Source organism: Amblyomma americanum, chromosome 1 (assembly GCF_052857255.1).
Source record: "Amblyomma americanum isolate KBUSLIRL-KWMA chromosome 1, ASM5285725v1, whole genome shotgun sequence".
Taxonomy (NCBI): Eukaryota; Metazoa; Arthropoda; class Arachnida; order Ixodida; family Ixodidae; genus Amblyomma; species Amblyomma americanum.
In genome coordinates, this window is record NC_135497.1 from 166,256,544 (window position 1) to 166,388,994 (window position 132,451).

General features: G+C 45.4%; 2 pseudogenes across 2 annotated transcripts; both read left to right on the plus strand.

Moving 5' to 3' along the window:
- Window positions 1-30,022: 30,022 nt before the first annotated feature.
- LOC144114130 (short transient receptor potential channel 4-associated protein-like) lies at window positions 30,023-121,465 on the plus strand (annotated as a pseudogene). The gene is made up of 24 exons (XR_013310954.1): window positions 30,023-30,192; window positions 40,046-40,195; window positions 47,199-47,321; window positions 47,499-47,559; window positions 47,659-47,725; window positions 48,723-48,877; window positions 50,636-50,746; window positions 52,789-52,851; window positions 55,506-55,568; window positions 57,369-57,476; window positions 57,925-58,058; window positions 62,839-62,918; window positions 63,574-63,634; window positions 73,645-73,703; window positions 79,977-80,029; window positions 80,413-80,440; window positions 82,671-82,763; window positions 83,779-83,869; window positions 86,802-86,942; window positions 87,247-87,361; window positions 90,577-90,686; window positions 95,891-95,947; window positions 108,622-108,903; window positions 118,011-121,465. The product of XR_013310954.1 is annotated as a short transient receptor potential channel 4-associated protein-like (transcript).
- On the plus strand, window positions 74,660-79,538 carry LOC144114131 (uncharacterized; annotated as a pseudogene). Its single transcript, XR_013310955.1, has one exon. The product of XR_013310955.1 is annotated as an uncharacterized LOC144114131 (transcript).
- Window positions 121,466-132,451: the final 10,986 nt, after the last annotated feature.

Below are 132,451 nucleotides of genomic sequence, written 5' to 3' on the forward strand. Positions count from 1 at the left end.
CTTTTCCAAACGATCCGTCGCCACACTCTTCTGGGGCGGACAACTGAGGACATGTCTGAAACAATACGTTCATATTTTCTCGTTTGCTAAAGGCGTTTTCCCAAAAAAAAAATTATGCACATGGGCAGAGTTTTCCTCTGAATAGTGTTGAATAGACGTTGATTGATAGTACGATGCGACACCTTGCTGATTACTCAGCAAGACATCTGTCGTTTTTATTGGTTTTTCTAGGAAAGAATTAAAAATAAACGGTTCAGTGAAATTTGTAATTGAATAAGGCAACATAGCAGCAACCAATTTCATTTGCTAAGTATACAAAAACGTTAGTTTTTCCTTCTGTTCAAAGAATGAAGGAAAAACAATAAAAGCGACCGATTCACAAAGAAACCTGAAAAATTCAACTCTAGATTCCGGCTTCATTTCAATGCCACTATTCACGCCAAACTCAACTAAGGGGAGTCGGAGCAACACAGGCCGCCTTTCTCGCTTCAGCGGAATTGTCTGCTCCAGTTGCCAAAAGACGCTGGCTTGCCGCCTTACTCCATAGTCGCTGGCCAAGGCAGTAGACCTCCCATTAGGTACTGGTCCGGGCTAGTTGTAGTAAGTGGTTTTACTAAAATAATAAAAAGGAAGGAAAAGATTTCTGCTAGCCCCGGCATCTGCCATCGATACGGAAGCACCTGAGCTGGGGAAGTGGAAATAAAGTATAGCAGACAGAATGGAGAAATGAAATGAAAGAGATGAAGGGACAGGAGGAGAGGATTTGACTCATGTTGAGCAGAAAGACGCGCGGCAGGCAAGCTCTCATCCCCGCTGCTGTCCTCAAGAAAGAGAAAAAAAAAAGTAAGCTCCAGGACATGCCTACCCAGAAGCAGGCGTGACGAATTTTACTTATCTCGTGGCTATAGACCTCCTGCATGTTTGTAAACAAACAAGGTGGCGCTGCAGTCGCTAGCGAGCTCGTGGTAGGCAAAGGTCGGGGAGTGGCGTCGCGGATAGGTGTTGAGCCAAAGTTATCTAGGTGGTATTGGTTGAGCGCGGGTTTACAAGGCTTGTAGGCGCGTTTCCAGTTTCTGCGAATCATAGCAATGGTCGATGCTTCCAACTTGTAATTTGTTGAAGTACACGAGCTCGCGTTGGCCACGTGCGGCCTATAAAGAGAAATAGTTTGCCACTCTATTGTATATATGGTTAGTAGTAAACATTTAGAAAGCGTTCCTGCCGCTTATTTATGCGCTAGGCATTGAATAAAAGAAGTTTTGACACTCTGCACTAGTGTCACTGCACTAGTTTTGCACTCTGCACTCTGCACTAGGACAATAGTGAGGGGAAGCGCTGGCCTTGTTTCGTCGGAGCAGACATGCGCTCATCGTCTACTGACATACGTACGTGTCGCGCTGTGCGAAAAGTGGGGACAGCGTCGTGTCCCTGATCTCCTGTCTCGCTTAGCGCTGTTTTTAGCCGCATGACCACGCACCAGCCAGGCCGACTTGTCCTCTTGTTAAGCTAGTCGATTTGGTGAAATTTTTTGATTTCTAGAATTATTTTCTTTCCTAGCCCTGAAGTCTAGTTTCGTGACGAAAAATTATAGCAAAATATTGAGTACAAATTTATAAATTGCGCTTTTTAGAAGTGTGGTCGTCAAAAATTGTGAGGTAATTTCTTTGATTTCAGTGCCGCATTTCTTTGACCAAAGCTAAAGCGAAGATGCCATAAACGAGGGAATAAACTTTAAGGTTCGTTTTGTGACCTCACATTTTCTGCGACTGGATCACTCACCTTCGTAATTCGCATGAAAATCAAATGATTCCATTTGTCGCAAACTATTCCTGAGACGTTGAGGAGCGTAATAAATCTCTCGATTTTTTTCCCTACACGTGCAGTAAGTACTGTGTTAGTTATTTCTTGTAAGAAACGCTTTCATGTAACTATGCATGCATAAGTACTGTCATATAGAAAAAGAACTAATCGCGTCATCGTACAGAACAGGGCTTTATGTACATGCTGGCATAAAAAAACTGCGCACTATCTACTCAATTATTTGAGACCTTGGGGGGACTTGACGACGGTGTTAATTATAATTACCCAGAACTGCACCAGGTATAGCTATAAATAAAAGTAATTACTGAAACTAGCGTAGGAATTTCATATTTGCACCAAGTTTAGTTACATATCGCAAGAATGAATAACGAAAACACTTTTCATTGCCGCGTCCCCTCTCAATCTCGCCACGTGTCTGTTAGTAGCACGCCTGCGGCTGCTTTTTTCCAAACAAGCTTCGCGATCATGTACTACCTCATGAAACATGACACATGCATGATGCAATGAAAAAGCATATGGCGTTTAGCACACTTAAGGTACGCTATTCTAAGCACACCAACGCGACCGCGCAAGATTGACACAACTTACCAGACTTCGTTCTACTCGAATGAAATAATTACGTCGTCATATCAAGAAACAGTTTCAAGTAAATAATAAATGTGATAAAACGCGCCATTAAAACATGGTGTGCTATTAACAAAAAAAAAACGCATTCCTTGGGGGCGAGTGAACCTGTCGGCGCCCCGTGCACTCCGGCTCAAGGTGATAAGTACGTGTGCAGCTGCATATGTCGTTTTTTTTTTCCTTGAGCAATTATCAGTCTACTATCCTGAATTTCATGTGAATGAACGCAGTAACTTGCATGCTATTAAGTGCATTGAGTGGCAGTGCCTATCGACTCCAAGACTTCGCGCTTTACTACCATGGCCCAATGCCTGTTAGCCAGTTTCCGAATGTGGCATTTATGCGCGAGAAACCTATCGAGGCTAATTTAACATTTTTTTATGCTACTACGCGGATCCAGCAGTGACGCAGCTAGTCAATACATGCTGCTTCTGCAGTGCACAGGCTTGAAGCAGCCGCCGGTAGCTGCGGCAGCTGCGGTAGGCACGGGCAAGCGGAACCTGTTTTGCCTACCATGCGAAAGTCGCTGCTAACTTCAGCGCCACCGCATCTTCGTGACGTCGCGGGGGGAAGGAGGTCCATACGTGAAGGCAGCCAAAGTAGCATATTTTCCCCAGTAGGGATTTACTGAAAAGCGATACCAAAATTAAGGCACCTCTTGAAGACAGTGTAATTCGTCACGCATGCTCTCTTGCTTACTGACGCGCTTAAAGGGACACTGAGGAGAAATTGAAGTTGGCTTATATCGATAGAATAGCGGCTCCTGATCACAAAAACGCCACTCTTACTGAAAACAAAGCTCTTGTAATGTAGAAAATAGCAAGAACCGAAATACAGGTGTCGCCGCCACAGGCCAATCTCGCAAGTACAAGCGTGATGACTTCCTAGGACAAGAGGCGCCACCTTGGAGGAATTTTCCTTACTTCATGGAAGGCACGAATCTCTGAGGCTGGCAAAGGAAGGTTGCGCACCGCACCGCTAGCCGTTAGAAATCACGGAGTCTGCGTTTACGTCACGCATCACGTCACTCCGTTCTGAGACGTCATAAGAGTTGCCGTGGCGTCATAAGAGTTCCCTGAGTTTGAATCAGAGCGGTGGGAAAAACTTTTTCATCTTCGAATTCAAATTTCTTTGAAATAAATGCATCTTTCGCGCCCGGACAAGCGGCAACAAAGCCATGAAATGCCGAACTATCAGATTTTGCTAACAAAAACAAATGATAGAGTTCTCCTCAGTGTCCCTTTAAGGTAGGTACGGCGCCGGGATATTCGAGGTGAACTGGCGCCAAGAAGTAGATGGGGCGAGAGGGGGGTAGTGGGGAAGGGGGTTCCGAAAAAGTGAGTTCCGAAAAAGTGGGGTAGAAGGTGCATTTTGTACCGAGGCGTCTCTAATCGGGAGGATAAAGGCGGCGGGGAATGCTGGAAACACCCTAAGCCAAGGCGGTAGTGAAAAATTTTGCGCGTCATGTCGCGCCCCTTTGGCGCCACGTTATTTACAATCGGCAGACGTCTATTTAAGAGTCAGCGGATGGGATCTTGCTCTGTTCGTTGGACTACCAATCCGGCTGCTTAAAGTGAGCTCGTGTTGTGTGTGTGTGATGAAGCAGTCGCATATCAAGCTATGACGGGCTGTTGTGTTTCCGTGTGTTCTGCCAGCACTAGAAAAGAACAGCGGCTATTTCGCTTTCCTCGAGACAGTGCGCGCAGAAAAAAGTGGGAAACGCAGGTCAAACGAGACGGCTGGAAGCCAACAGACAACTCCAAAGTATGCGAGGTAAGGCATGCGAAACGCTTCCATTTCAGAACAATATTTGCTGGGGCGGAGGCATAATGCACAACTGTAAAGTTGCCCCTTGATAATTACTGAAATTAACAGTCGTCAAAGGCGAGGGCTCCATCCCCTGTTCTTTTGCTTCAAAGGCGACTTGTCGGTCTTCATTTCTTGGCGAACGATGCAAAAGAACAGGGGATGGAGCCCTCATATATATATATATATATATATATATATATATATATATTGTTGCATTTGGTTTGCAAGCCCCAAGGGTAGCGTTGGCCTGGCGGCCTGGGGCAAAGCTGGAAACATCCGAAGGTCCCGGCAAAGGATGAGTCGACTGGCAACAGAACAACTTGTTTATTCTGGCATCGCAAAAGAGCAGCCGGTCAGGGCGACCACGTTACTCGAGGGAAGGAATCGAAGTCTCTCGTTGGCGTCCGGGGCAGCTCTCTTTATGTACCCTCGGAGTCGAGGGCAAGAGGGAACGGCTTGGGAAGAGTCATCCGATACGGCGACGCTTGAACATGTTCAGGCGTGACGGGCGCGTCCGCCAGGCCGGCGCCGGTCAGACCTCCTCGCCTCCCAGTTGAGGAGCTCCTCTCCCCGGCTGCCGCGCTTTGACAAGCGTGGGCAAAACAAGCACACACACACACACTCACGCACGACGACACGTGGCACTGAAACATGCCTGGACGCGCTTGGCGGGAGGCGTTGCGGCCGCGATGAACGAAGCCGCGGCATCCGGTGCATCCGCGCCGGCTATACCGCGCGCTGTAGGCGAGACGTAACAGACCGCCCCGCCGGGAGAAGGAGATCCCGATGGTCAGGGGACTGCATCCGCTGTCCAGAGGGATGTCGCTCGATGATGCTCGTAAACGAATCCGGTCGTCCCTCGACGTTGCTTGAGCGCAGCGCACAGAGAAGGCCTCGTTCTCGGGTTCAGGATCACATAGGACACTGCAAAGTCACTTCGGGAGAGTTGCCATTTTTTGTGCTCGTTCCCAGCAAGCGTTAGAACTACGCCGAAACGCAACCGCTCAGTCAGCAAGCACGAGACAACCCTCACTAAGCTCTGCCAGGCTCTTTCCCCTTTTATACTACTGCCTAGTTCCTTACAGTAGTCAAGCAGCACTCAGAACGCGTCCACAAATTGGAAAATTGCACTAGAAAGCACATAATCACTTTGAAACACTAAACAAAAGCAATATGTTAAAAATCCTGCCTCAGGAAGAAAACATCAGTAACCAACAACTTTGAGGCGGATTCCTACGTTAGGGGCTTCGACTTAAGCCATCGGCGTTACCGTTGAGACTCCCCTTTTTGTAACGCACCTCAAAGGAATATTGTTGCAAAGCGAGGCTCCAGCGCAGGAGGCGGCCATTTTTGGGAGAGATGTTCTGCAGCCATTGGAGAGGGCAGTGATCCGTCTCAATGATAAACCTCGAGCCGGCTAGGTAGCATGACAATTTCTGAACGGCCCACACGAGACACGCACACTCTTTCTCGGTGGCGCTGTACGCCTGCTCACGACAGGTCAGCTTACGACTAGCATACAGGACGGGGTGTTACACTTCTCCATTGTCCCTTTGGCACAGTACAACGCCCATGCCTCGCTCACTAGCATCGCACTGAACAACGAACCCTTTGGTATAGTCTGGCGATCGTAGCACAGGCTGGCTTGTTAGGGCGCCCTTTAGGGCGCTAAAAGCTCTCTCCTTTGTCTCGCTCCAGACGACTGTTTGGGGCTCTGTTTTTCTTAGAGCATCCGTCAGGGGAGCCGCGATATCGGAGTACCTGGGGATGTACCTCTGATAGTAGCCGGCGACACCCAAGAACGACCGAATATCGGTCTTCGTGCGCGGTTGCGGGAAGTCTCGCACAGCGGCCACCTTTATTTCAGAGGGGCGGCGACGACCCTGTCCAATCACGTGACCGAGGTAGACAACCTCGGCCTGTGCTAATTGGCACTTGGGAGCCTTGACTGTCAAGCCCGCTTCGCGCAGGCGGGTTAGCACTGCCCGCAAGTGTGCCATATGCTCAGACCAGGAGGCGGAGAATATCGCTACGTCGTCTAAATACGGTAAAGCGAATTCTTCCTGTCCCCGCAACACTTTGTCCATGAGGCTTGAAAAGCAGTATGGCGCGTTCTTCAAACCAAAACTCAAAACTTTAGGACGGAATGTTCCCATTGGTGAAATGAACGCCGCATACCTACTAGCCTCTTCTGTAAGTGGAACCTGCCAATAACCCCTGACAAGATCTAGGGTGGAAATAAACTGAGCGCTACTAACTTTCTCAAGGCGCTCCTCGATGTTAGGGATCGGATAAATTTGATCCTTAGTAATGGAATTAAGCCTGCGGTAGTCGACGCAAGGACGAGGTTCCTTGCCCGGTACCTCAACTAAAATCAAAGGGGAGGTATAATCACTCTCACCCGCCTCAATAACACCGAGCTGTAGCATTTTCTTTACCTCAGCCTCCATAATATCGCGCTGGCGGGGTGACACCCGGTACGCCTTGGATCGTACTGGCTCTGGGGAGGTAAGTTCTATATCATGCGTAAGGACAGAAGTCCTACCCGGCCTCTCAGAGAACTGACCTTGAAACTCTTGTAAGAGTTGGTGTAGTTCGGTTCTCTGCTCAGCTGACAGCGGTGCTTTAATGATTAAGTCACTAATGACCTGATCAGTGTCTTCCCTGTTCGTCACTGAGCTTAGTCCCGGAAGCTCGACCGGAAGCTCTTCGGGAACGTTTACCATCATACACACCACTGCTTCCCGTTGTCTATAGGGTTTGAGCAGATTACAGTGGTAAACTTGCTGTGCTTTCCGCTTTCCTGGCAGACTCACCACGTAGTTAACATCCGACAGTTTTTGAACAATCCGTGCTGGGCCCTCCCACTGCACGTCGAGTTTGTTTTTTAGCGATGTGCGCAATACCATTACCTCATCGCCCTCCTCAAAACGACGGGCCCTGGCTGTCCGATCATAATAAACCTTGGCCCTCAGCTGGGCCTTTGCCATTGCTTCACCTGACAACTCCTGTGCCCTTCTTAAGCGTTCGAGGAGACTAAGAACGTACTCGACCACGACTGGGTCGTCGCCCCTGCCTTCCCACGAGTCTCGAAGCATGCGAAGCGGAGACCGCAGCGAGCGACCGTACACCAGCTCAGCTGGCGAAAACCCCGTAGCCGCATGCGGCGCGGTCCTTAATGCAAACATCACCCCAGGCAGACACAGCTCCCAATCACTTTGTTGCTCAAAACACAACGCTCTCAACACGCGCTTCATGACGGAGTGGAGCTTCTCAACGGAATTCGACTGTGGGTGGTACACTGAGCTGTGTAACAGCTTTACCCCACACCTTTCGAGAAAGGCTGTCGTCAAAGCGCTGGTAAACACTGTGCCCTGATCTGACTGGATTTCCGCAGGAAAACCAACTCGCGCAAATATGGACAGTAGTGCATTGACTATCTCAACTGAGCTGAGTTCTTTAAGAGGCACTGCTTCAGGGAACTTTGTCGCTGGGCAGATCACAGTCAAAATGTGTCTGTACCCCGTGGCTGTTACCGGCAGAGGTCCCACTGTATCAATAACGAGCCGTCTAAAAGGCTCCGTAATGATGGGTACCAACTTCAACGGCGCCCTCGATTTGTCCCCTGGTTTGCCAACCCGCTGACAGGTGTCACATGTCCTCACAAAGTGTTCTACGTCACGAAAACACCCTGGCCAATAGTACTCTTGCAAGAGACGGTCCTTAGTCTTCTTAACTCCTAGGTGTCCGGACCACGAACCGCCATGCGACAAGCGCAACAGATCCTGACGGTAGCACTGAGGCACGATCAGCTGATCGAATTCGACTCCCCTGCGGTCTAGATACTTCCGGTACAAGACCCCACCTCTTTCCACAAAACGAACATTTTTCTTGGCGATACCTTCCTTGACATTGCAGCGCATGTTTTCTAGGCTGCCATCCTTTTTTTGCTCGGCTATCAAAGCCGACCGGCTGACTTTTAGCAACCTATTAAGTCCATCGGACGTAGGCGCGATGAGCAAATCTGCAGATAGCTCTTCTAACTTTCCCGTGTCGGGCGTTTCCTCTTCAGTACTTGGTGCCTTCAGCGCTACAGGCTCAATTTTATTCAGTTCGGACGTGCTCTGAGTATCCGCTTGCTGCGCCTCCGACCCTTTCTCATTGTTCGACAACGTCGGCCCCGCAACTACCGCCTTTGCAGCGAGCTCCCGAACTCTCGATCTGGTTAAGGCCTGAACGCTAGCCTCACCAAACAAAAGCCCCTTCTCGCGCAGGAGGTGATCGGACCTGTTCGAAAATAGGTACGGGTACTGGGGGGGCAGCCTAGATGACACTACGGCCTCCGTCTCAAGTGCTCCGAAAGGTCCTTCAATAAGCACTTTTGCTACGGGCAGACACACGCTATGAGCTTCCACTGCTTGCTTGATCCATGCGCACTCGCCCGTGAACATATCGGGTTTTACGTAAGAGGGGTGAACTACATCCATTGTAGCTGCGGAATCACGAAGCACTCGGCACTCTTTCCCGTTCACGAGGAAGTCTCGCATGTAAGGCTCGAGAAGCTTCATGTTCTCGTCAGTGCTACATAATGACAAACACACGACTTTTGTTTTTGTTTCTGGACACTGCGCCGAAAAGTGACCCGGCTTCTGGCACGTATAACACACGCGCGCTTGCCTTGCCTCGAACCGCTTTCTGCGTTCGGCTTCGGCTGCCGCCGTCTCCTTACGTTCGGTCGGACTGCTTTCACTCGCATCCGCACTACGCGTGTCCCCCCTTGCTCTCATGGGTGTGAACTTCGGCCTCTCAGACTTGGAGCCAAATTCACCCTTTTGACCGTCCTTAGCTCCGCGAGCCCGACGCGTCACAAACTCCTCGGCTAGCTCGGCGGCTTTAGCCACTGTACTAACGTCTGGCCTATCCAAGACCCAGTACCGCACGTTCTCAGGTAACCGACTATAAAACTGTTCCAGCCCGAAACACTGCAGAATTTTCTCGTGGTCACCAAACGCTTTCTCTTCTTTGAGCCACTCCTGCATGTTTGACATAAGCCTGTAGGCAAACTCTGTATATGACTCATTTCTGCCTTTTTCATTTTCCCGAAACTTCCGACGGAACGCCTCCGCTGACAGCCTGTACTTTTTTAGCAGACTCGATTTCACTTGGTCGAAATCCTCTGCCTCCTCTCTCTTCAAGCGAGCGACTACGTCGGCCGCCTCGGCGGGTAACAAAGTGAGCAAGCGCTGTGGCCACGTTTCCCGAGAGAACCCCTGCTTCTCGCACGTTCGCTCAAAGTTAACCAGGAACAAACCAATGTCCTCTCCAAGCTTAAACGGCCGCATCAGGTCAGTCATTTTGAACGATACCCGTTCTCCTGCACCGTGTGCCTGACTTCCATTACGAGCGCGTTCCATCTCTACCTCGAGACGCTTCATTTCCAAAGCGTGTTGACGGTCGCGCTCTTCTTTCTCTTTCTCTTTTTGTTCTTTACGTTCTCGCTCCTCTTTCTCTTTTTGTTCTTTACGTTCGCGCTCGTCTTTCTCTTTTTGTTCTTTACGTTCGCGCTCGTCTTTCTCTTTTTGTTCTTTACGTTCGCGCTCCTCTTTCTCTTTTTGTTCCCTCTCCTCAATGGTCTCAAGGCATTCCGACAGCTCGTCATCCTCAGCCTCCAACTCAAGAATCGCCCTTAGCAGTTCCGGTTTTCTGAGTTTGTCTGAGACATCAAGACCCAACTCTCTTGCAAGCTCCAGCAATTTCGGTTTGCGCAACGACTTCAAATCCATGGCTGCTCCGAATGCTGCTTTCTCTACTGCCTACTATTGTCTTGCCGCAAACTAACCCGGCAGCAACGACAACCACAATTACCAGCTCTGTTTCTGACACTAACAAAAGCCTGGCAAAACTCAGAAGAAGAAAGTCCCGCACTCACCAAACCTCGCAGCCACGAATTCAGCGCAGTCGTTCCGCTGCAGGCAACCAGTCATCACACAGGGCTCGTTGCACTGCTCCCGGATGGTCGTTGTGCTGCTCAGCATACAGTTGACCGCATATCTTCGCTGCTGGCCTCCGTTGTCGGGATCTCACCGCTGGCAACCAGTTGTTGCATTTGGTTTGCAAGCCCCAAGGGTAGCGTTGGCCTGGCGGCCTGGGGCAAAGCTGGAAACATCCGAAGGTCCCGGCAAAGGATGAGTCGACTGGCAACAGAACAACTTGTTTATTCTGGCATCGCAAAAGAGCAGCCGGTCAGGGCGACCACGTTACTCGAGGGAAGGAATCGAAGTCTCTCGTTGGCGTCCGGGGCAGCTCTCTTTATATACCCTCGGAGTCGAGGGCAAGAGGGAACGGCTTGGGAAGAGTCATCCGATACGGCGACGCTTGAACATGTTCAGGCGTGACGGGCGCGTCCGCCAGGCCGGCGCCGGTCAGACCTCCTCGCCTCCCAGTTGAGGAGCTCCTCTCCCCGGCTGCCGCGCTTTGACAAGCGTGGGCAAAACAAGCACACACACACACACGCACGCACGACGACACGTGGCACTGAAACATGCCTGGACGCGCTTGGCGGGAGGCGTTGCGGCCGCGATGAACGAAGCCGCGGCATCCGGTGCATCCGCGCCGGCTATACCGCGCGCTGTAGGCGAGACGTAACAATATATATATATATATATATATATATATATATATATATATATATATATATATATATATATATATATATATTGCGAGCATGTCAAGGTGGTGCATATATCTGTGTTAATAGTGAACGTACTGTTTATGAATTTACTATTGCATGCGTTTTGGCACGATACCATAAGATTATTCATATTTATCACAACTGCTGCTGGGTATCACTGCTTTTTGGCGAGCTGATGACGCCACGAGCCTTACATCTGACTGATGAAAGGCTCCAGTTCCTCGTATTACCATGCATTACTTTATTGCAGCTCCATTTTGACCAAGACCAATATGAAGCCAATCGGCAGGATGGTCGGCGCCTGGTTAAATCTACAGCTGTGCAGACGATTTTTGAATTCAGGCGTAAGGAAATATATACTTTCTCGAAAGCAAACATTTCGACTCAGAAACGTCGGGTCACTAACCTCTACTTATGCTGATGCTATTTAAATACTCTTCAAGCAGTGTCTTTATGTACTGCGAGAGGATTCTATTGCGAAATGCGTATGGCATAAAAAAGTCGGAAGAAATAATAGTGACATTTTCTCGCTGATCTGCCCCATAGTTCCTCCAGTTCAGATGGCGGAATTAAGCATGTCGGGTCCTGATTACGAGTCTGTGTTTGCTAGCTTATGCATGTCGTTCGAAATCCGATGAAGGGAACCATTTAAAAGCATATGCGAAATTCAAGACAAGTTCAGTGCTTCGTGTCTTCAATGTAATTTGCTTCTGTTTTTTTTAACATTTTCAGCTCGACCTAAATACAGAAAGCTGCCTCAACGTTCCCAGCTACCATTGCCAGTGATAGTGACCAAAGCTCATCAGCCGCAGAAGAATGCTGTTCTGAGAGCGCTGACAGTGATGTGAGCGAAGAGCATCAAGATGCAATGGAGAGTGGAGCACGAACAGCAGATGTGTTTTCTATGTCCGCAACTGAGCTCGTGAAACAAATACAGGAACTTCAGAATAAGAACTCCATTTTGAGGGAACGATATTCCCTGACTAAAAAAAAGCTGGAAAGAAAAATTAGAACTACAAAACGCCTTCGGAAAGAGATGTCTATTTTGACCTCAAATCTCAGCTTCCTGAACGAAGATCAAAAAGTCGCCCTGCAGAAGCACAACAGAAAGGGCTGTTCATGGAGCCCCGCGACAGTAAAGAAGGCTTTGCAGCTGAAGTTTGCTTGTGGCTCTATAGGATACGATGTTCTGCTTGAGCAAGGCAATCCGCTGCCGTCAAGGAGAACACTACGCAGAAGGCTACAGCATCTTCCATTTCAGCCAGGCGTGCTCACTGAAATATTTGAAATAATGAAGACCAAGGTAGGAAGACTGCATATTGTTCCTGGACGAAATGGAGATCAGAAAAGAGCTAGAGCTAGATCACAGTTCAGATGTTTTTCTTGGAACGACGACTCTGTCGGAGTCTGATCAACCAGCTAATCATGCTCTTGTGTTCATGGTTGGAGGCATGAACAGCCGTTGAAAGCAAGTGATAGCTTATCATTTTACAGGTCCTTACGTTTCTGGTGACACGTTGAGAGATTTTGTGTTTCATCTCATACGACTCTGCTCGGAGATCTATCTTCGCGTACTCTGTGTGACCTGTGACATGGGTGCCTCCAACCGAGCCATGTGGAGGTATTTAAGTCTGTCGAGCTCACGTAGCTCGGTGACTGTGTGCAGTGTTCCTCACCCTTGTGATGCAAGGGAGCTTTACTTTATGCCCGACCCTGCTCATGTACTTAAGAATATTAGAGGACATCTTGTGAGGAAGGATGTCATGCATCTTAGTGAAAAGATTGTGTGAAGATTTAATTTGCCGAGCACTGAAATTTTGATAGGGCATGTTGAGAATTTAATTGAGCATCTGCACGACGAACAGCTCAGGATTGCTTCAAACCTCGGTGAAATTCATTTTTTAGATGGTCACTTCACAAAAATGAAGGTCGGAATCGCTGTGCAGCTATTCAGAGAAGCTACTGCAGGAATTAGGTACCTTGTAGATCAGGGAGCGTTACCATCGGAAGCTGAAACCACTGCTTGGTTTTTTGAACTTTTATTCAAGTGGTACACGATAATGACGGCTCGCCATCCGTTGGTCGCCTTAAGCATGATTGACAAAGAAAAGCATGAGCGAGCAGTTTCAGTTTTGAATTTAGCGTCAGAAGTTGTCTCAGAACTCAGCATTGGCGTGCGAAAAATCTGGAAGCCCTGCCAGTCAGGCGTAGTCATGTCAACAGATGTTGTGCTGAAGCTACACCTTTACCTCCTGAAAGACTACGGGTAAAAATTTGTCCTGACTCGCAGGCTTGTCCAAGACTGCTTGGAGAATTTATTTTCCGTAATCCGAATGCGGGCGCCTGTGCCCAGCTCATATGATCTAAAAACTAAAAAATGCCCTTGAAATTGTGTCAGTGAGCCAGTTTCTAAAAGTTCCAAAAAATCTGGCTACGAAATTGACGACAGTGATTATCTAGTTGATTTTCTCTCTCCAGAAATACAGCATGCAAGGCAGTGCGAATCTGACGAAAATGAGGAAGTCGTTGAATAATAATAATAATTGTTTTTTGGGGGGGAAAGGAAATGGCGCAATATCTGTCTCATATATCGTTGGATACCTGAACCGCACCGTAAGGGAAGGAATAAAGGAGGGAGTGAAAGAAGAAAGGAATAGGTGCCGTAGTGGAGGGCTCCGGTAATTATTTCGACCACCTGGGGATCTTTAACGTGCACTGACATCGCACAGCACACGGGCGCCTTAGCGTTTTTCCTCCATAAAAACGCAGCCGCCACTGTCGGGTTCGAACCCTGGAACTCCGGATCAGTAGTCGAGCGCCCTAACCACTGAGCCACCGCGGCGGGTGAAGTCGTTGATGTCGATCTGCACCCAGTGTCTTCTATCGAGGGCGACATACATACTTCCTCATTTAGCAGGATTCTTAGGCCAATTTTGTCTACTGTGGAACACTGCTTGGTCTGCATGCGCATGCTGACCGCGGAAGAGCCCGGAGAACAGCACAAACTCGTTTAGCTGAAAGAGTTCGTACAAGGTGGGAAAAATATAACTTACGCAAGCCAAGAAGTTCTGAAAATTGTTGAGCAGTACGAAAGGACATTTCAATTTTTTTCTGAAGCAAGGGATATTAGTCGTGTCAAAAAGCCAATGAAGACACTAAGACAAATGATTATCAGTAGTGTGGCCCTCCCACAAGTTTCGTGCACACAGCACTCAGAAATTTTCCAGAAACTTGTTGACCGTTTTGTGTCCCTTAGGCTTCGCATTTTCGCACGATGGCTGAACACACCTGAACTTCCTGATCGATCCTATGGAAGCAAAACAGTAGCAGGCGCAGGTCTTCAGTGAATACAAGTTTCCTTTTGTTTTAGAACGCAGAGCGGAATGTGTACTTCAATATCATGTATATTGTAAATAAATGGATTATTCTTTGCTGTTCTGATATTTACGTGCTGTGTTTCACTCAGCAACACCGACTCCTATGGTCAGTGCATTGGATGTCCGCCGTATTCCGATGGCGAAAAGTGCGGAGGCTTAGAGTAGCGACACACAAAATATATCTTTTAATTTGGTTTTGTTGAAGTGGACAGGCTGGTCATTACGAGCTGGCATTGCCTTGAACTTTCCCAAAACTGAAGTCAAAATTTCACGGCGAATAAGCAGTGGTTATGGCTATCACGCTCTTGTGCAAAGTGAATCATACACACGCACAAATTAATTGTAGACTACTAAAGAAAACCACGCAGTAGCAGATTCAACAAAGGTGACCGTTTCACGCATTTCTTGAAAGCAAGACAAATTATAAAATAATGTCAGTCAATTTTGCGCTATCATTAAACAGTGAGACTCCTACACAGTTCACTTGTCTGTTTCAACAACACACCAAACGAGGTGAGCAGTGTATGTCAAAATCTTCTGGCAGTTGTTATGCTTTCATATATTTATCTCTTATATACTGCCACTGCAAAAAAGAATTGACTAGGCGACAGGTGTACCCACACAAACGCACATTTAAAACACCCTACGGGACACACACACTAGAACACAAAACTAACAAAGCTAACACAAAACATAGACTATAAATACACACGACCCGGGCACACTGCTACCAGCGTCTACTACTAGCGTTCTACTATTAGCGGTCGGCGTTCGTGCTCACGGTTGGTTCGGTGTGGCTGCGGCGTTGTATGGCTCCAGTAGCCGGCGTCGAGGCGGCGTTCGACGTGCTTGGGCTGGCGTCGCTGGCGGCGTCGCTGGCTGCGTCATACAAGCTTCCGATCCAAGCGCCCGTGGAGGTGATGCCCGTGGAGGTGATGCCCGTGGAGGTGATGCCGGTGGCAACAGCGCTGGAGACACCCCTGGCCGTAGCAGGTGGTAGCGTCCTCCGTTGACTCCCCGGAACGGACTCAGGCACGGCAGGAAGTCCACGATGCGAAGCCGTAGAACGCGAGCTCACCGGAGCAGTAGCCGGCGTCGCTCTCTTCCAGCCGATGCGTCCCTGACCCGCCGGAGCCTCCGCTTCTCTGCTGTTCCCCCCGTGCCTCGCTCTCCCTCGCCCTTTTATAGGAAGGAAGGAAGGCCTCAGACGTTGCTGGCACATACCCACTACGGGGGAGTGGCCAAGACACAGGCGGTTAATTAGTGGATACAGGAAAGTTTTGACGGGAAAAGGAGTGGTAATAGTATGCAGTCTGATAGATTGGAAGAGGGAAGGACAGGGGTCCTGTTAACTTGGAGATCGAAGACGGGACAATGGCTTAATGTGCATAATAGTATACAATGCCTGTAATGTTTCAATGTAGTACTGACTGAGAGCGGGAAAAAGAAATTAGAATGGGAATCGCTGCGTTTCTTGAAGAAAATTTTGCACAGCAGAGCGCACACTCCTGTCGCTTCGTCCAAGCAAAGAAGCGCCAATGGAAAGAACAACCGCGGAAGACACAGGCAAGCCCAGTTGATGAAATGGAATTTGCAAAAGACGCTTCCTCAAATGAGAAAAGCGGCGGCAGAACAGCAGGAAGTGATCTATTGTCTCAGGTTCGGCACAAAAAGGGCACAGTGGGGAAGCTGCCAGGCCAGATCTGTGAAGGTAGAAATTTAGAAAGGGAACCCGGCAACGCAAGCGCGTGTAAGAGACCTCTAGTCTGCGTGAGCGCCAGTCATTGCTACTCCAAGGATGCAGAAGATGCTGATATTCGGGAGATGATGTAAGAGCCGAGGCAGCAAATTCCTGAAATATTGTGTAGCTGCGAAACCTCGCCGCAGCTGTATATGCACACGATGGCAGGGCAGAAACAATTGGGCCGCTGAGAGAGGCTCTTGCTAAGGAATCTGCAACCTCATTTAAGTGAAAGCCCATGTGACCTGTTACCCAAAGCAACCTTACCGAATTTAGATGGGGCGGAATCAGGAACTTAAAGGGGCGTAATGCCCGAGACTCCGTGGGTGAGGATAAGGAAGAGCAAATGGACAGAGAGTCTGTCATAACCACGACCTGGGAAACGGTAGTTTCTAATTTTCGTAAGGCTAAGATTACTGCTAATAATTCAGCCAGAAAAATTGGAGTGAAGTCAGGAAGACGGAGAGAAAAAGACCAATCCAGTGAAGGCGAAAAAATTCTCACACCTGCCTTTTCGCGATCCTGCGAGGCATCGGTAGCAATAAGAACATGAGAGGGAAAGGACCTTAGGTGGTCCTGCAATAGACCCTGAAGAAGCGGGAAAGGCTGCAGCTTTGCATTTAATGGGAAAATGTAATCGAATTCAATCTGGACAGATGAGGAGTTGTTATACATTTGGCGGACATCTGTGAAATGAATATTTATGCGATCAAGGATGGACTGCACGTAACATATCTGCGGGGTATGAAAACGAGACCGGGCAGCACTAAAAAAGGCGGATGGTTGACTAAGAAATATTATACTGGAAGCGTGAAGAGGTGAGTCGCACAATTTTAAAAATGTTTGAACTGTTAAAAGGCGAAACCTAGCTGATAACGATGGCATTCGCGCCTCAAGGTGAAGAACAGCATTGGCGACATATTTTGGAAGCCCCAGACAAAGGCGCAACGCAACGCCTCACGCTCCAAAAGCACAAAAGGGCGAAGTTTATAGGCAGGAGCTCCTGAGAATAAAACACACCCGAACTCCGAAATTTGGCGGACGTACATTTTATAAATCATCAGAAGCGTATGCCTTTTCATGCCTGACCTAGCACTACAAAGCCTGCGCAGGATGCCAATGGCCCGAACTCCTTTTGCAGAAACGTGCTCAATGTGTGGCCGCCAGGATAGAGTAGAGTCGTATATTACTCCGAGATACTTCACCGTCTGAACTTGAGGTATTATGTTATTTCTATAGACCAGGCAGATATTTACAGGAACAGAAACTGGAAATACTAACAATGCGCATTTCTTCACATTAAAGGGACTATGCAATAAATTAATTGAGATTACGTAAAGCAGACGAGAGATAGGCATTCGATCACTCGTCACCCCAGTGCAAGAATTTTTGAGCTAGCATCAACAGCGAAGATATAGACGATTAAAAATTACGCTCCTCCTCTCCCCCCTCAACTCGTACACGAGGAGCACCAGAAAAAAATTAAGAAAACAGGTCTGGGACTGGGCCCCGCCTTTGAATACGTCATCAGATGACGTTCGCTTTGCAACTTCCGGTTGTCGCTCCTAGCCCCCCAGCAGCAGCGCCGGCGGCGTGGCGGCATCTCTCCGGTCTCTTCTCCTTCCTGGATTGCGGCGCGCGTCGGGTTTCTTTGCTTGTCATCTGTGGTAATTAGCAGCAATAAGCCCGGACCTCGAGGTGCGACTGCCCGCTTTTACGGCCGCGATGGGCATCGAGCCCTATGCGTGCGCACGAAGAGCCGTGCGAGTGGCTCCGAAACTCCCGACAGAAGGAGGCGGCAGAGGAAAATTTAAACCATATGCGCGAAGGCAATGCCCTGGCTCGCTTGCCCGAGAGGGTCGCGCGGCGGCACGAGCAGACGATTTTCACGGCTACCGGAAGTGTGCCCGTGACGTCGTGGCTGCCGTGGCTCCAGCGAATGACAGCGTGTGGTGGCCTGGCGACGTCATGGTACAGTGACGTCTTTGTTCAGGGGCGCTCACATTAGCGGGAAAACGCGCAACGCCGGGCGTTTCCCGCGTGCCGCTTCCCGCCCAAGCCGGTTTTTCTCCCGCGGACAGCCTGCTCTCCCGTCCCGCGGAGCGATGGGTTCCAAAATCGGTCACTACGAGTACACCAATCGGCCCGCAAATTTTGAAAAACACGTTTTTTTTTTTAAAGTTCATAATAAGACGGAGCTGTGCTGACGTGTCTCGCATGGGCTCCCGCCTCGAAGCCACTTTTCGGCAGAAAGAGTCAGCCTTCGGGCTCGAATATTTTGGACGATATCCGGGCCATTGTCCAGTGCCTGCTGCAGCCGGATTTTGCCAATCTACGGACACCTAGACATATTGCCGGCTGACTGCCGGCCTAGCCATCGAGCTCGACCTAGCTCGTCACCTCTCCGCCGGGAACTGAGCGCCCAGGGACCCGCACAGATGGAGTACGCCGTGGAAGGCGAGAAAATATCACCGTCGGAGCTCGAGGCCGGAAAATGGGAAACCATTCTTCGTTACCGCGACCGACAACGAGGCCTGAAGAATAAAGGGCCCGCATCAACCGACGACGAGCCTGCGCAGGGGCACGGCCAAGGCAAGTCTAATTCCAATTTTCCATCGCGAAAGAACGGGAAGAAGCTACTTGCACTCAGCAAGAAAGCCCTTCTCCCGCGCTTACCGACCGACGACTACAAAATCGTCTGCCGACCACATGGTTGGAATCTGAGGGACTTTGCGCCCGGACTACTACTCTTCTGCGCCTGCGAGGTGGCCAGGCTGCCGTATGATACGGTGAAGAATGAACACATTATCAGAGTCAATACGGCCAACAACACCTTTACGCTATGCACGCCCGATCGTCAACGGGCGACTGCATACACCAATATTGAAAAACTGAACCTCCAAGGTCAAACCTACAACGTAACGTCGTACGTGGCGGTGCCCGAAGACTCGGTAAAAGGGGTCATTTACAACGCCTACGCGGGAGACTCGCCCGAAGCGGTTCGCCAAGGCTTCGGAAACCGAAACGAAGGAATAGAAGTTGTGGATGCCCGAAGGATCGGGAAATCCAGAACAATACAAATCACCTTTTTTGGAAAGAAGCTACCCAGCCAAGTAATCTATCAGTGCGGCGTCTTTCGGGTCCACCCCTTCAGGGAGCAACATGAGGTATGCTACAACTGCAGGAGAGTAGGACACCGGGCCGATGTCTGCTACAAACCTACAACGAACCTTTGCCGCCGCTGCGGAGAAAATCACTCGCCTCCACCTGAGGGAGAACAGCCAACCTGCCAACCCGTATGCATCGTCTGCAACGGGGGCCACAACACAGGCAGCCGGAACTGCAAATTCCGGCTGATCAACAAGAACAAACAAGGAACGCCCCATGACAACCAGACACCCAAGCAAGGGGACAACGACTCATCACTACACGGACACCAGTCTAGGCCCAGGAAGAAGGAACACGGTGCTACCGGAAAAGGAGGAAGCCACAGCCGGAACAACTCCAGCTCCTTCCCGCCCCTGGGGAACACTGCAGGGAACGACAAGAGAAGCTCAAGCCGCGGACGCAGCGATAGCCGCTCCAATAAAAAGGTGAGCTGGCCAGCAGAGGCCTCCCAATCTATTGACGCTCGAGAGAAGGAGTTTCAGATCCAACTACAATCCCGAGACAGAGAAATTGCCAGCCTTAAAAAAGAGTTGGCTGACATTAAACGCCTGTTACAAGCGCATCAGGTACAGAATGCCACTGCGGCTAGAATGCCACCCACCGCGTCCCAGGATTCGACCAATAATGCGATGGAAACAGACGCTATTTGCCACACTCCCTCCAACGCGTCCCAGTCTTCAGCCCATAACGCGACGGACACAGACGCCAGAATAGCAACTAAAAGACCGCATCCTACAAAAGAAGGCGAGGAATCCAAAAGAAAGGCCGAGGCTTCGGAAGCCGACACCCCGCAGCCGTCGAAAGCGCCTACCAAACTCAGGGCAGACATCAATACTCTGTCAGAGAGAACTAGCGCTATATCAACAGAACAAGTAACCTTCCAAGGCCTCGTTACTACCAAATTTGCAGAGATAGATATTCGCTTTGCAACACTAGAGGGACAGGTATCCCAAATAGCCACCTGCATGCAGCAAATAATGGATAGGCTTACAACTATCGAGGCCCGCCTACCCCCCACCTTGGATCTGTCCACGACGCCACAACCATCTATAACCCAACATGGCACCACGCCAAACATTTGAAATTTGGCAATGGAACTGCAGAGGCTTCCGCCGCAAGCGGGCCCACTTGCAGCTCCACATCCAACAAGCACCGTCTGTTCCAACCCCAGACGTGATTGCATTGCAAGAAGCTAGCGGCAGGGCTACACTGCCAGGCTATAAAGCATATCTGCCACCTCATTATGATACTAGTAACGCAGCCGGCTCCTTCACAGCCACTCTGGTGCATAGAAATATCACCGCAATTCAACATTTTATAAATGATTCGGAAGAAGATTACACCCTACTTGAAATAGTACCAAGGCAAAAAGGAGGCTCAAATCTCTTCATCCTTAATGTATACAACCCTCCCAGAAACAAAGGCAATGGACTCCCACACTTGTTGATAAACACAGTAAAGTTGGCTGCTAGGGCTCAACTATTAATTGTGGGAGACTTCAACACTCAACACCCAGCATGGGGATATACCAAAGCAACTCCGAAAGGGAACCTGCTCTGGCAAATCATACAGTCACTAGGGCTCACAACGCTAAACAACCCGAGCGACCACACACGCATGGGTAACAGTGTATGTGTAGACACATCTCCAGACTTATCCCTCTCTAAAAACGTCAAGGACGCAAAGTGGGTCAACACCGGGCAAAACCTTGGTAGTGATCACTTCATCCTTAGCATCACCTTCCCCACGACAAAACTTAAAAACAAAGCAAAAGAAATACGAACCACGGATTGGGACAAGTTCAGGCAACTTCGCGACAAAACAGCTCCAAAGGAGATCTCTAACCTTAGCGACTGGGTTATCTCCCTGAATGAGGATGTCAGCTCCACTAGCGTTGTGGTGCCAGTTGAGAAGGAGGAGCAGATTGCAGACTCAAAACTGTTACACCTGTGGCAGGCACAAAAAGGCCTCCAAAAACGCTGGAAGCAGCAAAAACACAACAAGCGACTACGCAAAAAGATCGCTGAAATCGAGAGGCGAATCGAGGAACATACACTTACTCTCCAAACACAACAATGGAACCAAATATGTGAAAGCGTCAATGGACAGCTCGGAAAAAAGAAGACATGGCATCTTCTAAGACACCTGCTCGATCCAGAACAAACACGTCCCGTGCAACAAAGTCAACTGTACAGACTCATACATAAATATGAGGGTACAACTGAAGACCTAATCAAAGAGCTAGCAGAATGTTATCTAAACACGGATGATAGTACCACACACCCAGACTACCGGGGGACTCCTAATCCAAATTTAGACGCAGACATCACAGACGCAGAGGTCTGGTACGCAATTGGAAAACTGCGGACAACATCTGCGGCAGGACCAGACAAAGTAACAAATAAGACTCTCAGGAACTTAGACGCAACGTCGATCGCGGCGGTTACAGACCTTATGAACAAATACTGGCATGCAGGCAACATACCACCAGAGTGGAAACACGCGAAAATCACTTTTATTCCTAAAGCGGGTAAGAAACTCAGCACTGAGAACCTACGCCCAATTTCATTAACATCATGCCTAGGCAAACTCATGGAGCATGTCATCCTCAATAGGCTCCAAAACTATGCGGAGGACATGAACCTCCTACCTGAAACAATGTTAGGATTCAGGGCCCAACTATCTACCCAGGACATTCTCTTGCAGCTTAACAAGGACATAATTGAAGCTGACGAGGGAACAGGCACGAAAGCAATATTGGGTTTAGACCTTGTTAAAGCTTTCGACAACGTCACCCACAAAGCCATCTTGACAAACTTGTCAGAAATCAACCCCGGAGAAAGGACGTACAACTACATCCGATCCTTCCTCACTAACAGAACAGCAGTGATAACGGTCGGAACAATAGAGTCTGCCCCAATCAAACTAGGAAGTAAAGAAACGCCACAGGGCTCCGTCCTGTCCCCTTTCCTTTTTAACCTCTCCCTCATCAAAATTCCCCCCAAACTGGCACAAATACCAGACCTACATCACACGTTCTATGCAGATGACATCACACTTTGGGTAACCAAAGGATGCGAAGGCTACATAGAAGACACACTCCAAGCAGCAGTGGACATCATCGAGGCATGCGCATGGGATTCCGGCCTCACTTGTTCTGAGCAAAAATCTGAACTCTTCGTGATCCGTCGTAAACAAAGAGGTAGGCGTACCACGACATCCCCCCCGCAAATAAACGTCTATGTTAATGGACGATCTGTCAAAGAGGTACAGACCATGAGAATACTGGGGTTGTATTTACAAACAAATGGAAAAATACTGACACACTCACTAAGCTAAAACGCACGGTAGAAGCGACGGCGCGATTACTCCGCCGCATAGCTAACCGCAGACAAGGGGTGAGGGAAAGAGATTTATGCCGCCTAGTGCAGGCCTTTGCGCTGAGCAGGATACTCTATGCCACCCCTTATCTGAAATTTTCGAAAGCAGAAAAGGACAAATTGGATAGCATGATACGGCAGGCCTATAAGGCTGCGTTAGGACTCCCACTAAATGCCTCAACCGAAAGGCTTATGAGGTTAGGAATACATAACACCTACAATGAACTGAAAGAAGCCCATTTAATGGCTCAAACAGCGCGATTAGCCAATTCCATAACTGGCAGGAGTATTCTTACCAGGCTCGGAATTAACTTTCAACCTACGAATAACGATGCTAAAGTAGACTTACCCCGCGCCTATAGGACGGCCCTACTAATCAAACCACTCCCCAAAAACATGCACCCCTTACACCATGAGGGTAGAAGAGAAGCACGAGCCAAAGCCTTACATAAGAAATACAGACAGTGCGCTGCAACACTTTATGTAGATGCGGCAGAATACAAAAATACCAATGCCTTTGCAGTTGTGGTTGTGAACGAGAATGGTGACCACATCGTCTCGGCGACAATCAAAACGAAATCCTCTGAAACGGCAGAAGAGGCAGCTATAGCCCTCGCCCTAGCACATACCCAAGGGAGCATCATCCTCAGCGATTCCAAAATGGGTATCAATAATTTCGCTAAAGGGCGAATTACAAACACCTCCCTTAGAATCCTTAACGCAACCAAATTCTCACCAAATTATTCCGAATTGATATGGGTCCCAGCCCAATCGGGGAATCCGGGGAAAGAGGCAGCCCACAGTAAAGCCCGAGGTTTCGTCGACCGGGCAGTGGATGAGTCTGGCTCCCTGAATTTCACGAAGGACTCAATGATCACATATTATGATCTCACCAATCATTTTAAACTAGAGAGGAGGGTTTTCCCCCCTCCAGACAAAAGACTTACTAAAGAACAAGAGGTTACGTGGCGTCGTCTACAGACGAGATCGATACGCACCCCATCACTCCTCGCGCACATTTATCCAGATCTTTACAACCCAAACTGCAAACACTGTGGCCAACGTGCTACCTACGATCACATCCTGTGGGACTGCAAAACAGAGCCACCTCCGGGTGATCTAGTTACAGCTCCTTCTCTCGAGCGGTGGGAGACCGTGCTGGCTAGCTCTGACCCCAGAACGCAAGTTTTGGCGGTGGAGTGGGCTGACAAAGTCGTCGAGGGCTATGTACTCTCGACCACTTAACGCGACCTCTTGCCAAGCTCTTCCCGGCGAATAAAATGTTTTACAATCAAATTCATAATAAATTGCCGGCTCATTTCCGAAGACTCATACTTTGTGTGAATGCTTCTTAGCATCATTTCTAAGCATTGAAAACATTTACAAGTGACTTTTTATTCGTTGCATAGTCCCTTTAAGGGACAGATGAATTCTTCCTAGCCAGTTGTCAAGAACATTGAGGTAATTTTTCAGGGTTCGATAAAGAGTGTGAATGTCACTTGCTGATGCAAAAAATGCAATATCGTCGGCGTACACATAAGTTTTCACATTTTGAATGCATGGAATTAAGCTTAGAAAAATGTTAAAAAGAACAGTTGAGAGAACTGATACTTGCGGAACACCTCTTGTTTATAGAAATCTTCTTGAGGAAACACCATTTTGGCAGCAGTAAAATTCTCTATTTTCCAAAAAAAAAACAGAAATCCAGGCTACAAAATAGCTTGGGAAGTTGAGTTCCTGTAATCTTAGTAATAGAGACGAGTGCTCAACGCTGTCGTATGCTTTACTGACATCCAAGGTGACAAGCGCAGCGAACTGTTTTCTATTGCAAGCTAATTTAATACGACTCTCAAGGTCAGTATGAGCACACCAAATTGAGCAACCCGGCCTGAAACCAATCTGACATGGATTCAATAGAGCATTTTCTGAAATGAATGACATGACATGGCTGAGAAGGACCCTTTCCACCAATTTCACTAGGCTCGATGTTAACGAAATAGGGCGTATATTGACTAAAGTTAAGCCCTCCCATTGCTTTTTAAGCAATGGAACTATTTCAGCAAGACGCCACTCATGCGGTATCCAAGGACCTTTAATAGAATGGTTAATTAGAGCCAACAGGTATGCAGGAGATTCATTGAACAAAATTTTGATCATAGATGAAGTGACCTTATCGGGGCCAGGAGCCGCTGGGGATAAGCGCAGAACAATTTACGACAGCTCAGGCATAGAGACCTCAGTGAAATCACTTGAGGGGCATGTAAATATAGTAGAAGAAGGTAAAGCAGATGTAAAGCGAAGCTCTAGGCCACACGCAATATCCTCTAAGGCCTTTGCGATGTCAGCAGAGGACTGAACGAGGGATTCAATGTTGGCAGCCGGGGGAATCACCTTGTTGCGCCTCATGAAATTAAACAAAGCTCGTTTATTTCCTGATTGGGAAAGGAAATAATAATGATTTGTATTATACTCCTCCTTTGCACGGGCGACGGTGCGCTTAATTGTTGCTGCAACATACTTATATTCCAGCCAATTTTTTGGGGCATTTATTGATGAGAAGTTTCTTGCAAGCTGCTTTCCGTCGTCTATATGCACGCGTGCACTCAGCATTCCACCAATTGTTCGCGATTGCACCCTTTGTTCGCTTAACCAAAAATTCAGACTTTTGCCTTGCATGGTCCAGAACTGAACATAGATGTGCAGCCTTGTTTTCGGCACTTCTCTGAGTGCAAGTGTCTGAAGTGATTTGGAGGGCTGATTTTAGCGTGTCTTTAAAGCAACTGTAATTTATTAACGTGCGCTGATGTCGCTCAGGAAGAGTTAATTTACACGCAAACTTGAAACTAATCGGTAGATGATCACTGTTTGTTGCACAGTCAACAGGCGCCCAAGACATAACAGAGACTCCTGGGGAGGAAAAAGTTAAATCCAAGGCAGAGCGGCATTGACTCCGAACAAACGTAGGCAATCCGGAATTGTTGCAGATCAAGTTGTTGCCAGAAGCCCAATCAAATAGCCTAGAACGAAAGCTGTCTGTTTTAAACCCCCACGTCACATGGTGCGAATTGAAGTCTCCAAGTAATAGAACCTGAGATCGGCTACTAGACATGAGTGAGTCAAGGGGCCGAGTGTCACGCACACCAGACGGGAAATATGCATTAGCTACCGTAAAGGGCTGTTGACCTGGGACACTGAGGTCAACCGCAAGGATTTCACATTCATTGTCCGCATATTGAAAAGAAATGCATGCCCTGTGGCAAAACTTTGTAGATATGAGCACTAACAACCCTCCCCATCGTGATGAACGGTCAAGCTGGAACGGACGGTAATCCTTGAGATAATTGAAATTTGAAGTTAGCCATGTTTCCTGTAAAGTAACTAAATCTGGTAGAAGCTGATTGCATAGGCAATTTAAATCTGTTGAAGCTGAGAATATAGATCGACAATTCCACTGGAGTACACTTAAGAACCATATCTTGGCGGGAGTGCCGCAGCCGCGACTACCTTTTCTAAAATCCTGGTCTTAGCGTTTTGACTTGCGTTACTTTTTTTGTCTTTGACTGGGGGCAAGATGGACCTGCAATATTCAGAGGAGACCCACTTCGTTTCTGGGCGCGGAGATCAGACTCTATATTCATGCAATCCATAGAGGATGCGTCCATAACGCTATTCGAAGGAGAGGCCTGAGAGGTCTTTTGTTGCTCACATTGTTTTGGCCCTGTGGAGCGGAATCGATTACTACAGAAGGAGGGGTAGCTTCCGAAGACAAAGAAGACAAGAGCGGAGCGGTGGACGCCTGCAGAAGATTGGTCATCTGAACAGCTATGACCTGCGAAATGCGCGTGGAATGCGAAACGCACGTGGCGTTAGTCCACGTAAGCCTTGTCGTCGTCTTCTCTTCTCCACCAATCATCTCTCTCCACCTTACCGAATGCTTCTACACCAATCATCTCTCTCCACCTCACCGAATGCTTCTACACCAATCATCTCTCTCCACCTCACCGAATGCTTCTCCACCAATCATCTCTCTCCACCTCACCGAATGCTTCTTCTTCATCTTCTTTATTCTTCGGTTAATCCACGTCGTCTTCTTCACACCTCTTTCCTTTAAAATTTAATTTAGGCTCCTTAATATATGTGACAACTGGCGACAGAGGAGCAAGTTAATGTTCAAACATCCTCGAAACTGTCGTTGACAGGAAAGCTTGATATTCTCATTAGAGCTGCCCGAGTGGCAGTGTTTGGCGATTATGAAACTCCAGCTCTAAATAAGCAAGTCTGACTGTTGGAAAAGCAATCGAGATGTAGAGTATCCGGGTATACAGATAGCGCTGGAAATGTTACCACCGCTGTGAGAATGTAACGAATGTTCGCAAGGCGCCGAATTTCTCAGCAGATGAGCTGCGAAACATGACATATTTTAGATTAACTAACTTCGATTCACTGTTTTAAACATCTCTGGTGCCACCCTTTCTTGATAGAACACCAGGTTTGCGGATTTTCACGCGGTAGTGGCAGTTTTGTCTTCCGAACGGCCCGCCGACGCATTGCGCTCTATGCAGCCGAACGGGAGAGTGTGACCCAACATGTTGCCGTCGCGGGCAGTGTCCTCACCCTTAAAACGGAGGGAGAGCGGGCATCGAGAAACAACATGGGAGAAAAGTGTGGAGGAAGTCACGTGGCTTTTCTTGCTTGAGAGGCCATCTTGTCCGGGCAGCTTAGCAACGGCGTTGTAGTTGCTGTTTACAAACTGGGCGGCAGCAGCCGGCCGCGGCGTACCTTTTGACGTGCGGCGTAGGCGTACTTTCTCGAGTCTGTTTTTGGTGGTGCTCACAGGCTGACGTTGACGGCGTTCAACCATATCTTAGTGCAAAATTCTTGTTTCATGCCCGGATTTGAACGCTTTCGGCGACAACCATTCAACGACAACGTCTACTGCAGCGCTGCTCGGAGCCGTCGGGAGACCGCCGTTGTTCACTAAAAGGAACATTCGCGCTGTTCGTTCACCAGTGATTCGAAACGGCGTGCACTACAGAGCGGTCGTCGGCGTATTGTGCGAACGTTTCGTGTCTTGTGCGTGCCGTCTGCTATTCGCGTTCCCGTTTCGATCAGCAGTGAAACCTCGTTGCTAGTTATGCGTGTTCTTGCAACGCTCCAGCGATTGCAACTGGTGTTGGTTATAATAGAACTGGTATTTTTGTTTTTCGACGATTGCGCTTGTGTGAGCGGCGGGGTTCAGGACATGGGCGGAGAGCGATATTGCAAAGGAAGCAGCTGCGCTCGCTTTGTTCTTAGTATATAGAAACTTTGTCGCATGCCTGTTTGAAGTGTCGTGTGAGCTATTTGCCTTTGGGACGTGCCGGGCTCATGCGTATTCGTTCATATCGAGATCAAGTCTGTATTTCTGGTCGCACGCGGTTTTTAGATCCGTTTCCTGTAGCAGGTTTAGCAATTGCTTTGTTGAGGTCATGAGAAAAAAGCGCGAAAAAAGCGAAGCATTTTCGCACTTCATGACAGCGAAAATGTTTCAACGCCCCATATGGTTTCGTTTGCCACCCTTCGCGTATTAATAGTATGAACGTTTATGCTCCGAGCTTTCACTGCATAATGAAGCTCGAACTGAATTTGGGCGCCGTTTCTCACATGTGTTTATTTTTCCCATGTCCTATGACAGTGTCATTTGTAGTAAAAAGTACTCATTGAAATGAGAATGCACATGTGCATTCAATTTCAATGATGCCTGTGGTTATGCTGAAGAAAAATAATTTGATGTGTTCAATACATTGACTTTCATTTTCTGTATGGTGGATCACAAGTAAAGTGTGCTACTCTGCAGTGGCATTACAAGCTAGTATTTCAACAACTAGAGAAAATTTATGTGTACAGCTGCAACTGTGCACGTTAAACATGAAACACAGCATTGAAATAATGCACAGCACTGTGAAACCTATACTGAAGCCACTGGGTACTCATAAACTTCTAGAAGCAGTCTGAAAAGGTACGGTCATGTATATTAATTATCATGCACTAAACTAGATCTGTGGATGTAAAACCTGCCACGTGGCAATGCTAGAAGGGTGGATTTATAAATCATTCTTAAAGGGGGAGGAGGGGGGCTGTCTCATATGAAACATGTATTTCTTGGAATTTTTTTGTTGAGAAATAGGGGCTCGGCACGGTTTTCCTATGTAAAATTTCAGGCTTTTGGATGGGGATGACCCCCCCCCCCCCCCCCCCTATTTTGGCAGCAGCTGTGTATTTATACACAATTTCACTGAACTAAATTTTTTTGTCCTTCACCTTACCTGGTGAAATTAACCTTCTAGCCCTGCTATTAACACGTAACGAGTCTAGGATGAACCGGATGTAAGTATACCAGTATATTTCGCAAAGTGCAGCCTGGAAGGAACCCAGGGATACATATCTCCGTCTTCGCAAAACGATGCAGGCAAAAGCGGCAAAAAACACGGCGTACCATGGTGGGCCACCGTAATAAGTTCCTTCCCGCGCTTACCACAGTTGCGATAAGTGCCTTCGCCGAATGCTACTTGATTATGGCCATGCAAGGCCGGACTGTTTCGTTCGAACGAGAGTGCGGGGACGGCGCGAAGACGACGCGGCAAAGAGCAATAACTGGAGCAACACTCGCTGTTGGGCTAGTTTGTTATCCATGAAGTCCGAAGGACCAGCGCACAAAAACAACGGACAGAGTAGAAGAAGGACGACGTAGACAGAAACGCTGAACTAAACTTTTTGCCGTGTTATTTGTTGGCCCTTCAACCTTTTATTATGTTTACGAGTTTTTTCCCTTCCGGACCGTGTCCTTATCGCCCCGTTTTTTTCCGGGTTCTTGTTGGCTGTTCTCCTTGGTAACCCTTTGGCGCTTGCGCCTGAACTGAATGAATGGCAGATAACAGTTGTGCAGGCAAACTTAATTCGCCTGTCACACCTTTAACTCTGTGATATCATTTGACTCATGTTTATCACTTTGAAAATTGGTTCTTGTCTTGCCTTCTATGTCATGGAGCCCGATAAAGGCTTTATATATATGTACTTCCTGCTTCTCCTAAAATAAAAGTTGTTAGTTCAGCGCTTCTGTCTACGTCGTCCTTCTTCTACTCTGTCCGTTGTTTTTGTGCGCTGGTCCTTCGGACTTCAATAACTGGAAGCAGCTGGATGTCTCGCACGAACGCTTCCGACGTCTCCCGTACATGAACAACGGCCAGAAGTCAAGCGCCGCTCGCACTGGAGTCTCTCTCATCTGGCTCCTTCGTGTGGTTTGAAATGCGCGCGATAAAAAACGTAAACAAAAGTGCAAATAAAAATAAACAAAAGCGCGCCCGGCCAATATGGCGTTGAGTTCGTTTCCGGCTTCAAAAAATGTCACGTGACGGCCTCTCCTTTTTTTTCCCCTTCCTCCATGGTTCACTGCGTCGCGTGCCGCGGCAGAGAATGTAGACTGCAGAAATGGCGTGCGTTCGGTACTTTCAGCGTCGGGTCCGTTCCAAGGACCTGAAACTGGCGGCCTATTTCACTCTACATAGGGAGATATGCGAGCAGGTCCTCATCACCTCAAACAAGGTAACGAAACGTTTAGGTGGGAAATAGCATGGCTTTAAGCCTAAGCATACTCCTTCAATGGTGGCCGTACTGCATTCGAACGTTTAATTATTGGCGTCTAACTCACGCCTTAATACATTTATTAATTTTGAGTATAGCTTGGGAAGAGGTCCTTTGAATAAAGGGGTTGCGGAATATCTTCTGAATGATTTGAGCATTGTCACCGGTCTTGCAGTTGAGACGGTTCTGTCACAAACGCGCTCGCATTACTCGGTGTCGAAGGACCCATGGGAACCGTCTTGATCGACTGCCAAGCTTACAGGGTAGCTCATTTGACTATGTAAGCCTTTTGCCTTAAGCGAGCTCTAACTTCGATATCAAAGCTGCCGATTTTTACTTCGGTAGTGCTGTTTCATTTTATTGCCACTGCATGCATGTGATGGCCATTCGGCTCTTTTGCATTTACGACGTTTGAATGATCTGTTCAGTATCAGCTCAGTATATGAGGTATTTTGGGAAAGTACAGTGGATCAGTAGTTGTGGTGAACAACAACGGTCCACCGCAATTCTTTCTCCACGTAACTGTGTAATGAAGCGATGGAGTGAACGCAATCTTTTTCGCGCAGTGTGTGTGTGCGTGATGTAATCATGAGTGGATTCATTGGTTTTGTAACGCTACCAGCTAATATTTGTGTGTGTGTGTGTGATCTACCACATTGTAAGCATTTTTCGCTTCACATTAGTATGTAGCCAGAACTCTGGCTGTAACATTCATGGTTAATTATTCTCATACTGCTCAATTTGTGATATGATGCCTTATCTTATTTCCAAGAAGAAAGTTTAAGTTTGGCTTTACCGTTGCTACGTCTGCAGAATAATAGTGTGTGTCCATGGGCAGCATTCTTGGAAGTGTGGCATGAAAAGATGAGGGCAGACTTGCTGCTAAAATAGGTAACAGGAGTGTGTGTGTGTGTGTGTGTCTTCTATGACTTAGACTGATATTTTGCCGTTGAAGTTTTTTGAAAGCAGTATGTTTGTAAAGGTAACTAACAGCCATTGCTTATTTCTGTTTGAGCACCAGGCAAAATATCATTTCTCAATCACGTGTTGATAGGGGCTTCTGGTGTTAGTAAGCAGTTCATTTGAACAAGATTTACAGTAGACTTTGTGTTTGAAACTGAAGTGTCCAGATCGCTTTAGCAGACAAAAATAGTAGAACACATTTCGGAATGTGTTTCTACATGGTATGCAGACCTGCCATCTAGGTTATTTGGCATCGAAAAGGAATAAAAACCATGGAATTAAATTAAGCAAGAACTCCTGATGCAGAACGTAAGCAAAAAGAAAGGATATAGAGAACCAAGATGACAACATATTGGGTGTCGCATAAAATTGTACTAAGATCTGCACAAAAGTCATTAAGCGTAAATAAATCATCCCTTTGTGAACCGCATGTTTAAAGAAATTGTAGATTGGGCTCGAATAGAATATGCATACATCTGTAATATGACATCGTAATGTTGGGTGCTGAGAGCGATCCCTAGTGCTGCCGGGTACCCACCGGTGATACAGTAGGTACAAGCTTTCCCCTGGCCTGGTGCTTGGCTTCTTCAGGGTGATATGCTTGGGAAATGGGTCTTTGACCCCCCTTGAGCAGACGAGAACACCTTGTGCTGCGGGGCTCTTTGGCCACAGGTGCCCTTGCCATAAACTTTCATCATCGTCATATAATGTTTGGTGTATTTGCCAACAATGACAAGGTAGTGGTCGAACTACCCTTTTTTCAGATGGGGTGGGTATGGTGACCTCGTGTCAAAAGTAGCGATAGTCTGAATTATATCTGCTTGTTTTCATATTCAAGTGTGCTGTGTTCTAGCTGAAAAGTGATATGTTTATTGGTTCCCTTTGAAGCATTATTTTTACTGATATCAATGTTTGCTTGTTTTTTTTTCTTTTTTTTAAACATGTTCATACTTTTGTACTGGTGGTATGCACTGCCATTCAGCTGTGTTGCAGAACTCCGGTAATCTGATGCTGGTTGCTATACTTTTGCATGCTGCAAGCGAACTCTGGCACTGTCAGTCATTCTTTGCTAGTCAAGTCTCAGTTTCCGCATGGGCACGGTGTTTGTGGGAAGTTTGGCAGGGAGTCCAGACTAAAACTGATGGATGGATGGAAAACTTTAATGAGCAAGCGAGTTTGGACCGTGCAAGGTCTCAGGGCCACCGCACAGCCCTCACATTACGCGCATGTGTCCAGGCCACGTAGGGCCATGGCACTGGCACCCCGGTTCACACAGCGAAGTTGCGTGTCCGGGTCCGGCGACGCAAGGAGGGCCTCCCATTCCTCCCATGTACCGATGGCGGGCTGTCCCTGCGGGGGAGGATCGGCAGGGCAGCCGAAGAGGATGTGGTCCAGGGTGGCGTGCGGAGCTCCGCAGAGAGTGCACTCTGGGGAAACATGGCGGAAGTAGGAGAGACGCTGAGGGGTAGGAAGAGTTCGGGTCTGGAGTCGCTTCCAGAGGATTTGTTGGGAATGGGATAGGCGGGGGTGGGGAGGGGGATAGAGTCGACGGGCAAGGCGTGCTTGTTGAGTTAATTCTGAAAACGTGTGTGCCCGCTCCCTCGAGAAATCCCGGCTGGGGTCGCCATTTGCCCGGCAAATAAGTCCTCGGGCTATGTTATCGGCGGCCTCATTTCCGGGACTGCCAGAGTGAGCCGGCACCCACACGAGCTCAATACGCCTATCGGGATTTAGGGTGCACATTCTCAATATCTGCCACGCGGGGGGATGGACGCGTCCGCGGGTGAAGTTAAGAACGGCTGTTTTGGAATCGCTAAGTATACGAAGGTTACAGACTCAAAACGGATTGACAAATGGGGCAGAGAGATGAAAATTTGGTTGCAGGTTAGGTTCTTGCTTTCAAAACAGAAGCTTGGAGGGTGATCAAAGACAGTGGTTTTTCTGTCAGTGTCAAAGTGGAGGGCCGTCTGGTTGCAACACATTCGCAACTCAGGGCCACTCTACACCGCCTGTAGGGCTGCTGGGTACTCATCTGTTTTCTAATGGGTGCAAGCTTTCCCTGGCCTAGTGCTTGGCTCCCTCTGGGGTGAAATGCTGGAAAAAGGAGGTCTATCTCATGCAGCCTAAACACATTAGCCACGGCACCCATTAAAAATTTTATTTCACGTCTGTGGTCTGCACTCTATAGCAAGTAGGCCAAATATGTACTTAAGCTAAGCTTCTGATTCCCACGCTGTGTGACATGTGATATAATTTTAATTTAAAATGGCCTGTGTACTTATGACGTGCTTCCTGATTATGTAGGGCAACCGGACTTGCTTAAATAAGAGGCTGTCATCTCATCTTGTGTTGGAGCTAGAATTGACTCATAAAATTTGTTCGGAGTTGTTGTGATCCAGGTAAGCAGTGCAGAACCTGTCTGCAGCAAGGCAACGGACGAAAGCCATGAGTTCATGTTTCAGTGGTGCATTTCCTCTGCTGGTGCACGATTTGCTATCATGATGCCCTGTGACCACTTTCTGTGTAAAAGATCTGGTCCCATGTGGGGGCAAGTGTCCACTATTGTGGCCATGCATGTGTTGTGTTCGTGGAGGACTTCCCCCATCACACTGTAGCAGCCATGTAGTCAGCAGCTTTTCTGAGTACAACTTGCTTGGCACAGAACTAGTAGTGAGTTGCTAAGGTCTTTAGCTGTGGATGTTTTGCTTCGGTTTTGGAAGCAAGAACCTGGGTTTTTTTTGGGGGGGGGTGATATAAATACGTTCTCCCCGCTTAATCGTGGCTGACACAGTTCAAAGCTGCCCGGACCCCACCCCGTGATCCCGTATGCTACCGAGCGCACGCCAACCACGACGGGCCTTGCTCTGAGGAACAAAGGAACGGCACACCGGCTGACACAAACAGGCATTTATTGCTACAGCAACAGTAACGCCTGCTAGCAACAAAATACACTAATGAATCGAGGTCGTCCAACTCACCAGCAAGGTTGCGAGCGAATGTTCACCCGCTCTAGGGCAAGGGATATACTCCGTGGCCGGACGGGACAAGATACGAGAGCAAGTCTTCCCGCCGCTTCCTCGCCCCGCTGGCGAAGAGCGGAGCCACAAGTGACACGTCCGCTCGCGCCGACGATCCCAGCCGAAGAGCGTAATGCTGTAAGCTACGTCCCACGCGCGCGTGCCCAAGCAGTCTCTGTGGTGCCCTCCCTTGTTAGTTACGGTAACTAACCAGGGAATATGCCCCTCCCTTGAGGCGATGCTGTTGCTGCACGGTGCATCACGGGAAAGCCTACAAATGGGACTACAGGGCAGGTCCACAAACCGAACCTAGGGAAAAATTTTTATCATTGCACTTTTCTCTGGACCGGTGTGAGCAGCCGTAAACTGTGCTGTTTACAGTTAGGTAGCCATATACCTGACCATTTCTTCTGTTTTGGCAGAAGCAGAAAAGGTGTGGCATTGTGTGAAGCACATTAGTTTCCTCTCGCAGATGACCCTAACAAACCCCAGCTGTGAAATGGTACGAGACTCGACGAGGTTTATTCTGCCAGCTATTAAATAACTTAAACACACTAATTTGCTGTTTTTTGTTTTTATTTTCTATTAACCTCACTTATTAATGTCACATCTTGACATGATGCAAAATGTGCTAGCCCAGCACAAGGCAGAGGGACCTCTCTCCTACATATTTGTCCAACAATAGATTTACTAAGTCTTCAATGGAATGTGTAGTCCAGCTGAGAAATCGCCACGGCATCAGTCATTTCAGCAAACACCAGGATGCACTTACACAGATCGCACGTTTCACATCATGTACAATCCTCGATCAGGGAAACACCATAATGCAAACGCTTGGCCTTCGATAAATTCTACACTTGGTAAAGTGTTATTGCATCTCTGGGCAGCCAAAAATATCGACTTAAAACACTCCGCAAGCATCACAGAGGGTGAAATACATCTACTGCACGCTTGGTGCATCATGTGTCATTTGTTTACTGTATCCGATATGTGCTAGTCCCATATTTGCTTTGTGATTGCGATTCATGAAAGTGGGCTGAAAAGCACCACAGAAATATGCAGCACTATACTGCACAAGCAAAGTCCTAACAGTGGTTTCTAGTAATCAAGTTAATTGCTTACCGACCTTTAAGCAAGTGCCAAAACTTTTGGTGGATCTCGTTTTTATGCATCGGAATGCTTGAAATAGGAAGTGAATAAAAGCAATTAGATACCAGCAAAATTAGATAACTAAGAACAAATTTGGCACCAACCAGAAGAAAGTAAACTTGCTTTGAACAATGCAATTGCAATCTTTTCACATGTCTTCAGGACTGTTTCATTAAATCTGTGGAAATATCTACATGATTGTACACCCTTTTACACGTACACTTGAACAAAATTGCTGATGTGTGCCATGATGCTGTGAAGGCTGCTACTGTCCTGCCACTCTACTTGTTGGTGTGAGAGAACATTGAAGAGATGGTAATGAAACGTAACACACCTTTTTTAATAAAAACACATAACCCAGTGGCTATGTTAGGTATACAATATGTGGTCACATTTGAAGGATGCTCATTTTTGAGTTGTGCTTTGGCATCACCAAAGTTTCAGCCCGACCTTTAATCTTGTTTTGCATGATTTCCTGTGTTGAATTAAAGTTGGTAAGTCTCGGGATTACCAGTAATACCATGCTTGATTCTATTAGGTTGATGGGGTTTCAACGTTCCAACGAGACTCAAACTATGAGATGCCATAGTAGAGGGCTCTGGATTAATTTCTATCACCTGGATTTCTTTAGCGTGCACTGACATCGAACATTACATGGGCCTCAAGCATTTCTCCTCCATCGAAATGCGACCGCCACGGCCACGATTGAACCCGCTTCTTTCGGGTCAGCAGCCAAGCACCACAACCACTGAGCCACCACGGCGGTTTCTTTATTCTTTTATTGCAAAAAGTCCCACTGCTGTGACTCGACTGCTTTGACGTTTGGCTGCTAACACCAAGGTCGTAGAATCAAACCGGCCGCATTTTAGTGGAGTTGAAATGCAAAAGCACCTGTGAGCTGTGAAAGTATAGTGCATGTTAAGAAACCCCAGGTGGTCTAAATTAATCCACAGCCCTTCACTGTGGCTTCCCTCTTTGCCCATGTGTCGCTTTGGGATGTTAAGCCCCAGGTAAAATACAAAGCAGTATTAATATAAGGCAATTTTTTTCATTCCAGCATAATTTGAATACATTTTACCCAGTTGTGTCAGTTCCTTTAGGTAATTAGTGTGGCTTGTTGATGCATGGTTCATGAAGAAACTGTAGCACAGCCGAAGACTGCAGGCAAAGTGAAAGACACGAACACCATGAGCACTAACTTCCAGCAAATTGTAAGACAGTAGTGATACCCGCAAGAATTTCGATAACTGCATCTGGTCAAGTGATTTTTTTGCCGGCCACAGTTGGCTCACAACTCTCTAGTGAAATGCCGTTTTTCAATGAGAACAGGAAGTGCCTTCAAAATAGGAAAGCAATGCAGTGAGGGTTATTGAAATACGAGAATACAAAGTGTTGCTCACTTCACGTGCCACCCAGTTGGCCTGCATGAAACTGTTATGTGCTGTAACATCAGATGTCCAAGCCAGGCACAAGCTATTAAAGTTGTTGATGCTCTTTTGCAAATGGTGAGGCACCATTAGCATGAGAGGTGGAAAACTGTTTCAAGGCTAACTGTATGGTGGCACCATCTTTTAAGTATTGTGGCAAAGGCTCATGTGATCAATGGGAAAAGTGATTTGCTTTTGTTTTCAGTGATTGGCTGGAAAATTAACCGTTTTTCAGACACGGTAAAGTTGCGCAGAAATTAATGCACACAAGGCAAGGTACAGGACGAGCGCAACACTGACATTTGGTTTTATTGGAAGTTTGCAAACATATTTTCCAGAAAAAGATATAAATCAAGCATGCGCAGCCAGAAAACAGGTAACACTGGCTGTGCATGCTTTTTCTCTTAAGTATGTGCTGGCGAACTTTTAATACAATCTTGTCAATGTTGTGCCCGTCCTACACCCTGCTTTGTTTTTGTTTTTTTTTCGTGCAACTTTGCCATGTGTGAAAAGCTGTGAATGTTGCAGCTAATCAGAGAAAACAAAAGCTAAACCGCTTTTTCCATCGAACACGAGTCTTTGTTCCTATAATCAACAGATTGCGTTGTGCATGCGCAGCCAGAAAACAGGTAACACTTGCTGCACATGCTCGATTTTTATCTTTTTTTCTCAAATATGTGCTTGCAAACTCTTAATAAAATCAGTTGTCAGTGTTGCGCTCATCCTATACCCTGTTCCCTGTCTAGTGTGTTATTTTCGCGGGGTTTCACTATGTCTGAAGAATTACACTAACTAGCCCGACATGTCCAATTCATTCAACGTTTTTTCTGATTTGCCTGATTAAAAGTGATGTAACAGCACCGGCATTTTGTGCAGGTGTAAATGAGGGCAGAAATAACTTCATTTGTGATTTTCTCATCAGTACAATCTCCTTTTCACCTCGAAGAAGTGCTAGTGTACTCCATTTCATACATAGCAGTCAACGCTACGGAGGCCGCGGAAGTAGTGCACCCGCAACAACCATATTACTCCGCCTGTATCATTAGTTCTTCTCGAAGCCTCAGATTGTTTGGAGAAAACAAAGTGGTATGAAATAAAGCGCTAACATTCGGAATCACGATCGAAGCTGTGAAGCGCTAGTGTCAGTGGAGAAGTTTTCAGATTACCGCGTTCCTTTTGTTCGCACTGCAGGACTTGGAAGAAATATGCCTGCCACGGCCCAATGTTGCCATATTAGTAAACACTATGCATTACAAGAAAATGCCATAGAGTGGCTGGCTTCCAGAGCCTCTGGGCTTTCATCTAAGACCCGCATACATGTTCAAGATGTTGCTTCAACGAGTTACAAAAATTATTGTTTCCCGTTTGTTCTGAGTGTCCGTTCACGTTATCTCCGAAGTTAGCTGTGCCAACTACGCAGAAGTTCATTTTGTCACTTATAATGCGACGTTGTAAAGGGCACAGTGATGCGATTGCAGTGCTGAGAACATCAGTCAGGGCCAGCCATGAAGCTTTAAAATCCGGTAGCGGGGAGAGGAGGTTCGTGGTACTCTGAAAACTTATCTAGTGACTCTATGAGGTGCTCAGCATTCGTGTCCTCTGGATATAATTTTCGCTGACTGTGCACTTCTTTTTAGGTGCAGATCGAGTCAGAGCGATTTGTCTTACCAGCCACACATTTTACCACGTCATTCTTTGTTTTTTAGTGAAGGAAATGCCGCAGTAATGCTTGTATGTCGGTGGACACCCGAACCACGCCATAAGGGAAGGGAGGAAGTTGGGAGTGAAAAAAGAGGTGCTGTAGTTGAGGGCTGCGGAATAATGTGCACCTGGGGATCTTTTAATGTACACTGACATCGCACAGCAAATGGGCGCTTCTGCGTTTTGCCTCCGTTGAAACATGACCGCTGCGGCCGGGTTCAAACCCGGGAACTCCGGCTCAGTAGCTGGGCACCCTAACCACTGAGCCACCACGGTTGGTCATGTCATTCTTCCTTCTTGAAGTCTCTATCAGTCGCAGGATGAAAATATGGCAAGAGGCAAAACGAAGTGCTGGAGGTTGCCAATCGGGGTACTTGATATTTGTTGCAATGAAATATGCCTGTGTTCACTTCGTACAGCAAACTACTTTTTGAATGTGGACTTAGCCTGCGTGAGCAGGCAAACTAGCTTTGGCAGAGTTGACTGCTATATATGAAACTAAGTATAGTCTCAGGTTAGCATAGCTTATTAGTGTCGATTTTCCTTTTAGTGTCCTGTTAAAGGGGTCATGACATGTTCTAACAAATCGTGGTTTCACGTTACAACTGCTAGCCACGATGTCATTATGCGTACTTAAAAATGAAGTAGGGCCCTGTGCATGCATTTGAGCTAGAAATTACTATTAGAAGTTATCGGCTCTGAGCCCCTCCCCCTGGCAGTGACGGCCATATTGGAGCAGCCCGAGTTGCGGCATGACCTGATAGTTCCGTCTGCTGCAAAACTGCGTGCATGTGTGCGTGCCCTTAACAGTTTTTCTAGCCCTTATCAGCTTTTGTGCAGATTTGACGTCTGTAGTTAGTACCTGAACCTGCTAATGCAGGACAGAACCTTCTCTCTTCCACCTTGGTCTTTTTGAAAAAAAAAACATGCAGCGCTATTTGACCTCTTTATTGGTTGCATTTTGATAATTGTTAACCTTTCTTTTAGATTTCTTAGCCCATTCTGAAGATTCTAGAGTTTCATCCTGGCAGACAAATGTGGTTTCTAAAGCCAACTATCATATTATTCTTTTCCTCCTTTTTTTTTTTACCACCGTGGTGGCTAAGTGGTTTATGGCGCTCGGCTGCTGACCTGAAAGACCTGGGTTCGATCTCGGCTGCTCCGGTCTAATTTTGATGGAGGTGAAATTCTAGAGGCCCGTGTACTGTGCTTTGACACTGCACGTTAAAGAACCCCAGGTGGTTGAAATTTCCGGAGCCGTTCACTATGGCGTCCCTCACAGCCTGAGTCGCTTTGGGACGTTGAACCCTCATAAAACCTCTTTTGTCTTAATTTTTTTATTGTACTTCGACATCGTACCAGCATAGTGCAAAAGAGGTGAATGCTGGCTGGGCTTGTTGTTTTGTTTGAAAGAAAATGTTGTAAAATGGGAATTGCATTCATTGCACTTCTGGGATCTTTTCTTTTTCATGCCCTGTAAATTTTGGATCATCTGTTTGTCCATTTAATTTTTTACTTGCATGGCAAGCATTAAATGTGTGCTTCTCTTATTTTCAGCCACCCCAGCAGATACTGCTGGCTCTGCAGGCAGAGTTGGCGATTCCGGAGCATGGTTCTTTTCATGCACGGTTGCAGGTTCTTGATCGCCTGTCGGTGTCCTTTTGCCCTAGTGAAGAACTCTACCAGGAGGCGTTAAACATCCTTCTGGTCAGTTGCACCAAAGCCCCATTTTGATCGTTTTTATTCTCTTTCTCTCTCTGCTATGGCTGTTAACATGCGCAATCTTTTAAGCAGCCTTGTCTCTACCGGAGACGTACTAGCGGATATGTATACTGGTTTACCGGACCCCTCCTGCGCAAGCGCAGTGGCTCCCCCTGACCCCAACAGTGCCACTGCGCATGCGCAATAGGGGGTCCGGTAAACCGGTATACGTTTTTGCTAGTACATCTTTGGTATGATAAAAACGTCTGATGTGTACAGTCAGTAAACTTTCATCAACGCGTGATGGGACCTTGCAAAATCTGGTCAGCATGTTGAAACTTCACTTTAACACAAGTGCCCGATATATCAGGCTGTTTAAAAGCATATAGGCGCTATCTAGGTGGGCACAGGACTGTCCATAATGGGGCGGGCTGAGACACTTTTGTCACAATATAATCTATGTCCGTAATGGGGGTGGGGGGGGGGGGCAGAGTTCATTGTAGTGCCTGCTCCTGTGTTCTGGGTAGCAGAGGACAATATGGTACAAAATATTTATACCCCGTCCCCATGTCTATTAAGGGGGAAGCTGCCACCCCCCCCCCCCCCCCCCACCCCCCACACACGCACACTCTCTGTGCACACCTATGGGCGTTATCAATGAACTAATAATGAGATGAGCCCAGATGGGGAGGAGTCAGGAAGCAGATTTTAAAAGCGAAAGCTTTTACAAGTTACGTCAAAGTGATTTTGTCGTTGCTTCACATTTTACCTTGTCCTTGCTGTGCTGCTGCCACAGCAACACATCACATGACATCGTCACGCCGCCGAGCAGAGTCTTCGCTGTTGCTCTGCCGGGGCTCCACAGCTGCGGAGTGACTGCTTCCTGACCACATGACCTAGCCGAGCCTCAGCTGGATAAAAAAAATTAGCTACGATTTAACTACTGTTGAACCTGGTTAGAGAGCAAAACCTGTGGTGTATCGGACAAGTAGACACAGCTTAGTGTCAGTAACGTTGAGTGCATTCCGTACACTGGATAGGCAGTGCACCCACCCTGCCACTCTGGCAGGTGCATACCTCGGCACCGTGAGAGGTGGCTCAATCACACTCAAGCTCACTCGCACTCACTCTCATGCCCACTCACACTGACGTCCACTCAGTCACACTCGCACTCACAACCACTCACTCACACTCGCATTCATGTTCACTGACACAACCCTCACTCACACTCATGACCACTCACTCGTACTCATGACCACTCACTCTCGTAACCACTCACTCACACTCATGACAACTCACTCACAACCACTCGCTTGCACTCAAAACCACTCACTCACACTCACGTCCCCTCACGCTCAGAAAGTCGCAACCATTCACTCGAGCTCATGTCCAATCACATTCACTTACTTTTTCCTTGTTTGCTGACAAAGGAGGGGATGAGAGATGTACTGCCGCAGCCGACAGCGCTCGTGCCTTCCCTGGCACAGCCTTGGTTGCATTGAAGTGGTGGTGAACATGGCGCTCTGTTGCACTCTTTAGCCAAATTTCATAGTTTCGATGCTCTAAGGAAATGGTAACTTAGAACGCATTTTCCATGTCCCAAACAATTGTTACGCAAGAATGCTCCTGCGCTTGCTGCTGAAACGATGAGTGCCTGTTGAGCTTCTAAGTACGGTGTCTAAGTACCAATATTGGGTTCGCCTTGGTAGTGATGTGTCCGTGAGTCTGCATGAACACATTTAAGGCAAGTGGCGACTATGGACACTTTTCGTAGCGTGGGAAATGGAGAGTTTAAAAGATCCAGTGAGGTCGTCACCAGAAGGGAAATGGCTGGAATGGGCACCAAGTACAGATCTGCCCTGTGAAGAAAGGATCCAAGGGGGAGTAGCCATTATCAATCCCTTTACAACAGCCTCCTGGGCTTACTTTGGGGTGTAGTTAAGAGCAGGACAGCGCTGGCTTTGTCTAGCCAGAGCAGGTATGCGTGACAGATCTGCGGATATGCCTGCCATGCAGTACGTTGTCTGCGCTGCACATAATCCCTGTCAGAAGGAGACTTTAGAAACCATCACGGTGTTTTCGCCTGAAGCCGATGTGTGGGGAGACCACATGCGTATCTTGAGTGAGAATAGGGGGTGCTAACACTCCACCTAATTATTATCCCGTAGTCCGCCGCGTCGTTGGTCGAGGAAACGTCATTCGTGGAAGAATTTTGTATGCAGCTAACTTGTGAGCCACTTTGCAGTGCATGCCTTTCTGAAATGGTGGGACGCTACTGGAAAAAGCCTTATACAAAAGCTCTTAGACGAAATCGTAGTATCCGGTTCAAAGGATTCCTCATGCTGTCCAGATATCAATGCGGGGAGAATTGCCGCTGAAATCGGAATGTGCAATCAGAAGTTATTCCACTAACAGCATTGAAAACGGAGATAAAAAAAAATCTCATTTCACAAGCCCATTTCACATGGCAAGCACCGAAGATTGGGCCCCACAAATCAGAGCCACCCCTTGCACCCATGCAGCGGAAGCTTGCTTGCAGTTGTTGACTTGCCTAGGTAGCTCTCAGCAGCCTAAATTGCTGCCAGCATACTAGTTCCGCATACATGATGCTCACGGGAGCCTTTTCATGACACACACACACACACGCAAAAAAATGGTTTTTGGACTCTGGGGAGATCGTGCCAGACTTTAACCTCAACTCTTTCCTGTTCCATGAGCACAGTCTAGTGTCAAAACATGCCGACACCTTTCGACCTGTTTATGAAAAGCTCCTTGCCCCCCCCCCCCCCCCCCCCCCCCCCCCCCCGCACACACACACGCACCGGCCTCCGCCTTCAGTCTCCTGTTCTCTTTTCGTCAAAGTTTTGGCTATGATGTCCGTAGGACGGTTTTCTTTGAGCAGCAGCACTCCCTTGCATGATAACTTTAGGCGAAACGAAAACTGTCGGCCCTAGCTTGATTCTTTTTGGTTGTAATGCTTTTATTTTGTAGCTTTTTCGAGCGAAAAGGGGGCAATACTCAGAAACACTATATTTTAGACCCCTTTCCCTAGTATAGAAAAATTAAGTCCAAGCTGTACGTCCAACCAATAAAAAAGAGTGTGGCAAATTTCCAGTGCCCAAAATCGCTGACACGTTTCATCACCATCGGCACGAAACGATCCTTTCTTGGGCAGATGGAAACATTAAATACTACCACTTCTGCTGTCTCCTTGAAGTCAAGGCATCACCATGTCGGATGCTGTGAATACAAAAAAAAAAATAAATGATTTGTGGTGTGGGGATTTTTCAGGTAAATGATAGGAAAGGAACCTCTGGTGTTACTGAAAAGCGAGCTTGGTTTTCATGTCGTTTGCAGGCTGAGCCGAGCTTGTGCAGTTCAAGAGCCGGGCTAAGTGGGTCGGGTTCTTCTCGTGGGTCCGGTCCAATAAAAAATTTACGGCCGGAACAGAGCTCTACAATGCACACACCCGGGTACAAAAAAATCCTAAGCGTCCATTGCAATACTCGAGATCCAACCTTACTCTATAGCAACAAGCATTGGAACTCTGCGTATATGAGCTCGAGCTGTGTAATAGGCGTGACGGGACATCCACCTTTCTAGCAGTGGCAATTAAAAGTCCAATCAAAGGATCTGACAACTTGTAACGGCTCATTGCTCCCGCGAAGGGCCTGCGCGCATGCCAATAGTGAACTTGTAAGCCGAAGAGCAACTAAAGATTGCCTTTCCCGTGCCAGTGGAATCCTCTGCTTCGGTCATTCAAAAACACTGGCATGATTTTTTATGCTGCCTCAAGCACCCTCGGCAGTGAATAGTTGCTTCCCTCAGCTTTCAGCAACATTAAAGTAGCTAAGCGGATACCGTCGTCACGAAGCATGTGACAAAATTCGCTGTCGCGTCCACTCACAACCACTCATCACTCATGTCCACTCACCACTCACATCCACTCACTCGCACTCATGACCACCCACACCATCCACTCACTCTTACTCACATTCACGTCCACTCGCACTCACAGTCACTCACTCACACTCATGACAACCCACACTCACATCCACTCACTCGCACTCACACTCGTGTCACTCACACTCACAGACGTGAGTTAAATTAATGGTTGATCACGAGAGGTTGGTCACCCGATGAACACTGCGGCCTATTGCTGCAGTGCCGAGTGTCGGCCACAACATTGTCAGCGCTAATGTATGCAGCTCACATCTCTCTCTCACCAATGCCACGTACCTCAAAGTGCAATTAAGGCATCCACTGACCCAGGGAGCCAGTTATGCACCCTTCCTTTCCTCAAAATCATCTTGAGTCTAGAACGTTGCCAACGCCAATGAAAACAACGAACGCCGACAGCTTTCGCTTTGTACATCCTGGTTTAGCTGAGCTAATCCACAGCCAAACTTTTTTTAAATATCTCGCACAACATTTATCGTCAGACATTCCATTGTGGGCTTTAGCCTTTTTGCCACAGCCGCTATTTAGTCACATAGGTTGTTTGCCCAACATTTGCTCTACACTGCTCACAGCCTTGTAGCTTTTAAAAAAGGTATTGCTTAAAAATAGAAGCTGCTTACTTACAAGCAAGAAGCTGTTGCACCTGTCAGGCTGGATGGGAATTGAAAATTTATTTAAACTATATGGAATTATATAGTAGGATACAACTTAAAAAAACAGCAGTTGTTAACACTGGGCCACGATCCATGGTGTACTGTATTACTCCGCTAGCCAGTCACAAAAGTAAATGAAATCAGCTGTTTAATGTTTGGCTTTATTAAACAAGCCAGGTATCAAAATTCTAGAGCTTATAACTTTTTCTCATGATAAGCTTCTTGTTTAGGTGACGAGAGAAGTTTTAACAACTGACTACTTTTTTTGTCGTGGAGGAATTCTGTGTGCCAGTTCTGCAGACTTAAGTTGTATCCGACTATAATTGAAGGGAGCTTTTTTAATACACGTGATGCTGATGGGACCAAAGCATCATTTCAAACAGATCAAAAGTTCGAATTAAGGTGACTTGATGGCTTAGTTGTTATGGTGCTCGGCTGCTAGTCCGAAAGATGCGTGTTCAATCCTGGTCATGGCAGTCTTATTTATAGACGACTTTAAAGGGCATCCAGTGTAGTTTCAAGGATAAAGTTCAGCCAATCGTGCCATGGGTCCCCTCATGGGCTTGAAAACGAAGTGCGTGAAAGCATGTGTTTATTCTTTGCCTCTTCCTTATCACATTTGCATGTGCCACCAACCGTTTCTCGCTCTTTATCTTCACACCCTCTCTCCACTCGGCGGCAGCTGATGGGACGCCCTCCTCCCATTGGTTACAGCGTGCATGGTGCTCCTCCGAACTTACCCGAGCTTACCCTAGTTACTCCGGGGCTTCACACAATATTCTTGGTTAGGTTTAGCCCCATTAAGTAGCGCTTTGGCACTAAAAGACAGCCTCAAGCTTGTGGCTTTTAAATGCCCAAGCAGTGCTTTATTGGCCTCCTGTGCAGATGAGTTAGGCCATGGTTGTAGAATCGCGGTTTCTGTAAGAGGACAGGTTTTCATTCGGCGCAGTGCTGCCTCGAGTGGCACTGGCTGAATTTCAAACCAGGTGTAGTGGCAAAGTAGTTTCCTTGCACCTACAGTGGTCACATGCTGGAGAATGAGCCATCCTAGTTAGGTAAGGATAAGTACAGTCAAACCCACTTATAACAATACCGCTTTTAACAATATAGCGGATATAGCAGTGGACAGCCGCGAGCACCGTCACCTTATAACAATGCTTATAACAATGGTATCATACTAGATTGTCGGTTATAACAATTAAATGTCATTTGGAGCCAACCCTCAAAGAAAAAACTCGCAACGCAGCTACCCACGCCAGGCAAACTACGCTTTACGGCGCAAAAAACGCGCGCGCGCAGTATTCGGAGCTGCCCGCACAGCGGGCCACAGCGGCTGCGAAAAAAATCACGTGACCTGATATCAAGGACCTGGCTGGATGCTGTGTGTACATGTCAGCACTGAAACAGTAGTGCATGTAAACTAGTTTTTTCCTCTGCAGGCTGGCTGCATTTTAATCAGTTACAGCCCTTAAGGACTGCAGCAGGTGCTTCGTGAAAAGTATTCATGCTAAGCAGCAAATGCTCATGTGGTGGTGCATCATTTATTAAGATGAGTTGTGTCCAGTCTTGTGTATATGAATATTAGTTTTGCAGAAGTGGCCCAAAATAAGTTAGAATATGATGGGAACTATTGCATATTATGAGTACATGCTAATTTCTTCTACTAGCGGTGCTTTCCTTTGAAGTGCTGTTGGAGATACGTGACATCTGAAACTGCCTAGGGTTAGTGCTGGCGTAATAAATTTGCAGTCATCTTCACTGCATGTTTAGTGACTAACTTACGCCACTTGTGTTTCCAAATTTAGTCACTTTGACTGCACTGGTCATCAGACTTGGCATGCAGTTTGCATTCTTCTGCCTCATTTATTTATTGGCTGAAGGTTTCAAGTAGTCACCATCAATAAAAATGCACCATAGATGCGTTAATAGCAGGTTTATTACTTGGGGAGGGGTCGCCTTCTTAAGAGAGAAACAAATGCATGGCTCATGGCTTAAATGAGTATGCCCCCCTTCCCCCCCCCCAGACCACCTCCTCCAAGAGTGATCCATAAATCTGCCCACGAGAAATACTGTATATTGATACATCGTGTTAACTTTGATGTGCTTTGTATAAATAGATGCCATTAAGGTGCTATTGAGTTTATGTACAGGACACATCATGGATTATTTTCACACTGGTGTAAGCCATATCCCCTTAATGCCCATCACTGAGTAAGCTGATTTAAACCCTTGGAAAACAGATATTGTGAACAGAGTACATTTTTCATTGTTCAAAGTCTCGCACTCGTGGCTCCCACTCCTCTGTGAACAAGTTGTGACACAGAGTATAGACATTATTTTGTCACTGTTAGCTGCAAGCTGCAAAGTCGTATGAATTGAATGAATCTTTTGCACAGGGTATGCACCAAAAACTCCAGTACCCAGTCCCACCTGAACTCATCGGTTGACATCACTGATGGCTCTGACTCAGTCACCCGGAAGCCATTATGAAGATGCTTGTGCAATACGATGGCATTGAGGTAACAAAGCTTTCACTACGGTGTGAGAAAGCATTTTTTGTCTTGCAAAAGGGTGTTCAGCAGGCTGGTACAGCGTAGGTAGTGTCGCTTGATGTTCTGGTCCCAGTAAGGTAACAGAACGTGATGAAAATAAGGATTTAGAATGCTGTTATTCTTACATAGCTGATGGTGTTGCAGATCTTGGTGCGGATTGTGATGCAGTTTAGCTTACTGCCATGGGAAACTGCCAGCAAGCATGGTGAGCACTTAGCACATTAAACTTGAAGCACGTGCCTGCTACTTCTCTGTGTGACGAAATGTGCTGCTTCATATTTCTCTTGCTTTTTTTTTCTTACAGCGAAGAATTCTGAGTACCTTATTCTTCAAAGCCTTTGCGTTGAAGTTCTACACCGCTGTGTGTAGATGTAAGTGTTCTCATTAGCCATAATGTTATTGATCTGCATGAAGGAATGAATTCTTTCAGAAGAATACACATTGACCTCAACATGAGTGCTAATCTAGAGTCCTGGTTCGTTTTAGGAACCATGATTGTAGATATACCTCCCAGTGTTCTTGGGACATCGGAGCTGCAAGAAGCTTAATTTTTCCACAATCTAGACATGGTGCCCACTTAATGAAGGGGTGCAGGACCATGTTCACTTGCTCTTTTTAACTCCATCCTGTGCTATGAGCCTACAATTATATGTTTTTGCTTAAGTGTTATGTGAATTTTTTGTAGCCATCTGTGTACCTACTGTAAATGACTTAATTTTCGTGAGCTCAAAATTTTAGAAATGCGGCTAAAGTTTCAGTTTAGGGATATTTTATCGAGAACTAAATTTTGCGAAGCAGAAGTGGCAGGCCCTTTCTGTTCCTTCCTTTCACGAGGCACAGTTTCACACACACTGGTACGCTACACTTATACAGCAGGCATTCGAGCATAGGCAAGCTACAGTGGGCGTAACGTTGGACTTGTGAGCAACCATGATGAAGCCCATTGACATGCCATGACTCGCTAAAAAGGTATAGGGAACTCAAAGGGCACAAAAGCGCTCTGCACAACGGATATTTATGCCAGGTATTGTAATATAAATATCTTTGAGTAAATGTGAATTCCTCTTCGGAAGCGTTATTTTGTATCAAATACATATTGAAGGTAGGTACAACATAGTTTTGGTTTTGTTGCTTGATGTGAAGTTGTTCTGCTTTCTTGGAATGAAGTCAGCAATTGCTTCAGTAGTGTAAGAAGTACAAAAGATCTATTTGAAATTACTGTTGAAGGGAAAAAAATGCTTCGAAACATCCAGCTTTCACAGCTTTTGAAGCAAGTGCACAGCACATAAATTGTCATTGGGGTTCCTTAAATAGTGCTCTGTATCCTGAAAGTCAAAGCTTGCTCCTCAGCTGTGGTGGTTTTTGCAGGATGACAAATGTTGCTCGGGAGCTGTGTAATAAAGAAGGGCTCTTTCAAGGACTGCTGTCTTTGCTGCAGTTTGGTGAAACATGCCTTGTTGCGTGTGACCTGATAGAATGCCTTTTGCTTTCCCGTCGGGACGTTCTCAACCTCACCACAATACGTAAGCATGTTTATTCTTGAGAACTAGTCTGCATAATTTTGGTTTAGTGAGACGAACTGGCTTTTATTAGTTTTTAAACGCAAGTGATGCTGTATAGCAAGAAGGGTATTTTGAGTGCACATGTGACCTGCTGTCAGGTAGTAATCGTTCGTGTAGAGTTCTAATATGTAGGTAGTCAGACTTCTAAGTAAAGTGATGTTTTTGTAATTGAGGAGTGCATATTTCTTGACACTGGTAGGGTAGCATTTGTCTGCAAATATGCACATTGTGCTTGTGCTTTTAATAGCCTTACTGCATCTCTCATTGAGGGAACATGCGTATGAAAATTGCATTTACTAGTTTTTTTGCTTGTTTTGTTGCGTGTAAGGCTTTCTCAATTATGTCAAACATTACAAGTGTCGAATATAAACGTGAAATTACTAAAAACTGTGATGTAAACATGCAAAGTGACCAAAAAGAGCAGGATTGAGTTATTTTTATTGCTGTTATGAATATGATTAGTGGCGTTTCTCACCACTGTGGCACAGCAGGTAGGTAGAGAAAAGCTTCAGATGCATCCTTCGACAGTTACGTACTCGAAAAATAAATTCGGAACCACCGTTTTCATGTCTCCTGGAGCTGCATCACCACTGTCTCTTATAATAACTTTAAACGAATTTTTCTTTGTTTATCATTTTCATGCAACCTCAGTGCTTGTGCACATCATTGTTGCACTTATGCTTGTTGCATCACCATGAAATTTGATCATCATCACCAGCCTGACTACGTGCAGTGCAGGGCAAAGGCCTCCCATATCTCTCCAATTAATTCTGTCCAGTGCCAGCTGCGGCCACCCTATCCCCGCAAACTTCTTAACTTCTTAATCTCATCCCCCCACCTAACTTTTTTCCGCCCCTGCTATGCTTGTCTTTTCTTGCAATCTACTTCATTACTCTCAAAGACCATTGGTTATCCTGCCTTCGCATTACATGCCCTGCCCAAGCCCATTTCTTTCTCTTGATTTCGACTAGGATGTCATTAACCCCGTGTTTACTCCCTGACCCCCTCTGCCCTCTTCCTGTCTCTTAGCATTATACCTGTCATTTTCCTTTCCATAGCTTGCTGCTTTAACCTTAAGTTTGACCCTTTTCATTATCCTCCACGTTTCTGCCCCATAGGTGGGTACCGAGATACAGCTGTTTTAAACTTTTCTTTTGAGGGATATTGGTAAACTGCCATTCATGATCTGAGAGAATCTGCTAAAATGAAATTTGCTATGGATATGCTTTACTGTATGCAGAATGCGTTATACTATCCTTATTGCAATTTTTTGTTCCGAATGGGATTCAGATTTGTTACAATCATTGTTGTGCCATCAAAAGGAGGCAATCTGAAGAGTATTAATTTTTAAAACATCCTGACTTTTATATATTGCACAAATTTTTCTCACTGCATAAATGGAATGAGAGAGCAAAATGGATATTTTTCAGTGCTGTCATATGTCTATACAGGTGACAGATAGGTGCACAAAAATGTCCCTGTATTTTAAATGCATGACTTGCAAAAATAGAACCAAGCAAGATGGGCTCAAATGGACAGAAGATTAAAAAATAAATAAACTGCAAAGATCTCTCTGCTGTGAAATTTTGAGCCCCTAGCACAAATATTAACAAAAATGCTTTGTTCTGGAGCATGTCTCTTTAAACTTCTCATGTAGCAAAATCCATTTTCGTTGTTGTAAGTTCTGACACTGGTTCTGGTTTCTTTTATTCTCTGTAGCCAACATTACCAGTTTGATTGGAAATATGGATGACATTCAGTTGGCTAATTTCTGCAAAGTTCTGGCTATCAGCTTGTCAGACTTGGATGTCTATGAGCACAAGACATCACGTAAGTTAGAATTTTTGTATTGTTGTTTAGTGGCCGTGTTTTTCTTGTCCTTGGTTGCTGTGGTATTCTTTTTTTCATATGGATAAAGAAAATTTCTTTTGCATATGCTACAAAGACAGTAGTTTGTGTGTAGAGCCCTGCATTTTTTAAGCTTATTACATGGGATTTAGGTTGAGAGAAGAGAGTAGGTGCAATTTTCCTAGCTGTACGGTGAAAGAGAATGTAAAATGTGAGAATAATTTTTTTTCAATGTTCAGCATTTTTCCCCTCTTTTTGGCAGTGGCCATTATTCAGTTTGTTCCTAATGCTTGTACTCTTCTTTTTTTTCACTCGGGATATGAAAAGGTTGCACACTGCTCATTTGTTCATTGTACTGTCAGTTATTAATGTTAGTATTGATATTAAATGTGATGCTAATTAAACATAATGGCCATGATTAGTGGTACCTTGCAGCATTGGACCTCGTTGGCCAATCCTTCCTTTCTCATTTGTCGAGACAGTGGAAACTGAATGTGTGAGGCAAGATAGCACCATTCATATGCATAGTAGCGACATTGCATGTGTAGCACGAGAGGTCATGACACCAGTGAATAGTTTTCAAATGTTTAATGAGAGTTGAGCTCAGCTATACTTGCCACTGCTAGGTTGTTCTTCCACAGTTATTATGGACATGTTTAAGACATGGATGACTGCTTTGAACTTTCTGGGCTGAAGTTTTCTTTTCATAGTGCAGTAAAAGCTCATTAATTCGAACTTCAAACGACTGAAAAAAATGTTCAAATTATCTGAAAGTTCACATTATCCAGTGACCGTGAAAAAACTGTGAAGAACTGCTTGCATCAAGGTAAATTTATTTGGTGAAAGGCTGGCTAAACAGTGCCTGCTTTTATCTGCTTCGAAGACTTTAAATGATGGAGACAGCTATGGGCAGCGAGGCGTTGGGTTCACCCCTCGTTTATGTCTTGAGAAAAATAAAAGCGCGGACCATGCATCTGCTTTCATCTGCTGTTCTTACCTTAAGGTAAGAACAGCGCGGCAATGATTATCTCTCACATTTCCATCACCACTTCTTTTGTGGGAATACTGATAGGAGCATCGGAGCAGAACTGCTCCAATATCGTAAGGGCTTCCCGGCATCCTTCATGGTATGGCGTGGTGGAACACCACCGCTACTGTGTCACACTTCACAAGTAGTACCGTCTCATGTGCAGAGGCTTCACCGCATGAACTGCGGGCAGCACATGACGAGCGTGAAATTCGGCAGACTGGAAAAATGGGACCACGAGGATGAAAGCAAAGGAAACACTCAGTGGCACCAAATAGAAGCAGGGGAAAAAAAAAAAAGAGAGAGAAAGGGGAGGGGACACCAGTGACGCGCCAATAGCCTCCAAAACATTGATTGTGATTGGCTGGCTGATGGTGGCTGTCATCGGTGCGGGCTTTACACGAAGATCTGAAAAGTGAAACCGAAACTGAGCGGCCAGACTGCTCTCGAAGGTGGGGCCGTCCGTTCGTTGTCACATCTACAGTTAACACGCCGTTGTCAGAGGTGCACGGGCTGTGAGCAGTTGTGTAGCATGGAATCCAGGTTTTGAGTAGTGCTATTTCGATAGTCTCTTGCCACACCCATCATACCTGGACGCAGCCTCTCTTTGGGAGCACATTAGAATTGACCAGTGCGAGACCCGAAACGTCTGAATTTTTAGACTTGCATGGGCATTGGCTGGGATCGAGCCAGTAGTTCCGAATTAACGGGGGTCAAATCAACAAGCTTTTACGGTAATAGCATGACACAACAGCAAATGGATATGCTGATGGCTCAGGAAACGTGAATACAGAAACAGGCACATAACTACTGGTGAGAAATGTTGGACAGTGTTCTAAACACTGTTGTGCAAAAAGTGCATCTGCAGGCATCAGAGTTGTGAAGCCAATGATATCTTCCTGTACAACTACTTTTGATGGAGCTCAGGCATGTAAGCTTACTTATCCATGCCTCTGCTCTCTCTCTCTCTTACCTTTTTTTTTTTTTTTTTTGACAGTGTATGCACAATGCAAGGAGAAGAACCGCAACAATTTCTCCTGTGTTCGGGACATCAACCAAGGTACAAAATATCATTTTTGCTAATGACCTGTATGCTGCTAATGTGTGTGCAACAATAGCAGCATTGTTCCTGCCTCGTGGAAATGAAAAAGTATGGTTAACCCCTTAAAGGTGTATGGTGACCTCAACTCGTCACAAGTGATTGCGACTTTTTCGCTTTTGATGAGCTCACCTCATCATGGGTATTTTGCTACTTTCTGAATGGTTTTTGACGTACAGAAGTTGTTATAGGGGGTTTTCTCTTTTATAGTTTAGAGGTAGTAGCAGCTCTTTTGCGATACCAAAATGAGCCATTTTGGCATTTTTTTTGTGATCCCTTAAGGGCTTAATGCAGCTGCTGACTTCTTATATGCTACAGATTTATACTTTCCTGTATCATAATTGGTGTGCTCTCATTTGTAGCCCTGTTCAGCAGCATTTTTTTCTTTTAATGGTGCCTTTTCTAGCATGGTTCTACGTAGCGCCTATGACATTCATCTAGATACCACAGTGTGCTTTAAAGTGCTGTGGCGTTGTTTACTTGTACCTGCTGGGCTTGGGTAGCTTTCTGTCGCTTGAGCCAAAGAACCATGGTTTAGTGTGAAGTTGGAGCCTTCCTTACACAGTGGAGGCCACTTATAACGGTCATAGTTATAATAAACGCACACTTATTATGAACGAGGGTGGTGCTACCATCAGAATATGCATTATGGCAATGGTACTGTTGGCAATGGCAATGGTCTCGGTTGTCAGTTCTTTGTGAAAGTTACTTTATGCATTCTTTATCTGGGCATGTGTGGTGCCAAATTAACGCCACTGGTATAGTATTGTGTAGCTAGTATAGTATTGGCTTGCATCTATGAGAGGATACTAAATATAAACAGGTCCCCCAAATACGAAAGGGATCAACCAGTTTGCACAAAAAGACTAATACCCCTGTCACACGGACACTGTAAAGGTACTTTGAACTAATGCTCCATTACTTCAAGGGCGAAAGCGCGCTGCCACACGGACGCGCCTAAGGGCACCTAGCTCAAAGGAGCTTCGAAACAAGGCAGCTCGAGTTCGTCCTTTGAGGCTTCAAGGGAGTACTCTGTCTCCCAGCGAGTTAGCAGAAAAAATAAATTGAGAAAAGAAATGTTCATAAATTCACTTCGTAAGATTAGTCATGTTATAAAATATAAGATCATTTGTTTTGCGGCGGTCTCACCACGCTATGCTCTCGTTCCGAATATACGAGCGCCACGGTAACTACGCCGCAATGTCGGCCATGTTTGTTGTTTGTAGCGAGTAGTGACGGACAGTTAAAATTACGTTGCTTCAGCATAATATGGTTATAAAAATAGTTTACTAAGAAAAAATGTGACACTGTTGTATTTTCATGTGCGCCGAAGTTTGCAATTTTAATAAAGCTTTTCACCGATGAGGGCGCTGAACACTTCTTCCGAAGCTCATTCCGCGACCGTGTAGCACGGACGAACTCCCTTGAAGTAGTGCTCCTTTGGGAGTGTAATGGAACATTAGTTAAAAGTACCTTTACAGCGTCCATGTGACAGGGGTATAATTTTGCTATTTCTCTACTACAGTCTAAAGTGACTTTTGGTTGAATATTATACATTAAAGAAAAACTAGTTAGAAAACATGAAAATGTGTGCTTGTCAGCCGTAGTTAGAGTAATCGTGGAGTTGTCAATTGGCAATAAATTGAATGCTCATAGTTCTCTTTCATATTGGAGGGACCTGTACAGGTTGCCACAGTTATAAAGGGAACACATTATCTGCATTTAACCCATGATTATGAATAAACCCATAAGTATGAATGTAAAACCCATAACCCATAAGTATGAATGAAAAACAATTTTTGCTTTGTTCTGAATAATTTTCTGAAGGATGAACAAGGCCCATGAGGTCTTTTCAGCTTTGGTGTAGAGCAGTAACAGAATGTGTTCTTGTGTGCAAATTGACTGTTCCCTTTCATTTTGGAGCCACCTGTGCTTTTTTTTTTTTGTAACATTAGACCAGGCCAGGCTGTATGTGTACCATTGTGCTGTATGTCCATCACTATGTGTTTTAAATGAAAGGGGACCACTTAGGCACCCACAATGAAATACCTACTATAATATCTCATTGGCTAGTATGCAGAGGTACTGCGTTTGTTTGTGCGTGCATTTATCTGTTTTAGACACATCCGTATTGAAAGTGCTTGTGTAAACTGGGGCAGGGCACGCCGGCAGCAGGAATTGTGTGGTTGCTGTTTTTTTAGGGTTGGTACGTCTGCTTTTTGGCCATGGCAACGGATATGTTAGTGGGTTGTACACTAGACTGCTAACACGATAGCCATAGTAAGATACAAACTAAAGAAACAGGAGTTATTAACACTGGACCACGGTCTGTGGTGTCCTGTATTACTCTGCTAGCCAATCACAACAGTAAATGAAATAAGCTTTTGAGTGTTTGCCTTTATTAAACAAGCCAGGTATCAAAATTCTAGAGCTTATAATTTTTTTCTTGAAATTAGCTTCTCGTTTAGGTGGAAAGAAAATTTCTAACAATGGGCTGCTTTTTTGTTGCGGAGGAATTCTGTGAAGTGGCCCTGAATGTGGGCGGAGCTTCACTGCAGACTTCTGTTATATCAGACTATAGCCTAATGTTGCCTTTTTTATTCTTTCTTGTATAGAGGTCATTTTAAATGTTCCTGGTATCCTCAGCCGCCTGGTTGGGATTGCTTGTGCAAAACCTTGTAAGTAGTACGTTTTTTTTTTTTTTGAGCCTTTGTGCTCTTTTTCGCCTTGTCTTTCGCAGCATCTTTCGATTTTATCTTTCTTGAAACTACCTTCAAGTTACTTTTGATGCATTATTGCATTCAGTACAACCCTTTAAAATGTCTTGGAACTCGTAGGAAATGCTCCCATTCTAAGTCTGCTCTTGGAACCCACTGCAGTAGGCTTGCATTTGTTTTATGCTTGTAACCCAGTAACTTTTGATCAGAAGCTTGTCAGAAATGTGTGCAAATTAAATGCCAGACTTAAATGCCAAACTAAGCTTTAAAGATGTACTAAAGAGGAATCTGAACTCGTCTTTTTACCGCGGGAACTTGATCTACACATTCCGAGCATTCTTAGAAGCTTTGCATTATTGTCCTGTGCGACCGATTTCCTCAATTTAAATCGGATTAAACGCCCCGGCTCCCGCCTTTTTTTTAACTCAACACTGAAAGGAGGAGTCAACCAGTGCGAGGGGTGCCTTTCAGCCAGTCCCGTGGCGGCTTGCCGCTCTGCCATCAGCAGAGTGATATGTAAATCAGAGAGTCCACGTGTATTTTTATTTCCGTGGGCCTAATTTGCGGCTATGTTGTCTGCGACTGAATCTTTATTCACAGAAATTTAAAAAACAAAATAAAAGCTAAAGCGAAGCCGCCACAAGGCTGTCTAAAAGGCACGCCACGCGTTGGTTGTCTCCTCCTTCCTTCAGTGTTGAGTTAAAAAAAAAGGCGGGAGCTGGAGCGTTTAATCCGATTTAAATTGAGGAAATCGGTCTCACAGGCCGAATTTGAAGTTTCTGAGAATGATTGGAACGTAGAGATCAAGTGATTATAGTCTCATTTTAAACAAAGCAAAGTTGTAGAAGTGTGCAACCAGAATTGAATTGTGCTTGAAACATGTTGAGGTACAAAGTACCTAGTTTGAAGCTTTGCATATCATTGTGGAAAGTCACAAAAAAATGTATATATTTCAGAAATAGCATTTTTGAAAGTTAGAGCCTATCCTCCCTCTATTATCTGGGTCATTTGTGCACTCAAATCTTAGCCACAATTTCAGTTTATAGTTCTAATTGATACCTCATCTTTTTTTTTTTCTCATTTTCTCAAAACAAATTTTTGACTGCTAGTTTATGGGGAGAATATCTCGGCATCAAGATCAGATAGAGGAATAATTTTTGTTGCAGCATGCTGCTAAGTGATTAAGCATGCAATGTTGGGAGCTGATTTTTCCCATTTATTCTTACAGCTTGTATTGCGCACTCTAATTTAGACCACTTATTAACCATCCCTATCAACACTGAATTTAACTTGCTGTAAAATAAGTGGTTTTGTAAGCAAAGCAGCGCTTGTCCTGTTTCCCTTCTTTTCTTGTCCCTTGTAGTTTGTCCCTTGTATTTGCCTAATCTGAAAAATACATCCAACCTACAACATTGCATTTCTTGTACTTTATATTGTCTAGCCACATGCTAATAAATCTTTTTTTATCAGTTTTTTTTCTGTTGTCTTTGCAAGCAAAGTAATGCTATTGTGTATATCTGGAGAACTAATTGACGTCATTAAAAAGTGATTTCATATTTCAAATTGGCACAAAAAAAGAGACTGTACATGTGAAAAGTTTCATTATGTTTGGCCCCAAAATAACAATAGCTTAAAGACTTTGTGCCATTTTGTGAAATAAAGAGCAGTTGAAAAATATTTCTAGAAGCTTGTATCCCTGCACGTAAGGCTGCATTGTGTTTTATCTGGATTGGCAAGTGCAACACTTATCTTTGATGACAGACACTCCAAGGTTCCCAGCCGTTGCTGGGGAAATGAATCACTGGATGCAGTGGATTGAAAGCCAGGTTAGCTCTATGGAGGCTGTCCCTGAACAAGACTTCATTGGAGGTGAGTGGTAGAACTGCAGTTGTTCAGGCTGTTTTACTGAGCATAATACTATAGCAACTTCTCTTAGCGGAGAGTAGATTAATTGCACTTATGTAGAATGTTAAATGTTGGGCGCCGGTTTTAGTGCGGTAGCACTACTAGGCGCATTTACCGATTTCGCGCATGCGTACATACATTTCATCTGGATGAAGGCCTTCAATGTAAATGCCTTAGGCCCAAGCCCTTATGGTAATGACCTTCATGATAAATGCTGTCCAAGTAAAAGGCCTTTAGGTCAAAGGATGCTTTCGCATTCACAGCAAGTAAGGAGCTTAGGTGCCCACTGTGACTAGTACTACTGCACGATATTCCGTGCTTAGCCATGCTAAACTGTCTGGTAATTTTTTTTTTTGCTGGTGCATGTGGCTGACAGTGTTTTGTGCTCTTAGTGCTTTTATGTTTTCTCTAGGTATCTCTCAGTGGAATAGGGAAAGCTACCGCTTCCACCATGAAGCAGCGATGAAGATCTCAGCTGAAATGACATTTCGTGCTGAGGCAGTCTATATACTGGGCCTTCTGCTGGTTGGAAAACGTAGAAAGGAGGTGCGCTGCCATTCATGCTTCCCTGACATTTTTTTTTTTTTGGCATCACAAAGTAATCATACGCCTGTTTCATTTTTTTTTTTGTCTTGTTAAAGAATGGTGCTGCTAAGTTTTTGTAATGCATGCCTGAATAATCTGATTTTAATTGCTGTTGCATTGGCGCCCCTTTGTTTATTGGAGCCCCTTTGCAGGTCCTATGGTGTTGTTTCCATGGTCTCTTTCCTTTGGGTGGTCTTGCAGGAGCTGTGCAAAATAAGCTGACAGCTTTGAAATTGTTTTTTTTTTTTTTAGCGTGGCTGAAGTCTCATCTCATTTTTGAGACTTCAGCCACGTTAAGATTTCAAAATTTTGAAGGAGCTCATGACAAAAGCTACATAGGCACAGAGCCCAACATCCTCAATTTTCATATTGCTGTAGACAAAGGTCATGTAGCATTTTTGGGCTGAAGTAGCGCATGGCAACATGATGTTCATTGATGATGTAGCTCCATAGCTGAAATGCTTGTTGTGTATTGGCTCTGTATGCTAGCTTTCTTTTCCTTGGATATCCATCTGTCAACAGTTTTCTTTCACATCTAAAGCATAGCTAGAAACTAAATTTTAGGCTAATAGAGCTCTCTTTTGCATCCACACCACGTCCTTTTGATGAATGGTTGTGACTAGAGCTCTTCCTTCTTACATTGCAAATAATGTGGCATCGATGGGGACCACATGGGCAGGTTGGCATGCTGAAAGAAAATTGGCTTGGTTGGCAAAAGCGCCCTTTCCAGTCTAGTCTTTGTACTGTGCAGAGTGTTGTGGAGCTGTCTGACAATGTGTATTTTCTCCCTGATATTGTTCTTTACCAATATTTAGGTATGAATTTAGGTAAAGCAACAGTACGTGACACTCCAGTACCCTGACCCATAAGAAATTGGTGACTGCAAAATTGATCTCAAATGTCTATCTCTGCATACCTATAGGAAGCCTGGCCCATACAGTGTGCAGGCACTGTAATCCTACCTACAGCTTGAAACATATTCTCAATGGAAGGACATGTTGGCAAGGGGGTTAGTTCAGACCTCGGCACTGGGTACTGCCTAAAGACCCACCATAAAAGTGACTGCTGAGCCCTACAAAGTGTGGTAGCTCGTGAGCGACGACAGTAGCGAAAGCACATGTGTCATGCTTGGCTGGGTGATTTCTCTTAGATACGGTCACTTCTAATCTGTTTAGTTTAGGTTACCGTATTTACTCGTGTAATTTGTGCACTTTTTTCCTGAAATTAAGGCTTCAAAAAGGGGGCGTGCAAATTACGTGGAGATTTCATGGACACATCCTAAAAAACATTACAAAGGTACAGAATATATACAGTATATTGCCGTGTGCAAGTCGACCCCACAACCCTCTGGCCAAAAAAAGTTGACTCCAAATATAAGTCGACACATGTCCCATCCCCTCCAGCCGCGCTCACCCCCACTCCAGACCCATGTTATGTAGTTCCCCGCTTGATGGCATAATGGCGCGTGCGCAACTCATAGCAGTAAAAGAATGATACAATCACAAAGCCAGCAGTCAGAGGCAAAGGGAGATACAAGGCAATAAAATGGCCCCCTAGCATGCGTCCCTCCCGGCTGAGCAGAGGTAAATAGAATAGCCAACGGTTCAGTAGTTAAGGATTCTGGCACAGTGCACACTTTGGAGGTTACCGGAAGTTTTCTCTCGCAGCCATTTGTATGGACAAGTGACCACCGGCATGAGCAAGCTAGATAAACGGTGTGCAGTTGACTTCTTCTTACCGGAAGAAATTTACAAACTCTAATTGCTTTTTTTTACACCACTTGCCTTTTGCAGCCGCATGCGGTGACGTGGCCACATTAATCTTCCCAAGCCTGCCTTGCACGCACCCACGTACATACTGTTGTGGTTGCATTACAGGGAGTGTAAAATATGCGAGTAAAAGTTTTTTTTTTTTTCAAAAACCCAGGTAAAAAGTTGGGGCGCACAATTTATGTGCGGGTGCAGATTACTTGAGTAAACGCAGTACATTCTGCCTGACAAACACATATCATTGCTAGAACGTAAACATTATCAAGGGTAAGCCGCCGCGGTGGCTCAATGGTTATGGCGCTTGGCTGCTCACCCGAAAGACGAAGGTTCGATTCCGGACGCTGCAGTTGAATTTCAATGGAGGCGAAATTCTAGAGGCCAGTGTACTGTGTGATGTCAGTGCACATTAAAGAGCCCCAGGTGGTCGAAATTTCCGGAGCCCTTCACTATGGCATCCCTCATAACCTGAGTCACTTTGGGACGTAAAACCCCAATAAACCGAACCAAACCTTATCGAAGGTAAGTGGTACATCGAATAGGATGTGCATTGGTAAAACTAGCTGTACGCAAAATAAGAGGGTATCAAGCCTGTTTTATACCACATTGCATAATATTCTCGCAGAGGATATTGAACGTTCAATAGTTAACTTAAATGAGGCGTCAAAACTGTTTTTCTACTGAAACAAATGTGTTTGATCAAACATGATATGCTATGAATCCGTGTTCATTTGTGGCTGTACTTGAGTGACCATACTGCTGGCATGCCCGTGTGAGCTGTCTCATGAAAAGAATGCTCCTTGAACATTATGTTCTGCACTGAGTTCTTAGGAGTCTTTAGAATACCTCTAGTGATCACATGCTGCCATTCGGATCTTCGAGTACTTGATTGATCATGATTCCAGTGCAGCTCAATCTGGAGGAAAACGAAGCAAACTAGGTGGCTATTTGTTCACTCAAAAATATGTAAGCGCTCCAGTATACTTGGAAAATGTACTTGCAGTCATGTTTACTTGCAGATCCTACTAGCTGACTTGTCGTGTGTCACTTTGCACGGCTCTGAAGCCCGTTTTCCACCGCTTTTCACTATTTTTAAAGCGGAAAAAACACGATATTTACACGATTGTAAGTCAACCCCCCACATCACATTTCTGAAAAAAAAAAAAAAACTTGGAGGTCGTTTACACATGGCCTTTAATAATAGAACGTGATAGCACTATCCTGCAGTCTCCGCTTATCGCCAGCCGCTATCGGCTGCTGCGCGAGGGAGCACCCATGGGCACATTCCAAAACGAAATTGTATTAGTCACTGGACTACTTGTCCACACTTGTGCCATCGTCCGCACAGTGCTGCAGTCGTGATCGCTGCTGCGGTCCCACAGCTCGTCGTTCTAACATCGTCGTGCAGCGAAATCCTGCACTTCGCAAACAGCCATATCACGGCATTGCGTGGAACAGCTGAAAATTTTGCCTCGCTGCAGCTGCCACACTTGTATCACCCGTTGTGGACGTTGAACTTGCGGCCCGGCACGCCGTTCGTTTCTTCGGCATAAAGAATGACAGCCATCTTGAATGTAGCCATGAACAAGCACCAGTCGCTTACTGGACCCAGAGCACAAATGACGAAGTATACATTAAAAACTTGTGAAACGCGGCCGGCAGTAGTCAAATGTGTCAGAGCCAAAGAAAAACTGCGTGGGAGCGGTGTCGGCACTTCCGTCGGCTACCAGCACTCCCGAGCGCAGCTGCGGTCCCGAGTGGGGGTGCCGCCGCGATTGGAACAGCAGCCCTTCCATCAACTATTGACGCTCCCTTGAGCACCTAGTGCGCGATTGAAAGTAAACAAAAAAAACTTGGACGGCGCCTATTAAGAGAAGAACGCAAATGCGTTATCGGGGGCCGCCGCTTATCAGCAGACACAATTTGCGGCCACGTGCGAGGAGTGGGCTGGTGCCGGTTTGCTGCTTATCGACAGCCACCATCGGCCGCCCGCGAAGGGTGGGGATGCCGGTTCTGCGTGTTGACATAGCAGCTGCTCAAGGCCAGCACAAAGAGCGATGCGACGGAACCATGCAGCAAAAATGCAACCACGCTGTTGCATGCCTGATATCTCGTTTGTCTCGCCTTTATTTATGATGCGATGCATTAGTTCCGATTTTAAGTCGACACCTTCACTTCGGATTTTCAGATTTTGAAAAATAGGTCGGCTTACAATCGTGTGAATACGGTATATGCCGCTGGTCTTCTTCCATCTATTGGCGCATACCACCTCACAACTTGACTGTATTGAGAGAAACACAAAAGTTTTCACTATAAGAGACCTCATGCTCTGCTCTGTGCTGTCAGCAATGGAATGTTTTGCCAACCAAGCCAAGCCACACCCTTCGTTCCTCCTCCGATATGTCATATGTGTTGTAGTCCGGGAGAGGTCTATTGGGTGATAAGAGGCATGTCACTACTTCGGTAGTGTTATTTTGGCCATGAAATTCTTAGTGCCTGAGCACTTTGATGCCTAGAGGTTTTTTGTTTTTGTTTACTTTCTTTCATTCTCAGAAGCATGGTCATCATTGATTGCACTTTTGTTTTGTTCCCAGTCATTTTAAGGAGCTGCTAACTGGTCTAGACTGCCAAAAAATTGTCTGACAGTCATAGGAAAAAAATAGAGACTGGACATTAGGAGAGAACAAAATTCCTCAACAAATCTGTTGTGTGGTTCTCTTCCAGTCTGCTGCATTGCACCAACTAGCTCAACTCAGGTCATTGCACAACATTATATTACATGTAGTGGCTGAGGTTCTGGTAACTCATTTCAAGCCAGAGTTGTTATTATTTGAGTAATGCTGGTCATGAATGCACTGCTTTCTCAGGAACTCGAAAAAATTTGGGGGTTGTGTTCATTATGATAGGGGTTACGTTGGAAAAATTTTCAAACAATATGCACACACATCATCCACTGATGGCGTTTATTTAAACAGGTGCAGAGGACGCTGGCGTCTCTGCGACTGATCCCACAGCTGTCAGACCTGTTCGACCACTTTGTATGGAAGTACAACACGTAAGCATTCTGTGGCTTTTGCTTATCTATGTTATAGCATTTTGAACATACATTTATGCTTTGTACACACACGACTGCTTAGGACCACCTATGTTTCTAATCGTGCTTCATTAGAACATACATTGGGGGTAATTATTGCGGTGTAACGGTCTCTTTTTTGTTGCGCTCCGAGATGAAACACTAGTGAAAGGCAAAAGTGCTGTCTTTTTTATTTTTTGCCTTCCACTTGTTTTTTCTTTACCCTGCAGTCACCAGGTTTGTTCAAAAAGTAAAGAGAGGGAAGATGTATAGTGCAAACAAGCTCATTCTTTTAGATGCTGTTGAATTGTTAGTCCTTGTCACAAAAAAGCATTGCTGCAAAATTGTTGCACAGCTCACTATGCAAAGGCTGGTAGAGAGATGAGTGGTTTGGAGGAGCTGGGGTTCACCTCTTGATTTCGTGCTGTATTGCACTTAGGTGTATGAGAAATGCACTTTTATTCAAAAATTAAACTTCATCAAAAATAAGTTATCTCCAACAATATAATGGGTGGAATGCCACCAATGTAATTCCTCTTGAATTACGAAAAAAAAAAATTGTTTGTCATGGTACCTTACAAGCTTGTGTCCCTCATGTTTTCAGGAATTCAGTGTGTCGTTTTTTCTTATTTTTCAGAGTAAGAGGTCAAGATCGTGGTCGCCTGCCAGGTCACAACATAAACTGCGAGTGTAGCCCTGTGAGTTCTAGTAACCATGGAATTCTTACTCATGTAGCTCTACTCTTAATAGAGGCCATCATCTGGCATGTGCATTGCCTCAGTTTGCAGAAAAAAAAAAGAAGCTTTTGTTTCAATAACATTCAGAAACCAAGATTTGGATAGAACCCATGTTGTTAAATTATTTACCTGAACATTCTGGAGCAGTCTTTACAAGAATGATGCATGAAACTAAGTAGCCGACCTATTCTATTTTTTGGACTACAGTAATTCAGATTTTGCAATATTTCGGACTTCACTGAGTAATCTGGCTCCGGAGAGGCCGTCATTGGGAACTGAACCTGGCAACGTTTAGTGCTAAAACCTTGTCCAGTGAGGCTAGCCTAGCAGGGCTGTTCGAGGAACTAGCGGGTATTAAACAGGATGTCATAGGGCTTAGTGAGATTAGGAGGACAAATGAGGCACATACAGTACTAAGGGGCGGGCACGTACTGCTCTATAGTGGGTTAGTGGACAGATGAGAACTAGGTGTGGGATTTCTCATCATCAGTGTAGAGTACGTTTTCACAACTGATATTTCAGACTTTATGGTGTTTGAAAAAGTTGAAACTTCGATTTTTCGGACTAAAATAAACCCCAGCAGTGCTTTGGAGATTGTTTTTCAACCGAAAATCTCTTTTTCAGCTTAATACAGACGCAAGCGGGTATCGCTATAACAATCAACCGGTTTTCCGCCGCTGTGAAAGGCACCATCTTGGATACAGAGTCAGTTGAACAGGCTGGCTTGTATAGGCTTGGCTATTTGTTCTTCATGGCTGCCGTTTGAGACAATGGCGTGCTCTTCATTGCTGTCGAGATGGCCTACAAAGAGCGTACGATTGTGTTGAAAACTGGGCAGCTGCAGCGTCCGCCGCGGCTTGGACCGCACAACACGCGGTGCAGGCCAGGTAGAGGGGGGGTGGGTGTCATTCAGAAGAACTTGGTTCCGCTCAAGTCTTCCTGTGGGTTACCTCTCTTGGTCTTCGCAAGTGTCGTTGGCTATGGAAACTTGTTGTTCTTGCTTTGCGCCGCGTTCTTTCATTCGCGGCAAGACCTGCGGCCGCGTCGCACCATCTGGTATCGTTACATAAAGTGACTGTTCTGACGCAAGGTGATGTGGATATGACGAAAGCATGGCTATGGCTCAGACCTCAGACAAAGTTAATACTGTCACTTGCAAGCGGAGCATGGGAAGCGGCGAAGTTCGTGATTTTAAAGTCGGTTGTTCGCACAAAGATTATTTTATGAAGTTCACGAATTTTTGGACAATTCAATTATTTGGACCATTTTCCTGGTCTGTTGAGTCTGAAAAAATCGGTCGGCAACTGTAGTGACGGTGCTCTTCGCATTTGAGACACTGGTAAATGCCAGTACTACCAGAAACAAGAACAAGAAAAAGTGAAGAATGCATGTAGCGGACAAAGTAGTATGAAGTGAAAAAAGTGAAGCAAATAAACAAAGGCTACTGCTACTTATGTTAGTATTTAAAATAAAAGATCGGTAGGTCCTGTTCATGTTAAGTCTTTTGGTTTCTAATCAGAAGGGCTGGACAAGTCCTGAAGAGAAATTGCTGTCTTAAAAGCTAGCAGGAATGAAATATTTTGGGCATACTCTTGCATTGATGGCCACAGCACTGCAATCTTTATACCTACTCATAGATGTAGTAGAAGGTCTAGTTTAAATACGTTCTGTATGTCTCAGATTCATGGTCTGGAATAGTGACACATGCAGTGCAAGCTTGTTGTTAATTCAAACCTTATTCATTCAGACTAAGCACTGCAGTCTAGCTAGGATGCATGAGCCTGTGTCGTAAAAGAAATTCATTCATGTGTATATTTTGTCTGCTGTTGAACACATAGCCACTCACCCAGCTGTTGATGATTGCTTTCCCATCAGAATGATGATAGTATGTGAACTAACATTCAGAGCATGCACAAAACCACTGGACGTTGAGTAGTTCACCTCATTTATCATTCATTAGACTCGTCAGTTTAGGCTGAAAAGATCGCAAGTGCAGAAGGTGCACCATTTTATTGTCCTTGGATCACCATTTGCCTCTGGCTGTTGGTCTTTTGGTAGTGTCTCTTACTTCGGGACGTCCTGTCCTACGTTCATGGCACAGTGTCATCGTGCAAGATGTTCCTTGCCGAAATGCTCAAGGAAAAGTTGTCTATTATGGGGGAGATTAGGTGAAGGAAAACAAAGTAAGCTTGAACCAAAATTTCAGTGCCTGAGATTTTTTGCAATTCATCAAAGTGTGGCTATAGCAGCCAAGATCAAACCCGTAGCCTTATGCTCAGCTGCAGCATGCTGTAGCCTCTGATCCATCACGGCAGATAGCAAGCAGCATTGAGGGCAGTTACTTTACATTGCAAATGTCGGAACCCAAGATACAATATGCACTAAAAAATCAATGACTGGAATTGGAATTGAAGCATGAAGCTCCTACTGCGAAGAGAGACTTCTATGTTGGAAGGGTTCCTGTGGCATTGCTGACTAATATGTAGCAATCTACATTGCTAGTTACAAGAAATTGCTTATGCATTGCACATATTGTGTGCACGTGTGCTGTGAATTGTTGCCTTTGGTATCTGTGTGCTTGGTAGACCTGTCAGAATAATCTAGAAAGTTCCATTCAGTGAAAGCCACATATACTTTTTTCCTGATCACTTGAGTCTGTAGCAAAGATGACAGTAGGTGAAACTGTAATAAATGCCAATATAGGTGGCAACATGCTTTGAATTTTTAGACAAGCCTTTACTGCCGCCAAGAAGGGTTCTTGGAGTGATTGTCTGTTCTACTAACTCTAAATATTTGATTAGAAGTTGTGCACAATGCATTTCAACAAATTAAAACTGGAAGTCTATGGAATTGACATGCTGTACTCGCTCCTAGTGACAAGTTCTATAACTTCTGTGTGCTATAAGCAGGTCTTGTGATTCTCTCTGCACAGTATAGCAAAGGCTTTTGAAGAGTTTGCTGCCTCGACCCTACTTCCATTAGAAGCCATTGTACAAGACTGCAGGGTCTGCACTTTAGTCTATTCATCCATCGAACACAAGAAATGACATTTGAGCTGGTCAGGAACATTTGTAACTACAGTTATTGCATAATTGTTTGGCACATAGGAACCTGGTTGCATTTAAGGAGGGATGCAGTTTTAAATCCTAAAAAATTTCCGAAAAATTGAATTTTTAAAAATTATTTTGTCCGCTTGTATGCCTCGTTATTATGCTGCCCCGAAGTGCTCCAAAAAAAATTGTTTTATGAGCCATGGCGAGGAAAAGCCCGAGCAATGGCCTTTTTTTTTTTTTTTTCATTACAATTTTCTGGCTAGACACTCCTCTTGCGGAGTGATTTTTTTTTGTTTCACAACTGTTTTATCTATTTTGACCGCCTTTGTTTTGTTGCACTTCTAGGGCCATTGTGCAGGTCAAGGCATGCTTTGTGTTTGAAATTTGAAATGAATTGAAATGACCTTCATGAATTTTTTTTCTTTCTCAAGCTCGAACAATGGCAGTTTTTCTCCATTACGATTTTCTGCCTAAGCACTCGCCTTGCGGGGTAGATATTTTTCGCAGCTGTTGTATTTTTTCGACCCTGTTTGTTTTGTTGGAATTCTAGGGCCATTGTGCTGGTCAAGAAATTCTTTGTTTTTGAAATTTCTGGATTTTAAATTTTTTTATGAGATTTTCTTGTGTGTCTGGCACTGCCTTGCAAAAGTTCAAAACCAATAATTCTACTTTGCAAACAAAACAAAAAGAATTCTAAGGACGTCTTGACCTGCAGCACACCAGTAGGAATGCAGTGAATCTTGAACCAGCCTTGTCACTTTTTCTCAACTCTTCAGCCGTCTCGAAAGATGATACAGTAAAGTGAAACTGCAGTCCCATTTCGCCTTCCATATAAAACTGTACATTTTTTTCATTGTTGTTTATAGTAAAGACATGTTTAATAAGGAGCATCTGTCCATGGAGATGAACTTCCTGCGAAATGATATGTTTAATAAGGAGCATCTGTCCATGGAGACGTACTTCCTGCGAAATGATGACATCACAGCACGCACGCTGTCTAGGATTGTGAGGCCAACATTCGGGGGCAAAATGGATGCCAAAAGCAATAAAACGCTCTTTGAGATGGCTTAACCATTAGGCTCCTGAGCTGCAAGGGGAAGCCAACTTTTCGAAGGCCTTGGGGCCCACGTGGAGAAAAAAAAGTAAAGCTTGCTATGAGCGTGGCCACCGGGAAAGAAAAGGCAATAAAGGTGCTGTCAGGAGTAGGGAACGGGAGAAAAGGGCGAACATTCGCTGCACTGGTAGTGTGAAGCACGAGGCAGCGGTGGCAAGAAGCAGGAGCGCAATGGCCCTGCATGGGCGTTTTTTGCAGTGCTTGACTGTGTTGCACGAGTCTTTTAACTATCACTTCTTAAATGGCACTGAGGCCACAAAAACGACGCCGCGGTCACGCAAAGCTTGGTTTTCAAATCAAGCAATGCAAATAAACTCACAGCTGTTGGTAATGCAGTTTTTCATGCTGCTGGTTTGAAAACAGTTTCTCTCTTCTCTTTTTGTTTCCGGTCTCTGTTCTGACTTTTTTTTTGTGTTTGAAAAACTCTGTGTGCAGATAGCATCAGGTATCTATAATCAGATACAGCTTGAGATCGAAGCAGCAGATACCCCAAAGGAAGCCCTCTAGCCAGTGGCATCGATGGATTTTCCTGAAGCTGTGGTTAACTTGATTAAGCTGTGGTTAACCTCCTTTCATCTTTCACACCCTATGATATGCTAGCAGGTACAAGGGGATTAACTACGTCATCATCAGAATCTATTGACGTTATAGGCTGAAGGGCCTCCTTTGAGGGGCATTTGCCACCCCATTCTTCAGTTGTGTCCGACTGTAGTTGCAAAGTATGATATATCGTACTTACCCGCATAATTCGTGCACTTTTTTTTTCTAAAATTAAAGCTTCAAAAAACTGGTGCACAAATTGTAGAGAGATTTCGTGAACATGTCATAAAAACTCTACAAAGGTCAGAGGTTGCGTATAAGTCAGCCCCGCAACTGGCACCCTTTGCTGGCCAAAAAAAAGTCGACTCCAAATGACAGACCAGTGTTGTGTAGTTTCCTGCATGATGGCATGGTGACGCGTGCGCAGCTCAGAGCAATAAACGCCTCAGTGGCAAAGACAGCAGTTAGGTGTAAATGGGGATCCAAAGTGATAAACTGGTGCCCTCCTCGCATGTGGCTCGGCATAGTAGCGGCGAACAGAACAGTCAACGGTTTGGTAGTTTTGGATTCTGGCACAACATATGCTTCGGAGCATACATGGCAAAATTAGTTTTGAAAAGTAATTAAATTACATTCCTAATTACTTTTCTAGATATCTTTCAAATTGCATTACAGATTACTGCTCTCAAAAAGTAATGAGATTATTTCTTAGTTTCAACGCCTAAGAAGTCACGCATTGGTCATAATTCCTACAAATTTTTCCGATTTCTTTGTTTTCCACTGCCACTGAGATTCAAATTGGGCATTGGAAGTTTTGCCCCTCTTTGAAGAAAGGTTGCCCTAGTCCATTGAACAGCCACTTTGCTGACGTAGATGAGGTCAACTTAATCGCAAAATTTGTATAACTGCTTACATCACTCTTCAGTCTGAAGTTCATTGTTCAATGTGTAATATGGTCTAACCTCTTGATTCAGAAAAATTTGTTATCCAGGTAAACAGCAGGAGTACATCAACTGCTTGTTCATGCTCATCCTACTGGAAATGCACCAGGGCACAGACAAGCTGCCAATCCTGCTGTTCAGTTGACTTGTTCTGGTGGCACCAGGGATTGCATGCTGCAGTGACGCTTCAGATCCGGCCACAGAAGCTAGTTTTCTTGAAAACTCACAACCAAGTTTGTTAGACGTTATGTGAGACTTCTTGTCAGTGTGACGACATGACAAGATATATGAAGCAGTCCAGAGGGAAGTACTCGCTCAAGCAAACACAGTACATCTGTGTGTAAGTGCAGTATGGCATATCATGGAGCTCTCCTGGTGGCCCTGCAGTGCGTCTGTGTGCTACCATACGCAGTGCTGGAAGATGCGTAGCAGTCCTATAGATTCTTCACCAAGTCCATGCTGATGCCCACGTGCACATCTCTCTTCCTCGTGCGTTGCTTCGCTGGAGTGCTGGCTATTGCCGGACGCGTGTTTTAGCTTTGTAGGTGCTAATCCCCGCAAACGTGAGGCCAAAGCATGGCTGATACAAGGATGAGCATGGACTCATTATTCAGCAAAACTAATTTCGCTAGTAATTACTTTTCCTGTGAAATTACTGCTCCCCCCAGAAAAGGAATGAATTACCTTATATATTTCGGAGAAAAGTAATATCATTACAGTAATTTAATTACTGCCATGTCTGCGTCAGAGGTAACTGGAAGTTTGCTTTCGCAGCCATTCATACGGGAAAGCGACCGCCAGCTCGAACGAGCCGTGTAAATGGCTCGCAATTTACTTTTCTTTACCACAAGCAATTTACAAACGAATTACCGGCTTTTTTATACCACTCACCTTTTGGAGTCGCATGCTGTGACGCATCCGCGCCGATCTCCCCAAGCCGGCTCTGCACACAGTAGAGAGCCCAATATATGCGAATAAAAGTTGTTTTTTTTTCCAAAAATCCAGGTAAAAAGTTGGGGGTGCACAAATTATGTGAGTAAATACGGTAGGTACTCCAAGTTGTTCATAATGCTGTTAACTATGGATCACAGCAGTATTGGAGGTCACATGTTGCTGTCAGATTTGCTTATGAACTGACAACTTCTGCTGCGTACAGATTAGTTTAATACATTTGAATTTTGTTTTCGTTGTTTTAGTCAACATTCAGGCTGGTTTTTGAGACAGGGAGACTATCACAGTAATGGTCAAGGTTGTTACTGGCAGTCTTTACTGCTTTTTTTTTTTCACTGTGTTCATGATCATCTTGGATTGTGGTAAAACACACAAGTAGACAAGTCTGTTGACAACTGTGTGCCCAAGTCACACTATTGATAACGCAATTCTGTGCTGGTGGAAAGGCACAGGAGATTGAGCAACTGATGAGGTATCCCAGTCAGTGCAACAGAATAGGACAGTAGCCTCATTCATGGCATTCGTTATTACTACAAGCAGTCTTTACAAATTATCTCTGGTGCCAGACAGTGTGCAGTCATAAATACCGGAAATATCTTTATGGGTTCCGTTACATCACCTTTTTCTGTGTACAGTACAACCCTGTTAAACGAACACCGCTTTAACAAAAATTCCTCCAAAGTGAAGTATTTCGAATTTCCCGCCAGGAAAACCAATTTAGGCAATGTAGTTTTTTGCCCACAACAAATAACTTTTCGGACGAGGTTCTGCTTCAATTAAGTTTTTGCAAACAACCAGTGGATTTCATGTTTTCCGCGTCCGACTAATGTGGCTTTTATTTTTCGTTTCACTAAAAACTGCCTCTGAAGTGAGTTTCCACTTTGAATGGTGCTGCTGACATTTCCTGTGAAATCAGAAATAATGTGCAGATGCGCACGTAAAGATGCAATTTGGTGCATGACTGCCTGCAATGGTTTTACCGACGGCTCAGACTGCATTTGCCAGCTGAGGCTGTTGGTGTGAGGTGGCATTCAACTGTTCTGCTTCTTCGTTCGTTTCTATGCCGAAGGCGTAACAGAAATCAGTTGTATGTCCATTTCAGTATGAAGTTATTGTGTCTGCGCTAACAGGTAACACAGTTAGAACTTAATTCCAAGACTATTTCGCTGTGTCTTCAGTGCAGAGCACATTAGGCCTAGCGGCACCGAGCAAGCAGCGCAGAACAATCTGCAGTAACGTGGCATGCTGGCAGGTGGCACGTCTTTGCATGAGCGTGCAGCCGATGTGGGTGCGCTCTAGTCTTGATTCTGCACTGCAGGCAAGCATTGTTATAACATCAATTTTTTTAGCTTCTTTTGGGTGCACCCACATGCACTGCTACATAACTGGCGGTTCTAGGCGAGGTATCAACAAAGCAGCATGCAGCAAGCATGTATGTACTGTGTGTCACAAAATTTATTCCAAGAATCAGAGCAGTGGCATTTCTGCCGCATAGCCCAAGCGTCGATTTTCGAGGTTCATATGGTCCCTATTTAACGTAGTGATGTGAGCGCACGTGCATGCCTCGTCAATGCCAAAAGCGTGCATGTTTTCTGTACGAACTCTCACAGGACAAAAATCAGCACTATTATAACGTATACAGAAAAAAAAATATTTTAATGGTCATTGTAGCGGGTGCATTATTACGCGAATACGTCCATTGTTCTGAGAGTTCAGATTTCTGAAGTACAGTAAAACCTTGATAATTCGAAGAATTTCTGTGCTCCTGTGATTTCTAATGTAAATTTGACCTCGTAATTTGAAGCAGCGGCGTGCATCAGCCCAGTTAATACGTAGATCTGAGTTGCTGTGCATGTCTAATCCCGATTTCACCCCTAGCCGATGAAGTGATGGCCCCTCAGAGCTGCAATATGGCGCTGCAGAGTGATGCCGATTAGTAATACCAATGCTTGATATGCGAAGCGCCCTAGCCCCTGTACTCTCTGCACAAAAAGCAATCAGTAACGGCTCGCGCACCTCTGGAGCATGCACCTGCAGAGAAGAAGGTGCACTTCACTGCAATGCAGGCGTGGATACCAGTTTCAAAGCAACATGCTCTCAGCACTACATCAAGGCACGGCCGGACGAGGTGCGCGCTCGTCGGCCAAGGGCTAAAGGAAACGTCTAGCAGAGGCGCTGGAATCAAACCACCTCCTACCTCTAACAGCGTCAGTGCATGTCCCGCAACGTGACGATTCTTGCTACATGCTCGCGATGGGTTGACCGCACACAATGCCGTCCTGCGCCGTTTCTTTGAGTAGTGTGCTGTAGTTGGAGGGTTAGGTCAATCTTTCTTTTTAAAAAAATGAGAATCCTAAAGTTCTGGGTCGACCTATTTGCGGGGTCTAAGGTAGTTTTGGATGAGCGCTAGGTAGTATGCACCCCGTGCCGGTGCCTGTTCCCAGCATGATGCTTGGGGCTCCATGCCTCAAAAACGTTAGGTTTTATGCAAATCGATCCTGCTGAAGAAAATTCGAATTGCGTGCTGTTTACCCGGCTCATTCGCACCGGTGGTCGCTTTTTCAGACGAGCGGTAGGTAGCGCGAGGGTAAACTTCCAATTCCAAGAATTTCCAGGGCGTGCTCGCACCTGAATTCAAAACTACAGGACCGTTTGCAGTTAAGTTTGCTGCTAGTCAATCGAGCTAGTCAAGGGGGTCTTCCACAGGGTGGAAGACCCCTTTTCGCTTTTCATCTCCATTGGCTAAGGATTGCTATCCTTTTACGGTATCGTTACACATTTGTTGCTTTGAGTTGGCGTGGGCCGCGATGCCATCCCGAGGGAAACAACTACAAAAGATGCGGGAGCAAGACGAAACACGGGGCGGCCGGGGGGTGCGCGTCGACTCATATTTGGAGTCTTTTCTTTTTGGCCACCATGGGCTACGTGCTGGACGGTAGACGTTTACACGGCAATATATAGTAATCGCAAAGTTCGACCAGTAAAGGTAGCGTGTTCTCGCTACGAAACTTTTTACTTGGGTCCATTTTTTTAACGGTAATGCGTCTGAAATTTTTTACCTAGGTGCGTTTTTTTAATGTGGTCGGTTAATTCGAATATTCTTCGCGGTCACAATGACTTCGAATTTACGAGGTTTTACTGTATCGCGAAAATTGTGCCACGGCGCTGATTTTGAAACAGCAAAAGACCGCTGCTTGCAGATATTTGGAAATTAACGTTGTTCATGAACTGTCCAGTCCAATCTGAGTATTCTGGTCTGATTTCATGAGAGCAAAGTTTCGCTTCAGCTGAATTTTTCATTGGTCCCGTAAATTTCGTTGTAGTGGGATTTGACTGTACTGTTGTTTATCAGGTATTATGCTTTATGTGCAGGAGGTTGCTCTCAAGATCCAGGTGCTGCGGCTGGTGCACAGCTTTTGTGAACATGCAGAGTGAGTACATCCATGTATGGCTGTACGCCGTACAGTACAAATATATGCAGAAATGTGCTGAATGAAATGTATGTCAGTTGTATTTAGTTCATAGGTTTCTGTAGTGGCTTTCTAGGAGAATTTTTTATTGTACCCATTGTTTGTTGTCATCACTATTAAATTAAAAGAAATTAAATTGCATTTTCATTCTGATTAAGCTGTGAAATCTGGAAAACTAGTAAATCTGGTTAATTTTATTTTAGCTTATAATTGGTGTACATTAAGTTCTCCGAGTGTCAATTTTTCTATCATTGCAGTGTGCAGATTTATTGCTAAATGTGCTCTGTGGAACTGGTATTGGACATTTGTTTGATATACTTTGTCCTTTCTGGAAACGCATTTCCATAGACCATTTTATTGTCTGGATATTATGCATTGTGCGTATTGCATTGATCACTAGATAGAATGTTGCTGTAGTTGATACAAGCTTACCTATATGCCTGTTTACCATGAATGTTAACTATAAGACACCAGAAAACATGTTTAAGAATAAGCATGCAGTGAATGAAGGTGTAAATGCAATTAATCTCTAGAGCCACTGGCTAGTAATGTTTTGGCAATGCTCTTAAAGAAACACTGAGTACAAATTGAAGTTGGCCTGTATTGATGGAGTACCACGTTCTAATCACACAGGGACCAGTCTCACCGAAACCAGCTTTTATAAGCTGGAAAAGACCAAAAAAGAAAACGAACTATAGATGTCGCCATCGGCCGCTATAGTTTCGCAAATAAACTGCGTGCGTCGACATTAATTTTCGGGTGCAGGTTCCAGAGGGTAGTCTACCCTGTGGGAAAATTATAAAATTTAATTTTCTCTGCTAAACTTCTGTTTTTGCTGCAGAACAAACATCAGCATACCAAATACCCAAAAAAGAGTCTGGAAATCTGTTTTTACTAAGAACAATAACTTCGTGAAGTTGTCCTCAGTGACCCTTTTAAAAGGTCATGGAGGCCATGGCTGCAGGAAGCATGGGGCACCTGACCAGTGGGGCAGTGCTCTTTTTAGCAGTATTAGGGGACCTGAGCCAAGCAGAAATGACGCACACAGAATCTAGGGCCATAACAACTCATGCCCCCCCTCTCTGTTTCTTCAATATTAGAGGTCTGCAGCATCACCTATGGATTATTCAAAAGCGCTTTAGTAAAATCCTGATACAGTAAAACCTCAATAATTCTACCGCCATTATTTTAAAAATCCGGATAATTTGAACTGCCAGCATGATCCTTGGGCCAATGCCCGTGTAAATCTGTGGTGTTGGATGTGCACTGATTCAAATGCTGCGGGTCCTGCGCCGATTAATTAGAATGGGCTCCGAATGAAGGCAGCGTCCAGGTGTGACCGGCACTTTTTTTCTGTTTCGCTTTTCTGAGCTTTGCGCCAGCCCACTGCAACAGCGGGTTGACCAGCCAGCATCAGCCAGCTAACCTAGCCAAGCTAGCCTAACCAAGTCGAAATAGGATGAAAGCAGAGTGCTTAATTCTGATCAGGTACAGCAGGGCAAAATGCTATTCAGTTCATATGCCACCCATTCAGTCCATGTGAAGCTGCCGTGCAGTGCAGCTTGACAAGCACAAGCCGATTTCAGGCATTCAATAGTATTCATGCATTTGCCTAGAGGAGTGGCTGTTATGTATTGAGATACCATGGAGCACTTAGTAGGAAAAATTTTGAAATGTACAACACATAATGCACAGTGTGGGGGCACCATCTATTGATAAATATTAACATTGGGCTTTGTAATAATAACATTAACATTAGCGAGGTCCTGGAAGTGGTAAAAGAATATGTCTACTTAGGGCAGGTAGTGACCACAGATCTGGATCTTGAGAGGGAAATAACTAGAAGAATAAGAATGGGGTAGAGCACATATGCAGGTTTTCTCAAATCATGAATGGCAGCTTTACTCCTCAAGAGAAAAATATACAACAGCTCAATCTTACCGGTACTCACCTATGGGGCAGAAACGCGGAGGCTAACGAAAAGGGTTCAGTTTAAGTTAAGGACAGCACAGCGAGCCATGGAAAGGAAAATGATAGGTGTAACGTTAAGAGACCGGAAGCGGGCAGGGTGGGTGAGGGAACAAACGGGGTTAATGACATCCTAGTCGAAATCAAGAGAAAGAAATGGGCTTGGGCAGGGCATGTAATGCGAAGGCAAGACAACCAATGGTCTTTGAGAGTAATGAAATAGATTCCAAGAGAAGGCAAGCGTAGCAGGGGGCGACAGAAAGTTAGATGGGCGGATGAGATTAAGAAGTTTGTGGGCATACGGTGGGCGCAGCTGGCAAAGGACAGGGTTAATGGAGAGACATGGAAGAGGCCTTTGACCTGCAGTGGTCGTCACGCTGATGATGGTGAACATTGGGCTTGTGTGGCTGTCTGGCCCTTCCTTTAATTTGCCGAGAACCCAGGAGATCCTGAATCTTAAAAATTATAGAGATTCTGTGTGTTATTAAGGACAACATAATTGGGTGAAGTAAACAGGGACTTTATTTGCAATTTTTCTCTGCAATAAGGTCATTCTTTTTGCACGGAAAAATTGGTAGTAGTTTCTTTGGAGGATGATTCACCAGTCAAGGGTAACCATATTCTTCCCTAATTATTTTCCTTTAGTGTCCCCAGAAGTCCTCCAAAAAATATTTTCAAGACGCCAGCACGTCAATTTTTTTTTAGCTTTTTATAAGAAAGCTATTTTTAGTCATGTGGTCGAACATTTACCCATTGTTTGCTTAAAGGGGCTTACTGTGCACCTGAAAAACCTGTTGGTTTTAAATAAGCAGAGTGTGCCTAAATGTGCCCAGCTTCAGTTCAGCATTGCTAGCTAGATAAATATGCTCTAGATAAAATGAACACTTGAAAAATGTGCACAGTTGTGCTTCTTAACGTTTGGGTTGCTGCCCTCCTTGTAGCATGCTCCATCATTGCACAATGGAACACAGTTATAGAAGCCTGTTAGCTACTTGTAGCTGTGGGATGCTGGAAAATCGGAGTAACTGTCTCACTTTTTGTAGGCATTTTAACCACGCCATGTTGGAAGACTGAATTCAATTCCGTCCTTGAAATCCGGCCCTTGAAAACCCTGGAATTTAAAAATAGCATTTTCAAGGCCTTGAAAACCCTTAATTATTTTGAAGTCCTTAAATATACTTGAATTTCTTCAATAGGCTTTCGTTCAGCCGGTTTTTAGCGGATGCTTCTTGAACGCCTGGCAACTACGTACTCGAGCCTACCAAAGCATCCAATCCAATCCGTTTCTGTAGCCACAACGCAGTAGCGTGATTACAGTTGGTTACAGTGGCGGCAACGAGTGCAGCTAAGCCTACCTTCGTTGTGGGAAAGCATGGTGTGCGAATAATTGCTGTCACGTCTTTCGTAGCTGCAATATGCCGGGAAAGGCCAATTTGCAGCAGTCGTGGTTAAACAGGGTGCTTATAGGGAGTGGATTTCTCCGGATACGTTAAACTCTCATCGGGCAAAGTGCAAGACATGCGGGAAAACCTTCGATGTATCATCAATGGGTGAGTTGGCCCTCAAAAGTAATATGAAGAGCGCAGAACACATTGCGAACATGAAAGCGACTACGGCGCATAGTACCATGTGGAAGTACTTGACAGCAATTGCTTATGAGCAACGCATCGAGCCGGCTCCATCAACGTCGTCGGATGTGAGCAGCCTGTGCAAAGCGCACGAGTGTGTGACCGACGCGGAGATACTGTGGACCCTGAAAATGGTAACATTACACAATTCCTACAGCTCGTCATCACACACAGGGGAATTGTTCAAGAAAATGTTTCCGGATAGCGAAATCGCTAAGTAATTTTCCTGCGGTGAAAGGAAATCTGCATATGTAGTGGACCATGGTCTGAGACCATTTTTCCTCTCATGCCTACAACAAGAATTAGAACAATCTGATGGCTACACCGTTTTGTTTGATGAGTCTTTGAACGACTGCCTGCAAAAAAAACAGATGGACATCCATTTGCGGTACTGAAGTACTATGCCCGAGCGGGTAACCACGAGATATACGTCGGTGTTCTTGGGAGATTCGACTGCCGAAGACCTTCAGGAGAAGCTTCTGGCTACCTTGGCAGATTCGCCGCTGGCGAAAGCTGTCCGGCTGTCTATGGATGGCCCCAATGTGAACCTAAAGTGTTTTAGGGAAATGCAGAAATACATGCAGCAGAACCATCAAGTTCAGTGTTTGGACCTGGGCACTTGCGGACTGCATACAATACTTAACGCTTACAGGGCGGGTGTTGTTGCCAGCAAGTGGGGCATAGAGAACCTTCTTTCAAGCCTCAGTGCCATTTTTCATGATGCGCCAGTGCGAAGGGAAGAGTTCTCTACTGTGACAAGCCAAATGACATTTCCGGTTGTGATTAAACGTGCCATTGCGCTTTGGGGTGATGCGAAAAGCTACGTAGAATGTGCAAAAAAGAAAGAAGTGAACTTGCCAAAATGTGTGTCATTCATACAGCTCTGCGAATTTTGCCAGGACCCACTGCTGTTGGCCAAACTGAACTTTGCTCTCGGCATCGCGATGATTCTGAAACCATTTTTCATGGAATACCAAATGGACGAACCACTGATGTTCTTTTTAAAAAGAGATGTGGAGTGTCTCGTGAGGAAACCTCTCACGAGATTCATGAAGTGCTCAGTGCTGTCAGCTTCCACAGGAATTGTTAACTTGCTCAAAATGGATCTCGCAAACCCAAATAACCATGTCAAGTTGTCATTGGGCATGCAACCGAAGAAATGGTCAAAGCCGCAAAGGTGAGCGCAAAGGACGTATCTGCCTTCAGGATGGAATGCAAACAGTTCCATATTGGTACTAGCAAGAAAATTTTGCAAAAGAGCCTGCTGCCATACCATCTAGTTAGGAGCCTGTTTTTGCTAGATCCTCGCCAAATGACCTCAAAGCCAGATGGAGTGCCTCACAGGCTTCAGGTAAGTATTAGATGTGCTCATTGTAGTTAGACGATTGGGTGAGCATGAGCGCAGTTCGGTCCTAAGTGAATACACAGAACTTCTGCAAGAGAACAAACACAACCTGCGGCAGTTAGGCAAACACTCTTTTAGCCTAGACGAGTTCTACCTTGAGCTCCTGAAGGTTGACTCATCCTATAAGCACTTGTGGAAAGTTGTGCGACTTCTCGTCTTGAGCCACAGGCAGGCAACTGTTGAAAGAGGCTTCAGTGTGAACCACCAGGTCCCTGTCGAAAACCTGAAGGAGATCTCGTATGTGTCGCAGCGAATCATTTACGATGCATTAAGCAAGGCTGGTGGCATCTTGAACATTGTAATAACGGAGGAGTTGCATAGACCTGTCTTGGCCGCACACAACCGATAACGAGCCTACTTGGAGGATAAAAAAAAAAGCGATCGAGCAGTCAAAGGCATCAAAGAGAAGCCACATTGAAGAAGAAATACACGGCATGAAGATGAAAAGGAGGAGGCTGGAGGCAACAATTGCCGATTGAACAGCTTGTGCTGTCGCCTACGCTGAGCGGGCAGAAGCTACAAGCGACATCACCTTCATTGTGAAGTCCAACAGTTTGAAGAAAAAAAACGGCAAAAGAAAAGACTCTGGAGCTTGCAGAAATTGATGACAAGTTGAAGGGAAAGCTTCAGGAGTTTAATCACGAGTCCACTGTTTGAGAACGGGCCTCTTTTTGTGTGTATGTGCAATACGTCTGAGAAAAGAAGCTTGTAGTCTTCCACCTTCACTCAAGCTACTACAGCCACTGGCCTCTGGTGTTGCTTTATTGGGCATGGTTCTGTGCATGTGGCTGTTTCAGGGGATGCTAGGAATCGTGAGAAGCTTTGTGAACAGTCATCGCTGTTGATAATTTGTCACTGCTAGGAAGCAGTTTCACCATCTTGAGTTTTAACCTTACTTGAATGATTTCTTGCTTCTAGTTTTCTAATAAAAAAGCAAAAAAGTTCATTGGGGAAGTGAGAAGTTCATTGGATGCATGATAATTTGCAGTCATGGGATTTTCAAGGGCTGTTTTCACTAAGTTAATTTGCTGCAACAAGGATTTCACAGGTTTTACTTGTTGCAGTGCCCTCTGGTTTCCTAGGATGTATTACACAGTATTTTGTTAATGGATAACAGGAAAACAAACTTTTTTTCCTGAATATTGCTTTAATTATTCAGTAGTTTTCATTTTTTTTTTGTACACCAGTCACCATGGTGTGTGATGTTATTACATTCGTTTCATTCACTTGCAGGTACAAGCACGTCATGTTGTCATGGAGTGAATATAGTGAGCTTAAAAGAAATGGTAAGTTGCAAGCATTGGGCTAGTCGGGGTTTTTTTTTTTAGTACTTATAGCGTTGAATAGAGAGCAGGTCAAGTGTTCATTCAAGCTGCTTTTGTGAGGGGATGAAAGGTTTCTGTGATTTGTTTTAGAGGACAGTTGACAAGTTTACTTGCTGCATTAAGTGGCAGAAGTTATGCCTTGCTGCCCCATGCAGCAGTTGTGCCATTGTATCATGGCAGCTTGTACAAAATATATGCTCTATGTGTGGCATGTGTGCACCTCGACAAGTTTAGCAGGAGCACATTTGTTGTTTATTTTTGTTCAGTCTCTGGTTGTTGGTCTCAGTCCTGTAATGTCCGTGTATTTCCCATAGTTGACTAAATGTGTGTGAACTTTCTTTCAGAGCTAGCTCGAGCCGTCGAAAGTCCAAGGTCAGTGATGTTTTCAGGGTTAACATTTTTTGCTGCATGAATTTATTATTATTTTTATTTTTGCATACATCAGTGGTAAATACAGTGTAGCTTTTGTTGAGTAGAAATTTGTGGGAATGGATGAATATTCACATTATTTGACATGCCAATTGAAGAGGTTGCTATTCGACGTTCCTTTTGAACAGCATTGAGGCCTTTTACCGTGCCGAATTATTTGGTGCTTCCAAATACTAAAGACTGATCTATACTGCAGTGAGCATTGCACTTTCCGTACGAGTAATTGCGGTTAAACTTTTACATTGATTCTCCTTTTTGTGTACTTGATAATGAAAGTATGGATGGTTTTAAGTATTGAAGCTGTTTGATCAGAAATTATTCCTCAAATACCACTACTCGTTTTGAATTCGCTTAACCCTAAATTCACTATTCACCCATGCATAGAAATTTGGTGAACTTTTTTTTCTTTTTTTTTACTTGCTGTATTCAGATACAGTAGACTGTCGTTAATTCAAACTTGGAGGGACCAGAGATTTTTTTTATATCAGTTAGTTTGAATTATCAGAAGTACACTTTAATATGATCCAAGACTGAATGCAAGTTGCTGTATCAATATCTATGCATACAAATAGTATTTTCGATCTATTTCTCTGTGCAAATGTAACTAAATTCTTTTAGGACAGCATAAAATATGAGTGCAAGGCAGTGATAAGCTTGTGTGTTGTAGTGTGGTCAAAAAAAGTTTTCAATAATGCGCTGGTTTCGCAATAGAGCAGAAACCTCAAGGGGTGAAAAAAAGGTCCGAATCATTCGAAGGTTGAAAAGTCAAATGGCTACAAAAAACTTCCTGAAACAGTTTCGCTGCAGCAAATCCAGTTGATGAAAAAATTGGCAGTGGTCGTCTGCTTTGAAGTGAAAAACTGTGGCAGTGACAGGGAGGGGGGGGGGGGGGGAGTGCTGGTTCCACACGTTGACAAAGCAGCTGTACAAGGCCTCCGCCACTATTACTCCATCAAAGGTTGGAGGCTTCACATATACCTCAGGTTATTCAGCTTTACTAGTGAAGTAGCATTTTCGCTCTAAAAAAGACCAGTGATATGGTAGTTATTGTCCGAACCGGCGCACAGGTGGGCTTAGTTCGCAGACGCGCATCCAGCAGCCGCATTCGTTGCAGGCTGGTAGCGAAGCTCAGAAAACGAAACTATGCAGCACCGGGGCACCTCTGATTGACACGGTCTCTCTTCGGGCCATGTCAGAGCTAACTGGTTAGAGGGAACGGTTTTTCAGTTCACGCAGCAGTGTAAACTTGACTGATCCGACCTTGGTCGCCGCTCTTTCGCATGCTGGGAGCGTCAGAGGAAGGCAAAACATTTTAATTAACTGAATTTAAGATAAATCGTGGTACGAATTAAATGGCTTTAAAATGCTTCGAAAATATAGCCAGCCAACCAGAACTCTGAAATTTGTTTAAATTAACCGAACGTGTTAATTATTCCAGTTTAAATTATTGTGAGTCTACCATAGAGTATTTGTCCTCTGCTATGGACAAACTGTACTTATTTGTCCGCATCAAAAAACTGTATATTATTTTGTAAGTGCACTGAGACAAAATGTGCGAGTTATAAAAGGAGGCATGGTGAGCAGTTTTTTGTTCTATGCATTATTTCATGCAAGATCAGAAGAAGAAAAAAGTGTTTAAACCTTGAATGCCCAAACTTTACGTTGTATTTCAAGTTGCTGAAAACTTGAGCAGTTATTTACCATGCATAAAGAAACATAAATGTGGTGTCAGAAAAAGATCAGCTTTATTTGCGACTGCATAGCAAGGAGTTTCTTAGTTCTCTTCATTCACATTCACAAGTCATTGCTAGCTCTTCTGAAGTGATTGACTGCGCAACGTCCTGCTGCCATGCTAACAATCACTCATTGCTCACCTTTTCTGTCTGTGCGCGACTGCTCGTCAGCTGACCTCATTCAGTGGGTCTTTTTAAGAAAAAGAAATGAGAGCAGCCATCTATTTTTTATGGTATACAGTAAGGGCCTTGCCTTCAAGCAGATGGCAACAGAAAGAGCTTGCATAGTATGCAAGAAAAAAATATTTCAGCTGGTGCTCTTGAGCAATGCAGGGCATAAAGGTTTATTGTGTTTATGTTGTCTTTTGGGCCAAGCTGGACAATAATAATTTGCAGATGAGTCTGAAGAATTGTTGAACCTAATGGACCATTCTCTGCAGCCTTGACCGCAGCTTGATGTGCACTGGCAGCAAGGGCCTCCTCACCAAAATAGTCGAGGTACTCAAGAAGGAAGCGGGAAGCTCCACTTTTAGGTGGGCATCTTGAGTTGACTGGTTTTTGTGTGTGGGACCATCGCCATCTTCACCTTTTGTTCTGTTTCACGGGCTTCTTGCACAACATTCTTTAGCTCTAAATACCCGTGTGCATACTTAGTGCATATCAACCATATCAACATGAATTTAATTATCTTAATTCTGTCTTAATTATCTCTTAAATGCTTTCTTTTGATTGCTGCTGTTTCGTGAAAAAAGTGTTGAGTCTCAGCGCTCAGTATGTAAAAATGTTTTACTAAATGGCTGAAGTAGGTCATTAGATAGCATATAAGAAAACGATGTAAACGGAATATTGGCTCTAAATGTAGGCACCCGCCATATTTTGAGTGTAATCTTGGGTGAAAGATGAGGGTGCTTTAATTCACACTGACTTGGTGTGTTTGTCTACTGCTGCTACCACATGGACACACAATTGTGTCGAGAAAACTGCCTTCCTTCACTTTTTGCATGCTGACGTTTTGTATTATTCTTTGAGTTTAATGTATTCCAGCACACCATTTAATCTGTGGCAGTGCAGATGTGACCAGAAATTGTTTGTTTGTATGTATAAAAGCAACCTGTAACATGTGCAACTGCAGCTAAAACTACAGCTCTTTAAAAAATCTTGGTTTCTGTATTTTCAAACCTGTGAAATACTTGTCCTGGGAAATGAAACATTGTTTCAAGTTTGGAGGTAGTGCTTTGATGGCATTTATATCTAGATATTGACTCTGCTCATTTTTGAGCCTTTTAACTATTGTATATAGTGCCTGTTTTCTATATTTGATATAACTATTCTGTGCTACTGCTGGTATACTCAGTAAAGATTTGTTGGCCTTGCGCATCATCACTCATGGCAGCAATCAGAAATCTTTCTAGCCTCATTCTCATTATTTTCTTCTGCATGTGTGCTTAGTAATGGTGAGCCACTTGCTACTATTTTGTGTTATTGAAGTTTGACCAAAAGACCGACTGACAGTTCATGAGTTTGATTTGTGCGACTTCCTTCGTGCAGGTTCTGGCTTTCACGAGCGATTGAAAGTTACCTGCGTGGGTGCACAAGTAGTGCTGATCAAGACTTTCTCCTCTCTAGGGGCCTACTGCAGGTATGTGTTATGTAGTTGCTGGAGGAAAGTAGACAAGATCTTGTGTCCAAACATGACAGACTTGTCACCCGTGTTTGATTACATTAGCTGACCGATTTTTTTTGAACTTCAGTCATTCAGACTTCATTGAAGGTGTATAACGCACCTCATAGGATTGTGTACATATTCACAACCTGTATCTCTGAGCTTGTATCGGGCGAGGGGGAGTTCTCTCGCTGTCTTTGTGACCACTGCCAGGGACACGGACTCTTTCCTCGCCTCGCACTGTGCACGTCAAGGGGTGAGGGGCATGCATTGCAGTTTACATACGCAGAATTAGTTCGAGGCATAACAAATCACCGCATTGTGCATTTCGGTATCAGTGGCATGGTGTGGCATGGACGAGTGCAGTGCAGACATCACGAAAGTATCACTCTGGTGCAGATACAAGCTAAAAATTATTACAGTCGACGACCAATTTTCGAACCCTCAAGGACCGCGAAAATGTCAGAAAAATCAGGCAGTCCGAAAAAACAAATGTGCCCCAAAAAAAACTCAATTTATTGGTTACTATTGAGTTAGAGGCCGGAAAAAGTGATTAATGGTCTTCTGAACCATGCTTCGCTTGCATGCAAGCAGGTCCGCCTGAATTTCGGAGAGAGTCGTCGTGTCGCCGTAAGCCGACGAAAGAGTTGCGACCGCTTGCATCAGCTCAGCTTGCGTCGGCTGCGCTGCTGCAGGAGAGTTGTCGTCGTCGTCACTCTCGGACTCTGCAAGCACTTAATGAATTATTTCTACATCCTTGAGCCCGGCGCACAATTCCAGCTCGCTGTCCACGTCCATAAACTCCGAAAACGAGACGGCCGAGGGAATCTCGACGCCTGCAGTGCGAAGGTCGTCGATGAGGTGCTCACTGCCAGACAGCTGCTCGACGACACTATCCTCGTCCAAGACGGCCGACTCGTCATTCAACATAAATCCCGCGTGGCGGAAGCAGTTGCGCAGCGTTGTGGGTGCCACCGACTTCCACGCATCGGCGAGCATGCTAAGTGCTCCAAGCAAATCGACAGAGTACACTTTTCCACTGTCGAGGCACAACACCACACGCGAAAGCAAGTGTGACCGATAGTTCGCCTTCAGGTTGCGTATCACGCCTTGATCCATCGGCTTTAGGAGGCTTGTCGTGTTCGGTGGCAAGCACTCCACTCACACAGACTTCAAGTTGTTAATGTGCCCGTGTGCAGCGCAGTTGTCAACGAACAACAAAACTTTGCGGCCTTCTAGGTCAAATTTACGATCTAGTTTGCGCACATAGCTTTCAAAAAACTGCTGTGTTATCCATGCTTTCTTGTTCACCTCGTACAAGACAGGCAGGGACTTCGTGCCTTTAAAACACCTCGGTGCTTTCGACTTGCTGATGACGAGCATCGCCAGTTTTTCTGTCCCCGACATATTGCTGCCGACCAAAACAGTAACTCGCTCCTTACTGTGTTTTCCACCATTGCAAGGGTCACCAGCAAAGGCAAGGGTCTTCTCTGGCATAAGCTTAAAAAAAAGTCCGGTCTCGTCGCAATTGAAAGTGTCGTCCGGCGAGTACTCCCGCAAGAGCGACTGCAGCTTATCACAGCGGTAGTCCGCAACGACACTCAGGTCAACAGCTGCACTTTCGCCACACAGTTTCTTAAAATTCAGATCAGCCTGCTTTTTGAAGTTTCTCAGCCAGCCGTCGCTGACCTTAATACCTTCATGTTCATCTGAAGCGCCATCGTCTCGGCTTTGTTTGAGGAGGGCACCGGAGACTGGAACTTTGCTGGCCACTGTTGACTTCAGCCATACAAGGAGGGCCTCCTCGAGCTTTGGATATGTGCCTTGGCTCACATTCTTCTGACGACACCCAGTAGACTTTTCTGCCGCCTCCAAAATCTTCTGCTTGTTTTTCATGTAGTCCGACAAAGTCTGTTTGGAAATTTTGAACTCTTTCGCGACGTCTGCCTGTGACGGCCACCTTTGACGGGCTTGATGATTGCCACTTTCTTCGCCATCGACTTTGTGGCGTACTTGCCTCGCTTCATCGGAACTCTCGAGGCCGACGACAACATCGATTCCTTATCCATTGTGAATCAGCACGCTTGGCTAAGCAGCACACACGGCGCAGTCGTCGGGAAGTTGTCACACCGACTCGCTGAGTGCCTCCTCGCTGCCACGTTGCACGTGAAAAATAAAAGTTCCGGAAACAGTGTCCTGAAGCCGATTCAATCAAATGCGAGCCACAGTAGCGACAGAACGTGGTTTTCGCGTCTCCACAGCGCGACCACAACTAGACCTACTCGCTAAGCTCGCAAAACACAAACAGGCAGTCGAAGGAAGAAAAGGAAGGAAAAAAAAGCATTGGGGGGCGGGTTACGGCAGTAACGTTGCGGAAGCGGAAGCTGCTATCCAGCGTCCAATTAGCTGAGGAACCGCCATGCAAGACCGACACCGGTTTCGAGGCTACGGGAGGAAAATGTAAACAAACAAGATGACGGTGACACAGCTCAAAATGTGTGGCAGTTGGCCTGTTTACACTTGGAAAGTCCGAAAAATCGAACAGCCCTCCCTAAAGTGTCCAAAATTTTGAGCCACATAATGCATTGACTTTATGAGGTATGTCCTGGTGCCGGGAAAAAGTCCGAAAAATCAGTCGTCGACTGTGTATCACTTGCAAGCAGAGCATGGGGAGCGGCAAAATTTGGGATTTTTCAAGCTGTTTTTCCTCAGCAAAGGGACTTCTGTTCGATTATTTGGACTATTTTTTGGGGTCCTGTTGAGTCCAACAAACCTGTCGGCAACTGTATTTGAGGCTCATTGATGTCATTACTATGCAACATTTAGGTAAAGAATGTTTGTGATGTGTTTCCTTTCATTGTTGAGTACTCGCCAAAACCTGCTGTTCTTTGTTGTGCTCTCCTTATAGCTTGTTGCTGGAAACCTAGTCAACTGCAACGTTCGCCAAAAGGAAGTGCTTCAGAGCAGTTTTGATCTTCTGGGCGAGTTGGTGAAGTTCAATCTCAGGGCATTCCGGCAGCTCGACAAAATTCTCAGTACGGAGGCAAAGGTAAAAGGTCCTAAAGTATTTTGTTTTTGTAAGTTACAGTAGAATCCTGCTACAGTGAACTCACACATATAGTAGAAACACGCATATAGTAAAGTGAAACTGGCCCCATTCGGCCTTCCTAGACTACTGTACTTTTCATTTTTAGTTGACACATCTGTACTAAGAAACAATTGAAAGAGCATTAGGCTTTAAAAAGTTTGCTCACATTTTTTTTTATATAGCATTTTTCACTGGATGATGTCAGAATGAATTGGTTTTTTGTTTTTTGGTTCAGCTCTCATTTTTGCTTTTTCATTGCATGTAGAAACGAAAGCTTCTGCAGCTGGTCAATGGCTTCTTGGTGGACTCCAACATGTTTGTCCGCAGCCTGGTTCTTTCTCAAGAGCACCTGTCTGCCTCCGACGACTATGAAGCCAGAGGTGAACTTCTCATATTTTAAAATTGCAGATTTTGGTTGCAAGGATGGCTTTGTGAACGCAGTTTATTTGTCTGACATGATGGCAAGAGGACAGGTTGGTGGTCCGTTGCAGCCAGACTGTGCAGAAGACTTTCACCATGATTGACAGGCTTTAGAGGTGTTAGATTTGCAGGGATAAGCACATGCTCTTGTTGACATGCCTTTGGCAACGTGTCTTCCAAGCGTTACACTGTGTTTCACTGTCTAGCAGACATGATACACAAATTGGGCTGTCTTGCTCTGCCTGCTGAGGCTGAGAACTGTTTGTTGAGCCCGAGAGACAGTATCTCTTGTTGTTGTTGTTTTTTTTGCCTGTTGTGTGTTTGTTATAAACTGGCGCTAGCAAAATTAATGCTTTCATATTTCTGGTCCCGTCTTGGAGCTGACAATATGTTGCACTGTAGTGAAACACACCACTACAGGGAATTAGCTTAGTATGTCATAGTACATAACAAGTGGACTTTTTTTATTTCTTAACATATCTTCCTGAAAATTGGCATGCAGATATATCTTTGAATGCTGATCCCAAATATATATTCAGATTTTATATATCTCATCTAGAAATGAAGATGTGGCAAAATAATTTATGCCACTTAGGTCTTTTCTTGCGGGCCATTATGGTGATTTCTTAATTAGAAAGACTAGTTTTAAAGTTATGCTGTCATTTTTAAGGGCCCATTGCACATCCTACAGCTAAAGAAATTTTTAAAAAGTCATCACATAGGTCATGAATGAATAACAAAGTAGGAAAAAAAACAATGGAGTAATTAGCTTACATCTGACCTAATTGCTAGTCTATTGGGTTTAATGAAAATTGGAAAGCTTTAGGATGTAGCTGAGGTGTTGCTGAAAAAAATGATACCTGCTTCAATAAAATCAGTCGATGCAAACATTATGAAAAGTTCCGTAAGGCAAAGGCATTTGATCGAAAAAGCAAAGCTGAGAAAATTGCATTCAAAGTTTTGCTTACTCTGCCTTTTTTGTTTACTGATAATATGGAAAAATTTCATGCTTTAGCATGCAGCCCAGTCATCGCTGAACACAATACCACCAAATTTACAGAAATCTGTTCATGTAAAGATTGTGAAAACCTCTGTATTGCATTGGCACTTGACAAAAAAAAAAGCTCAGAAAATCACTTGCTATTTTCTTTGAATCTGCCACACATTCACAAAAGTCCTGGGCAGTAGTCCTTGGTGCTGTCAGGCTTGTGCTTCTTGGCCATCCTCTTCACCTTTTCAGCATTGGTGTGACCCTTATCAGACCTGCACAGCCTCTGTTTATCTTTTTCAAGGCTCCTACCAATGAGGCAGCTCCCAGGCCTGTAACCAAGCTGTGCTGCAACAGCTCTGCTGGTTGCTGCCATTCCTTGGTTGAAGCGAGAAACTGCTTCTTGCGAGGTTAAAAACAGGACAGTGAGGAGTGTCTAATGCGAATGTTCAAGCTTCAGTTTAGAGCGCACAACGTCTTGGCGCTCTGCCAAGTTCGCCGAGCCCCCCCCCCCCCTGCAGGAGCTCTCCTCAAAATATATGAAAGAAACAAATGATGTTATTAGCGGCGGCGGCGGCAGCGGCTTGGCGCGCTGCCAAGGTCCGCGCTGCGCGTGCTTGTCGAAGCGTTGAGCACGCGAGCTCTGTTCAGTCGTGTCCGTCGGCACCGAAGCGACGTGCGCAAACGCCGAAGTCGACATTAGGCTTAGGTCAGCCGGCTCGGCCGCTTCCCACGACACGGAATTCGAAGCGGCTTGCAGCGTATCAAAAGTCGACATTTTCGACGGGCTTAGTCCAGGCACATCCACCGGCACTGCAGAGACTTGCGGTAACACCGAAGTTGACGCCGATCGGCATTGTCCAGCCGCGTCCACCGGCGATGCTGGCGTCAACAGGGTTTATTCAGCCGCGTCCACCGGCGAAGCTGTTGTTGGCGAGCTCAGTCCAGCCGCATGCACCGAGGGTACAGCAGCTTGCGGCATCACCGAAGCTGCAGTTCTCGACGATGCAGCGCTCTACTTATTCCATGCGCGTCTCTTTTTGCCGACTGCTTTTCGCGTGCTTGCTTTCAAGCGTGCGTCTCGGGCCATCGTGACACACGGAACAAAGACACCAGGCAGGCAAGTACACGCAAAAGCACGAAATTCGAGGCTAAAAGAAGCGATTCAATAGCCAAAATATCTACAATAACGATAAGGAAAAAGGCAGAACGAAAAATATATAAAACAAAGAGGAGCGCGAAAAATGGCGGGCGTGCAGGCGAAAGCAGACGACGGGAAGGAGCTGGACAACGCGGCCGCGGGGGGCAAAGCATGCGTCACGGCCAATCAGAAGGCTGCGCCTCGAGGAGGCGCCCGTTTTACCCAATCGGCGGCTGTCTCGCGACGCTTTCCCCCCTTGCGAACGGGTGCTGATTGCTCCGCTGTGCGAGGGTCTACAGCTTGCTGAGGGGCGCCAAATTGGAGAGCGGGAAACCAGCTTTCAAACGAGACCAAGATGGCGCCTATCGGTTCGCGTCGCGCGGAGCTACGGCAGCTTGAAAATGGGGCAAACCTTCGCGCTTGGCGTTCAATTTCGGCTCACCGACGTTCCTAAATTGCCGTTTTTTTTTATACTTTGAGTTGGAATTCAGCTATAATATATTGTAGAGGCATAGTTGGAACATTAAAGACTTCAAAATCGCAATTTTTGAAAATTGCCATTTTTGACCATTTTTCGCGATTTCAAGACCCGCGTCCCCCCTTAACTATATACTCTGCTCGCCAGCTTGCTAAAGCAACAGAAGTGCATGTGAGGGAGCTCTAAAACATGATTTTTTTTTTTTCCCCCATTGTGATTTCGTGACACGTGTTTATAAGAGCCAGGTGATGGCCATCCAAAAATATTATCTCTGTACTTTGCTGACGTGCCAACTTTCGCATTCATTATGAGTCTGTTCACCTGTAATTGGATGACTGATTTTTCGGAACATGAAAGAAAGACTGTTGCCAGCCTTTCTGATCAGTGTTTGAAGAGTGTCCTGCTGGAATGGCACTCTTTCTTCTGGTGTGCTTTTATCAGCAGGTATGACAGGGGGTACAGAAGAATACATTCCTTTGCTTGCTTGTTATTTTTGTAATATATAAAGCATTGGGGCCTCTTTGTGGTAGTATATGCTGAATGCTACGCTCCTCTCTCTTTTTATCAGAGTACGCTGAAAGGAGCAGCTATGTGCTGACCCATATCGGTGATCAACGAAACCGTATTCGCTACCTGAAGAAGCTTGTCTCACTTGTCTCCATCTCCAACCTCACGCAGGTAGGTTAACATGGCTGTTCCTTTGCAGTACTAATCCTGAAAATTTTCATATGCTTACGCTATTCCTGACTGTTCTTAGACCAGGCACAAGCATGCTCCAAGCAGATGCAAATTCTGAGCTACCAACATTGCAAGCGATGCAAGAAGCGTATCATATCTAATGTTTAGACTTGTATTCGATAATTTTGAATGTTCGGTCGAATAGTAAAGTATTCAGCATTTGATTTGATCTGATTCATATTAAAAATCTCAAAGTACAGTGCAATCCACTGTAATACTCACTGTAATGCTGTACAGGCGCTGTGGGTACACTAATAAATAAATAAATAAATATATCACTTACAATGATCAAATTCTTCAGATTTATCAATTCTCCCGTTGCCTCTATGTAGAAATACACCATATATAATGGTGAAATTATCTAGAAAATAAAGGATTCTGGCCACTTAGAAGGTGTGTCTACACCAAAATTTGCATGAAAGTTTGATCAAAAATGAAGTACTTCGAAGCAAATTATGTGAAAAGTCCACAAACGGACCGGTGTGTGGCGAAATCCACGATTGGACGTTGCGTACGGAACCAAGCTTTATCATCGTCGCAATCACTGGATGCAAGAGCTTGCATGGCCGCTGCATAGCAAACTTTCTCTCACAAACGTAGCTTCCGCCCTCACTGCTCGTTTGTGCGTTTGTGAACTGGGTGTGAAGTGCCAACTAAGTGCAAGGCGATACCTCTGATCCCACCCCCCAATTTTTTCAATTTTTTTTTTGTAGCATTAGCTTTTCTTAGCGCGTTCCTTTGTTTCACACAGAGTACAGCACTGACTTTGGCAGCACGCCAAGATGCTGCATGCTGAGCTAACATCACAGCGCGTTTATCTTTTGATGGGAGCTGCGGCGTGGGTGGCTCACTTAGTGAACTTAGCTGAGCACCAAGATGCTGTGCTGTGCACCCTTGACAGGAGCGCTGGTGGTGGTGGCTACATGCATGAAGGAATATGTGGGTGTTTTTTTTTTCTTTTTTTTCTTTTTTGCTGGTCCAGGTATAACGATAATCGGTTATTACGTTCGGATTATCTGGCCACTTCTTAGGAAAATGCACCGCACACCAGCGCGCATGCCAGAGTCAGTCTGTGCATGCGCACGGCAGCAGGCACAAGTGCGGCGCCCAGATCAGTGCGTCCCAGGTGTCACTGCACGTCCTGCAACTGGCACGACAGCATATGCCAATTTGAGGACGTGTGGTCCCTTGGGATGGCTCTGAGCTGACTGCAGCTGCCGCAGCCATTCTGTGCGTGAAATTCGCTAATCAAGTGCAACAACACGAGCACAAGAGGGGGTCAACAAGGGGCATATGAAGATGGATGCCCCTTCTTGACACATATTGCGAGGTGGCACTGGGCGTGCAGGCACACTCCAAAGCATGTGAAGCAAAAAGTAAGGTTCAGTATGAAGAACAGTTGAGGCAAATCGAGAAGCGATGGGTGGCGAAGATTTCAGGCACCTATACCACTGCAGCGTCGATACTACCTGCATGAGAAGAACTTAAAAGGCGTGCTAATCAACACAATTAAATGTCGAAGGGGTAGAAAGACAGTAAGGTAAACTGAAATAATGTATGAAACAAAAAATGCTTACTGACAAAAGAAAATGCTGGGCAAGCCTATACCTGAGCTCTTTATGATGGCTAGAACTAAGCTTAAAAACCACAACTGCAAAGGAAGCACTATACTTTTCATGGCCAGGTCTCGATGCTTAAGGAAGAAGTGTTACTGGCATAAATTGGATGACACAACAGATGGCAACTGCTGTTTCTGCGTGCAAGACAGTGAAACGAACATCTTCTTATCCAATGTAATGCCCTCCCGTCCTTGGGGCACCACAAGGCCACTGCAGAGATCCAAGATGCACTGGGGTTTAGGAACAGCCAGGGCATGCTCAAGTTTTAAAAACTAGAAGCAAGTAAGAGGCAATTAGAGAATTAGAGGATTGGTAGAGAAAGGCAAGAGAGTGCTTAGATGAAGGTAGAAGAAAATTGGCATTCAATCTGAAGAAATTTAGCATGCTGGGAATGAATGCCACGTACGCCTCGCAGGTGTCCATGTAGTTGGTGCTTAACCCTTTAAGGATTTTTGCCGTATATGTATGGTGGTGGTTTTCCATCCCACAAAGCTGCTTTGTGGGAATGGTTTCAACCCTCCTTTTGAAATTTCGTGCATAATGATGATGCATGCTCACTGGGAGGTGCTGCTGCCACCTCCTAGGACTTACAAGAAGCGTTTGAAATTTGTGCTGCCTTCTTGCGGAGATAAACAGGACTGATTTCTAGCTTCAGCGTGCCGCGCGGCCTGCGGCAACGCCCTTCGTGGTTTCGGTTTCATCACGTGATCGCAAGGGAGGTGCACAAAACTTGATTTTGTAGCGATGGCTACATTACGGTAGCATTTCGAGCCTTCAGCGTGGCGGCGCTGCCACGCTGTCACGTGGTTGGTTACGTGGTGCGGAGCAGCTGCCGGTAGCGTGGCACCATGGCTGATCACGTAGTTCGTCACATGGTTGGTCAAGTGACCAGCCACGTGGTGCGGTGCTAGCAGGTGCTGCTGCCGGCGAAACCAAGCTGCCACAGCTGTGCGCATGCGCCGTGTCAAGTGGGACGAAGATTAGAAGATCAAGAAGGAACGCCTAGCGAAACGGAGCGGCGAAAGACTGACTTTGCAATTCAACTGAGCAAGTTCCACTCGGCCAGCTGTAGCTATCGCGTCACTCCAGGTTTAACCAGACCTAAACCACCGCCAATTTTTTCTTTTTATCTGCACTTCCTTGCAGGGGCTGCAGAAGTTGATTTCCATCTTTATTGGCGCTGCTCTTAGCTTGTTTACCACCGACGCTCACGAGGTATTCTAGCTCTCCTTGTTTACTGAGTTTCCTTCGAGTTCTTCAGATGCATGGCAAAGCAGCGATGTGGCTGAACGCACTGCCCGTTCTCATGACACCGACAGCGATGACTCTTCAATGTTTTATGTCTGGAGGCTGGGACAAGGAAGTAATTTGACCATCTCTGAAAGTTTTTTTTTTTTAATTCGACCCTCAAAGGGTTAAAAGAAGCAACAGCCGGGCAACTACGCGGTTGCAGATAAGACCATTAGTTGGAGGTCCCACAAATTTGTTTCGAACCAAAAAACCACTTTTCTCACCAACCTACTCATATTGGAGCAGCAGTCGTGCAGTGAGAAACTCGTCATTTGAGTGCAAAGATGCTTTGTTCCAAGAAGCGTGCGAGAGAAAACACCAGATGGTAAATGCTAGTCTTATGCAAGTAGTGGTTTTTTGGTTCGAAGTGAATTCGAAGCGAGTATTTCATTTCAATTCAATTCGTTTATTTTCCAGAGTGGTACAAACACAAACTTTGAATGGCCCCTGGACTAGAAGTTGCACTAAGCAACTTGACGACGGCCCAGAGGCCACCTTACAAGACAGCAGTCGACACAGTTTATCAACAAAAAAAAGAAAACCGCACTCATCAAAGGTCACATTGAAAATATATGGGCAACAAAGCAGGTCTCAAAAGCGTATATATATACACGAAACAAACAGTGAGACAAAAAGAAAAAATCATGAGATGATATGGAAGCACACGGTGAAAGCACAATTAGTTTAAAACCAAGGCAAGATACATCAAATCAGGGTGACGCGTTAGAGTTTTGGGGTTTAATTGGGGAGATATATACGTTTTCCCCCATTTAATCGCGGCTGACACAGTTCAAAACCGCCTGGACCTCACCCCGTGATTGCGTACGCAGCCAAGCGCACGCCAACCTCGGCGGGCCTTGCTCTGATGGAACAAAGGAACGACACATTGGCTGACGCAAACAGGCATTTACTGCTACAGCAACAATAACGTTAGCTAGCAACAAGGTACGCTAATGAATCAAGGTCGTCCGACTCACCAGCAAGGTTACGAGCGAATGTTCGCCCACGCTAGGGCAAGGGATACTCCGAAGGCTGGACGGGACGAGATACGGGAGCGAGTCTCCCCGTCGCTTCGTCGCCCCGCTGGCGAAGAGCGGAGCCGCGAGCGACGCGCCCGCTTGCGCCGACGATCCCCACCGAACCCTCATGCCCTTTCCCGCGCGCGGGCTTCAAGCAGTCTCTCGCGCTGCGACGCTGGCGCCCTCTCTTGCTAGTTAATGTAACTGACAAGGGAATGTGTTCCTCCTCGAGGCGTGGCTGCTGCTGCACGGTGCCTCGCGGGAAAGCAAACACAGGGGACTGCAGGGCAGGTCCCCACAGAGTTATTTGAGGTTACAGAAATAATTTTTACATTCTTTCTTAGATGGAAAAAATTCCTTTGGATGTTTGTTTAGAAGTGACTGAACATTATGCTTTAATAACTGAAACTTGTTTTGGGTGCGGAAATAGGGAACTAGCTAGTTTGGGGGGTTTCTGGGGAATACATCTGTTGTTCGCTGTTGTAATGTTGCAGCAGTTTTAAGAAAATTTGCAGATTCAACGGACAAAAAATAAAGCCGGTTTAAGAGTTGATATTCATAACTGTGCACAAAACGAATGATCCTATACTTCTGAAATAGGTTGTTTGTAGATGTGTGCGTTCTAACATTTGCCACATAGCGCAAGACTTTCTTCTGGAGCACATTAATTTTATCTATATTTCTTTTTGTTGTTGAGCTTCAGACAAGACTACAATAATTTATGTGGTGTGCAAATAACGCTTGGTACAACTGGAGTTGGTACAACTCTTTCGGAAATGAGGTTTCTGCAGCAGGACAGAGTGCCTGCAACAGTAGACAGCTTTTTGCAGACGTGATTGATGTGGTGTTCCCAGTTTAGGTGAGTATTAAAAGTAACGCCAAGAACCTTATGCTCATCTACTATTGTTATATCTTTATTCGTATAATTGATCTTATTTTGCAGTGTGAAAACTTTATTTCTTGGTCTAAATAGTAAAACCTTAGTCTTCGTGGGATTGATTACTATGCAGTTAGTGTGGGACCACCCTGATAGTGATTCAAGCGTTCGGTTGCACTGCAGAGCTAAATCGTTTGGATCTTCACCCTTAAAAAAAATGCTACTGTCATCAGCATATATAAACCATTTAGCTGACTGATTAATAAGAACTATATCATTAATATATAGATCAAATAATAGCGGGCCTAAAACACTACCTTGTGGTACTCCGGTTTGTAGGGGCAGCAGAGACGCCTCAACATTGTGTATACGGACCCAGCGGACCCTGACTCTCAGGTATGACATAATTAAATTGAGGGGTCCGCCCCGTATTCCATACTGTGATAACGCACCTAACGACATTGTGGTTGAGGGAGTCAAAGGTTTTACTGAAGTCAATGAACAGACCAAGAGTAAAAAGACCAGAATCTATATTTTGAACTATCTGTTCTTTTAGTAGAAGTAACGCCATTTCTGTCGATCGTGCTTTCCTAAATTCATATTGGGAGTCAGTTGTTATGTTGTTTTTCTCGAAGTTATTAAATCTTTGAAATATAACCTTTTCAAGCCCTTTTGAAAGAATCGAGAGAATGGATATTGGCCTATAATTATTCACGACATTTATATCACCTCCTTTGTGCACTACAGTAATTCTAGCCTTTTTCATGTCATCAGGGAATATGCTGGATTCGAGAGCTAAATTAAAAATGTGGGCTAAAACAGAAGCAATAAATTCTATTACGAACTTTACTGGCCTCATCTGAATGTTATTGGGATCCAGCGATTTACTAATTTTCATGCTATGGTAATAAATGTGTGGTAGACCTCCTCAGTATCCATGGGCTCAGGAAACAGACTGTGAGAGGGACTATCAATTTTATGCCCCTGTCACACGGGCATTTCGAAGGCCCTCGAACTGATAGTCGATCGACTCAAAGGCGATCGAGCGCTGCTACACGGGTAGTTTCAATGGCCATCGAGTCAATAATCTGTCGAGTCAACAGAGCAGCGTGGAACTCTATCGAGATTTCGAGGGCCTTCGAGCGCTGCCCAAGGTTGCTAGCGTTGCTTCGAGCGGCGCCAAGCGCACTTTCGTACACGGCACATTCACGGTACAAAAACATGAACAAACATTATTCGCGTAAAATTTAATGCAAGCAGTCTGTACAATTATTTTAAAATATATTAGACTGGTTTTAAGCGCATTAATTTTGCGTTGCAGTCTCTGCGTTGCTTGCGTACTTAACGTTGACAACATGGCGGCACCCTGCCCGCCCGCTTCACAGCGATAACAGCTTCGTCGCTAATCCCTCAAAGCAATATCGTGTTCTAAGCTATTGTATTCGCCTTCGATTTGCCCATTCTTACCCTCGCATAAAGTTTCAAGAGACAAATAGCTCTTGTTTTTCAGATATCATGGCGATTTCCCAGGTCTTAAGCCTGACGAAGCAGCGCTCCGACGCAGTTGGACTGGCTTGGTTTTGGCTCGTCTTGTATTAGAGTGGCTACTGCAGTGTCTGCATATGTCCGTCGCGTACGTGCAATTAAAAGGGTTTTGAACGACTTTCGCGTATGCATGTATTTCAGCATTAAGTACCGTAGAACCCCGCTGTTACGTTCCTCACTGCTGCGTTTTCCCGGCTGTTACGTCGTTTTCGTCCGGTCCCGGCATAGCTCCCATAGGATCCAATGTATTGGGTACCCCGCTGTTACGTTGTAGATGTGAAAACGTTCCCGCATGATACGTTGCAACCTGGCACCCCGAACCCGGCCGGGCAACGCGCGCCAACCGCCATTTTGACGAGTCTTGGCCAGGCTTGGCTACGGAATTGGCTACAAGACCATGGCCTCCGATATCACCCCCTTGCACGCGCGTGGGTAATCTCGGAAGCCATAAAAAGCCGCACGCGAGTTGGAGAGATTGCCACTAGATGGCCACTGCCTCGTCAGCCGAAGCGAGTAAAACCCGCGGGCCCGCAGCAATCCAGTCTTTCTTGTTTGTGCGGTTCAACCCATCCGAGTCGTCCGTGTCCTTCCGTCAACAGCTACGCTGCCTACGCCTCGTCAGGCCTCGCTAATCCAGTCTTTCTTGTTTGTGCGGTTCAACCCATCCGAGTCGTCCTTGTCCTCACGTCAACACCTACGCTGCCTGCGCCTCGTCGGGCCTCGCTAACATCGCGAGCGATTTGTCGTCCTTTGATGGCGTCGTGCAAGCGCAAGGCGCTTTCCCTCGAGGAAAAGCTGGATGTTCTCAACGCAGTCGACAGGCAGCCAGCGCGGAAAAGAGTCGACATCGCCAAGGATCTTGGTCTGCCACCCTCGACGCTTAACAGCATCGTCTCGAAGCGTGCCGAGATACAAGGGAATGCCGCTTCAGCGTGGACTGCAGTGAGCGCGTCAACTGCACAGCACTGCTTCGCGCGGAGTGGCTTTCGCATGGACGGCAGAGAGGAAACTGCCACGGAAGCTGAAGAGACGGAAGCAGCCTCTCATGATTAAGAGCTGAGTGAAGCTTTGAATGCGCTGGGTGCCACGGGAGTCACGTATGACGACTTCGTCGCCGTGGATGCTGCTGTCGTGACGTCCGAGTGTCAGAGTATCGCCGAGATCGTTGCAGACTCGGTCGCGAGTGAAGCCTCAGACTGTGATGACGACGAGGAGCACGAGCCGCATGTTCCGGGGAGTTGGCGGACCCGAGGTTTGGAGAAGCCGTCGTGGCTCTGGAACTCCTCCGCAGGTACGTCGCACCTCAAAGCGACGCTGAGAGCAATGCGGCTTTCCAGGCCATCGAGAAACGCGTGCTGTATTCCAGCGAGCGGAAAAAACGGCAATCTACCATTCTCGATTTTTTTAAGACCTAAGCTCACTTGATATCGAAATAAATTGTTTCAAAGCAAAGCTGCACTGTTTTCATTAATTTTCGGACCTTTCCTCACTGTTGCGTTTTCCCGGCTGTTAGGTTTTTTTTTCGCGGTCCGGGGAAAAACGTATGAACGGGGTTCCACTGTATACATTTATCAAATATTTTTGTTATTTTTGCAAAATCCAAAGTAGCGATTGTGGCGTCACACAAGCTTGGCGTAAGACACGAGAACCATTTCAATGGCCGTTGAGATTTGCCGTGTAGCAGCGACACAACTCCTTCGAGTTCGATGGCGATTGAGAATTTCGAAGACCCTCGACTCGATGGCCATTGAAACTCGCCGTGTAACAGGGGTATAAGGCTTACTGTGCTTATCATTGGTGGTCTTGAATTAGCTGCCTGGGCAATATTAGCAAAATGCCGGTTGAAATGATCTGCAAGTTGTACCCCACACAACTCTACGCCATTATGAAGTATCGATTTGGGGGGAGCAATCTTCTTTCTTCTGCCAAGAATATCATTTACACTGTTCCATATGGCAGATGGATTCTTAGTTATAGTTTCAGTGAACAGGTTTTTGTAGTATAGATATTTTGCCTGTTTAAGCATAGCATTTAGTCTGTTTCGCGCATTCTTAAATTCCCTAAGCTTGTCTTGACATCTCGAACGTAAAAAGGTGTGGTAAAGTCTGTTCTTTTCTTTGATATCTTTAATATGTTCTGAGGTCTCCCAAGGTTTCTTACTTTTCCGGGATCGCTTTGCAGTTTTAAGCGGGAAATGTTTATTATAGATTAAAAGGAAAGTCTCAAGAAAGGCTGAATGAGCGTTGTTAGCATCTTTCTGATCGAATACAAATTTTCTGTTATGCGCAGTAACATCGTGCTTAAATGATTCCAAAGCACTTTCAGAAATAGGCTGATAGGTGAACTCACTGGCGAAATGTTTTTTGTTCGGACCGGGAAAGGTCATGAAAACTGGGCAGTGATCGCTTATGTCGGATGCGATTGTGCCCGCACTACAGATATCTATTGAGATTAGTGATAAGAAGGTAAAGTGCTGATGAACAGGAAGATGTAACACGCATTGAAGTCGTAATGACATTTTTGTAACCGGCTGAGAGTAGTCTAACGTCGAAGTCGTAATTGTTTTTTCCGTCCGTGATGTCAATGTTAAAATCACTGCCACAAGTAAAAGAATAACTATTTTGGGAAACATAATCCATTAGGTTGTCAAAAAACGTGAAAAAATCTTCCACATTGCCACACGGAGGTCGGTACACCGCACTGATGATTTCGCTGCATGTTTTTAACAATAACTGCGCAATAACTGCACTTTAAAATTTGCAGTTATCGCAGAAAATTCGGTCATTTGTTCTCAATGAAATTCTGTGTCAACGTAAAGTACCAAGCCACCGCCATGCCTACATGCGGAGCCAACATATTTGTGGGGCATGAGACCTATCTACAAGGCCCCCAACTACTGGTCTTAATTGCGATTGCGTCTTTGTGTAGCTATTGCTTTTAAGCGACGACTCCATGAATACCTGATAGGTGTAAGCACCATGTGCCCAGTGCTCTGCGCCCCCATGGGTAGCGGGGCCACAGACACCTGGCAGGTGCAGATCTGGGTGGCAAGAGACGTGAACAGGCGCAAGCGTGGCGCCCAGATCTGCTTGCGCTCAGATCTGCTTGCTGCGCTTGCGCCTGCTCGCGTCTCTTGCCGCGAGCATGCGCAGACCAGTTCCCCCATATGTGCGGGAGCACAGGCACATGGCATGGATTCGGGGCCTTGGCTGTGCCAATGCCGCTGTGCCATCCCAGAGGAGGTACAGGGCCGTCCATTAGAATGTCGCTCCGTGCTGCCGCAACTCCGCAGAGCACCTCTGGCGGGTGCCGTGGAAACTATGGCGCAGGAGCAGTGAGAGCCGTAGGCGAGGTTTCCGCATCGTCTACTACAGTGCATTCTGTATTGCGGTGAAGTGGGCTTCAGTTTTGCATTGCGTCCGCATAACACTGGTCGGAGAAACATTTCCGACTAAACAAAAGACTGCTGAGAAGCCTATCAGCTGCATTTATCCCGTTGCAGCAGCAGTAGCAAAATCTTCTGCTTGCCTGGTTAAGTTGAAACCTACAAATAAGAATGCTGGGGAAAAAATGCGCACCACGTAATAGTCAAAGCTTTCTACTACTACAGCAACACTAGGATCCGCAAATATTTTAAATCTTTCTTGCTGAGCAGCTGGTAATAAATTTTAGCAAATGACTGCTAAGTTATGCGGACGCGGTGCAAAATTGAAGCCCATTTCACCGCAGTACAGAGCACACTGTAGCAGACGGCTTCAGTATTCCTACTCAATAGTTTCTTCAGCTCCTGTCAGAGGCGCTCCGCGGAGCACCGGAAGCACGAAGCGACATTCTAAGAGTGGACGACCCTGTACACCGACACCATACAAGAGTTCCAGAAACTTTGCTCCAGACGATACCAAACATTCGGACCGAATTGAATATCGAATACTTCACTGTTCGACTGAATATTCGAAATTATCGAATGTTTGCACAGGCTTAATAAATGCCTTTTGTTTCATTATGGTAGAGGGACATTGAGGAGAAGTTGAAGCTGGCCTGTATTGATAAGGTACCACATTATAATCGGAGAGAGACCACTCGCACCAGAAACAGAGCTTTAAAAGCTAGAAAAGACAAAAAAAAATGAAATACAGGTGCCTGCAGGGGCACCTTGAGTATCCAGGTGTTGGTGGTACCCCAGATCCCATACCAAAGCTGTCATCCACACCGTGGCGATACATTGTAAGGTAAAGGGTAGAAACCATGAACGGTAGCGGTCGGGGCCGTGGTCAAGCTCCGGCCGAAGTACTCCTTGTTTGTTTACCAGTCAGGGGCTCCGGGACCTTCCTATGAATAAGACGGTGAACCACAGGCGACATTTTAGGAACCGTCAGCATATTCATATCGCATGAGTGATTCTTCTTCTAAAAAACATGATCGGTCCCAGAAAAGGAACCGCATCGATGAAAGCATTGCCAGAACTCGACCTGACTCTCACCATTTTCCCCATTTCCTGATCATCCACTCGCTTGTAGACAATGAACCAATTGCTGCCATGTCTGTTTTTCTTATTGCTAGGACTCTGGATAAAATGGTAGGCAATAACTAGAATGCGAAAAAACTCGCATCCGGAGACCTTGTCGAAGTGTCACAGAAAGGTCACTCGACACCCTACTCAAGAAAAACAGTTCGTTTTCCTCCTTGTAACTATCTCCCCCCACCGCAGTCTAAACACAGTACAAGGTGTTATATCCGAACGCGGCCTTATTCATGAAACAGACTCGGACCTCCTTGAAGGCTTCCCGAGATCAAGGTGTCATTGCCCTTTGTCGCATCAGCATAAGGCGGAACGATGAAGAGGTAGTGACACCCCACATCGTCGTAACTTTTGAACGCTCCCGTCTTCCGGATGCTGTCAAAGCAGAATTCATCCACTGTAAAGTTCGTCCCTATATCCCCAACCCAATGCTTCAACTACCAAAAGTACGGACACGGATCCAAAACATGCCGTGGGAAACTCACCTGTGCGAAGTACGCTGCCCATAAGCACCCAACTGATAACTGCAGTGCTGCTCAAGCTGAATGTCCAAATTGTCACGGCCACACGCCGCCTACTCACGAACACGTCAGGCATTCCAGAATGAAAAGAAAGTAATTCACATCAAAGTAACAGAAAACATAACATTCCCTGAAGCCTGGAAGAAGCTCTCTCTTCTCTTCGGAAGTTCCTACGGTGATGCAGTGTGCCAGGGTGCCGGGCGGCGTCGCGTCACGGTGGGCATGCAATACAGCATCGCTGATGCGTGGCCACCTCGGTCCCTCATCAAGCAGCCTCCCGCTGCACCAACTTTTTATGTCCCAGAGGTCAACTTTTTGCAGACCTCTGTAAAAACACAGGCAAGTGAGAGAGTATCTCTCCCTCTTTGACAAATCCACGTCTGCCTCAGTGTCTGCTTCCGCATCTCCAGCGGAAGCAATGGAGGTGGCACCGGGAGTCGCCCAAAGAGAGGTGGAACTCCCTAGACTGCCTCAAACCAAAAAGACATCTTCCAGTCAAGCCGCCTGATAAAGGTGGTGGCATCTAAATAACCCCCAATAGTCTTCGCTTTCTCGCTAAGAAATATGGCTGTTGGGAGCATTATTCACTGGAACTGCAGAGGTCTACTTAAGAACCTGGATAACATATATGAAATGCTCACGCAATACCATTCAAGCATACTTTGCCTACAAGAAACGCACTTAAACCCAACACATACAAACTTTCTAAAAAAAATATGTAGTGTACAGGAAGGACAGGCAAGGTAGTGCCCACTCATCAGGTGGCGTTGCTATAGTTACTGATTAAGACTGGCTACTGATTAAGAGGCAATGGCAATGTGAGCCCTAACTTTTGGCAGAGTAATAACCTTAAGTTCCCTATATATATCCCACCAGATCATCGCCTGTCCATTGACAAACTTGAAAAACTCATTGACCTGCTACCTAAGCCATTCCTGTTGGTTAGCGACGCGCACCACCCAGGGAAGTAATAGAACCGATTCTCGAGGTGTGCTAATTGAAAAATTCCTGTTACCATCTGGCTCATGCTTATTCAGTAGAAGAGAACCAACACATTTTAATGCAACACACAGCTCATACACAGCGATAGACCTTGCTATTGGCTCTCGATTGCTCTTGGCAGCTACTGAGTGGGCTGTTATTAATCACCTCTATGGAAGTGACCACTTCCCCATTTCTTTAAAGTACACAGAAAATATAAATCCGAGGGTAAATAATCCTAGATAGTTTAAAGAGCAGATTGCTGACTGTAAGTTGTTCCGGGAACTGTCAGCATTGCCCTGTTCATCAAATACAAACATAGGTGTATATGAATCTCAATCCTTGATCACATCGCATATCATATACTCTGCAAAGAAATCCATTCCATAGACATCCTGTAAAATACAGAACAAACAAAAGCCATGGTGGAATGCACAGTGCAAGACAGCTCGTCAGGACCAAAATAATGCATGGTCAAACTTCTGCCATTATCCTACTGCTGACAACTTGGTAAACTTTAAGCGAGCTAAAGCAAATGGCAGGCGTACTTGGCATATATCCAAATGGGAAAGTTGGCAATCATTTTTCTCCTCTGTAAATTCTTGCACAGATACGCATACAGTGTACAGTAGACTAAAACACGTAAAGGGCATAGTTCACATCCAGTTCCTCTTAGCACTGCTTGTGACACATTGGAGCACCAAGCAGATGCACTAGGCAAACACTTCGAATACATATTTAGCTCAGCGCATTATACAGATTCCTTCTTGACATACAAACTAACTGAGGAGCGGAAACCAATTATAAAAAAAAAGCCTTAGGCACTTGTGGCAACTCAACAGCTGCAGGCCCTGACAGGGTCACATGTGGAATGCTCGGGCACCTGCATGAAGAAACCCTTGAGACTGTCCTGTGCTTTTTTAATAAGATGTGGGCTGCTGGACGTCTTCCAAAAGCCTGAAAAGAAGCTATTATTATCCTAGTATTTGCAAGGCAAAGAACCCACACTTGCGGCCAGTTATCGGCCAATTGCCCTAACAAGCTGTTTATGTAAGCTCTTTGAAAAAATGCTCAATCGTCGCCTTATGCATTTCCTTGAATTGAATGGTCTTCTTGGCCAGCACCAAGCAGGTTTCAGGGCTAACCGGTCAACCGCTGACCAGCTCGTTGCCGTCGCATCTTACGCAAGGGACGCTTTCGTGCATAAACAGCACTGTTTATCCGTTTTCTTTGATCTAGAAAAAGCATACGATACCACATGGCGCTATGATATTATCCGAGACCTGTTCGTCTTTGGGATCTCGGGGAATATGCTGGCTACTATTAAAAGTTATCTGTCTGAACAAAACGTTCAAGGTCCGTGTATGGAACTCGTTATCCAAGCAGTTTATACAAGAATCCTGTCCCTCAAGGCACCGCTCTTAGCTGCACTCTTTTCATAGTGAAAATGAATTCATTAAAGAGCGTCCTGCCTAGATTCATATCCTACCCTGTTTATGTTGACGGCATACAAATAAGCTACAAGTCATGTAATTTGTCCATCTGTGAGCGGCATATTCAGCTAGGAGTAAACAAAGTGATTATCAAAGTGGGCTGACGAAAATGGATTTAAAGTCAACACAGAAAAGACAGTGTACTCTTCACAAAGCAACGTGGTGTTAGGCCTAAACCAGACATCACACTTAACGGGCAGAGTATTGCTGTCCATAAGGAGCACAAATTTCTTGGTGTCATGGTCGACGAAAAGCTTACATTCATTACACACATTAAGCAGTTAAGACTTAAATGCATGAAATCAATGAACCTCCTAAAGATCCTGTCACACCAGTCTTGGGGTACAGATCGAGACTGCCTGCTGTGTCTTCTAAATAGCGTAGTTCTGTCACGTATAGACTACGGCTCCGTAGTGTACGAGTCAGCATGAAAAAGCACCTAAAAAATGCTCGACAATGTGTACCACCTGGGTCTGCGGTTGGCTACTGGTGCTTTCCGTACAAGCCCAATTGCCAGTTTGTACGTTGAGGCAGACCAATGGTCACTTGAAAGACGGCGGAAGTACACAAGTATAACATACGCTATGAAGGTATTATCTCATGTTGACCATCCATGCAACAAGCTGTTGCGAAACCCAACCTGTACACTGCTCTTTTCAAACCGACCATCTGAAACCCCACCTTTACCAATTAGAGTCGCCACACTTGTCCGAGACATGAGCATACCAGTCTTTAACATTCTGGTAACTTCTTCTAAAGACATAATTGCTCCCTGGGAAGTGTATTCAGTTGACTGCGACACATCCTTTCGTGAGGTTGGCAAGAATGGATCACCAATTTGCATAAAACATCATATCCTGTCCCTGCAAGCGAAGTATCAGTGCACAGAGTTTTACACTGATGCCTCAAAGACATCCTCAGTTTCATGTGCAGTGCACAGTTGTCAATTTTCTGAAATAAAAACAATGAATAGACACGCAAGCATATTTACTGCGGAATGCCATGGTATTCTGTTGGCTGTTAGATTCATACTGGAAAAGATATTCCCAGCTCTGTTATATACTCAGATCCCTTAAGTGTGATTATGGCCCTGTCTTCTAGGAAACCCTGTAAAAACCCTGTAATGAATTCCCTCTTGAAATGCATTATGTCTGCATGCACATTGAACCTTAAAATTACAGTATGCTGGGTGCCAGGTCACTGTGGAATAGATGGAAATGAAGAAGCTGATAGGCTTGCTACATCAGCTGACGAACTGAGTCGTATCGGTGTAAGCCAACTTTCATACCAGGACCTCAAGCCACATATTAGGGCTGCACTTGGCAAAGAGTGGCAGCAGTATTGGGACAAACAGAGAACACGCTCACACAATAAAATTAAGGATTGGAAGATTACCAAAAATACAAAAACTTCCTCTTTTAATTTTCCATTTTGTTTTGCAAGTGCAGTTGTACTTCAAGAAAGGCCTGTGAAAAAAAAAAAAAAATGGTGTTTCAGATATGCACTGTATGCCTCGCCATTACTCCTGATGTGAAGGTGGCTAGCGCCGTCAAGCTGCCGATAGAGCAGCTTTTTCTCCAGCCACCTATTTTCGTTCCTCTGTACCCAGTGGCGAAAATAAGCATGACTATTATTATTATTATATCATTATTAAAAACAAAATAGATTCAAAGAAGTTGCTCTCTGCAGACTGAGGATAGGACATCAATACACCACACACACACGCACATCTTTTAAGGGATACACCAGCACCACAATGCGAGAGATGTGGTGCCCATACCTCAGTTGTCTGCACATTAATCATGTGCCCAAGGTTGGAAACAGAGATGGCAGCACTTCCCATAGTTGTACACATTTAAAGTACTGATGCACCCTTCGTTATTTTTAGGTGATGACCGCATGTTTTCACCGGATAGGATTTAAAAATTTTTAACTCATGTTCTCTTTTTACAAGAGATCTCTTATTCCAAGTAACCCCAGCCCCTCCTCATTGCTGAGGAGAAGGCTGAGCTTAGCTGCAGCTGCCAGATGCCTCGCCCCTCTTGCTCAAGCACGGGTTGTGGCTGAGGCTGCCTGGCCTCGTCTTTTACAATTGACTCTTATCACACTTTTTAGGCACCATACACTACTTTAGACCATTCCAACTTACTTATGCACCTTCTTGACACACTGGAATCATCACTGTAATCTCACACTCTAAGGCCCTATACACCTGGTGTTCATTTTAACATGTGTACATATTTTAGCTTGAGTTGACCAAAAACCTCGTGTTTGGCGCTCTTTGGCCTTAGGCGCCCTTGCGCCATAAAAAACCTAGCATCGTCATGAAATACAGGTGTTGCCATCAGCGACTCATTTTTCAAGTAAAATGAGTCTATTGACACCTGTATTTGTGCACACATCTCAAGAGCTACGCAACACCACTATTCACATCAAAACAGCAACCCGTCCATTTCAGTAAGAACGTCACGAACGTCGAGTGGCTGGAAGATTTTTTTAGAGTGCAGCTCTTAGGCTCCTCTTCGTGGCTTGCACATTGTCGTCATCGTTGGCATAACCAGCAAAAGTATAGCAAGGTGAAAAGCAGAGCGAGAGATGAAAGTAAAGTGATAAGAGAGGGCGAGAATGAAAAGGCAAAGAGGGGCTGGCTGTGGAAGAGAAAAAGGCAGCAGTGTAAGGCGGAAAGTTGAGGAGGAATGTATGGTGGGGGCTGGTGAGAGGAGCGGCACTGAGTTTGCGTCGGCTGTTGCATAATGAGTTCCTGAACGCATTAACAGTTGGCCATCATGCTTAGAATGGGCACCGCAACTACCTTCACATAAGCGACTGTGATGGATGCAGAAGCAGGCAGATACCCCTGCAACCCCTCTGTTTCAGGCGGCACACATTGGAGGGTTTGTGAAAAAGACTCACTGCCTTGCCCAAATAAGGCTATTCCTTGTGCTAAGATTGTGGGCCCCTTAGTTGTTGCATAGGTGCAGGGCTGATTACATTCAAATCAACGTAAGATCTACCACAAAACTGCTGGTTGCAGCTTGGGTCAGCCAGGAATCGGCAGCCAAACTGTCAACCGCACATACATGGGCGGGCTTCTATGGGGCCGTTTGGGGAGTCCATGCCGTTTACCATGGGAACGGGCACGCATTACTCTGAATGTACAGGCCACGCACCTTATGGCCCACTCCAAACAAAGGCTCGTCCTTTGTAGATTTAGCGGTCCTCCTTGAAGCACTGAGACAAGAATTGTTGCAGTGCGTTCCTCAGGGAATAGCAAACATGGGATAGGACACCGCAGCCGGGCAAGGGTTTCACTGCGCCGCTCTACACCAGTGAGGAGCGTTTGTTTAATGTGTTAGTTCAGTGGCCTTGTTCAACAAAGTGGCAATGTTTTGCATTGTGCTCTCAAAGGTAGCTTATGCGTCATCCCAAGTTTTCTACCTAAATGTATTGCAAAATCAAGCTGCACTCAAAACGCGCATTAGGGAGTACCGCGATCATCGGTCAATTTTTTAAAATTGCAATTTTTTGGTGATATGAATGTGCCTTTTGCTGCCAGACAAATGACAGCATACCCAGAAAGAGCCAAAGAATTAAGTTTTATCGCGAACAATAATTACAAGAATTGTTCTCGGTGTCCCTGAAAAGTTTGGCACATAGCCTTAGTGTCTACAGCTTTGGTATGTTGTATGTTAACAGCAATAATCTGTTGAAGAATATAGCAAACATCATACTGCTCTAATAACAATTTTGGCTCAGTTGATTGGCTGTTTCTTGAAATATGAGACCTTTTGCAGTTTGTGTGATTAAGAACCTCTGCTGTAGTTGCGTAAACAAGAACAAGCAGCCAGTAGCATAGACCACAGATATTTCCATCTTGCTTACAGGCCTGAAACAATAAACAAGGCTCAGGGAACAGCAATTCCTTATGGCACCTGACCAGCTTGCAGTGGGCTACTAGTGTGATTGTGGTTTTGCTCTACATGTTTGCTTCTTATTTCCCTCATGGTGCAGGAGAACGTGAGCTGTGTCAACACGGCCTTGGTGCTACTCATCTTTGCCCAGCAGCGAGGCCAGCTGGTGACCTACCTGCATGCACTACGTGGGCCATCGCCATCAGGAGCTGCCAAGGCAGCCTGCACTGCAGGCGCTGCTGCCAGTGCCGCAGCTGGGTCCGCAGCTGCTGCAGCTGCCACAGCTTCATCGGGCAGCCTATTGCAGAATCTGCTGGAGCTGCTGCATTTCTGGCAAGAACACTACCTCCACAAAGACAAGGATTGCTCTGCCCTTGAAAAGGTCTGCATCCTCCATCTGATTGTGCCCACTAAAGCCTTAAAGGGACAGTGAGGAGAACTCTTATCAATTTTTTTTTTGGCCAGCAAAATCTGGTAGTTCGGCAATTCATGGCTTTGTTGCCGCTTGTCCAGGAGCGAAAGCTGCATTTATTTCAAGGAAATTTGGATTGCAAGTTGAAAAGATTTTCCCGCCCTCAGATTCAAACTCTGCGCACTCTTTATGACGTCACAGGACGGAGTGACGTGAAACGTGTCGTAAACGCAGACTCCGTTATTTCTGGCGCTAGCGGTGCGGTCTAGCTGCAATCGAAATGAAAGCTACCGCCACCGCACGTTGAAGGCTTCTGTCAGGGGTTGCTTTGTTTACGTTTGCACCGCCGTCTTGCCAGCGTTACAATGGATCCCGTACCCGAACCCGCCAACGAAGTTCTCGCAAAAACTCCGGCCTGCATTTCAGCGACCTCAGCCCCACTGAGCGTGCGATGCTTTTGAGGGAGCACGGTTAGGTTAGTCGCCGGCGGGTCGTTTCCCCCTTCCTCAGTGAGCAGCCATTGCTAATTAAATATCTTAACCCCAGTGCGGGAAGTCGTGAAAGGCGAGGACAAGGTCGGCGCGTCGCGCCCATTGAAGGCTGGCCGAGGCTCTGGGGCTAATGGATTGTGATTCCTTGAAAGGCGCTGTTGCACGGTGCAGCAGGCGGCGTCGAGGAGGTTTCTCACTGTTGCAAAGGCCCGGTTATTTTTTATTTTTTTTTGCCACAAAAAAAACGGATGGGTGCTCAACGGCGCTCGCGTTTAAAGTTGGCGGCTTGAAAGTAAAACCGACGCATGATGCTTCAATGGGTTCCGCGCGTTTAACAGAGGTACGGGGTCCACTCGCTCGGGCTCTCTCTCCCACTTGTATGTACGGTCAGATGTGTACTGTGAATAGATTAAATTAGCTGAGAGCTCGAATAGAAAAGCTGCGGCCAACTGCCGAAGCTATTGAATGGAGCTGCAAACAAGCAGATTGGTGGAGAGCGGAGTCACACTCTCTGCAGGTTCCAAATCTCTTTTAAAGCGAAAGCTTTGCTGGTCGCAAACTTGCGATTTCATTGAGGCGGTGCTCTGAGGAGCTCCGTGAGGTCACAAAACTGGCCTTGCCGCGGAGCCGAACCGGTCTGGCCGGGCCAGCAGAGGCTGGCGCACTCAGCGCGAAATAGAGACGTGCTCCAAGCCTCCGCCAGTGCGGTCAGAGTGCGCCGAAGCCGCCGAACGCATCGGCGCTCAAGCGCAGTTGCAGTATAAAGGGTCTCGCTTTGGCCGACAAGATGTCGCCGTGCAGTGCGCGTGCGCGCGTTAAGCCGGAGTATAAACGCGCCTTAACAGAGCCTGCGCTTAACCGCTAACCAACGCATTCAGTGGCGGCATCTATGGGAGCCACTGAAACCGCCCACACACTCACTGAATAAAAAAAAAAAGGAAAACCTGTGGCGGGGATCGGAATCGAACCAGGGCCTTTGGTATTTGAGGCGGAGACGCTACCACTCCGCCACTACGACTCAAGCTTTAAGCATAAATAAAAGCGCGTCTGGTGAATGCACTCTTCCGATGCAGAAGTCTTCGCGCTTTCGCTACGGGTATCCTGCCCTAACAGAGCTAGGCCATCAGCAATTTTTTCTTAACTGCCTTGTATCTTGTCTCCCGTCCCTAATAAACGATTTCCGTTAAGGAGAGATGCTCCTCGAAGAAACTTTTTTCTTAATATTGAGCCTATGATTATGAAACACGGGTCACTGATAAGGTTTTTAATGCAGATTCCAAATATGGTCTTAGTTTTTATGTAGCTTGCATAGTATGGTCTTAGTTTTTATGTAGCTTGCATAGTTTTTGTGTAAAAGGGTCCGCAAAAGCACTTTTTGATAATGAAATGTATGTTTAGAGCAGCTTGCAATAGTTTGTTTTGTTGCTTTGGTAATCTAGTATGTTGAAATCTACTTCAAATTTATTCATTTTATCTCATAATTGTAAACAAAATCCAGGAACACCAAAGTGTAATTTGGGCACCATGTGTCAACATTCTGAATTTTTTTCAAGAAATGCTGAAGAGATCTTTTTTTATCATATAGGTAACAACATTCTACAGACTTCAAAGAGGCTGTGTGCAAAATTTCATCCAAATCTGACTACTGCAAGTACTTGAAATTTGTTGCACAAAACGTAAAAAATGCTGAAAACTACAATTGGAGAAAAATGCATTTGAAAGTTTCAGACATCTGTATTCTTGAAAAACGTGACGCAAGAACATGAAATTTCTTGACAAAATACAAAAATGAGTCTCAAACACAGCCATATTTATTAGAATTCTCCTGCCCCATACATTGCGCCCTCACGATCTTCGCGAATGGAGTCTGTCAGACGAGCTCTCTGCCATGTTATGGCGATGTGCTCGGGCTTCGGCTGTTTGGCGGACCGGCATCATCTTCATTCTTCTCTGGTCACGGGAGGTTCCCAGCACAACAAGCTCTTCCGGTGGCAGCACACAAAGCTCCTCGAGAACTTGTTGAAAGCTACTGTGTCCCATATTATGCCATCGCGCGAGCAGCCACGGCCGCCTTGATGTTCACGGCGAAGCTGTCGCGGAAGTTCCCACTCTGAAAGCTCCGGCTTCCGCTGGCGCCATCCCCGGGTCCACCAGGCACAGTACGGCTCGAGGGGTATGTGGAAGAAAGTAGGGATGCAGGGCACTCGCTATTTCTGCAGTGGAGTTCAAGAAACGCCCAAAGGCTCTTAAGTTTTTCAGCCGGTTCGCGCACCGCAAGATTACAAGTACGGCACATTGGTCAAGCAGCCCCGCTTCGCAGTAACGTAAGCGCGCTGATGTTGCATATCGTGGCACTTTGTCATAACGACTGCTCACAGCTGTGTCGCTCTCAAACAGTCCAATCTTCACCTCCGAACCGCTCACGAAGTTCACCACGGCGTCAGTTTCGCCCAAGTGGCCATTGCCCTGGTTAGGGCAAGGTGGCGTCAGGCGGCTGCCTTGCGCTATCGTTTTCTTTCGAGGCTTGCGACGGCGTCCTCGGTACACTTTCTTTGTGTGAGATTTCCGAGCTCGGAAATCGCACTTCTTCGTGTCGTCGTTCATTTTGAACTGATTGAAAAAACAAACGCTGGAGAGATCGCTGTAGACTCCGTACAATGCGAAAGCAGGCGGTAGCAGGACGTAGGCTTCGCCACAGTTGCACATCGGTCTTGGCCAACGGCAGCTACGGTAAAGCACCACGTGATTTAAAGGTCCAGTAGAAACGCTCGAAATAGGTGCAGGAAACGTGTTTTTTTTTTATTATTATTATTTACAGCCAAAGTACGAAACGGCAGGAGGTGCTGTCTGCAAGAAGGCTTACTCTACCTCTCCGAGCAAATGGCAATGGTGGGCGCTGCCGCGTTCTCAGGAGGCAGACGCTCGAAAGCTGACGATGTGCGTGGAAAGTTGCAGTTTCTCGAGCCACCGTGTCTCAATAAAATTGATCCTTTACTAACTTCGCATTCGAATATGTATCACCTTGATATTGGGGGGAATTGTAGCTGAATGCCCAAAGATAATTTTAGAGTTAAAAACCCAAAACTGAAAAATTTCGCGGAAAACTCGCTTTTTCAACGCGCATCTCCCCTTAAGTAGTTCGAAGTTGACTGGCATAGCCAAGAACGTTTTGCCGGCAAGCGTACGAATACACAAGTGCCCTTTATACTGCTAACTGCCTTGTACGATCACCGACCATCGTGCCATCATATTTTTCATCGACCGTGGCGATCATCTGGCCAGCCTTAACACTTGAAGCGGCGCTTGGAGTTGCTCTGCTGTTCTGCGCTTGTAAATCGAGGCGTGTCAAAAACAAAACCACGGGGCACGCAAAGCCCATAGACGCGAAGCGCTATAACAAATCGCAACTCTCCTGGCCGCCTGTGGCGCCACCAAGCATCGGTTTTCTTTGCTTCCAACATTCAGGTTGTCTTTGGTCTGTCTTTCTCGTGTGATAAAAGTGAACTATCGGTTTCAAAACAAAACTTACTTCAATATTGAACCGCGCAACCTTCCTTTGTCAGCCTCAGAGATTGGCGGAAACATGGACTAAGCAAAATTCCTCCAAGGTGGCGTCTCTTGTCCTATGACGTAATCATGCTTGTACTTGCGAGATTGGCCTGTGGCGGCGATACCTGTATTTTGGTTCTTGCTATTTTCTAGCTTACAAGAGCTCTGTTTTCAGTAAGAGTGGCGTTTTTGTGATCAGGAGTTGGTATTCTAACGATACAAGCCAACTTCAATTTCTCCTCAGTGTCCCTTTAAGTGAGCTAGCACAATGCAGTAAAATCTCTATTATACGATTCATGTGGGGTCATAAAAAACATTTGTATCATCCAAAATGAACTCGCGATGTCGGCGCTATGCTGGTTGCGTGCCACCGCTTGCAGTTCATGACACTTACCTCGTGACTGGAGATCGCGACATTGGCGATGCACTAGCCACATGACTGGTGATAACGACGTCGACGATGTACCAGAGATGGGCATCCCCAAGAGGGCGAGCCTTCATGAGGGCGTCCTCACCCTCACCTCATGAGGATTTTACTCGGTGAGGGTGGAAAGACATGGTGAGGTGAGGACGAGGGAGAGAAGACATAAGCTGAGGGTGAGGGACAGCAAGATGCACTACCTGAGGGCGACGGTGGTGGCCTGAACTGTACTCCTGGCTCACGTTTTTTGTCTGTGCAGCCAGTTTTAAATTCCCGTTTTAAACTCCGTTTCTTAAGGCGAAGGTTCCTAGGGAAGGCACAGTTTGTGCAGTCTGGACGTACACGAGGCAAACACGAAAGGCGGGGAGCCGCACACCTTCTTCGTCGCCGCAATGTACTACACAGCTGACAATGCTATGCCGAAAAAAGTGCTGTTCTAACTAAAAATGCCTATTTTAAAAAAAATTGTAGTCTTGGGTGAAACACCCTGTATAGTGCACTAACAAGGGGGCACTGGCCGGGCCGTGCGGGTTGCCGCCAGTCCAACGGGAACCGTGGTACTGCAGTCGACATTTTCATCATCAGCCCCGAGGGATGATCAGAGTGTAGAGTAAAACACATAGAAATTATACCTAATAAAGCTGTTAAATTCAAAAGTTCTAAGCCTTCTGTACCGGAATGTAGTCTGATTTCAGGTCAGTGGGGTTTCCAAGGACTGGCTACAGTGCAAAAAATGCTTTTTTCGAAATTTCACTGCCAAATCAAAGCCTGTTGGCGGCGTTGGTGTGAAGTTTTTTTAATTCACACTGTGAGTAGTTCAGTACAATCATATCTTTCTATTTTCCATTTTACCTGTAATTGCGGTATAGGAAAGCGGTGCCACAATGTGCTGGGTAAAGCCAGCCACTGTAGTCTTACTGTGGCAATAAAGCAGCAGATTAAGCAGCTTGGTCTGAATCATCGCTCGCTCCGCCTTGCATTGTACGATATGCTAAAAAAGAAAAAGTTATACTGCTTTCCCAATAGGAGGAAGATCTCTTGGTTTATTTCTGTCCCTGGTGAGATGTGTGACCACGTAATCGCGCGCCTGATTTTCGGAACCAAATTTCATGCAGGCATAGTAGGCAATTTGACATTCAGCGTTTGGGTAATGCGTAAACGTGCAAGCAACAAAGTCGCGTGTGGTTTAGCTTGGGGTTAACCACAATTTATCGTGCGCTAGCACCATTATCCCTGGTTTTGCATGGTTTATCTTGATTTTCTATGCTTTTGCTTCTCCTGAACTGGCTTACTTTGGTTTATATATCAAATGATGCAAGTTTGTGTGATACTGCATCATTTTAGGCTTGTACTGTGGTAGATTTGGTCACTCTCTACATTCACAGCTACCTAGGAGTCCTGATTCCTCTCCTGGCGCAGAGGGCCAGTGGGTGAGCTACGCGCCATTGCTCTGCCCACATTGCCCACATGCTAGAAGCAGGCTTCGTACAGACAGACAACCACATTTCGGCGGATTGGAAGTGCTAGAGCATTAAATGGCAACTACAGGAATCGTTCACTCCAGACTCGGGGAGTTGGTGATTACCACTATTCAGCCGAAATGCTGCATTTTAGCAAGCCTTCATGAGGGCATCAAGTGGCCTGAATAATTTTTTTATTTGCCGCAGCATAAGAGCCTCACTGCAGCAGAAAGCTGGCATTACACTGGGGGAAGACACTAAAGAAATAAAAAAAAACATAGCTGGGGGAGCGGGATCCGAACCCACAGCGGCGCTAAAAGATCAGTCCCACTGGCCACTGCTTCAGACCACTACGCCATCGCCACAGCTTTTTTTTTAAGCATAGTATTTATTGCATTGCTAATATATTATCTTTAAATTGACTAAATTATTTACAAGCCTTTCGGAAACGCCGCGAAACACACCGCAAAAAGACAGAGCAACACAGCACTAGACGCGTGGTAATCACCAAGAGGGAGTGCCACTCCGGTTTAAAGTCGGTCGGTTCATACACTTCCCTCACATGAACAATATAGTTGGGAGAAATCTTAACACCCTGCCTGTACGAAATGCCAAGCCCTTGAGCTCGTCGCGTAGCCACGTTCACATGTGTTAGGGTGCATTCAAAATCCGGCGAGCGAAGCGGATTCGCTCGCCAGGAAAACTAGGACCTGTTCTCATCTGTTGACGCCCGGGCGAGGCGGAACCACCGCGCCGCTGCTGTTTCTCGCTTTTCCACACACTTCCCGGCCACCATGTCACCGCTCGCGACGTACACAGATATGGTTAGAAAAAAGCATAAATCGATGCTGTCTGTGTATTATAACCGTATGCACGCTTGCATACGTAAACGCAGGCACATTCCCATTTTTAGTTCAGCTTATGCAAACAGACTCGCAAAGAAACGCCCAACCTAGTGGCGCCATCTGCTTGTCAGGACGGGAACTAGTACTGTCAACAAAACCGGCGCTCCTCTTAAGCCTAGTAGCGGCAGAATCGTCAGTCTAAATAAAAAATAAAGCAAATTTATCACTTATACTTTTGCTTATAGGTGAGGTGAGACGAAGCGATGTACCGGTGTCCGATTTATGGCCAGTGAACGCGCTGAAAAAGGCCGCAACAACGACGAATTCATTCCGAGGCGAGGGGCACTGCGTCGAAGGTTGCCGCCATGTTTTTTGCTGCCGCGGCGGCAAACGCGAAAAATTTGGGTCCAGCCCGATCGCCCTCGCCGCGCCGCTTTCCGCCTCGCTCGGTGTCAAAAGCGGCCGAATCCGCTTTGCTCGCCGAATTTTTGGACAAGTGTGAACGGGCCCTTAAACTGCCAATCTCTCACACATAGTTTGAAAGCGTGGTCTTCATCATCTTCTATCCATGCACGTGGAAGCACCATCAGACGAGCATGCTGACAACCGCACGAAATAGGAGATTAGAACCATTAGAACCAGTGAAATTCAGAAGACCCAGTGCTATCGCAATGTCATTGGGTAATGGTAATTAAGCAACCTACAAACATTCCTTCTTCTGAGTCTTATTCTGTGCTTAGCACTTATTGTAATTGTCCTGGTAAATGCTACTGCATTGTTTTTTAAATATTCCTGGCGTACATAAGTTTTGTACACAGACACAACAAAGTGCTGACTCATTTTAGCAATCCATATAGATAACAATGAAATGTTATAAGTGCAGGGCACATGTACGCATGCAGTGCGTGCCAGAAGTAAAGGCACAGTGATATTTTAGGACTCAACTCGTAACTGTCTAGGTTTGGTCTCACACATTAGCTCAAACAACTCACTCTCTCTCTCACGCGCACACACACACACGCAGACAGACAGAGAGAGAGAGAGTATAACCATGTAGCCTCTCGTCCAATAGTGCCTAGAAGGCTTATCTTGTATATTTATTACTCAGTAATATCTCCAGAAGTTGCCAACTAGAAAATATAACTCGAGTTTCAAAATGACTGTTAGTGAGGGTGAGGGAGGGCCGACAATGTGAGGGTGAGGGCAAAGGAGGCCCAGCAAATTGTTCGAATTGAAGGTGAGGGAGGACCGCATAACTTTTCAAAATGATGGCGAGGGTGACGGAGGAAAAGTAAAATTGAGGGCATTTGCCCACCTCTGTGTAAGGGCAGCACATTGCAGCTCACTAGTGTGCACTACGTGACTGGTGATCCCAGCATTGGCGATATACAGGCATTCAGGCAGCAGTAACTCAGTGCTCGAGGGTGCGGTCGTGGCTCACGCATTTGTATCAACCGTGGTAAGGTGGGGGTTTGTAACACCCGAATTTCTGCCCATTGCACACAATGTACTCTGGCCAAGGCATTTTACAAATTCGTATCAATCTGGACCCTATCGTCGAGGTACTACTGGAGTGCCAGTGGAGTCTCCTAGGCAATTTATAACACCTTTTAGCTGAACAACCAGTGGATTGGGGGCTTTATTGTAGCGTATTAATCCATACATTAGCCACCTCTGTAAGCTAAACAGTTGAAGCACAATACGCCAACAGCTATTCAATGTACTGCCCTGCGTTGGGTCCTCCTAATCCTAAGCTGTCTAGTATTCGTTTTTGTTGGAGGGTATAATACTAGCAGCAGGGTTGAGGACTGCTTTCTCAATGCAGCCCTTGCAATGCTGCTTGCCATGATATGATACAGATACCACGTCGCAATCTCTATCTGTGCAATGCAGGAATTTTTCGCCTTTCACTATGGCGTACCTCATAGCCATGGATTTGGCTCGTTGACTGTTTTTTTTTAACAGAGCATGGTCAGTCTTAAAACTGGCCACTTACCTATCATATTCAATGTTTGCTGCAGTGTTTCTGCCTCATAATAACTCCATCGAGCAACGTATTTAATTTTATAAAGGGCCATTTGCCCAGGTTTACAAGCGATTTTCAGACATTTTCATGCTGTCACTTAGTACTGGTTGGACTTGGCAGTTTGGCTCTCACTTAGTCCTACTTCCATGACATCTGCTTGTTAACTTTCTTGCTTCTACATAAACCTTAATAAAAGCAGCCAAGCTCAGTGTTCTTTGCAGTGCATGGAGCCTGTTGATGTTGCTTTGCTGTCATGACAGACAGTTCGTCTTGATACTGTTCCAGAGCTCCCGGATTGGTTTCCACCGCTGGAAGGCTATGGTCAACATGCTCGTTTCCGAGGACATAACCAATCCTGTCTCTCTTGTGTACCATGTACATCCTGGACCCAGCACCCGAGACAGCTGAGGGGATTGCTGTTGCATGTCTGCATCGAGCAGCCGTGGCCCAAAGTGCAAAGGCATAGACTGCAAGTTGTGTCTATGAATTGAATGGGGCTGTTGTGCTGAGTAAAGGCTGGTCAAAAACCAATTGTTGCAATCATCTTGAGATTAATGATGTTCACTGGAACAATTTCAGTCATTCATTCACCTGTGTTCGATGACAAACATCTTGACACATGACTAGAGAATGCAGCCTGTCACAGTGAGCATTCACCTTGGCTAATGTCATGGACGTGAATGATGCACCTCTAGTTGGCTGTAAAACCTGTTTGGACTGCTGGCCATGGATGGTAAGATTTCCATATATTGTCACTGAATCTCTCTGCTACTGTCAAGGGCCCTGTATTAAGGAATAGAGCACTGATGGAAGCTTGTTTCTTTTTATGGTAAGCCACCAGGTGACATTAAACTGCCATTCTGTGCATTGTGCAGAGTTGAATTCCTCATTTTGTGATCATGAGTGTTGTGCGAGTGTGCTAATCTAGTGTATGTAGGTCATGATGGATGTCCATGAGATGTTTTGGTTGCACAATTTGTGATGTTTGCCGTGCAACTTTCGCGATGTTGACAGGTAATCATTTTCATTTAACTTGGAAGAAATGTGATCCTATGCTCTTTGAATAAATTATGAGGTTTTCTGTGCTGTTGTTTAGTCAGCTATATTCTTGTGTTCTGGGTGGCAGCGCACATTAGCTGAATATTTTGCCATGATTTCACTCAGCTCGAATGACAAGCTGGTAGTTCCAAAAAGGGCAGGATGTGACTAGTTTTCAACATTCAGCAGTTCCAACTTGCAGAAGTGGTCTCCCACCACCTGAGTGCCATGCTGTTTTTTTAAATGTGTTCGCTGTGAATTAACTGGGAATATATCTTAGCATAGCCATTTGCCTGCTCTGTACTATATCTTTTAGCCTACTTAGGATAAAAACAGACATCTCTGATCTGGTAGCATTTTTAATAAGGTCAGTTGTAGGTTCTCAAATTTTTGTGATTTGTGGTGCAGGGTATTTTATATTTTAATCAGTGACAAGTTTGCATTCGGCATGCTGCCTTATAGATCAAGCATTCTTTTCTTTTAGTGGCTTAGTCTCTCTATCTCTCGCTCTCTACATGTCTGAGCATAATTGTGGTTGGGACATGTCTGCACTACAAAGCCATCCAAAGTGTGTATATGTATATTTGCAGTTGATGTTTGCAACCTTTGTGGTGCTTGAGTGGAAAGTTAATTCTGCCATTGTCTAAGTCTAGCCTCCCACAGATTGGTTATTTTGTGTCCGCACTTTGTGCTGCACGTGGTTCACTTGTGAACACTTCAAAATATGTACTGTAATGTACTGCTACATTCAAAAACCCTATCTGAACCCCTACTTACACTGTTAAGCGGCCACCCAGCGCTGAGGTTAAAAGGCTGTCATATGAAGGGGCTTTATAGTTTAGGAAAGGCTGTCATATGAAGGGGCTTTATAGTTTAGGGTGCGTGAGCAGTCTGCTTCAGTAATTCTCTAAAAGCTCCTTACTCGATCATAAGGTTGTGAAAAAAAGTATTGTTTTCATCTTTACTAAGAAAATAGTCAAGTGACATGGTTGAGATTTTTTTTTTTGCTTTTGTGCCAGGTGTGTGGAGCTACAAATGAAGCTTGCAGTAGTGCACAAGGCAGGAGCGTGATCTGGCTTAGTGCCTGCCATGTTCGAATCTCTCGATACTTAGCAGCACAATGGTAGCAAAACGGATGTCTGCCTGGGAATGGACCTCAATTTCACATATCGGCATGGTTTCTTCATTGTATAACATTGTAGTGGAAATGTGAGTGCTTTGCATGTACAGTATATTTTTTTGCTATGAAAGGTTGGATATGCAATGCATGGCGAGTTTAAGAAGTAACAAGCAATTTGTTACTTCGTACTCTTTCTTTCATAGTCCCTTTCCTATTGGCTAACAAAATGAGCTGTGTTCTGAGGAAAAGTACAGAGGCTATGAAGCTTTCATAACACCTTCGTGGTACTTCGACCATGAAAGTTTTGCAATGCCTTCATCGCCTCATTTCTCGTGCCTCATTGCTTCGTATAATGGTGGAAGACGAATCAAGAAAGAGGGACCTTCCTTACATCAGTACTGCATCTTGCATATGCAGCAGTTTTTTGTTGCCATGTGTACTCCAGCGGGTTTGACAGGCTACCCCTGCACTATTTTCTTACACCTTCAGTCAGGATTTTGTGCTGCTTTCTCATCAGGGAATTTTACTGGAAAACTAGGAAAAAGTTTCACAATGTCTGCATTTAATATTGCTGTCTGCACATATCTCCCATGCAGGTACATTGTGGCACATCACAGTAGTTTGTATGTGTGAAATACTGTGTAATACTGTAATATTATATGCCACTGTAATACTCTTCCCAGTGGTAGGCACTTAAAACGCATATCTGTGTGTGCCTCCTTTTTTTTTTTTTTTGTCTGGTGCACCTAGCGCGATGTTTATTAAAGTGTTTCAAGGTTGTATGCAATAAGAGCAGTTTTTCTTTTTTAGCTAAAGGCAGCATGGCTGAATTTGTCATTCAATGCAGCAACAAAAAAATTGCGGAAACAGCTGTCTCAGCATTTCATAGCACCGTACAGGCACACATTGAATTCAATCTTTGTTGATTGGGTACGGTGTCAGGCCTAGCATCCTATTTCTGGACAGTGCAGGGAAAATCTCGAAGGAGATGGTATTGAAAATTAGCAAATGGAAGAAACTAACCACTGGCCCAAGAATTGCCGCTGAACTTTCTGCCCCTCTACATGTGATTCACTTATTTTAACATTCTTAAATTGTGTGAGCAGAAAGAGTGTTGTGCAATGGCAGGTAACATTTTTGGGGGTTCAGTACATTTTCTGCTTTCGTTGTTGCTGACAATTTTTGTATACTATGGAATTTGGGGATCAGCCGTGATATTTTTTCAACAGGTTCAGTGAATTCTTTCAGGGCACTTCCGTATTAGAGAACCAGTAACTCAATATTGTGTTCATGAGACAGTTCAAGTAAGTTGTGAAAGGTGGTCTAATAATTAGTATGGTACAATGGATGTTTCTTAGATACTGTAGCAGTACAGAGAACTGTTTTCTTTTAAAAGTGTGGTTTTGTAGTGTGTGCTGTGTGACTGTATATAATTATTTTATGTAAATACGAACGGAATACATGACTGGAAGCACGCAGTTTACATAGTAACATTGTTTCATGTGAACACTGCTGTTTTATTGTCTATGCAGTGGAGCTGGCTTCGTTTCAGTTTTATTAAACATTTCTTTTTGAACACTTATCTTCTGGCTTGAGTGCTAAATACAGAGTTGACTTAGGGAAAACGTTCTTGCTTCATATATTAAAGAGGCTGCCTTAAATGGTTCAGCCTGCAGTATGTTTTCTTGCCATTTCGTTTTTTTTTTTTTTCAGTTCAATAAGTGCGGCTCTTTATTTCCTGTGGTGGAAAATTTATAATTCCGCCAAATGAGAACAAAGAATCTGATATATTCCGCGGGAATTTTCATGTGCGTCGACACATACGGCCTTTCATGCAGCAGCGGCCGCAATGCAACTGCCGCTTCTAGCTTCGTGTTTCATTCTGCGCCCATTCGCGCTTTTCTTTTCCCCTTCCCTATTTGTCATGGCTTTCACTGCCTTCTCTTTCTCACCAGCCCGTGCAGTTGTCTTGCCACGTTTGTAGCCACACACTCACTGGAGCATGCAGTACACTTTGCCTCAATGGCACTAGGTTCAGAAGTTTCCTTCTCCTCTAAGCTCACGAGTCTGGTGGGTCAGCTCTCGGTAGGTGTTTCAAAGAACAGTGAAAAACGTTTCGCGCTCTACTGGTAGCTGCTGATTTAAGGAAAAGCTCGAATTATATTACATATATTATAATGTTGCTTCGACAGGCGCAACATTATTATGTGTGAGCATGTTGCTGCCATTACTGCAGTGCAAGGACACACTTGCTTGAATAGATCAGGGAGCAAGTGTGTGTAGGGGTTGTCACACCTTCATTTGTTATCAGAATCTATCTTTTAAAGAATTCGGAGCCTAAATTGACCACATTCCCATCATTCCTCTTGATGCCCATAAACACACAAAAAAATGTCTGCTAATGTACAATTCCACAAAAAATGCTCAAATCCATAATTTTTACAGAATCGCTTGAAACTAGGGGCCTTACTGATTAGATTTTTTTTTTCTTGCCTAAATAAAATAGAACGCACTTTATTAGGCGAATGTTCCAGCCACCCAAGGCTGCTACGAGAGATTAATTTTGACCACCTTGGGGGTTCTTTGTACTTCCCAGGTATATTGCTATACAGTCGAACCCAGTTATAACGAACCTGACGGTCACGCGGATTCCGTTTTTTATATCTGATGTTCATAGTAGATGGACTGTACGTGTAACAGCCAGAAATAATTAGTCCGCCAAAAGTAGCATTTGTTGAAAAATTGCACTATGCGCATCTACTTGTTCAAAGCAGGCCCTTCAACAGCTCTTTCCAGGCTCTCCAGGACGATCATCTCCTTGCTTAGACCATTGCCGCCAATAATCAACTTTAGGGACAGGATGTAACTAATCGTGGTTGAAGCGCCCACAACAGCTGGTGGCAGGTCAGCCAGATTAACCAGAATCCTAGCGGTAGGGGAGTGCTCGTACTAGGTGTTTAGAGGCTTCGTCAGGTAATGCAGCTCTGCGATGTGATCAGCAGGAATGCAGTCATCCGAGGAAGCATCAGGCCCGTTATGCATCAAGAATATGTTGCCACAAATCTACATCTGTCTGATATTATGTGTTTTCGAGTGCTACGTCTGTCCTTCCTAGGTCCATGCAGCGCTCGTGGCACAGAATGTATCTGCTGCATTGCCTGCTGTCCGAGGCTGCCTGCACGAGGTAGCAGCACAAGAGTTTAAGCCGACTGGGTGGGCGATGGGTACCACATGACCAGGATGGCCAGCAAGGCATTCAAACCTCTCAGATTGGTGCTGTTAGTTTATCCGTGGCCATGGCCATGGGCAGTAGCTTCGCTTGCAAAGATTCCTCCGTCTCGTGCCCACTGCACTTCCTCTTCCACTTGGGATACTTCGCCGATTCGGCGAACATGCAGGCAGTGGTTGCCCTTGCAGGCTGTCGGTTACTTGCTGTTCCAATGCCACCTTTTTATTGCTTTTTTGGGGCGGCGTCAAGGGCTGAGAGACCCTCTTCGATCTCTGCGCTTGTTGGAAGTATGACCTCTTCAACTTCGGGGGGAGAGTTTACGGAGCCTCCTCATTCGCTATAACAGAGTGATGCTGCTAAGTACGTTGTATCCAAGACGAATTGCCATTGCCCTAATGCATATTTTGATGGTAGCACCACACACATTCGTAATAAGCGATCGTTATATCTGTGGCCGTTGTAAGTGAGCTTGACTGTATTGGTGTTTATCTGTGGGGTGTACCTGAAACGTAACTTTACCACTCCGATGTTTTGTATGCTTACTCGAAAAGTCTGCAAAAAATAACCAAGATTGACAATACAACAGATAGCTTTTGCTTGTAAAACACTTTCTCTAGGCTTTCTTCATCGGTAGCCAGAGTAAAACAAAACGGTAATTGATATGTGAGAAAAATAATGCATAATACATTTTCAAGTTCAATCTTGGGAGGGAAATACCCATACTGCAAAAGGTTTTTTTTTGTCAGTCAAAAAATTTTTACGAGTTCAGATTTAAGATGTGAATTTCATATAAGCTTGAAAGGTCTGCCAAGTTTGGTGCATTCATGAACAGTTTCTATTCCTTTGCATGCACCCATCTGACAGTTTTCTCACTTGGCAATCTTTTTCTTCACTTTAAGTAGCATTGTCTTCGTTTTTGTGGGAATGGCTGCAAGCATATTTCCATCACACCGCTGATCAATGGGCATAAAGTAACTTCTTCCATTTCTGCTCTAGTTTGCATGTGGAACAGTCCACATCTGATTATCGGTAGTCAAATTTTTTACTCTATATTGGATAAATATGACTTGATCAAGGATGAAGGCCCCAACCCAGAGCCCGTAAGGTAAAAATTTGTGTGCAAGTTGTGTACAATTTGTGTACAAATTTGTGTATAATTGAACGCTTCCTTGAAGCAATAAAAAGGCCATGTTTACTTTCAGTATTCCTTCCTTCAGATTGAGTGTGCTAATTCTGTTGATTGCCCTTTCCTGAAACAAAAGTGTGCATCAAACGAAAACTGGATCTTATCCAAGAAGTTTCTTATGGAAAAGCATGACCCAGTTGCTTGGGCCACCCAAATAGCTACTGAAAATGGAGCCTTCCGTGGTCTAAGGGCTCTACCCTCTGGGGCCTCACCTCCAGCCTTTGCTCAAAATATAAACTGTTCTCCTCTCTTGCTTATCAAGGGAAATTTAATAAGTCGCCGATCAAGCTGTTCTCTTACCTCGACACCAAAGTCTGGCCACTCATATTTGTTTTTCATATTAACCTTAGCTTTTCTGTCTCACATGCTTTAACTGTTGCTTTGTTAGTATTAAAAAAAAAGAACAAAAGTGTGCATCAAACGAAAACTGGATCTTATCCAAGAAGTTTCTTATGGAAAAGCATGACCCAGTTGCTTGGGCCACCCAAATATCTACTGAAAATGGAGCCCTCCATGGTCTAAGGGCTCTACCCTCTGGGGCCTCACCTCCAGCCTTTGCTCGAAATATGAATTGTTCTCCTCTCTTGCTTACCAAGGGAAATTTAATAAGTCACCGATCAAGGTGTTCTCTTACCTCAACACCAAAGTCTGGCCACTCATATTTGTTTTTCATATTAATCTTAGCTTTTCTGTCTCGCATGCTTTAAGTGTTGCTTTGTTAGTATTAAAAGAACAAAACTTATTAGCCACACACCCCCAGTATTGTGCTAGAAGGTATTCCTCCTACCCCCCAGTGCGACATCGTTTGGTGCACCACCATGTGCACATAAATCGAGCCAACAGCTTCCCTTTTGTCCTTAACCCTTTAAGCTCAGAGTTTGGAACTTTCGACATACGAATTGCTCACGATGCGCTCATTTCCACATGAAGCTTGCATACAAATTTTGATGCCAATATGTTCTTACCAGCCAGCGCTTTCTGACCGAAGTATTTGGCATCACTGTGAGGAAACTGAAGGAAAACTAGGTGCGAATACGAGACTTCCAGCCAGCATTCAACGACGGCGCATCTTTTATTTTGTGAGGACTGCTGTGGAACGAACAGGAATAAAATTGTTCGATAAAATTTTTTACACAACCCAGAACCTCACATCCCTCTTCCTTTCCCCTGATCTGGCCCATTCTTGTATTTCTTCCTCGCACCGCAACTGACCAGCTGAAGTACTTTTATCGTGACTTGGGTGACAGCAACAAAGGAATCTCCATGTACTACCTACAAAGCGGGTGTGCGTGTTTTGCTCGACCAACCTTAAAATTGACTTGCAATAAACTTACCCCTATCTTGCCAATTAAGTACCGGCGAGAAAAAAAAAAAATTCCCGTTGCTACAAATGCAAACTGCACTTCCAAACATTTTGTTCAACGTCATTCATTATGAATAAATAACGTGACCATATTCCTCCTACGCAAAAGCAGGACCGGAGGAAGCTGGCCCACCTTCTTCACAAAAATTGTCAAGTTTGTGAAGCCTCCGCTTAAAGCAAAAGCACGAAGTAATCATCCAGGATAAATACAACTGTTTTCACAAAATTGCTGCATCAGATGAGTCATCCTCCTGAAATTTTCCTTCGCTCGACCTCTGGGGCCGGATTACGCAACTGCCAATTAGCAAAGTTGTCAAAAACTTGTAAAAACGGTGTCAAATAGCCTCGCTCCTATTGGTCGGTCGTGACCAGCGGCCATTTTGCTTTTTTGCGTCATGGGTGGTTGCAGGTTACGTCACGGACGTGACAGAAGTGGTGACGTTCAAACCTAATTATGCAGGCGCATTGACAGTTTTTTGTGACAGTCTCGAGGCGGTCAATTTGACCGTTGCGTTTTTGACAGAAAATGGCGGCGGTGTACGTGGCGATATACGACTGAGCCGGCTGCGCCAGCGCGAGCAACGGCGAAGGAGGGCGCACGAATACGCGTTTGACTTGGCGGACGAGCTGTTTCGACGCCTTTTTCGACTGGAGGAGCAGACTGTGGAGTGGCTGTGCGACGAAGTCGCCGATGAACTGGGAGGAAATTTGCTTGCGAGCGCGCTGTTGGTGCGGCGGCAGGTGCTGTGTGCACAACGGTTCTTTGCTACCGGCGGCTTTCAAGCTGCCGTTGGTTAAGAGGCACACGTCGGCATCGCACAACCGGTGGTAAGCAAATGCGTGCAGCAGGTGTTGGAGGCAATCTACTATCTTGGCGCGCAGAAGGGGCGGGTTCCCGCGGTCACCTCTGTGCCACATAAATAAAACACGGTTATGCTGGCAAAGCACTTTATTTTTCCCAGCAGATCGCACTTTGTGGTCGTCTTCTGTTTCCCAAGGGAAAAGAAACAGACAACCACATATCACATACTGCAACACCTCAGCTTTTGGCATTTTCGTCATCGGTCCAAAAAGCCGAAAAACACAGACTTACAAGTTGTCTTGGTCGATTACGTACCAAGTGTTTCTTGCAAGTTCGCTCGGTAGGCACGTAGCCTTAACTGCATTCGTTCAAATTTTTCTGCACTCTTAGGTCAACCGCACAGTTGCTTCTTTTCAGACGCCGCGTAAAAAACAATAACACGGCGTGGAATCGCCTGCTTCTATGCACAGCGGCTTGACGTTTTACCGCCGTCACCGCACCCCCGCGGCAGCAAAAGTTAGCCACCAGCAAATTTAAAATGCATTTTCGAACGCTTTTTGTTTTGCTCAATGTTTTCTAGCATCAAACACAATATTTTAGCAAAATATTATATTTAGTTACTTTTGCTACTGTGTATTTCTTAAGTCTTTTTACTAAAATTTAGCAGACTGCCTCTCGCCGTGCAAATAAATGCTCTCGGGGCGCCGCCCTGATGTAACTGGCTGATTCCTCGTTGCGTCAAGCGGTGACGTCTCGTCATTTCGTAATTTTGACGTCACTGTCAATAACTTTTGACACAATTTGTGACAGTTGCGTAAAACGGCCCCTTGTTACGGGCGTCTTAATCACCGTTTTGCCTCCATAAAAACGCAGAACCCGACCGCGGCGGCTGCGTTTTTATGGAGGCAAAACGCTAAGGCGCCCGTGTTCTGTGCGATGTCAGTGCACGTTAAGATCCCCAGGTGGTCGAAATTATTCCGGAGCCCTCCACTACGGCACCTCTTTCTTCATTTCTACTTTCACTCCCTCCTTTATCCCATCCCTTACGGCGCGGTTCAGGAGTCCAACGATATATGAGACAGATACGGCGCCATTTCCTTTCCCCAAAAACCAATTATTATTATTATTCTGTATGCGTAGTTATACTGGGACTTGCGTTTTTATGTGTAGGATTTGAAAAAAAATCCTGTGCACAAAATACTGGCCTAATCGAGAGCAAACACCGCTCAAAAGGTAGAATATTATTGCTTAAGTTGTTTGAGATCGAAATAAACATCGGTACTCGCCAGTATTTGGTAGAATTAGCGAGAAACTGCTTTCGGCTACGAGTACAGTTTTTGCAGACGCGAGCCAAGCAGCCGGTCTCACATGCTGCGCCATCTGCCGGATGAACATGCAACTCGCAAGCGACGACTTATCAGTTATTAGTGTGTGCAGTGCTGTTGATGTCACGTTTGCACTGCGGTATTTAGTAGTACAAGCAGTGATGTTACTGGTGATATTAATTTTGGCGGGCAGACGAACCCCATCTTCGAGGAGCGCGCGCTTCTCGCATCCACCGAGCGGAGACTCGTTTGCCTTGCCGTCTGGCAGATGGCGCAGCCTGTGAGACCGACTCGATTACTTGAGCTAAGGTGCGAGTAAAGCCAAAAGGGAAAGAATAATAATAATAATAATTGGTTTTTGGTGGAATGGAAATGGCGCAGTATCTGTCTCATATATCGTTGGACACCTGAACCGCGCCGTAAGGGAAGGGATAAAGGAGGGAGTGAAAGAAGATAGGAACGAATAGGTCCGTAGTGGAGGGCTCCGGAATAATTTCGACCACCTGGGGATCTTTAACGCGCACTGACATCGCACAGCACACGGGCGCCTTAGCGTTTTTCCTCCATAAAAACGCAGCCGCCGCGGTCGGGTTCGAACCCGGGGGAAAGAATGCAAACCCAATAGTTGGTGGGATGAGGAGGTCAAGAGGGCGATAGAGAAACGTCAGGAAGCGTCCAGGGAACACAGATATTCCAAATCATAGAGCTACTACTACCGACAAATAGAGGGGGGACCCAGAAGTTGAAGTAGACAGAAAATGGGATACCTTCATAAAGTGTAGAAGGGAAGCATCCTATTTGATTAATGAGAAAATTAGAAGAAGGGTGCCCAATGGATGTCAAAAGTAAATAAAAAGAATAGAAAAGCAGCTAAAAAATTCTGGAAACATCTAAATGCAATGAGTAATAAGACTAGGTTAGAGCAAAGGTTTATTGTTACAGATCAGGGTATTCGGCTAGAAGGGGATGAAGCAATGAAACACATAGGAGCAAGGATAACAGAAAAATTTAAAGAAAGAAATGTTGCATATAATTTATCGAAGGAGGATACACCGGTTACTGCAATTGCTTCACTTGAGCGAAGAGAGTGGGAAAGGACAGAGAAGAAGGTTCCTAGCGGCATGTCGACAGGACCAGATGGTATTCTGATTATGTTAATAAAGAAGCTAGGACCAAAATCAAAGCAGACATTGATAGAGGTAGTGAATTAACAAAATGATAGTGGATGGCAAAGCCCCCGATGAATGGCGGTTAAGTAGAATGGACATGATATATAAGGGAAAGGGGACAAAGCTGACAATTAAGCAACTACCGTCCCATAACAATGGCATATGTGGTTTACAGGGTGGTGAATCAGATTAAAAAGGACAGACTGCAGGATTGGGTGGAGAATGAGGGGGTGCTACAAAATGGGTTCCAGAAACAGGAGTTTGGAGGACAACCTGTTTTCATTGACGCGACAGTGTGTAGAAATTGCTGAAAAGGAACACAGGCCCTTATGGCTAGCATTTATGGATATTAGGGGAGCCTACGACAACGTTATTCCAGAGGATTTGTGGGACATACTGGGCACATTGAATGTGGAAGATGGAATGTGGAAGATATATATATATATATATATATATATATATATATATATATATATATATATATATATATATATATATATATATATATATATATATATATATATATATATATATATATATATAGTATTCTGTAGGGATTCCAATGCGCCAGTTTACAAGTGTAAGTACAGTATTACGACAAACGCGACTGTTCGTTTTAAAGGTTTATTGTGCCAACAGTTTCGGGAATGGTATTCCCTTCGTCAGGGCAGGCTTACAATGAAACAGTCTTGTCAATATAAGGACACAAAGCGGGCGAGGATGTATAAACTCCGCCCTCAAAGCAAACTTGAGAGTGAGGGCAAGGGGCCGTATAATGGACCGCGTAGCAGCTCTCACAGAGGCAGTGGCTAAATAAAACACAGAAAAACGCAGAGCAAAACGGGGAGGTGGAAATAGTAAAGGAGTAGAAAAGACAACGAATTTGAACAGCGATAGAAAAGGGAAAGGAGCGTTAAATACGGCTCTCGGCGCACCGGGAGGCAGAAAAAGAGCAGAAAAATTAGTAGCACAAGAGAACTTTGAAAGAAGAAAATATTAACACACACAAAAAAATAAAAAATATATGAATAGAATGGGGCGCCAAACAAATACCAAATGGTTAATGAGAATGAATAAGGCGCGGAAGACATAGCACAGAATACAAGAAATTTATCAAACGGAAGTTAAAAAAAGAAGAAAATAATAATAATGCATGTGTGCGGAAACCGTGAAAGGTTTGCGGCCCGCGGGGCTGCCGCGTGGTCCCAGTGGGCTAGGTGATAGAGTTAGAATATAGGTGTCTATTCCAGATAGAACATGGAAGCTGGCTGTAAGTTGAACAAAGGAGATTACTGACAAAATAAACAAAATAAAGTAAAATAAACAGCTACATTCCCAGCCATTTAGAGCGTGGTTGAAGTTGTCAGGAACAACATCCGGCGTATTTTGATTTATAATGCTGTCCAAATCCTATGACGGTGAAATTTTCTACGTTGCCTCCCTCAAGCAGGAGAGCATCCCAGGAGTAGCGTTCATGCCATGGGAGAACGTGCGAAACTTGTGAATGAGGTATGACTCCCTTTGTTCCCTGTAATAGGTGCTAGGGAACCCGGACTGGGGAAGGATGACGCGGACGTTTTCGAAACTGTGGAGTGGCAAACGCAGGTGCTTGGAAAGGGGTAAGCTGGGTAATGATGACACGTGAGCTTTGTGGTTGTTAAAGCGGAAGCGAAATGATGTCTTGGTCTGACCAATATACTCTTGTCCACACACCTCACAATGAAGTTTGTAAATCACATTGCTTGAGTCGCAGTCGATCGAGGTCTTCGCTTATGTGAAACACAAAGCTGTCGAACTTGGATTTATTTTTGCCAGTTTGGTGTCTAAAATGTGCGGACAGACTTTGCACCGAGGTTTTCCGCATGGGTGGCACCCACCCTGGGTAGAGTTCTTCTTTGTTTTCACATTGACAAGCAAGTCTCTCAGGTTCTTGTCCCGGCGGTACACCACTCTGGGCGGTTCCTTGAATATTAGTGACAACTTATTACTCTGTCTGATTATATTAAAATGACGGCTTAGTATGTTACTTACTCTGGGAGCCGTTGAGGAGAATGTAAGGATTAAGTTTGTTTTGCTGTCGTCTTTGACCTTGTTTTCTGCCAGGATGGATGTGCGCTCTAGGTTGCGAGCGCGTGTGCGCGCAAGCAGCGCAAAGCATGGTGCGGTAGTTCGGGAGTTTGTGGCCAAAGGGTACTGTGAGGAAAGACTGGAAATTTAGAAATTGGTAGAATGGAAGCTACAGCCTTACGTATCAGATTTATCGTGGGGAAGCACCAAAAATATGATGCGGGCAGCATGCGAGATCAGGAAGAAATGAAGCAAGCGAAGTGAGATGTAGGTTTCGTGAAGCATAGGCATTTTGGGGGCGCAATAAATGCGAATTCGTGGAACCTAGATGACCGTAAAGGTGGCCGACATCAATAGTTAATTTTTGAGCTCTTTCACGCCCAAATGAACGTAGGATACAACTTAAAAAAAACAGTTGGCAACACTTGCCATGGACCGCGGCGTTACAGTACAGTGCCTATAGTTACAGTTAACTAGAATATTCTAGTTCACTCTAGCGGCGTCCTTATGGTGCGTTCTGTATTACTCCGCTGGCCACCCAGGTGAAAATTTGTTGGTGAGAACCTACTGGTTTGTACTGGTTCGGCTGGGACCAGCTGGTTTCCTGCTGGTTGTACTGGTTCCAGCAAGGTGTTTGTAATGGTTTTCTGCTGGTTGTACTGGTTCCAGCAGGGTGCTTACTGGTTTACTGCTGGTTGTACTGGTTCCAGCAAGGTGCTTACTGGTTTTCTGTTGGTTTCACTAATTCCAGCATGAGGACTTTTTGCTGTTCTTTTCAGAGGCCTTTTTCTATTGTTTGCATGGTAGCAATATCCTTCAGCTAACAGAATTTTGCAGCTAAATCTATTCAACTGTGAGCGCTAAAAATTGAATAAATAGTGTCAAAATTTAATGAGAGAGCTTTGTTTATTAACCATTCCCCACTAACACCTGTGGGAGACCCATCTTGAGGGGTATACAGTGTTGTGCGTTTCTATCGTGAACACTAAAAAATTTCCCCGCCTCAACCGCTGGCTCATTTGCCACGAAACTGCACACAGACCTTGCGTATTACGGTAACTTTTGTCTCGTAGCAAGTTTGACAACAGTACTTACTTAGCTGAGCCGTGCATGAAGCGAAAACATAATCGTCTACGTAGAGATCGGCAACCAAAACCCGCAGACGACGCTTTTTCGCTGAAAGGCGGTGGTTGCGCCATCTGTTTTCGGCAGTGGAAAGCGTCACGACAAGGCCACCGAGACAAGCGTTGCAAACAATATTATTTGAAAGGTAAAGCCTCTTTAAATCTGTTGTTGTGATATTTTTTCCGCTCAATTAGCCAAAAATGTTGCAAGCGCTTCAGTTGATGCAGACGAAACGGCCGGAACGGTATATTAAAAGGGCCGCGCTTCTCGAAACGCTCGCCTCGGCGGCCTTGTGGTGACGC